Source organism: Oryx dammah, unplaced genomic scaffold (assembly GCF_014754425.2).
Source record: "Oryx dammah isolate SB20612 unplaced genomic scaffold, SCBI_Odam_1.1 HiC_scaffold_1, whole genome shotgun sequence".
NCBI lineage: Eukaryota > Metazoa > Chordata > Mammalia > Artiodactyla > Bovidae > Oryx > Oryx dammah.
In genome coordinates, this window is record NW_024070185.1 from 60618888 (window position 1) to 60763066 (window position 144179).

General features: G+C 42.2%; 5 protein-coding genes across 6 annotated transcripts in view; 4 read left to right on the top strand and 1 right to left on the bottom strand.

Annotated features, from left to right (window-relative positions):
* The first annotated feature begins 49523 nt into the window (after positions 1–49523).
* On the top strand, positions 49524–94773 carry FRMPD1 (FERM and PDZ domain containing 1). The gene is made up of 15 exons (XM_040225304.1): positions 49524–49847; positions 63291–63448; positions 64280–64382; positions 67627–67672; positions 71024–71131; positions 74150–74245; positions 80528–80653; positions 81756–81875; positions 82442–82578; positions 83591–83717; positions 83868–83963; positions 85687–85869; positions 86724–86871; positions 88957–89763; positions 92262–94773. Exons 1-15 carry the CDS (start codon positions 49747–49749, stop codon positions 94643–94645), a joined length of 4740 nt encoding a protein of 1579 aa, XP_040081238.1. The 5' UTR covers positions 49524–49746; the 3' UTR covers positions 94646–94773.
* A 2935-nt stretch (positions 94774–97708) lies between these two features.
* Positions 97709–111115, top strand: TRMT10B (tRNA methyltransferase 10B). 2 transcript variants are annotated; one of them, XM_040225435.1, is made up of 9 exons: positions 97709–98431; positions 100349–100602; positions 101061–101169; positions 101999–102123; positions 104551–104703; positions 105860–105938; positions 106560–106627; positions 110044–110167; positions 110762–111115. In XM_040225435.1, the coding sequence occupies exons 2-9, from the start codon at positions 100417–100419 to the stop codon at positions 110866–110868; spliced, it is 951 nt and encodes a 316-aa protein (XP_040081369.1). In that variant the 5' UTR covers positions 97709–98431; positions 100349–100416; the 3' UTR covers positions 110869–111115. The 2 variants fall into 2 exon arrangements, with proteins under 2 accessions (XP_040081369.1, XP_040081456.1); XM_040225522.1 differs by having other exon boundaries at positions 98239–98344.
* A 1203-nt stretch (positions 111116–112318) lies between these two features.
* Positions 112319–117716, bottom strand: EXOSC3 (exosome component 3). Its single transcript, XM_040225642.1, has 4 exons — positions 117363–117716; positions 116224–116373; positions 114300–114451; positions 112319–113226 (listed from the first exon to the last, which is right to left on the bottom strand). The coding sequence occupies exons 1-4, from the start codon at positions 117684–117686 to the stop codon at positions 113025–113027; spliced, it is 828 nt and encodes a 275-aa protein (XP_040081576.1). The 5' UTR covers positions 117687–117716; the 3' UTR covers positions 112319–113024.
* Positions 117717–124234: 6518 nt separating this feature from the next.
* Positions 124235–141942, top strand: LOC120872557. Its single transcript, XM_040253441.1, has 5 exons — positions 124235–124258; positions 134508–134690; positions 137349–137448; positions 139160–139290; positions 141573–141942. The coding sequence occupies exons 1-5, from the start codon at positions 124235–124237 to the stop codon at positions 141864–141866; spliced, it is 732 nt and encodes a 243-aa protein (XP_040109375.1). The 3' UTR covers positions 141867–141942.
* A 1532-nt stretch (positions 141943–143474) lies between these two features.
* DCAF10 (DDB1 and CUL4 associated factor 10) overlaps positions 143475–144179 on the top strand; it is a 59302-nt gene continuing 58597 nt past the window's right edge. Inside the window, exon 1 of the mRNA XM_040225724.1 lies at positions 143475–144179. This exon is cut by the window's right edge and continues 585 nt beyond it. The gene's annotated coding sequence lies outside the window, so the exon portion shown is untranslated.

Genomic DNA, 144179 nt, shown 5'->3' on the forward strand with positions numbered 1-144179 from the left:
AAGACACAGGGAGGACAGGATTGCTGTTTTCCACCTGTATGTGGTTAAATATTCAATAAGAGTCAATTTCCTTTTTATATTATCTGAAGGGCTGTCATGGAGAAGAAAGATAAAGCTTGTTCTCTGTGTTAGAGGCTGTCCAAAACCAAAGTTAGTTATCCCCCAATTTGTCATCCTTTCTAAGTCCCATCAAACCCCTCAGCCTCCTAATTTCTCAAGCATTGCTAACATCTTTGATTTCTTTCTTTCTTCCACCTGCTAATTACCACCAGCTCTCTGTGTATTTGGAGAAGCTGCTTCCCATGTCTGAGCCTCTGTTTCCTATATGTCTATGTTAGTTGCTGAGTCATGTCCGACTCTTTGCAACCCTGTGGACTGTAGACTGCCCGGCTCCTCTGTCCTTGGAAATATCCAGGCAGGAATACTGGTTGCCATTCCCTTCTGCTGGGAATCTTCCTGACCCAGGGATCAAACATGGGTCTCCTGCATTGCAGGTGGATTCTTTACTGAGACACAAGGGAAGCCCATATGTGGACTAGATTATTTCTAGGGTCCTTTCCAGCCCTCCACTGCCACACAGCCATGGACTTTGAGGAGATACCCCACTTCCAAGGGTAAAGAAGCCCCAGAAAGATGGTAGGAGCTGTGAAATTGCATTTAGAATCAAATTCCATACCTGCCAGAGGTGCTCAGGGGGTGCAAATAAACCTTGTACACACCAGGGCCTGGAGACCCCACAGAGACTGACACAGAACTGTGTTTGAGTATCTCCTGCAGAGGTATGGGTCAGCAGTGGACTGCTGCAGGGGCAGGGCATCTGGGTACAGTAGACCTAGGTATGGCATAAGCCCTCTTGGAGGAGGTCACCATTAACCCCACCATACAGCTACCAGGACTTACACAGAACTGGGGAAACAGACTCTTGGAGGGCACAAACAAAACCTTGTGTGCACCAGGACGCAGGAGAAAGGAGTCCCCACAAGAGACTGACCCAGACTTGCCCATGAGTGTCCAGGAGTCTCAGGTGGAGTGTGGGTTGGTGGTGGCCTGCTGCAGGGTTGGGGGCACTGAGGGCAGCAGTGCATGCATGGGACCTTTTGAAGGATGAAAACACCATCTTCATTACCTCCACCATAGTTTGGCCTCAGGTCAAACAACAGGGAGGGAACACAGGCCTGCCCATCAACAGAAAATTGGATTAAAGATTTCCTGAGCATGGCCCCGCCCATTAGAACAAGACCCAGTTTCCCCCTCAGTCAGTCTCTCCTATCAGAAAGCTTCCATAAGCTTCTTATGCTTCTCCATCAGAGGGCAGACAGAATGAAAACTACAGTCACAGAAAACTAACCAATGATTACATGGACCACAGCCTTGTCTAACTCAATGAAACTAAGAGCCATGCTGTGTAGGGCCACCCAAGATGGACAGGTCATGGTGGAGAGTTCTGACAAAACATCGTCCACTGGAGAAGGGAATGGCAAACCATTTCAAGTATTCATGCCTTGAGAACCCCATGAACAGTATGAATAGGCAAAAAGATAGGACACTGAAAGATGAACTCCCCAGGTCAGTAGGTGCCCAACATGCTACTGGAGATCAGTGGAGAAATAACTCCAGAAAGAATGAAAAGATGGAGAACACCCAGTCGTGGTGATGTGACTGGTGCTGGAGGTAAGTCTGATGCTGTAAAGAATGATATTTCATAGGAATCTAGAATGTTAGGTCTATGAATCAAGGCCAATTGAAAGTGGTCAAATAGGAGATGGCAAGAGTGAACATGAACATTTTAGGAATCAGAGAACTAAAATGGACTGGAATGGGTGAATTTAACTCAGATGACCATTATACCTACTACTGTGGCTAAGAATCCCTAGAAGAAATGGGAGTAGCCATCATAGTCAACAAAAGAGTCCAAAATGCAGTACTTGGATGCAATCTCAAAAATGACAGAATGTCTCTGTTCATTTTCAAGGCAAATCATTCAGTATCACAGTAATCCAAGTCCATGCCCCAACCAGTAATGCTGAAGAAGCTGACGTTGAATGATTCTATGAAGATCTACAAGACCTTCTAGAAATAACACCCCCAAAAGATGTCCTTTTCATTATAGGGGACTGGAATGCAAAAGTAGACAGTCAAGAGATACCTAGAGTAACAGGCAAATTTGGCCTTGGAGTACAAAACGAAGCAGGTCAAAGGCTAACAGTTTTGCCAAGACAATGCACTGGTCACAGCAAACACCCTCTTCCAACAACACAAGAGAAGACTTTACACATGGACATCATCAGATGATCAACACTGAAATCAGATTGGTGATATTCTTTGCAGCCAAAGATGGAAAAGCTCTACACTGTCAGCAAAAACAAGACTGGGAGCTGACTGTGGCTCAGGTCATGAACTCCTTATTGCCAAATTCAGACTTAAATTGAAGAAAGTAGGGAAAACCACAAGACCATTCAGGTATGACCTAAATCAAATCCCTTACGATTATACAGTAAAAGTGACAAATAGATTCAAGGGATTAGATCTGATAGACAGAGTGCCTGAAGAACTATGGACAGAGGTTCATGACATTGTACAGGAGGCAAGACCATCCCCAAGAAAAAGATATGCAAAATAGCAAAATGGTTGTCTGAGGACGGCTTACATATAGCTGTGAAAAGAAGAGAAGTGAAAGGCAAAGGGGAAAAGGAAAGATATACCCATTTGAATGCAGAGTTCCAAAGAATAGCAAGAAGAGATAAGAAAGCCTTCCTCAGTGATCAGTGCAAAGAGATAGAGGACAATAACAGAATGGAAATGACTAGAGATTTCTTCAAGAAAATTAGAGATACCAAGGGAACATTTCATGCAAAGATGGGCTCAATAAAGGACAGAAATGGTATGGACCTAACAGAAGCAGAAGATATTAAGAAGAGGTGGCAAGAAAACATAGAAGAACTATACAAAAAAGATCTTCATGACCTAGATAATCATGATGGTGTGATCAGTCACCTATAGCCAGACATCCTGGCATGCAAATTCAAGTGGGCCTTAGGAAGCATCAGTATTAACAAAGCTAGTGGAGGTGATGGAATTCCAGTTGAGCTATTTCAAATCCTAAAAGATGATGCTGTGAAAGTGCTGCACTCAATATGCCAGCAAATTTGGAAAACTCAGCAGTGGCTACTGGACTGGAAAAGGTCAATTCTTATTCCAATCCCAAAGAAAGGCAATGCCAAAGAATGCTGAAACCGCCACACAATTGCACTCATCTCATGCGCTAGCAAAGTCATGCTCAAAATTCTCCAAGCCAGGCTTCAACAGTATGTGAACCATGAACTTCCAGATGTTCAAGCTGGATTTAGAAGAGGCAGAGGAACCAGAGATCAGACTGCCAACATCTGTTGGATCATCAAAAAAGCAAGAGAGTTCCAGAAAAACATCTGCTTCTGCTTTATTGACTACACCAAAGCCTTTGACTGTGTGGATCACAACAAACTATTGACAATTCTTCAAGAGATGGGAATACCTGACCACCTGACCTGCCTCTTGAGAAATCTGTATGCAGATCAAGAAGCAACAGTTAGAACTGCACATAGAACAACCGATTGGTTCCAAATCGGGAAAGGAGTACGTCAAGACTGTATATTGTCACCCTGCTTGTTTAACTTATATGCAGAGTACATCATGAGAAATGCTAGGCTGGATGAAGCACAAGCTGGAATCAAGATTGCAGGGAGAAATATCAGTAACTTCAGATATGCAGATGACACCACCCTTATGGCAGAAAGCGAAGAAGAACTAAAGAGCCTCTTGATGAAAGTGAAAGAGGAGTGAAAAAGTTGGCTTAAAACTCAACATTCAGAAAACGGAGATCATGGCATCTGGTCCCATCACTTCATGGCAAATAGATGGGGAAACCATGTAAACAGTGCAAACTTTATTTTGGGGGGCTCCAAAATCACTGCAGATGGTGACTGCACCCATGAAATTAAGAGGCTTGCTCCTTCAAAGAAAAGTTATGACCAACCTGCTGCAGCTGCTTCTAAATTGCTTCAGTCGTGTCTGACTCTGTGCAACCCCAGAGACGGCAGCCCAGCCCACCAGGCTCCCCCGTCCCTGGGATTCTCCAGGCAAGAACACTGGAGTGGGTTGCCATTTCCTTCTCCAATGCATGAAAGTGAAAAGTGAAAGTGAAGTTGCTCAGTCGTGTCTGACTCCTAGAGACCCCATGGACTGTAGCCTACCAGGCTCCTCCGTCCATGGGATTTTCCAGGCAAGAGTACTGGAGTGGGTTGCCATTTCCTTCTCCATGACCAACCTAGGCAGCATATTAAAAAGCAGAGACATTACTTTGCCAACAGAGGTCTTTCTAGTCAAAGCTACGGTTTTTCCAGTAGTCATGTATGGATATGAGGGTTGGACCATAAAGAAAGCTGAGTCCCAAAGAATTGATGCTTTTAAACTGTGGTGTTGGAGAAGACTCTGAGAGTCTCTTGGACTCCAAGGAGATCCAACCAGTCCATCCTAAGGGAAATCAGTCCTGAATATTCATTGGAAGGACTGATGCTGAAGCTGAAAACTCCAATACTTTAGCCACCTGATGTGAAGAACTGACTCATTGAAAAAGACCCTGATGCTGTGAAAGATTGAAGGCAGGAGGAGAAGGGGACAACAGAGGATGAGATGGATGGATGGCATCACTGACTCTATGGCTATTTCTGCTTTATTGACTATGCCAAAGCCTTTGATTGTGTGGATCACAATAAACTGTGGAAAATTCTGAAAGAGATGGGACCACCTAACCTGCCTCTTAAATCTGTATGCAGGTCAGGAAGCAACAGTTAGAACTGGACATGAAACAACAGACTGGTTCCAAATAGGAAAAGGCTGTATATTGTCACCCTGCTCATTTAACTTATATGCAGAGTACATCATGAGAAACGCTGGGCTGGAAGAGCCACAAGCTGGAATCAAGATTGCCGGGAGAAATATCAATAACCTCAGATATGCAGATGACACCACCGTTATGGCAGAAAGTGAAGAGGAGCTAAAAAGCCTCTTGATGAAAGTGAAAGAGGAGAGTGAAAAAGTTGGCTTAAAGCTCAACATTCAGAAAGTGAAGATCATGGCATCCAGTCCCATCACTTCATGGGAAATAGATGGGGAAATAGTGGAAACAGTGTCAGACTTTATTTTGGGGGGCTCCAAAATCACTGCAGATGGTGACTGCAGCCATGAAATTAAAAGACACTTACTCCTTGGAAGAAAAGTTATGACCAACCTTGATAGTATATTCAAAAGCAGAGACATTACTTTGCCAACTAAGGTCCATCTAGTCACAGCTATGGTTTTTCCTGTGGTCATGTATGGATGTGAGAGTTGGACTGTGAAGAAGGCTGAGCGCGGAAGAATTGATGCTTTTGAACTGTGGTGTTGGAGAAGACTCTTGAGAGTCCCTTGGACTGCAAGGAGATCCAACCAGTCCATTCTGAAGGAGATCAACCCTGGGATTTCCTTGGAAGGAATGATGCTAAAGCTGAAGCTCCAGTACTTTGGCCACCTCATGGGAAGAGTTGACTCATTGGAAAAGACTCTGATGCTGGGAGGGATTGGGGGCAGGAGGAGAAGGGGACGACCGAGGATGAGATGGCTGGATGGCATCACGGAGTCGATGGATATGAGTCTGAGTGAACTCTGGAAGTTGGTGATGGACAGGGAGGCCTGGCGTGCTGCGATTCATGGGGTCACAAAGAGTTGGATACGACTGAGCGACTGAACTGAAGTGAACTGATGGACATGAGTTTGAGTAAGCTCCAAAGGTTGATGTTGGAGAGGGAAGTCTGACATGCTGCAGTCCATGGGGTTGCAAAGAGTCGAACTTGTCTGAGTGACTGAACTGAACTGAACTTCCAGCCCTAGCATGGCATTTGATTCTACAACATTGATGAATCATCTACCATGTAGAGGGTGATGTTCCAGGCCTCAGGGCACACAGGGATTGAAAAACAGTCATTCGCCTTTAGAGGGCATGGCCCACTGTGGGGACAGACAGGCAAAGCAGTGCGATGAATGCTATAGTAGGAAATGAATGCAGAGCTCGGGGGGATCCAAACCAGAACAGAAAGAGACCAGCCACTTGGACGTATGGGCTCTTTGCCCTTAGGGAAGAATTATCTTGGAATGTTACCTGCTTGAATGATGAAGACTGGTTCCTCCCTGGTGGCCTTAGGATTTTAACTTTGTATTGGAATTATCAGTTGGAATATCTCAGCAGAGATGGCAGGGAGTAGAAGCCTTCTTTTCTCTCTTTTCTTCTTGCCTCCCTGCAAAGAATAAAATCCAAACCTCCAAACTACACTGACCTTTATGCACAGAAGTTTCTAGGCTATACGGCATAGTTTAACAAGTACCATTTGTGTGACTGAGAAACGTCTAGGTCAATGTAGAATTGCAGACCTAAAGAGAATTAATCCGTCTTTTGCCATGATTGTGTTCAGAAGGTAATTTTCAAAGTTTCCATTTTCCCAGCTATCTGGATGATAGTTAGATGCATACATCTGCACTCTCATCCCTTTTCTTGTATTTATTCTGCCCAATTTAATTCGGTTACATTCTATAAGCATTTACCAATTATAAGTTAAGCCCCATGTTGAGAGGCTATGTATGGGTATAAGAGAATATATCACTGTCCAGAGTTTTCTCTCTAGCTGGCCTGGTAAGACTTATACTCAGGGATCAGCGGAACAGAGCCATCTATTCACTGGGGGTTGCTGAGGAGATTGGTGTGAGGCCAGGATTCCTGCCCCCAAAAGGGAGGTGTACAGAGATGGATGGTGCGGATGGGTCTCAAGAAGGGCTATGGAGGAGTCTGTCTGCAGGACAGGGAGTACAAGCAGAGTTGAGATGCAGGGAAGAGAGCAGTTCAGCAGGTGAATTCAGCAGGAGCTAACTTTTCAGAATCGTTCTCAGCCCCTCATTCACATGCCTTGTTAATGAAAATATTCTTTCAACACCTGACTCTTCAGCATGCCTCAGGACCTTTGTTCATGCTATTCCCTTTGCCTAGCCTGCTCTTTCCCCTTCACCTGCCAATGAAACTATGAGTTATCTGTCAGTTCAAGTGTACTTCTGCTTTTTGGGCCTCCTTGACTTCCCTTCTCCTGGCTTCTTATAGTGTTTCATTTATATTAATACTTCAGTGCCTGGAGCATTACAGACCCCCAAGAGATGACAGGTGACTAGAGGGCTGAGTGAATAAATGACTGATTACGGGGGTTTTAGTCTGACGTACTTCAAGAACTGTGAAATGTTTGTTGAGAAAGGAGTGAAGGGCACCAAGGTGAAAATGTGGGTGGCAGTTGGTGAGCAGGGAGGCCCTGGGGCTTCTTTTGGACGTGGGATGGCAGAAATACCTTTTGGAGAGGGGATTGGACTTTGGCTTTCTGTTGAATAGAAGTACACAGTTAAAAAAAATTCTCTGCAAAAATACTGTAGACATAAAACATTTGGAGAAAAGTCTGCCTCCAGAGTATTCAAAGGACTACAGATAAAAGCAGCAACACCTCCTTTATAAATCTACTAAATTAAGGCTCAGTGAGCAACTGGAGGAAGTAGCTCTGGTACTGCCAGGAAGAGAGCCTGGGATAACCTTTCTGGAGGCCTTCTACCTGCATCTAAAGCCTTACAAACTTAGGCGGGCTTTCACCCAGCTGTGCCACTTCTGGGAATTTATCCTAAGAGAATAACTGGAGACATACCATGCAAAGATATTTATCTCAACATTATTTGTAATACAGACATTTACAAGATAAACCAAATGTCCAGCACTAGAGGATTAGCTTTACAAGTGGCACTCCTCTCTATAAGGCATTAAAAATAATACTGTGGAATAATAAAGAGACATACACATGTATATAGCATATTGTTCTAAGCGGAAAATCAGAGTACAAACCAGGATGTACAGTAAGTTCCCAATTATGTCGAAAATGTACATTTTCACACAAAAAGGCTGGAAGGGTAATTTGCAACTTGTAGATTACAGTGGGGGCTTCCTCGGTAGCTCAGCTGGTAAAGAATCTGCCTGCAATGCAGGAGACCCTGGTTTGATTTCTGGGTTGGGAAGTTCCCCTAGAGAAAGGATAGGCTACCCACTCCAGTATTCTTGGGCTTCCATGGTGACTCAGATGGTAAAGAACGTGCCGACAAAACGGGAGACCTGGATTCAATGCCTGGGTTGGGAAGATCCCCTGGAGTAGGTTTTGGCACTCCAGTGCATTCTTGCCTGGAGAATCCCATGCAAAGAGGAGCCTGGTAGGCTAAAGTCCATAGGGTCTCGGAGTCAGACAAAACTAAGCAACAGTACAGATGACAGTGGATCATTTTTATTCTTTCCAAATAAGAAGAAGTTTAAAATTTTCTACCAGACACAGGTATCACTTTAATTATCAGAAGCGGGGAAAACTAATGTTATTTAAGAAGAAGAGAGAAGATTTTGGAGAGCATTGTTCGAACTTCAGTGGACTGAAAGCAAGCTGGGCACATCGTTTATCTTGCAAATCCTGACAGGTAGTGTTTTCATAAGGGAGAGTGGTCTTAGGTCCATTTGTGGGAGTGTATTTATAGAAGTGAGAGCTTTGGGGGAAGGAAATAGATTGATTTTTTTTTTCCCCTTGAACTTTTTAAATTGTTTCCACTCCATTTGTAATTGAGCCCAGGCATCTATTCTTATTTCTTTCTTTCTGGACACTGCATGAGATCTAAAAATGTTAACTGGCTTAGGATGTGGGTTTTGCTTAAAATGATCCCCTTAAAGTCTCCACTGGACTTTCTCTCATGCTTAAAAGAGGGGGTCCCAAGAAAAGCTGCCTTTTGCATGTATTTTGCCCCCTTATCTTTGGGTAACTCTGGATATTCCCAATAACCAAGTTGGGAACCACCTTTGCCTTACTGTGATCATGGGCGCCATCAGCCATGGGTCAGCCATGACAGGTAGTGCTGGGTGCTATTTGTTAGGAAGGTTTATTTAAAGGCCAGTCTGGCATCACCTTATCCTGTGGACGTAACATTAGTCTGCAGAAAAGGAGATTAGAGCTGGGTAGAGTCTCTTCAAATATTAATTGGAGTGATGCCTTTTGCCACACATCTCCAAAGAGCTTTGAGCATTTCACAGACATTACCTCATCATTAATTTTTGTGGTGTCTTGAGTGAGAAGCTGATGGCAGGTACTATGGTCTCCATTTGGGGCAGAATATATAACATATATTTTATTTATTTTGGCCATGCTACATGCATGCAGGATCTTAATTCCCTGACCAGGAATTGAACCCATGCCCCAGTGGAAGCCCTGCTGGGAAAGTCCCAAGCATATATTTTAAACAGTTAAAATGTCCAGTACTAGACAAGCTCCTAAGCACTAATTAGGAGTTGTCCTAACTAGATATCAGTTGATTTTAAAAAAATAGAAGTTTTTGTTTTTTTGTTTATTTTTGGTCTTTGTTCACAATTGTCCTGCGTCTTCCATGGATTAAATTGCCTTCACTGCTTTTTGTTTTACCAACGTTTATTGAGTGCCTACCATGAACAAGGTTCAGTGCTGAGTACTATGGCTAGCAGTGAAATTTAACCTCCTTAATCCCACACTGAAGGCCTTTGATGAGATGGCTTATACCTGCCTATGTACCCTAAAGCCCTCCACCGTACTTTACATACCCTTTGTGCCTCACATCCCTCTTGCTGAGCTGGTCTTCAGGATAGCCCTGTGCCTCGCATCTCCCTTCTTCTCCAGCCACTGTCCCCAGTGCCCTTCTGGCCACCCCTACAGGTCTCACCCTCCTGTCTTCCACAGTCTGGTCACCTCCTCCACTGAACCTGCCCTGATATCAGCCTACTGTTTCCACAGCTGTATGCCATCTTCCACCAGCAAACCCAGGCATTCTACCAGCCTCTTTGTTGTGGTCCTTACTAATTTTTACTTTGTATTTTAGTGATTTATGCACACTCTTGATGATATTTCAAGATTCCTAACTGCAGGGAGGGTCCATTTCATCTTTCTGTCTCTCTCTGTGACTTGTTCATGTTAGATGTGCAAGTATTTGTTGTATAATGGAATGAAATGGGTGTAATTTCAGGCCAGAGTTCACCAGTTTGTGCAGGGCCCTGCAGGGTACAGAAGACAGAGATCATTGACTGAACCCTGCTTGGCCTGAGCCCTCCTTTGATCCTAATCACTGAGGCCCCTTGCTGCCTATAGGCCTAGTCTGTCCTCTCACTGCACTCACACCATTTTTCGGCTAATATATATATATATATAAAATCATTCCTTTCTCATGGCCTTCTAGGAAGACACAGGAAGAGAGACAGTTGGAGTGGTTTTAAAAAGGTTACCTCTGTGCTTATTTCTTTCTTGACCTCTGTTGTGCAGATCATTCACACTTCCTGGGACCCTAGAACTTCAAAGGTCTTCATCCAGAGCATCTCTGTTCATGAGCTGGCATGGGGGCTGGTATCATCTTGTGCTCCACCTGTGGCAGGCTGTTGAGGCTGGGCAGGTTATTTAATCTTCCCATGGCGTCATTTCCCCATCTGTTAAGGGGGGATAATGTGCTTGAGGGTGACCTCCCTCCCTGGGATGCTGTGAGGCTTATCGACTTATTGTTGTTGCTATTAACTTGAACGGAAGATGGCTGGGCAGAAAGAGTGAGAGACCAGGCACAGAATAAATTCTCCAGCCGTCAGATGAATGCCTCATGAGACCTCAGACATCACCTTCTGTGTTGCCCTTGGCACAGAGGAGGCCAGTGTGCTATTCAAGAACCTCTAGGATTTCCTCTCTCAGCCAGCTCAAGTGGCTGAGGTCTTGAGAATGGCATCTGGAGGGCTTCTGGGCTTGCTGGGCTGAAAGGAGAGAGGCCAGACTCATGTTAAGGACATAGCTGCAGCTGCCCAGTATCAGTACATATGTGGGACCCAAGCCACAAAGACCATCCAGCTTTGCCCACATGGCCTGGCAATCAGTTTTTCTCGGGCTCTTTGACGAACTCCGGGAAGGTTATTTGATATTCACATTCTTGTGGCCACAATCTTTGGAATGTGGCCTTTTATCTTTAAAAATAGCTGTGTGCTGGGAGGCCCAGGTGCAGTGTCCTGGGATGGGAGGGAGGTGCCAGCATTGGGAAGAGGGGCGGATTTCTTTCCTTGGAGGACTCCCTTTCACTCTGCTGGACTGGTGAGTTGATGTTTTCTCATTCTATAACCTGTCCTGTTTTCTCTAGACTGTTCTCAGAAAGGGAATAGTGGGTTTTTGTGTTTTTTTTTTTTTTTTAAATTGTAGTATCTTTGTTGTATATTTTTAATCAATTTTTATGGCATATTTGTTCTTGAGCACTTAATATTATACACGAAACTTGTTTAAGTAAAAGTTCTTTCTCTTCTCATAATTGCAATTTATTTTTTATACGTTCTGAAATTTTGTAATTATTTCACATGTTTTGTGTTTTGTAACTGTAATGTGTTTAATCATTTGATACGAAGGGCCGACATGGCTCAGACGGTAAAGAATCTGCCTGCAATGTTGGAGAACTGGGTTTGATCCCTGGGTCAGGAAGATCACCTGGAGAAGGGAAGGACAACCCATTCCAGTATTCTTGCCTGGAGAATTCCATGGACAGAGGAGCCTGGTGGGCTACAGTCCATGGGGTCACCAAGAGTCAGAAACTATTGAGCCACTAACACTTAATCTTTTTCTATATAGATGGGATAATCATTAAATACTTTTGGGACTAAATTGCCAACAGATTTTCAAAATTGTGAGATCATAGAATGTAAGACCTGACACTGGAGATTTAGAGGATGAATATCTGTTTCATGCGGTGCAGTGATGTCCTGAGATAGTAATGAGCGGTCTTTAGTTACCCAGCTAACTAGTGACAGAGTCAGGACTTGAACCCAAGGCTTCTGACTCGCTTCCCCAAAACTCTCTGGTTTACCTTGTAGAATTTAGCTTCTGAACTACACATGATAAGGAAAAAAAGAAAATCACATTCCAACTTAATTTTTCTGTGTGTTTTAATGTAATTAAAGATGGATTTTCTAGCTTCAGGAATGCCTGTGCCATGTACCACAGCAAATCGTCCTCTGTTAAATCCTTGGATTCATTTTCCAGACTGCATGGATGATCCTTAGAATGTGGTCCCTATCAATGTTACCAGCAGCTTGTTAGAAATGCAAAATCTCAGCCCCACCCCAGACTACAGACACAGAAACTCGGGGGGTGGGGAGCATTTGTCTTTTAATGAGCCCTCCAGGTGATCCCATACTCAGTTCAGTCAGTCAGTCGTGTCTGACTGTTTGTGACCCCACGGACTGCAGCACGTCAGATTTCCCTGTCCATCACCAATGTTTGGAGCTTACTCAAACTCATGTCCATAGAGTTAGTGATACCATCCAACCATCTCATCCTCTGTTGTCCCCTTCTCTTCTGCCTTCAATCTTTCCCAGCATCAGGGTCTTTTTCAATGAGTCAGTTCTTCACATCAGGTGGCTAAAGTATTGGAGTTTTCAGCTTCAGCATCAGTCCTTCCAGTGAATATTCAGGACTGATTTCCTTTAGGATGGACTGGTTGGATCTCCTTGGAGTCCAAGGGACTCTCAAGAGTCTTCTCCAACACCACAGTTCAAAAGCATCAATTCTTCAGTGCTCAGCTTTCTTTGTAGTCCAACTCTCACATCCATACATGACTTGGAAAAACCATAGCTTTGACTAGACGGATCTTTGTTGGCAAAGTAATGTCTCTGCTTTTTAATATGCTGTCTAGGTTGGTCATAACTTTTCTTCCAAGAAGCAAGCCTCTTAATTTCATGGGTGCAGTCACCATCTGCAGTGATTTTGGAGCCCCTCAAAATAAAGTCTGCACTGTTTACATGGTTTTTCCATCTATTTGCCATGAAGTGTTGGGACCAGATGCCATGATCTTGGTTTTCTGAATGTTGAGTTTTAAGCCAACTTTTTCACTCTCCTCTTTCACTTTCATCAAGAGGCTCTTTAGTTCTTCTTCGCTTCCTGCCTTAAGGGTGGTGTCATCTGCATATCTGAGGTTATTGATATTTCTCCCTGCAATCTTGATTCCAGCTTATCCTTCATCCAGCCTAGCATTTCTCATGATGTACTCTGCATATAAGTTAAATAAGCAGGGTGACAATATACAATCTTGACGTACTCCTTTCCCGATTTGGAACCAATCTGTTGTTCTATGTGCAGTTCTAACTGTTGCTTCTTGATCTGCATACAGATTTCTCAAGGGGCAGGTCAGGTGGTCAGGTATTCCCATCTCTTGAAGAATTGTCAATAGTTTGTTGTGATCCACACAGTCAAAGGCTTTGGTGTAGTCAATAAAGCAGAAGCAGATGTTTTTCTGGAACTCTCTTGCTTTTTTGATGATCCAACAGATGTTGGCAGTCTGATCTCTGGTTCCTCTGCCTCTTCTAAATCCAGCTTGAACATCTGGAAGTTCATGGTTCACATACTGTTAAAGCCTGGCTTGGAGAATTTTGAGCAGGACTTTGCTAGTGCATGAGATGAGTGCAATTGTGCGGTGGTTTCAGCATTCTTTGGCATTGCCTTTCTTTGGGATTGGAATGAAAATTGACCTTTTCCAGTCCAGTAGCCACTGCTGAGTTTTCCAAATTTGCTGGCATATTGAGTGCAGCACTTTCACAGCATCATCTTTTAGGATTTGAAATAGCTCAACTGGATTTCCATCACTGCCACTAGCTTTGTTAATACTGATGCTTCCTAAGGCCCACTTGAATTTGTATGCCAGGATGTCTGGCTCTAGGTGAGTGATCACAGCATCATGGTTATCTGGGACATGAAGATCTTTTTTGTATAGTTTTTCTATGTTTTCTTGCCACCTCTTCCTAATATCTTCTGCTTCTTTTAGGTCCATACCATTTCTGTCCTTTATCGAGCCCATCTTTGCATGACATATTCCCTTGGTATTTCTACTTTTCTTCAAGAGATCTCTAGTCTTTCCCATTCTATTATTGTCTTCCTGTATTTCTTTGCGTTGATCACTGAAGAAGGCTTTCTTATCTCTCCTTGCTGTTCTTTGGAACTCTCCATTCAAATGGGTATATCTTTTCTTTTCTCCTCTGCCTTTCACATCTCTTCTTTTCACAGCTATATGTGATGCCTCCTCAGACAACTGTTTTGCCTTTTTGCATTTCTTTTCCTTGGGGATGATCTTGACACTGCCCGCTATACAATGTCATGAACCTCTGTCCATAGACATTCAGGCACTCTATCAGATCTAATCCCTTGAATCTATTTCTCACTTCCACTGTATAATCATAGGGATTTGACTGGATCATACCTGAATGGTCTAGTGGTTTTCCCTACTCTCTTCAAATTAAGGCTGAATTTGGCAATAAGGAGTTCATGACCCGAGCCACAGTCAGCTCCCATTTTTGTTTTTTGCTGACTGTATAGAGCTTCTCCATCTTTGGCTGCAGAGAATATAATCAGTCTGATTTTGGTATTTACCATCTAGTGATGTCCATGTATAGAGTCTTCTTTTGTGTTGTTGGAAGAGGGTGTTTGCTATCACCAGTGTGTTCTCTTGGCAATATTCTGTTAGCCTTTGCTCTGCTTTATTTTGTATTCCAAGGCCAAATTTGCCTGTTACTCCAGGTATCACTTGACTTTCTACTTTTGCATTCCAGTCCTCGATAATGAAAAGGACATCTTTTGGGGGTGTTAGTTCTAGAAGGTCTTGGCGGTCTTCATAGAACCGTTTAACTTCAGCTTCTTTAGCATTACTGGTTGGGGCATGGACTTGGATTACTGTGATACTGAATGGTTTGCCTTGGAAATAAACAAAGATCATTCTGTCGTTTTTGAGATTGCATCCAAGTACTGCATTTCAGACTGTTTTGTGACTATGATGGCTACTCCATTTATTTTAAAAGTTTCTTGGTCACAATAGTAGATATAATGGTCATCTGAGTTAAATTCACCCATTCCAGTACATTTTAGTTCGCTGATTCCTGAAATGTCAATGTTCACTCTTGCCATCTCCTGTTTGACCACTTTCAATTGGCCTTGATTCATAGACCTAACATTCCAGAATCCTATGCATTATTGCTCTTTACAGCATTGGACTTTACTTCCATCACCAGTCACATCCACAACTGGGTGTTGTTTTTGCTTTGACTTCGTCTCTTCATTCTTTCTGGAGTTACTTCTCCACTGATCTCAGTAGCATATTGGGCACCTACCGACCTGGGGAGTTCATCTTTCAGTGTCCTATCTTTTTGCCTGTTCATACTGTTCATGGGATTCTCAAGGCAAGAATACTTGAAATGGTTTGCTTTCCCTTCTCCAGTGGACGATGTTTTGTCAGAACTCTCCACCATGACCTGTCCATCTTGGGTGGCCCTACACAGCATGGCTCTTAGTTTCATTGAGTTAGACAAGGCTGTGGCCCATGGGATCAGGTTGGTTAGTTTTCTGTGATTGTGGTTTTCATTCTGTCTGCCGTCTGATGGAGAAACATAAGAAGCTTATGGAAGCTTTCTGATAGGAGAGACTGACTGAGGGGTAAACTGGGTCTTGTTCTTATGGGCGGGGCCATGCTCAGGAAATCTTTAATCCAATTTTCTGTTGATGGGCAGGCCTGTGTTCCCTCCCTGTTGTTTGACCTGAGGCCAAACTATGGTGGAGGTAATGAAGATGGTGGTTTCATCCTTCAAAAGGTCCCATGCAGGCACTGCTGCCCTCTGTGCCCCCAACCCTGCAGCAGGCCACCACCAACCCACACCTCCGCCTGAGACTCCTGGACACTCACGGGCAAGTCTGGGTCAGTCTCTTGTGGGGTCACTGCTCCTTTCTCCTGGGTCCTGGTGCACACAAGGTTTTGTTTGTGCCCTCCAAGAGTCTGTTTCCCCAGTTCTGTGTAAGTCCTGGTAGCTGTATGGTGGGGTTAATGGTGACCTCCTCCAAGAGGGCTTATGCCATACCTAGGTCTACTGTACCCAGATGCCCTGCCCCTGCAGCAGTCCACTGCTGACCCGTACCTCTGCAGGAGATACTCAAACACAGTTCTGTGTCAGTCTCTGTGGGGTCTCTGGGTCCTGGTGCGCACAAGGTTTGTTTGTGCTTGTACTCAGTAAAGTAAGATAACCATTGCCTGGCACATCTTAAACTGTATCCCAGCCCTACCACCCCGCCCATGTTTGGAAACCAGTGTAGTGACACACTTTGGCTTTTTTGTTGATTTTGACTGTTCACTGCAGGAGCTTCTCTGTTGCTAGTTTTTAATAATAATTCCCTTTCTTCACTCTTCCTCCCATCATCACAAAGCACACATGAAACCTAGCAATGAGTAAGATATTTGTGGGCAAATAATGAAAGTAAAGAGAGGATACCAATGAAAACAGTTTTGTAGACAGCAAAGTGTTCCAACCAGTTAGGTATATTTTTAAAATTTTAAGACTTGCTACCTTTCTAAGGTCAGAGATAAATTAAACTACCACTGACTATATTGCACTATGTTTTGTTTCATTTGTTTTTTTTATTTGTTCATTCAACAGATATTTTAGTACCTTCTATTTGCATGGCATATGTTAAGTGTGAGGGGAAAATGTATTTGAGTTTATAGTTTATCAGGAAGTAGAGACTAAGTTCAGAAATGACTGTAATATAAGCTGTACATGCATGCTAAGTCATATCAGTCAGACAGCAACTCTTTGCAACCCTCTGACTATAGCCCACCAGGCTCCTCAGTCCATGCAGTTCTCCAGGCAAGAATAATGGAGTGGGTTGCCATGCCCTCCTCTAATGGATCTTCCCTACCCAGGGATTGAACCTGAGTCTCTTACGTCTTAAGCCAGCCATTGATAAACACATGAGAATCATCTCCAGTGAAAGGGTTATAGAGGACTAGAGGTGATAGAGAGGATGTGTTACAGAAGAGGACATCATGGAATACTTCATGGAGGAGGGAGCATTTGAATGAGTCTTAAAAGGAGGCAGGCTTTTGACATGGAGAGTTTGGAGATGCATAAAGAACATTCTGGGGCTCTGCTGGTGGCTCAGTTGTAAAGAGCCCACCTACCACTGCAGGAGACCCGGGTTCGATCCCTGGGTCAGGAAGATCCCCTGGAGAAGGAAATGGCAACCCACTCCAGTATTCTTGCCTGGGAAATCTCATGGGCAGAGGAGACTGAGGGGGCTACTATCCATGACATCACTGAAGAGTCAGATCGAATTAGTGACCAAACAACAACAAAAGAACGTTCTAGGCAGAGATGGAAAAAAGATAAAGGCATGGCAGGGGCTCTCAGTGCATTTGTCTGAATGAGGGGTTATTTGAAGGTTAGTTAGTGTTAGTTGCTCAGTTGTGTCCAACTCTTTGTGACTCTATGGACTGTAGCCCACCAGGCTCTTCTGTCCACGGAATTCTCCAGTCAAGAATACTGGAGTGGGTTGCCATTTCCTTCTCTAGGGGATCTTCCCAACCCAGGGATCAAACCCAGGTCTCCCGCATTGCAGGAAGATTCTGTACTGTCTGAATCACCAGGGAAGCCCTATTTGAATGTGATTAGCAGGTGGGCTGCCGTCTATGGGGTCGCACAGAGTCGGACATGACTGAAGCGACTTAGCAGCAGCAGCAGCAGCAGCAGCAGGAAATGAGGCTACACAAGTAGGTCAGTTCCTAAAGGAGGAGGATCTTCAAACACCCACTTAGGAGTTTGTTCTGTGTCTTTAAGGCAACGGGAGCCATTGAAGGGTTTTGAATGAGGACTAGGCATGACTAAAGCTGTGCTTTTAGTAAGTCTAATCTGCTGTCAGTGTATGATGTAGATTGAAGTGTGTGAGAGGGAGTAGGTGAGACTTCTGTTTTTATTCTGTAACTGTTTTGAAGCAGTATGTTGATATATTGGAAAAATCATCTCAATGTTTATTTAGGAAGTAATTAGTTTTTCTTATGAGAGTCATTGGATTTTGAAATAAGCTCTCATGGCCTAGATTATTGTCCAAGGAAACACAGCTCTAATTTTATAATGAGGAATCTGCAAGAAAGTAGAAATTGCTTAACAGAATGGCTTTATAGAAAACTTTCAGAACTCCTTCCTTCTTTGTTTTCTCTCCTGACATTTTCTTTTAAGCAAAAAGTATTTGTATTCATTTTACTCAGTAATGACCTGGTAATGCCAGGTCACATAGACTCTATAAATAATGAATTCCTAAAACATGAATCTTTCTTTTCTTTTTAAGACTTTTTTTTGATATGACCATTTTTTAAAGTCTTTATTGAATTTGTTACGTATTGCTTCTGTGTTATGCTTTGGCGTTTTGGTGTGAAGCATGTAGGATCTTAGTTCCTCAACCAGAGGTTGAACCTACACTCCCTGCACTGGAAGGTGATGTTTTAGCCACTGGACAGCCAGGGAAGTCCCTTCTGCTTCTTTTTACTCAGCCTCCAAGGTAGTTTTCCCTCTCACTCAAGGCCTTATTTTGTTAACACACCTGAATAAAATTCATTTTACAAGGATCTGCCTTATTCCAATGGTGGCTCTAGTGGGAATAGTGGTAGGAAACCTGAATATCATAAATTTTTTAATGTGTTGTTACTTCAACTATTTGTTGTATTGAGAAGACCCTGTTCATTGTTGAGTTTTTTTTTCAGTAGGGCTATCTTTGTAGGGTTTGACTTTGACTCATTAGCACTAGGCTTCCCTGGTGGCTGAGCTGGTAAAGAATCTGCCTGCAGTGTGGGAGACCTGGGTTTGATCACTGGGTTGGGAAGATCCCCTGGAGAAGGGAATGGCTACCCACTCCAGTATTAGTCCATGGGGTCTCAAAGAGTTGGACAGGACTGAGTGACTTTCACCTTCACCTTTAAATCACACCATTGGTTTTAGTCATTCAACCAATGTTTACTGATTATCAGTTAGGCACTGAAGAAACACAGTGACTTGGACAACCACAGTCCTGCTGACATGGAGCTTATACTCTAGCAGGGGATATATAAACATGTAGTTCTGAGAGAGGGAAACTAGGGATGTATGGATGCACCCAACCCAGAGTTGGAGATCAGAAAAAACGTAACAATTAGGATATGGACCAAGACCTAAAAATCAACTAGGGTAAACCAGTGGTTTCCTGAGACTGAGAAGGCATTGTTGAGGGGAAAATGGGAGAGTGACGGCTAGTGAGTATAGAATTCCTTTCTGGGATGATGAAAACATGGTAAAATTCATTGTGGTAATGGTTGCACTCCATAAACATACCCAAACTGCTGACTTGTACACTTCAAGTAGGTGACGTTTATGGTATGTGAATTACATCTCAATAAAGCTGTTTTTTAAAAAATGAATCAGACAAGCCAGGAGTGGGAAGAGGGTACCTGGCAATGAAATGGCAAGTGCAAAGGCTCAGCAGCAAGAGCAAAAATGGGAGAGATTTGGTAGGGCTGCATTCCCTGGGAGATTGAGAGCAGCGAGACAGAGGAAAGAGTCTCAAATGGATGCCAGGGTCCTGTGCTTGGGAAGCTGGGGTAGTGGGGGGGTTTAATGATGCCCATGATGTCCGTGCCACAGAGGTGCTCCAGTGTGGGCTGGTTAGTGTCCGTCACGTGGGAGTAGTTCAGACTTCTGAGCTATCTGCCAGTGAAAATCATGGAATCGGGGTGGCAGGGGCCTTAGAATCCTTCTAGGTCTAGAGGTGGAAATGGAGGTTTTAGAAGAAGAAGGGGCTTGCTAAAGATCGCACAGGGGCAGCACAGAGGCAGATAAGATATGCCCCTGCTGACACTCAGGCTGGCTGCATTTGCTTGCCACATTGCCAGTCCCCAGAGCTTTGTTTCTCTGCTCAGAAGTTGTCAGTCTGATCCTAAAATGAGGTATCATTGTACACAAACAGTAATAATTGGAATGCAAATAAAAACAGAAGACATTGACAGCCTAAACCCATCATCCATCAGATCAAATTTGCTGTTTTGTGTCTCCTGCTTGCCACTGCCCAACATCAATTTTACAGCTGTACCGAGAACACAGATGTGGCTTTATAGCCCAGAGTTTACACTGTACATGAAAATAGTTGCTTTTCCTGAAATGTTATATGGCTTCTGGTTATCATTTCTTAAGGATTCAAAAAAGAGGATGTGCTGTAACTTACTTACTCTCTGTTGTCAGGTGTTTTGTTTTTCTTCCTTGGAGATACTGTCTCATTGAGCGTCTTTGTTGCACAGCCTTTGTTGCACATTCCCACAGAATGCTTTCTTTCCTTGAGCAAAACTCCCAGCCAGGAGAGTCTCTCTGTCCTTTTATAGTGGATTGGCCCAACTGAGGTCAGGGACAGAAGGCAGAATGCTCAATTAGGGGTAAGTTTCTGTGTTTCTGGGCCCTACTGTCTTCACTGATTTCTGATTCCAGTTGGCATCTGTTCACAGTTGTCGGCACTGCTCCTAATGGCTGCCATCTCTGAACAGCTGACCTGATTCTCTGAATCGTTGGCTATAAACTGGGCAATTCTACAGGATGGAGAGGAGGTTTCTGGGCAGAATGCTTAATCAGGGCTTAATTAAGATGGCCAGAGTGGCTCATTGGCTTGAACCCTTGCACAGGGTCCTGATTGGCAGGTGACACCTGGCGTTCTTGGCTGTCTGACAGCCACCAGCCGTTCCTAAGCCCCATGCAGAGATGAGCAAGACACATGCTGCCACACTGGTTGGTAAGAACCCTTTCACAGACTCCCTGGAGCATTTTAGACATCCCTTTCTCATGGGCCCCATGCTCTGCCTCACGTTGGTTAGGAGTTAATTATGTAGGTGTCAAATCCTCTTGATAACACAACAAACTCTCGAAAGGCAGGTGCTGTGTCTGGCTAACCTTGATCTCCTCTACCACACCCAGCACAGGGCACAGTAAAAGAGAGTGCTGGATATGAATTGAATGGAAAGCATTGATTTTTTGGACCAGATCCCTCCACTTGAGATAGTTGCAGGGACTAGACTTGAGAAAGGCAGGGACTGAGAGCCTACAAGCCCATGGCCAGTGCCAAGTCTATGGGAAGGGTGAAGACTTTTTGAGAAGACCTCAAGATCTCTCTGGGCAGGACATAGCCTGTTGTCACAGGTCATGAGACAGAAGCTCTGAAAAGCATGCCCTGCACCCAGCTTTGGGTGCCATTCTTCGTGCCTTGTGCTGTAGTTGTAGTTGTTATTGTTCTTTTAGCATGGTAGATTTGGGATCTTGCTTTCTTTCCCTGGATGCAAACACATGGAGGCAAATCTCAGTCTACCCGGGTGGCAAGCTGCTTCATTTGAGCCACTCTGGGGTGCTCGGTCTGAATTTCCTAAGCACTGTACTTGCTGTGGGTTTTGCTTTTGGTGCCTGTGGTATCAAACATGCCAGAAGCTATTGAAATTAGTTGGCAGGTAATGACATTTGATGACTCATTTGATCATAAAAAAACAAATCTAGCCTTTGAGTCTACATTCTACAGTTTTGTTGAATTATACCCAAATGGTGGTAAAGAGGATTTTTCTTAACAGATTTGGAGCATTTGGAATAACCAACAAGTCTATGAAGACAAAAAGAACTTCACTTGAATGTCAAAGGGGTACTAAAAGCTGGAAGATCTTACCGTCTCTGAGATAGAAAATCCCTAATGAGCTTCTGGTCCAGCACCTGGATACTTTGTGCACCTGAGAAGCAGCAGGTAGCCCCAGGGAAAATGTGTTATCATGAAATCAGGGCTTTGGCCCCTTTTCAAGATGGACTTTTGGCTGTCTTGTATTTGAAATGGTTGGTCATATATTCTTTAATGTATGTGTGGCAAAATACACAGAACATAGAATTTACCTTTAAAACATCATTTTCAAATGCACAATTCAGCAGCATTAAGTATATTCACAGTATTGTGCTATCATTACTGCTATCTAGTTCCTGGATTTTTTCATCTCAGAAGGAAACCATACATACCTCAACAAACATACCCTATTCCCTCCTCCCCTGAGTCCCTATAATATATAGTATAGATAACTAGATTATCTCACTGTGAGGTAGGTGAAGTCAACCCACTTCAATGATACAGGTTCAGGAAGGTTAAGGTACTTGTTGAAAGATGCACAAGTGAGTGAGAGCTGGGACTGGAACCCAGGTCACGTCCAGGCCTGTGCACTTGACGTGAGAAGTTACTTCAAGAGCCTTGAAGCCAGCAGCACTGTCAAAGTACAGAAGGAGGGAATGTAGATGTGCCCACCACGTGAGCTCTCCATGCCCCGGAGACTGCTTTGAAAACCGCAGAGGACAGTGCAAAACCTTCGCAAACCGTGCTCGTGTGTCTCCAGCAGATCACTGCTGCCATTCTGCTGTGAATTACAATTGGGTATTTATAGCTCCGACTCCCCACCCAGTGAATTACAAACTCCATGAGGGTGAGAACTGTGCTCGCTTGTGAGAACTCCCGCTCAGCCTGTGTCCTGGCACACTGCTGATCAGTGAGTATTTCCTGAGTGAGTGTGTGGGTGTATGCCTTGACTTGGAGAGGAGGAAAGGGAAACAGGTGCCAAGATGAGGTCTGTCCAAGTATGTCATAGCCAAGGGCTTTGACGAGAATTGAAAAGAAAGAAAAGGGCTCTCTGGCCTTCTGGAGATGTGAATGGGAGAACCCATAATGGGAAAAACTTTGGCCTGACCCCTGACTTCCAGCTCCATAGCACTGATAAACTAATCTAATTCTTTTTTCTCTCCCTAGCACTTACTAGTTTTTAACATTCTTAATTCATTTCCTTTATTATGTTTGTCATTTCTTGTCTAGTGAGAGCTTCCATGAGAAAGTAAGCTTCATCAGGGTCATCAGTTTGTCTGTTTTGCTACACTCCCTTTTCCCCAAGCCCCTCGACCTAAGCCAGCACTAATTCCTTTCTGTCACTATAGAGTTGCCCCCTGCTGGACTCTCATATGAATGGAATCATATACCACATATGTCCCTGGCGACTGGCTCCTTTCACTGAGCACAGTGTTTCAAGGCGCATCCATGCTTGCCTCTTTACAGGCAGGAGAACTGAAACTCAGAGAGGGAATACTTGTGACCTGGGTTATGTGTCCTGCTGGTATGGCTGATTGCAGGTGTTCTGTCTCTCTGTCCAGGGCTTCTTTTCCTGCCCAGTGTGGACTGACAGGCTTGGCAGCCACAGCCAATTCAGCAGTGCCATCTTGCCATCTTTGGAGCTGCCTATAGGGCCCCTTCAAGCATAGTCATGGTGAGATGAGGCCCTGAAGACAGTGTTATTATTAGTGGCAGCTTTTTCCCGTGTTCTTTCCAGGGCTCACTGTCCGCCTGATAAAGTAGATGCCTTGTGTGACCAGTTTGCAGGCTCCTGGTGTCACTGGGCCCTTCGATCATTAGCAAGGGAAAGGCACAGCCCCACATGCTGACTGTTCCTGCTGCCACCCTGTCGCTCCCAGAGGGCCATGCAGAGGCCATCTGCACTGAGCTAGATAAGAGGCTATGCCCTTCCTGAGAGACATCTAATCCTGTTAGGCAGATGTGAAATCTGGATGGCATGGTGATGCCTTGAGCCTGTGTTTCCCAAAGGTTTGTTTTTGTACCATGTGGCACCCAGGGTGGTTTCAGGTGATTCAGGAACAACCGTTTTTCTTTAAATAGTTGTATATTTAGTTTAATATGTACCAAGAAAAAAACCCCATATCTATCAATAGTATGATCAGACATGTGACTTAATGAATATTATCATTAATATTTAGGCTGAAGGTAAAGTAGGAGGTGCTGTACCATAGAATCTTTCTTTAGGCAGATGGCATGTCACAGGCATAATAGTCTGGCTGACTTGCTTCCCCTACCTTTCTCACTTTCTCAGAACTGTCATTTTTCTGATAAAGTACCATCTTCATCTGAATTTCTTTTAGAAAATGAATGCAGCCCCTTATCTCTCACTGAGCTACAATCACTGTAATGAACCAAGATGATCTCAAATAATTGACCAGAAATGTAAATATGCATTTCCCTAAAATATTTGCAATTAATTTTTCCTTTTGGCTTAGAACTTCAGGAAATAAAACTGCTTAGAGATATAACTATAGATATAACTGCAAACTAGTAGTTACCAGTGGGGAGGGGGAAGAGGGAGGGGCAAGATAGGAGTAGGGGGGGAAAAGGGTTATTTTGGGATTATATGAAATCATATGTGTGAAACTTACGAAAATTGTAAAGCACTATAGAATTATTCAAAAAAACCTTTCAATGTTTTTGAAAAAGAATTAAAGCTGCTTATCATTCTAGTGTTCTGAGCTCACCATAGCATTTCTGACATCTGTAACCTGCCATTATTAATTCAGCAAATGTCGATTGAGCTTGGGGCATTCTGCTGGACCCTGTAAGGATTATGAAAAACAGGACATCTTTCTGCTCCTCTCAAGGAGTTTACAATCTGGAGGGGAAAAAAAAACAACAACAACTCTGAATCCATATGATGTTTGGAAACATAAGACGAGAGTATAGACAAGGAGGTCAGGTGCTGGAAAGAAAGGGTAAGACATAGCACAACAGCTCTGCAATGGGAAACTGGGTAGTTGGTGGTAGACTGGTAAGCAGGAACCCACCCTGGATGTGGTGGAGCTCCAGCTGAGTTTTGAAGGTTAGATAGGATTTGGATTAAGTCTCAGAGAGTGAGGAAAGAAAGTGAAGTTGCTCAGTTGTGTCTGACTCTTTGCAACCGCATGGACTCCACCAGGCTCCTCCATCCATGGAATTTTCCAGACAAGAGTACTGAAGTGTGTTGCCATTTCCTTCTCCAGGGGATCTTCCCAACCCAGGGATCGAACTTGGGTCTCCCGCATTGCAGGCAGATGCTTTACCATCTGAGCCACCAGAGATGAAGGGATCATGAACAAATGCACAGGCGCGGCCACCTAGGGCTCTTCTGAGGACCAGCTAAGCATTGGAAGAGAGAATTACATGACTGGAGGAGGATGAGGCCTTGGGTTCCCTCGGTCATTTGGAGGAAGTTCTTTACCCTTTACAAGACTCAGCTTCCTTGTTAAAATGCAGTTATGGATTCCCACCACACAGGACTGTCATGAGAAGTCAGTGACACACTATAGGTTATATATTTATGTTTGTTCCCTTCCTTTTCCAAATGTGTCAGGTGGGAAGTTGAGTTGGACATCTGGGTAGAGGTTGGATATTAGGGATGGGAAGCCCTGGAGGCCTTAAGGAGGGAACTGATGAGGTCCAAAACATAATTTTAGGACTGGCAGATTCTTAGAGAATTTCAGTGCTTATAAAAGAAATAACCAGGTTTGGTAACTTGTGCAATTTCAGGCCTAATTAGAGTAAAAGTCGGGAAGCGAATCCAGGTTTCCTGATTTTTAGCTCAGTGCTCTTTTCAGATTCTCTAGCTTTTATCTCGGAGAAGGCAATGGCACCCCACTCAAGTACTCTTGCCTGGAAAATCCCATGGGCAGAGGAGCCTGGTAGGGTGCAGTCCATGGGGTCGCTAAGAGTTGGACATGACTGAGCGACTTCACTTTCACTTTTCACTTTCATGCATTGGAGAAGGAAATGGCAACCCACTCCAGTGTTCTTGCCTGGAGAATCCCAGGGACAGGGGAGCCTGGTGGGCTGCCGTCTATGGGGTCGCACAGAGTCAGACACGACTGAAGTGACTTAGCAGCAGCAGCAGCAGCTTTTATCTAGAGGGATGTTAAAATGCACATTCTTGGGCTCTACTGTAGGGCAACTGAATTAGAAACTCTGGGGCCCTACAATTGGTGTTTTAATCAGCCCTCCAGATGCTTGTAATGCTTTTCGGGAACCAGTGTTCTGGGTTTTACTAAGAAAGAATGGGGGGAGGATATGAGGAAAGACAGGTTCCTTATTGGAGTTGGATATTACTTACCATTAAGGGAAAGGGGGAGAAGGGTTAAGCTCAGTGCCAGAGAGAAACTTCCTTTAAAATGTACAATTCAGTGGTTTTTAGTATATTTGCAAGGTTATGCTACCATCACCACTGTCTAATTCCAGAGTATTTATCACTCCCAAAATATACGTCTTCCCCATTAGCAGTCAGTCCTCATTTCCCCTTTCCCACAGGCCCTGGCAACCACTGATCAATGCTCTGTCTCTATGGATTTGTACATTCTGCACATTTTGTATAAATAGAATCATACAATATGTGGCCTTTTGTGTCTGGTTGCTTCTACTTTGTGTATTGTTTTCAAGTTTCATCCATGTTGCAGCACCTATCAGGACTTCATTCCTTTTTTATGGCAGAGATGAACTTCTTTTTTAATATTTACTTATTTATTTGGCAGTGCTGGGTCTTAGTTGCAGCATGCAGGATCTTCGATATTTGTTGCATTATATGGCATCTTTACTTGTTGCCTGTGAACTCTCAGTTGAAGCATGTGGGATCTAGTTCCCTGACCAGGGATGGAACTCAGGCTCCCTGCATTGAGAGCAGGGATTCTTAGCCATTGGACCACCATTGGAAGTCACAGAGATGAACTTCTTATAGATCAAACTTTTGTTTCAGATTTGGTTATATAACTGAGCTTTATACTACCTCAAAAAAAGACCCTTGGACACATTTGTGTAGAACTTTATAGTTTTCAAAGAATTGTCATAACATTGGAATGTAAACCTTTAACCAACCCTGGAACATGACCATGCAGGAATCATCGCAGTTGTTCTTCCAGATGAGAAGACAAGCTGGAGAGAGAGGAGTTTGTGCTTGACCAGTGTACTATTATGCCCGCACACTGAAGTACCAGTTGGAATTTGGGGCGTGACAGGCAGGGCAGGTGGACCAGGCAGAGGAAATAGCATCTACAGAGGCATGACAGCGTGAGAAATCAGGCATGACAGTGTTTGGGGAACAATGGGTAATTCAGTTCTAATGGAGTGTGCAGTATAAGGGAGATGACAGACAGGTAGGCAGGGGCCCGATCACAAAAGGCTTTGACTGCCACTCCAAGGCTGGGAGGAAGGCAGTGGGAGAGAATAGTTGAGTCCAGCTCCAGAGACCAGCAAGGTAATCTGATTTGGAATTTCATTTCTGCCACTTCCTTGCTAGGTACTAAAAGGCCAAATTGCCTCTTCATGCCTCAATTTCCTTTTTGTAAGTGAGGATTGTAATAAGCATTAAATAATATAACACATAGAAATTGCTTAGCTCAGTGTCTAGCACATAGTAAATGGTAGTATGTTAATGTACTTGTGTTATTAATATTATTGTAATTCTTGAGCTCAGACATTGTCCTAAAGATGAAGGAAAACCACTAAAGGATTTTAAAAATAAAAGTGACATAATTAGAATTACATTATATCATTTTGGCAGCCACGTGGAGGATAGATTGATGGAGGGTAAGTCTAGAAGCATAGAGACTGGCTAGGAGATTATCATAGTATTTCAGATAGGATCAAAGTTTGAGCAATGGCTATAGCACTAAGAAAGGAGAGTTAGTGAGAGATGAAGGTAATTGGAGGGTTTCCCAGGTGGTGCTAATGGTAAAGAACCATCTGCCAGTGAAAAAGACGTAAGAGAGGTGGGTTCATTCCCTGGTTTGGGAAGATCCCCTGGAGGAGGGCATGGCAACCCACTCCAGTATTCTTGCCTGGAGAATCCCAAGGACAAAGAGCCTGGCTGGCTGCGGTCCATAGGGTCACAAAGAGTTGGACATGACTAAAGCACACACACATGCACAAAGGTAATTGGGAGCAAAGTCAATAGAACTTGGTGACTTGCTCAAAGTGGGGCATGTCATGAGGGGAAAGAGTCAAGAATGATTTTTGGCTTGGGCAGTTAGAAAATTAAATAGTGGTCTCCTTCAATAAAATGTTCCACCGTAGAGGAGAGGATTTGAGGAGTGGAGCAATGAAAGACAGTGAATTCTATTTTATATATAACTGGCCCAAGTGCTTATGGGACATCTTGGTAGAGATCCGAAAGAAGCAGTTGATTCTCGAAGCAGCTGAAACTGGGAGAGTAAATGACATCGCCCTTGGAGAGTGTTGTGTGGTAGTTTGAGCATTCTTTGGCATTGCCTTTCTTCAGGATTGGAATGAACACTGACCTTTTCCAGGCCAATGGCCACTGCTGAGTTTTCCAAATTTGCTGACATATTGAGTGCAGCACTTTCACAGCATCATCTTTTAGGATTTGAAAAAGCTCAACTGGAATTCCATCACCTCCACTAGCTTTGTTGATACTGATGCTTCCCTTGCCCACTTGATTTCGCATTCCAGGATGTCTGGCTCTGGGTGAGTGATTACACTATTGTAATTATCTGGGTCGTGAAGATCTTTTTTGTATCGTTCTTCTCTGTATTCTTGCCACCTCTTCTTAATATCTTCTGCTTCTGTTAGGTCCTTACCATTTCGGTCCTTTATGAGGCCATCTTTGCATGAAATGTTCCCTTGGTATCTCTAATTTTCTTGAAGAGATCTGTAGTCTTTCCCATTCTATTGTTGTCCTCTATTTCTTTGCATTGATTGCTGAGGAAGGCTTCTTATCTCTCCTTGTTATTCTTTGGAACTCTGCATTCAAATGGGTATATCTTTCCTTTTCTCCTTTGCCTTTCTCTTCTCTTCTTTTCACAGCTATTTGTAAGGCCTCCTTAGACAGCCATTTTGCTTTTTTGCCTTTCTTTTTCTTGAGGATGGTCTTGATCCCTGTCTCCTGTACAATGTCATGAACCTCCATCCATAGTTCATCAGGCACTCTATCAGATCTAGTCCTTTAAATCTGTTTCTCACTTCCACTGTATAATCGTAAGAGATTTGATTTAGGTCATACCTGAATGGTCTAGTGGTTTTCCCTACTTTCTTCAATTTAAGTCTGAATTTGTCTATAAGGAGTTCATGACCTGAGCCACAGTCAGCTCCCGGTCTTGTTTTTGCTGACTGTTAGAGCTTCTCCATCTTTGGCTGCAAAGAATATAATCAAACTGATTTCAGTGTTGACCATCTGGTGATGTCCATGTGTAGAGTCTTCTCTTGTGTTGTTGGGAGAGGGTGTTTGCTATGACCAATGCATTCTCTTGGCAAAACTCTATTAGCCTCAAACTACAGCACAATTGCACTCATCTCACATGCTATTAAAGTAATGCTCAAAATTCTCCAAGCCAGGCTTCAGCACTACATGAACCATGAACTCCCAGATGTTCAAGCTGGTTTTAGAAAAGGCAGAAGAACCAGAGATCAAATTGCCAACATCCACTGGATCATTGAAAAAGCAAGAGAGTTCCAGAAAAACATCTCTTTCTGCTTTATTGACTGTGTCAAAGCCTTTGACTATAATACCAGACCACCTGACCTGCCTCTTGAGAAACCTGTATGCAGGTCAGGAAGCAACAGTTAGAACTGAACATGGAACAACAGACTGGTTCCAAATAGGAAAAGGAGTACATCAAGGCTATATATTGTCACCCTGCTTATTTAACTTATATGCAGAGTACATCATGAGAAATGCTGGGCTGGAAGAGGCACAAGCTGGAATCAAGATTGCCAGGAGAAATATTAATAACCTCAGATATGCAGATGACACCACCCTTATGGCAGAAAGTGAAGAAGAACTAAAGAGCCTCTTGATGAAAGTGAAAGAGGAGAGTGAAAAAGTTGGCTTAAAGCTCAAGATTCAGAAAACTGAAATCATGGCATCCGGTCCCATCACTTCATGGCAAATAGATGGAGAAACAGTGGAAACAGTGGCTGACTTTATTTTGGGGGCTCCAAAAATCACTGCAGATGATGACTGCAGCCATGAAATTAAAAGACGCTTACTCCTTGGCAGGAAAGTCATGACCAACCTAAGTAGCATATTAAAAAGCAGAGACATTACTTTGTCAATAAAGGTCTGTCCAGTCAAGGCTATGGTTTTTCCAGTAGTCATATATGGATGTGAGAGTTGGACTATAAAGAAAGCTGAGCACCGAAGAATTGATGGTTTTTGAACTGTGGTGTTGGAGAAGACTCTTGAGAGTCCCTTGGACTGCAAGGAGATCCAACCAGTCTATCCTAAAGGAGATCAGTCCTGGGTGTTCATTGGAAGGACTAATGTTGAAGCTGAAACTTCGATACATTGGCCACCTAAAGCAAAGAGCTGACTCATTTGAAAAGAACCTGCTTCTGGGAAAGATTGAGGGCAGGAGAAGGGGATGACAGAGGATGAGATGGTTGGATGGCATCACCGACTCAATGGACATGAGTTTGGGTAAACTCCTGGAGTTGGTGATGGACAGGGAGGCCTAGCATGCTGCAGTCCATGTGGTCGCAAAGAGTTGGACACAACTGAGCGACTGAACTAACTGAATGGAGAGTGTTTAGAGCAGTGGAGCCTCAAACTTTGCTGTTTATTGGAATTGCAGGCCAGGGTAGGGCGGATCTTTTTTTTTTTTTTTTTACTTTCTTTTTTTTTTTTTAATTGTTCCTTTTATTGGGCGGGTCTTTAAAACTAACAGTATGTGGCTTGAACCCCCAAAGAATCTGTTTTAATTGTTGAAGGGTGTGATCAGGGATTGTTAACAGCTCCCCTGGTGATTCTCATGTTCCTGAAGTTTAGAAACTACTGCTTTAGAAATAATATGTCATTTATTTACATAAGAAGGGAGCTGAGAACCAAAACCTGTGATTAAGTGATGCAGGAGAGAGGAGTGGGTGAGTAGGTATAGTCTGAGAGGCTGGAGGAAACTCGGGAGACAAATGTCTCAAGAGCTGAGGAACGAAGGTCAAGACATTTTAGCACTTAAGTATTTGTTAGCTTAAGAGAAAATGCTAGTTTGGTAATTCGTTTTCTCTCATTATTCAAAAGGCTGGATGTTTGCCATGCATTTTGTTTCCTTGTTTGTATCATCAGTTGGTTTATATCCTCAGATCTAGTGTATATTGGAGATTAGATGTTATAAAAAGATACATATATAAAAGCTGTTTCTCCACCTGGGTAGCCCAATGCCATTTTGGTATAATAGCCCTGATTGCTGCTAAGTCACTTCAGTCGTGTCCGACTCTGTGCAGCCCCATAGACAGCAGCCCACCAGACTCCCCCGTCCCTGGGATTCTCCAGGCAAGAATACTGGAGTGGGTTGCATTTAACAAGGTGGACAAAATCAACAAATATTAATAAAAGCTAACTCCATGGGTGCATGGGGATTTATGATTCTATTGTCTGATTTGTGTATGTTTTGAAATTTCCCTTAAGAAAAATTAAAGAGAAAATTTGTTTACATTGTTTTCTTGAGCTTAGATAAATTTTTACTTTAGGTTTCATTCAGAACAAGTTCAGGCACCTTTTACACATATAGTCCTTTCCAGTACTTGTTATTGTCCATAAAGTCTCTTAAGTCTTAACAACTGAACAGTTTTGCTCAGGTTATTATTTCTGATATTTTGAAATTGAGGCCCATATGCAGTCATACCACCTGTAGGCAGTGGTGATTTAAGCTCCTTTGCTTTATTTACTTCTCATTTCTCTTTCATGTTATAGCACACTAGCCGGTGACCCTAATGTTGTGATGAACACTGTTATTTTTATTTTCCTTTGTGAGTGGAATGCTTTTATCTTTTATTCTAAAGTAATGTTGAATTGCCTGGTATTTCTGGTTTTTTAAAATCAAAACAAGGAGATTAGATTACATAAAACAAATGATTTTCCAGAATCTTATGATGTGATCATCCATTATTTTTTTTCTGTTTATGAGCTAAAACATATAAATAGTTTTCCTTAAATAGAACTTTTCTTTCTTAGGATAAATCCAGCTTGATTATGATATATTATCCTGTTAATGTGTTGTTTCTGGATTTTACTGGAGGTTTTTTAAATTAAAAAAAAAAAGAGTTTATTGAGAAGATTTTTAATGTACACAAAAGTCAAGAGAATAGTAAAATGAAGTTTAAATACCCATCTGCTAGCATCAAGAATTATTAACATTTCTGGCTAGAATCTTGTTTAGGAATTTTGTGAATATTTTATGAGTAAGATTGGCGTTGATGTCACTTTTTAGTATAAGCTTTGCTAATTTTAAATTCAGGGCTACCTTTACATTGTTAGAAATTGGTCACATGCTATTGTTTTTCTTTGTTGAAGAATATTGTCCATTAGTTTTTGAGAGAGTATTTGAAATAATTCTCTGATAAACACAACAGCAAGTTCTATGTAGACTTTTAAATAGATTTTTGAAAAATTGACTTTCAAAATTTCTTCCACAGGTATAAATTTACTCAAATTTTTAACTTTAATTCTGGTTGTTTGTTTTGGGGGTAAAGGTGTTGAGGTAGGGGCTGCATCTTACTCATCTCTCATTCTTGGTCACCTGCACTGAGTGTTTTTTCAATGAATATGTGCTTAGGCACTTGGATTTATATTTAAACAAATGGTATATATCTCAGCACATCCAAGAAAGATCAACATCTCAGATCCCCAGAGGCTACTACCAGGGTGTTTCACTGTTTCCATCTTCATTATGGGTCTTAGAGTCTTCTCCTTTTAACACCCAACATAGAAAGTATTTCTTCCCCTATGCCCAAAGAACTGGTCTAGGAAAATCCCTTCACAGGTCCAAATGAATTTACATACCAAGGGTTGATATGGAAATCTTGGGAAACATTGTTCTATGGGGCTGACCTTGTTAGGCAGAAGTCTGCCCTCTCAGGAAGACTGAAGGATTTATGAGAAGAATGCATCTAGAAAGAAAGATGCATTCCCAGTAGATCTTCCAAAGCCATTCATATTCTTAGCTTATCTAAACTGTGTATAACATGTATAGCACTCTCTAGTGTTTTTTTTTCCTAATGTTTGTTTGTCTTTGCTCATTTCTCATTTTGTTCATGATAACTTGTACAGTAGTTTACTGGTTTTTTGTCAATCTTTAAGAACCCACATTAATTTTGTCTTTATTAAGGGACTGTTTTATCTTTTTGGATTTCAGCAAGTCATTTTTATTTTATTTTAAATATAAGTTTATTTATTTTAATTGGAGGCTAATTACTTTACAATATTGTATTGGTTTTGCCATACATCAACATTCTTTTTTCTTATTGTCCAGTTTATTTCTGCTTTATTTTAATTTTGTTCATTCAGTCATTCAACAAACATTTATTCAGCCTATGTGACAGGTCCTGAGAGAGAATTAGAGGGATAAGACATGTTTTTTATACTCAAGTTTCTGACAGTATTAATAAGAGAAGAAATAGTGAAAGAAAAAAAAAAGCCACTAAGTGGACAAAAGACCTTCACTAGTAGGTTAAAAAAAATCACAGAATGACTCCCAGGGATATCTTTCAAGAACAGAGCATCACACATCACTTGTAAAGCTTTTACATTCCCCAGAGAAATAATGAACTGAGTCTATGTTTATACCTAAATAATATGCTACAAAATATAAGAGCTTAATCTTTTCTTTTTCAAATGATCATATTTTTTTAAACTCCTTTAAAACAGATTTTAATGGTGATTCTTTAATCTTTGGCATTTAAGAACTTGAGCTGATGTGTAAGGAACCTTCGTTGAGGCATATATCTGAGAGCTGCTTCTTGTGTTCTTTATATTTGAAATGTATTTTCCAGCTTAAGAAATTTACCTTTAACTTTTTTTTTTTTTTTACAATTTTGTGCATTCCTTTTCTTTCTCTACTAGCTCCTATTATTTGTAAGCTGAATATCCTCAACCTGATTCTAGCTCTGACAGTTTCACTTGAATTGCTATCTAAAGTTCAATTTAGTGTAAGTGATTTTTAGCTCTTTACTTTATCTTCTATCCATTGCTGCCTCCTTTGATGTTTTTCATTTCTCATTAGCAGTTAATGGTTTCCTGAAGTTCTTTATTATCACCACTTATATCCCTTTTGAAGGGTTTATATCCTTGTCTGTTTGCTTTATAAGATGATTATCACCCTAGTGTGTTCAGTCTTTTCCATTTGCAAAATATTTTGAGAGAGTTTGTCTCTTCACAGCGCTTTGTTCCAGACAACCAGAAGTATGTTCCATTTGGAGATTCATGCTTTTTAAGAGATTTTGCGAAGCCCCTAGGAGGATGATCTAAAGTGATCCTGTTGTGTGAAGACCTTTTGAATGAACTGAGGATGCTTGGTCTGGGACAGAAGGGGCAAGACTGCTCTGTTCAAGTCCAGAGAGACTGATGTATGGAAGAGGGAGCTGATTTATTCTGGTTGGTGTGCTGGTGTGGAGTGTGGAATTCAGCTTTATGTAAAGCAATTTTCTGGCAATAAGATAGTTCTAACAATAAATGACAGAACAATTAGAGGCTGGATGACTTCTTAGCAATGGGGTTGTAGAGAAGATTCGAATGTATGGAAATTATCTGGGCTCTTATTTTCTTCTATTGGCTCAGCATTCCCAAGGCAAATGTTAAAACCATTAGCAGGTCATTTTCTTGACTTTAAACTTTCCTGCTCAGGCTTTGCTGAGTCAGGGAGCACTTTTAATGGCTTGGTTGATGTCATTTGTTTGGTCTTTGGGGATCCCTAGATGAAGGCATGTGCCTATCCACAGTCCAGATATATACTGCAAATTAATTACTTTAATTAGAGCTATATATGTTTATAGAAATCAATTAGCTAGACTATATTTGGCAGCGTTTGTAACAGTCTCCTGTAAGTTACCATTGCAGTCAGATGACCTTTGAAAAAAATGGAACATCATTATGGATGAGTCTGAGATCCTTAGCGACTCTACGGTCATTTGGAGATTGAAACAACATAGTGGTCAGAGATTTTGTAACTTCCAGAACTGTGGTGACTTCAGGAGTTCCAGCTACTCCCCAGGGGATGTGGGTCTTTGAATTCTGAGACAGAACACAACAAATATCATCGTGTCTGCTTTTTTGGATCTAGTAGAGACCTGAAGTTCCATGGATGGAAGCAACTGCAGAAGTCATCTGGTCCCTGTGCTCTATTGTAAGGTCCCTTCTGTAATCCAAGCAGAGTTATTTATTTAGCTTCTGCTTGATTGCTTTCAGTGACCTGGATCTTGCTAACTCTTGAGAAAACCCATTCTATCCTTGAATCACTAGGAACACTAGAGAGCTCTAACCTCAGTCTGAGCTGGAGTCTCCCTCTCTGTGGCATTCCCCCATTAATCTTGATTCTGTACCCCACAAACATATGGCATATGTCTCTTTTACCTGGTGGCCTTTTGGGCGTTTGTGAACCATGTTATACAGGTCACCTCCAGATCTTTGTTGAATAAACATTCTCTAATTTTTTAAAGAAACAATGAAAATAGTGACAGACTTTATTTTCTTGGGCTCCAAAATCACTGCAGATGGTGACTGCAGCCATGAAATTAAGATACTTGCTCCTTGGAAGAAAAGCTATGACAAAACTAGACAGCATATTAAAAAGCAGAGACATTACTTTGCCAACAAAGATCCGTCTAGTCAAAGGTATGGTTTTTCCAGTAGTCATGTATGGATGTGAGAGTTGGACCATAAAGAAGGCTGAACACCAAAGAACTGATGCTTTTGAACTGTGGTGGTGGAGAAGACTCTTGAGAGTCCCTTGGACTGCAAAGAGATCAAACCAGTCCATCCTAAAGGAAATCAACCCTGAATATTCATTGGAAGGACTGATGGTGAAACTGAAGCTCCAATACTTTGGCCACCTGATGCAAACAGCCAAGTCTTTAAAAAAGACCCTGATGCTGGAAAAGACTGAAGGCAGGAGGAGAAGGGGACGACAGAGGATGAGATGGTTGGATGGCATCACTGACTCAATAGACATGAGTTTGAGCAAGCTCAGGGAGATAGTGATGGACAGGAAAGCCTGGCGTGCTGTAGTCCATGCGGTCACAAAGAGGTGGACATGGCTGACGGACTGAACAGCAACAATTTTTTAGTGAATCTTCAAATGACTTGGTTTTAAGTCTCCTTAGCATCCCAGACCCCTAGGAGAGGTGCTGAAAGTGTGATGTTCAGACATAAGGCAAACGGAATTAACATCCATACCCTAGAATTGCTAGCTGACTCATTCCTGTTAAGGGCGTGACTGAGGCAATTGATACTTGAAAGCAATATCCTGTGGACTTTACTGAATGTTTATTTTTGTATCCTTTGTGATTAGTCTTTGTGTTGTCAGAACACTGGAACCTACATTCTTGACCCTCTCTGGTAAGTCTCATAGAAATATGATGTGGTTTAATGTCCTTGGCAAAAGGACATTAAATAATCCTTAGTATGAAAGTGCTTTTGCAATAACAGGAAGGCAGACATTCTAGTAGAAAGATAAGGAGAAAACAAAAATAAGAAAGTAACAAAAAAGAAACATAAATGGCCATAGTGCATAAAAAATGTTCAAATATACAAGTAATCAGGTAACTTCAAATCAAAACTATAATGCATTCTAATCTGGACATATATCTACAATGTATTCACCAATTAAAAAATGCCAGACGCAAACACTGAGTACAACATGATTCTATTTTTGTGGCCTATATATTTTAATATATGTAACATAGGTCTCTATAAGTTTAGGGCAAAGTTAGAGTGCTGCTGCTGCTAAGTCACTTCAGTCGTGTCTGACTCTGTGTGACCCCATAGACGGCAGCCCACCAGGCTCCCCTGTCCCTGGGATTCTCCAGGCAAGAACACTGGAGTGGGATGCCATTTCCTTCTCCAATGCATGAAAGTGAAAAGTGAAAGTGAAGTTGCTCAGTTGTGTCTGACCCTCAGCGACCCCATGGATGCAGCCTTCCAGGCTCCTCCGCCCATGGGATTTTCCAGGCAAGAGTACTGGAGTGGGGTGCCATTGCCTTCTCTGAAAGTTAGAGTGAATACCCACCAAATTGTTAACAGTGATAATCTCTAGGAACTGGATTGGATGTTTGAAGAAAGATACTCAACTTATATAATTTTTAATGTTATTGAATTATATGTGATATTTACTTTTGTTTTCTATATTTCTCAAGAAATATATTTAAATTAATAATTAGATGCTACTTTCCATCCCATTAGCAAATATTTAAAGCATAGTATCGAATATTATATGAAAATGTGGATTTTGTTTACTTATATCTGGTGTATTTTTCAAAATAGAAGCATTTAAATCACTATTTTCCATCCTGTCAGCAAATATTTCTCAAAAGTATTCAATATTTACAAAGGTCAGTCCTGGCTAGTGTGCAAATTGGTAGCTTCTTGGAAGCAATTTGACGTTAAACATCCAAATTCTTAAAAATGAACGTATGCTTAAATCCAATAATTCTATTTCTAGGAATTCTCCCAAGAAAATACCTGGGAAGTAGCCATTTACTATGAATAAGGAGAGTCATTATAAAGCTTTTATAATAGTGAAAAATTGGAAATAGCACAAATATCTGATGTTAGACTTACTGAATAGATTATGATATGACCAAATAAAATACTACTGTGTAGCAATTTAAAATGATTTAAATGCTTAAATATTAATATGGAATTATGTTCATGAAATATTAAGTGGGAAATATATAATATCTCATTTTAATAAAAATATGTAGCATGTATAAATGTAGAAAAAGAATGGAAATACACAAGTGATAACCCTGGGAGTTAGGACTACAGGAGATTTTGTTTTTATATTTTTCTGTGTGTTTATTATAAGTATATATACTTTTTAAATTAAATAATTAAAAGTAAATAGTTTTAAAAAATAGTATTAAGGGCTTATAATGGAAAACAGCAATCTCCACTCCACTCCTCCTCAGCCTCTAATTTCTTATTTTAGAAGCAACCTCTTTCTACCCTTCTGTTTCCTGTTTTATTCTTCCATATATAGGATGCTGCTGCTGCTGCTAAGTCGCTTCAGTCGTGCCGACTCTGTGCGACCCCGGAGACGGCAGCCCACCAGGCTCCCCCGTCCCTGGGATTCTCCAGGCAAGAACACTGGAGTGGGTTGCCATTTCCTTCTCCAGTGCATGAAAGTGAAAGTGAAAGGGAAGTTGCTCAGTCGTGTCCCACTCTTCGCAACCCCGTGGACTGAATGCTTAAATTACTTCCCTAATTTATTAATTTTATAGATTATCTAATTATTACGGCAGATGAGAATTTAGCTTTTTTACCACTGTCATAGCTTTCCTTTACTATATCCTCCCAATATCATCATGTCACTAATTTTGAGAAGTAATTTTTCAGTGTTTCTATTATTATAGAAGTATAAGTATTATTCAATACTGAGCCAAGTAGTGAGCTCTAATTTTGTTTCCTTTCTTGTACAACTTTTTTTGATTTCATAATTTCCTGTTTTTGATTTGTTTAGTTTTCCATGTACTTATTGCTAATACTTTTCACACTTTCCAACAGCATCTCAGTGAGATTTCTGCAGAAACACATTAGATAATCTATCCACTCTTATTTCTTTTCCCTAAGACCTGTGTCTTCATGTACCAGTCTGTATAGGTTTCTCTCTAGGTCTTATAGACAGGCATTACCATAGTACATCCTTTCATGGTCATCCTGAGTGCTCCCTCAGCTTCTTGTCTGTATTTCATCCCTATCTTCTTGGATCCCATTCCTTCTTTTCTTCCTTGTTTTGCTGGAATACGTTCTCTAGTAGCATCCTGAGAAAGTGTATATGAGAAGTAAATTTTTATAGGCCTGAACATTTTTGAGGTTTTTCCAATGGTCATGTATGGATGTGAGAGTTGGACTATAAAGAAAGCTGAGCACCGAAGAACTGATACTTTTGAACTGTGGTGTTGGAGAAGACTCTTAAGAGTCCCTTGGACTGCAAGGAGATCCAAGCAGTCCATCCTAAAGGAGATCAGTCCTGAGTGTTCATTGCAAGGACTAATGTTGAAGCTGAAACTCCAATACTTTGGCCACCTGGTGCAAAGAACTGACTCATTTGAAAAGACCTTGATGTTGGGAAAGATTGAAGGTGGGAGGAGAAGGGGATGACAGAGGGTAAGATGGTTCGACGGCATCACTGACTCGCTGGATATGAGTTTGAGTAAACTCCGGGAGTTGGTGATGGACAGGGAAATCTGACGTGCTGCAGTCCATGGGGTCACAAAAAGTTGGACACAACTGAGCGACTTAAATGAACTGAACTGAACATTTTTTAATGTCTCTGCTATTTGATTGGTAGAATGGGTGAATTTTAACTCATATGACTATTATATCTACTAGTGTGGGCAGGAATCCCTTAAAAGAAATGGAGTAGCCATCATAGTCAACAAAAGAGTCCGAAATGCAGTACTTGGATGCAGTCTCAAAAATGACAGAATGATCTATGTTCATTTCCAAGGCAAACCATTCAATATCACGGTAATCCAAGTCCATGCCCTGACCAGTAATGCTGAAGAAGGTGAAGTTGAATGGTTCTATGAAGACCTATAAGACCTTTTAGAACCAACACCCAAAAAAGATATCCTTTACACTATAGGGGACTGGAATGCAAAAGTAGAGAGTCAAGAAACACCTGGAGTAACAGGCAAATATGGCCTTGGAGTACAGAATGAAGCAAGGCAAAGGCTAATAGAGTTTTGCCAAGAGAACCCATTGGTCATAGCAAACACCCTCTTCCAACAACACAAGAGAAGACTCTACACATGGACATCACCAGATGGTCAACACTGAAATCAGATTGATTATATTCTTTGCAGCCAATGACAGAGAAGCTCTATACAGTCAGCAAAAACAAGACCAGGAGCTGACTGTGGCTCAGCATGAACTCCTTATTGCCAAACTCAGACTTAAATAGAAGAAACTGGGAAAACCACTAGACCATTCAGGTATGACCTAAATCAAATCCCTTATGACTATACAGTGGAAGTGAGAAATAGATTTAAGGGACTAGATCTGATAGAGTGCCTGATGAACTATGGACAGAGGTTCATGACATTGTACAGGAGACAGGGATCAAGACATTTTCCAAGAAAAAGAAAGGCAAAAAAGCAAAATGGCTGTCTGAGGAGGCCTTACAAATAGCTGTGAAGAGAAGAGAAGTGAAAAGCAAAGGAGAAAAAGAAAGATATACCCATTTGAATGCAGAGTTCCAAAGAATAGCAGGGAAAGATAAGAAAGCCTTCCTCAGCAATCAATGCAAAGAAATAGAGGACAACAATAGAATAGGAAAGACTAGAGATCTCTTCAAGAAAATTAGAGATACCAAGGGAACATTTCATGCAAAGATGGGCTCGATAAAGGACTGAAATGGTAGGGACCTAACAGAAGCAGAAGATATTAAGAAGAGGTGGCAAGAATACACAGAAGAATGATACAAAAAAGATCTTCACGACCCAGATAATCACGATGGTGTGATCACTCACCTAGAGCCAGACATCCTGGAATGTGAAGTCAAGTGGACCTTAGGAAGCATCAGTATGAACAAAACTAGTGGAGGTGATGGAATTCCAGTTGAGCTGTTTCAAATCCTAAAACATGATGGTGTGAAAATGCTGCACTCAATATGCCAGCAAATTTGGAAAACTCATCAGTGGCCACTGGAATGGAAAATGTCAGTGTTCATTCCAATCCTAAAGAAAGGCAATGCCAAAGAATGCTCAAACTACCACACAATTGCACTCATCTCACACGCTAGTAAAGTAAAGCTCAAAATTCTCCAAGCCAGGCTTCAGCAATATGTGAACCATGAACTTCCTGATGTTCAATCTGGTTTTAGAAAAGGCAGAGCAACCAGAGATCAAAGGGCTGACATCCGCTATTTCATCAAAAAAGCAAGAGTTCCAGAAAAACATTTCTTTCTGCTTTATTGACTATGCCAAAGCCTTTGACTGTGTGGAAAACAATAAACTGCGGAAAGTTCTTCAAGAGATGGGAATACCAGACCACCTGACCTGCCTCTTGAGAAACCTATATGCAGGTAAGGAAGCAACGGTTAGAACTAGACATGGAATAACAGACTTGTTCCAAATAGGAAAATGAGTACACCAAGTCTGTATATTATCACCCTGCTTATTTAACTTATATGCAGAGTACATCATGAGAAATGCTGGGCTTGAGGAAACACAAGCTGGAATCAAGATTGCCAGGAGAAATATCAATAACCTCAGATATGCAGATGACACCACCCTTATGGCAGAAAGTGAAGAAAAACTAAAGAGCCTCTTGATGAAATTGAAAGAGGAGAGTGAAATATTAGCTTAAAGCTCAAGATTCAGAAAACTAAAATCATGGCATCCAGTCCCATCACTTCATGGCAAATAGATGGAGAAACAGTGGAAACAGTAGCTGACTTTATTTGGGGGGGCTCCAAAATCACTGCAGATGGTGACTGCAGGCATGAAATTAAAAGATGCTTACTCCTTGGCAGGAAAGTTATGACCAACCTAGACAGCATATTAAAAAGCAGAGACGTTACTTGGTCAACAAAGGTCCATCTAGTCAAGGTTATGGTTTTTCCAGTAGTCATGTATGGATGTGAGAATTGGAATATAAAGAAAACTGAGCATCGAAGAATTGATGCTTTTGAACTGTGGTGTTGGAGAAGACTCTTGAGGGCCCCTTGGACTGCAAGGAGATCCACCCAGTCCATCCTAAAGGAGATCAGTCCTGGGTGTGCATTGGAAGGACTGATGTTGAAGCTGAAACTCCAATACATTGGCCACCTGAAGCGAAGAGCTGACTCATTTGAAAAGACCCCGATGCTGGGAAAGATTGGGGGCAGGAGGAGAAGGGGACGACAGAGGATGAGATGGTTGGATGGCATCACCAACTCAATGGACATGGGTTTTGGTGGACTCCGGGAGTTGATGATGGACTTGTTCATGGGGTAGCAAAGAGTTGGACATGACTGAGCGACTGAACTGAACTGATTGTATAATTCTGTAATCTATAGAATCTATAATCTATAATTCCACCTAGAGATTGAAAATTATTTTCCTTCAGGGATTTGAAGGCGTGGCTTCAATATCTTCAGGCCTCTGTTGTTCCTGCGAAGTCTAATGTCATTTTTATTCTCAGTTTTTTGTATGTGATCCATTTTTTTTCTCCCAAAGCTTTGAAGATATTCTGTTTCTAGCTTCTGACATTTTACAATGTTATTTCTTGATGTGGGTATTTTTTCATTAATTATGCTGGGTAATTAGTAAACATTCTTAAACTGGAAGCAAGCTTCTAAGGGAAACGTTATTGACTTATTTAACTATTTCCTTATCTCCATTTCCTTTACTCTCTCCTTACAGAACTCATGTTGGATGAATTTTGGATGTCCTGGATTGTTAACCATACATATCTATTTTTCTCTTTTTACCCTGTCTTTGGCTCTTGGTTACTTTTTCTATATTTCATTGACTATATTTCTCAACTTTAATTGAATTTTTATTCCAGCTATTTTTAGTATCCAGATTTATGTTCTCTGATTATTCTTTTTCAAAGAAAATTCTCTTTTTGTTTCATAGATGTAACATCTTATCTTTTTGAGGATTTGAATTATAGATTAACATTTTTTCTTGTTTCCTGCATTGTCTCTGTTTGAGTTCCATTTGTTTTGATCTTTTTAAAATAGTATAGGTTTCCTCAAATATCTATTCATGTGTAAGAGCGAAGCATTAAAAGCAATTGGATGGGGCAGGTCATCGACAATATGTATGCATGGTCTGGGCATTGAGATTATCAGAGAATAAAAAGAGATCCAAGATGTTTTGGGAAAAAACCCAAAATGATTGGAAGCTTTGTATGATGGATGGATGGGGCCCACTGACAGAACACTGACAGATTTCCAGCCAGGGTGATCCGGCAGCAAGTTACCAGAAGCATCACTATCTAAAGGTCTTTTCTCTGGTGCTCTTTAGTTCTCCAGAAAAAGATCTCTTGTCTCTTACTTTGGATGTAAATTCCTAGCTGCCTGGATTCTGGGAACTGGGCAAAGGAGTTCTTGTCATTTAGTAAGAAGAATTTTTCTTAATCCTTCTATTTCATGCCTATATCCTGTGTTGTGCCTGGTCTCCACAAATCTGCAGCCTCTCATGTTTGATTCTCTAAAGAACAAGTTTTTTGCTCCCAGAAGGCTAGGGGAGGGATGGTTGTCTAGGCAGGTAGTAGGATGGGGCCTGTGAATATAGTTACTGCATTATACAGACATGTTTCATGTTTTCAGCCCTATCATTCATCCCTGCTTTCTCCCATGCCTGCTGCCTCTAATTCCTGAGCCATCAAATGGCAAATCAGCTCATTTTCCATCAGTCTCTTTCTGCAAGCACATTGGTTTCTGTTTCCTTTGCTCTGCTCAGTTATATCTACTCCAAACAATTTATCTTCCAGACACTGTCAACATTGCTTATCTATGGTCTTCTCTATTCTATGGGTTTATTTCCTTTACTGTAATTTGTAAGGTTTAGAAAAGAGAAGAGATTAAGACATTGTTTCAATTCACCATGTTTAACTGGAAATCTCTCACTTTTATAATTTTAAAAAGTGAGCTGTGTAGAACTGAAGATAGTATTCAGGTCTACTGTCCCCATAGAAAAAAAGCTAGACTGACACATCCCTTGATCCAAATGGAATTTATTTTTGGTTGCAGTTTATGTTTTATACCCATTAATTTGTATTTGGCTGCCATTTGATGAAAAATGTTTCCGTGTTTCCAAAGTGATGAGTTTGGGTGTCCTGCTTTCATTTTTATATGAAAATGTTTAGTGCACTCCTAGTATAGATTCCATTATTATTCTGTAGATTACAGATAGGTTCTAGGTGCTAATATTTTATTTAGGATATTATTTACTTTGATAATTGTAAGGGAGATGGTATTTCTGCCTTATCATAGTATGTTTATCAGAATTGGTATCAATGTTATAATGACTGTTTAAAAAATTGGGGAAGCTTTCTTTTTTTTTATGCTCTAGAATACCTGGAATAACATTGGAGAAAATAAACTAAGCTGGCTAAAACTAATGTGATATCCTAGATTGAATCCTAGAACAGAAAAGAAGCATAAATGGAAAAGCTGATGAAATCTGAATAAAATCTACAGCCTAGCTAATATTAGTGTACCGATGTTAACTGCTTAGTGTTGACAAAGTTACAATGATTATGTAAGATGTTAACATTAGGGAAAGCTGAATGAAGGGTGTAATGGAATTCTCTGTATTATCTTTGCAGCCTTTGTGTTCATCTAAAATTATTCCAAAACTTAAAGTTTATATTTAGAGTAAAACAAATAAAGATCGTAGGGATGAACTATGTCATAAATTTGTGAGAGTTCACCTTTGAACCTATTTGCCTGGAATTTTTTTTTTCTCCTTTTTTTTTTCCTATTTATTTTTGGAGGCTAATTACTTTACAGTATTGTATTGGTTTTGCCATACATTGACATGAATCTGCCACGAGTGTACAGGTGTTCCCCATCCTGAACCACCCGCCCCCCACCTCCCTCCCATCCCATCCCTCTGCGTTATCCCAGTGCACTAGTCCCGAGCATCCTGTATCATGCATTGAACCTGGACTAGCAGTCCATTTCACATATGATAATATACATGTTTCAATGCCATTCTCCCAAACCATCCCACCCTCACCCTCTCCCACAGAATCCAAAAGACTGTTCTATACATCTGTGTCTCTTTTGCTGTCTCGCACACAGGGTTGCTGTTATCATCTTTCTAAATTCCATATATATGTGTTAGTATACTGTATTGGTGTTTTTCTTTCTGGCTTACTTAACTCTGTATAATAGGCTCCAGTTTCATCCACCTCATTAGAACTGATTCAAATGTATTCTTTTTAATGGCTGAGTAATACTCCATTGTGTATATGTACCACAGCTTTCTTATCCATTCATCTGCTGATGGACATCTAGGCTGCTTCCGTGTCCTGGCTATTATAAACAGTGCTGCGATGAACATTGGGGTACATGTGTCTCTTTCAATTCTGGTTTTCTTGGTGTGTATGCCCAGCAGTGAGATTGCTGGGTCATATGGCAGTTCTATTTCCATTTTTTAAAGGAATCTCCACACTGTTCTCCATAGTGGCTGTACTAGTTTGCATTCCCATCAACAGTGTAAGAGGGTTCCCTTTTCTCCACACCCTCTCCAGCATTTATTGCTTGTAGACTTTTGGATAGCAGCCATTCTGACTGGTGTGAAATGGTATCTCATTGTGGTTTTGATTTGCATTTCTCTAATAATGAGTGATGTTGAGCATTTTTTTAATGTGTTTGTTAGCCATCTGTATGTCTTCTTTGGAGAAATGTCTGTTTAGTTCTTTGGCCCATTTTTTGATTGGGTCATTTATTTTTCTCGAGTTGAGCTTCAGGAGTTGCTTGTATATTTTTGAGATTAATTCTTTGTCAGTTGCTTCATTTGTTATTATTTTCTCCCATTCTGAAGGCTGTCTTTTCACCTTGCTTATAGTTTCTTTTGTTGTGCAAAAGCTTTTAATTTTAATTAGGCCCCATTTGTTTATTTTTGCTTTTATTTCCAATATTCTGGGAGGTGGATCATAGAGAATCCTGCTGTGATTTATGTTGGAGAGTGTTTTGCCTATGTTTTCCTCTAGGAGTTTTATAGCTTCTGGCCTTAGTTTAGATCTCTAATCCATTTTGAGTTTATTTTTGTGTATGGTGTTAGAAAGTGTTCAGTTTCATTTTTTTACAAGTCATTGACCAGTTTTCCCAGCACCACTTGTTAAAGTGATTGTCTTTTCTCCATTGTATATTCTTGCCTCCTTTGTTGAAGATAAGGTGTCCATAGGTGCCTGGATTTATCTCTGGGCTTTCTGTTTTGTTCCATTGATCAATATTTCTGTCTTTGTGCCAGTACCATACTGTCTTGATGACTGTGGTTTTGCAGTAGTGCCTGAAGTCAGGCAGGTTGATTCCTCCAGTTCCATTCTTTTTTCTCAAGATTGCTTTGGCTATTTGAGGTTTTTTGTATTTCCATACAAATTGTGAAATTATTTGTTCTAGTTCTGTGAAAAATACCATTGCTAGCTTGATAGGGATTGCATTGAATCTATAGATTGCTTTGGGTAGCATACTCATTTTCACTATGTTGATTCTTCTGATCCATGAACACGGTATAGTTCTCCAACTATTTGTGTCCTCTTTGATTTCTTTCACCAGTGTTTTATAGTTTTCTATATATAGATCTTTTGTTTCTTTAGGTAGATATATTCCTATTTTATTCTTTTCATTGCAATGGTGAATGGAATTGTTTCCTTAATTTCTCTTTCTGTTTTCTCATTGTTAGTATATAGGAATGCAGGAGATTTCTGTGTGTTGATTTTATATCCTGCAAGTTTACTATATTCATTAATTAGTTCTAGTAATTTTCTGGTGGAGTCTTTAGGGTTTTCTATGTAGAGGATCATGTCATCTGCAAACAGTGAGAGTTTTACTTCTTCTTTTCCAATCTGGATTCCTTTTATTTCTTTTTCTGCTCTGATTGCTGTGGCCAAAACTTCCAAAACTATGTTGAATAGTAGTGGTGAGAGTGGGCACCCTTGTCTTGTTCCTGACTTTAGGGGAAATGCTTTCAGTTTTTCACCATTGAGGATAATGTTTTCTGTGGGTTTGTCATATATAGCTTTTATTATGTTGAGGTATGTTCCTTCTATTCCTGCTTTCGGGAGAGTTTTTATCATAAATGAATGTTGAATTTTGTCAAAGGCTTTCTCTGCATCTCTTGAGATAATCATATGGTTTTTATTTTTCAATTTGTGAATGTGGTGTATTACATTGATTGATTTGAGGATGTTGAAGAATCCTTGCATCCCTGGGATAAAGCCCACTTGGTCATGATGTATGATCTTTTTAATATGCTGTTGGATTCTGTTTGCTTGAATTTTGTTAAGGATTTTTGCATCTATGATCATCAGTGATACTGGCCTGTAATTTTCTTTTTTTGTGGCATCTTTGTCAGGTTTTGGTATTGGGAGGGTGATGGTGGCCTCATAGAATGAGTTTGGAAGTTTACCTTCCTCTGCAATTTTCTGGAAGAGTTTGAGTAGGATAGGTGTTAGCTCTTCTCTAAATTTTTGGTAGAATTCAGCTGTGACGGCGTCTGGACCTGGGCTTTTGTTTGCTGGAAGATTTCTGATTACAGTTTCAATTTCTGTGCTTGTGATGGGTCTGTTAAGATTGTCCATTTCTTCCTGGTTCAGTTTTGGAAAGTTGTACTTTTCTAAGAATCTGTCCATTTCTTCCAAGTTGTCCATTTCATTGACATATAGTTGCTGATAGTAGTCTCTTATGATCCTTTGTATTTCTGTGTTGTCTGTTGCAATCTCTCCATTTTCATTTCTAATTTTGTTGATTTTATTTTTCTCCCTTTGTTTCTTGATGAGTCTGGCTAATGGCTTGTCAATTTTATTTAACTTCTCAAAGAACCAGCTTTTGGCTTTGTTGATTTTTGCTATGGTCTCTTTTGTTTCTTTTGCATTTATTTCTGCCCAAATGTTTAAGATTTCTTTCCTTCTACTAACCTTGGGGTTATCCATTTCTTCCTTTTCTAGTTGCTTTAGGTGTAGAGTTAGGTTATTTATTTGACTTTTTTCTTGTTTCTTGAGGTAAGCCTGTATTGCTATGAACCTTCCCCTTAGCACTGCTTTTATAGTGTCCCATAGGTTTTGGGTTGTTGAGTTTTCATTTTCTTTCATTTATATGCATATTTTGATTTCTTCTGTGGTTTGTTGGTTATTCAGCAGTGTGTTGTTCAGCCTGTATATGTTGGAATTTTTAATAGTTTTTCTCCTATAATCGACATCTAATCTTACTGCATTGTGGTCAGAAAAGATGCTTGGAATTATTTCAATTTTTTTGAATTTACCAAGGCTAGATTTATGGACCAGGATGTGATCTATCCTGGAGAAGGTTCCATGTGCACTTGAGAAAAAGGTGAAATTCATTGTTTTTGGGTGAAATGTTCTATAGATATCAATTAGGTCTAACTGGTCTATTGTATCATTTAAAGTTTGTGTTTCCTTGTTAATTTTCTGTTTAGTTGATCTATCCATAGGTGTGAGTGGGGTATTAAAGTCTCCCACTATTATTGTGTTATTATTAATTTCCCCTTTCATACTTGTTAGCATTTGTTTTACATATTGCAGTGCTCCTATGTTGGGTGCATATATATTTATAATTGTTATATCTTCTTCTTGGATTGATCCTTTGATCATTATGTAGTGTCCTTCTTTGTCTCTTTTCACACAGCCTTTGTTTTAAAGTCTATTTTATCTGATATGAGTATCGCTACTCCTGCTTTCTTTTGGTCTCTATTTGCATGGAATATCTTTTTTTTTAATATTTGAAGTAAAATAAAAATCATAAGGGTGAGCTATGTCTTATAAATTTGTGAGAGGTCACCTTTGAACCTATTTGCCTGGAATTTTTCTGAGTGTAGCTCTTTAAGAACTTTCTCTTCTATGGTAATTGTCTTTTAGACATTCTGTCTCTTCTAGGGTCATCTTATATCATTTATATTTCCCTTAAAAACCATCTATGTTATTAAGTTTTTCAAAGGTATTTATATATTGTTAAGCAACATAATCTCTTATAATTAAAAAAATTTTTTTTTCTGCATCCATGGTTATTTCCCAGTGTCATATATTATTTTGTGTGGTTATTTATTGGATTGTGAAATTAACTTGATCAGTTGAGACAGTATTTTAAGAAATAAAATAGAAAATTATATATTATTTTAGGAAACTTTAATCTCAAGCATATATACTGTTTTTCTTGGTAACCTGATAATATCTATCAAAGCACAAATGCATGTAAATTTTGACCTCACAATTCAATATCTGGAAACTTAACCAAATATATAATTGCGTATGTACAGAAATTATACTTGTACAACATAACTCATTGCAATATTACTTACAATAGAGAGATTGGCAATAACCCAAATGTCTATCAAGGGAAGACTACTTCTTAAATTAGAGTACATTCATACAGTGTAATACTCAGAGGCTGTCAAAAGGAATGAGGAGACATGCTTTGTATTAATGTGAAAAGATACTGATGGAGAAAGCTTGGTGTGGAACAATGTGTGTGGTGTACTATCCTTTGTGTTAAGAAGAGGATACACAAAATCTATATTTGTTTTTGCTTATATAGGCATACAGAAACTCTGGAAAGACAGATATCTCAAGTGGGAAAACAGTGATTATGTATCAGTATGGGAACTGAATGGATGGGGTTAGGGAAGAGAAGAGGGGAGACCTTTCACTGTATAAACACACTTAACATGATACCTACCCTCTTAACAAATTTTTAAGTGCACAATACAGTAACTGTATATCTTTTTCTTTTTTTAAATCTTGGGTTTGAATTATACAAATTCAGAATTACCTATTCAAAAATTAGATATAAAAGGCTAAGCAAAAAAAAAAAAAACAGCACTCAGATGAGTGGGCACAATGTAATTAAAATGCTTCCATCTCCATGTAGTTCCTGATGCAGTGAAAACCAAGTTGTGCTGTCCAGGAATGCACACAGAGTTGAGGTGGGAGGGCAGCGTCACACAGAAAGTGTGTCTCTGACAGTGGGTCATAGTGACAGTTTGAGAAGCCTTACTTATATTTCCCAATCCTTATCTTTAACCACTGAAGAAATAAAGCCAATCTGTGTATCACAAGACTGTGGGCTCTTAAGGGCAGAGGGCTGCTAAAGTTGTTCACTCTGTGCACACTGAGCACTTGTGTGTTTTAATTTCAGATACAAAGAAAGCCCTGGTTATTTGATCAGCATGTCTTAAAATTGGCAAATATAGGAAGCATCATGGTGATCTGTTAGAATCCTCTTCCAAGCATTTCGGTTAGCTTCTTAAGAAAACTCTTCTTCTTTCTAGGTAAATGGAAGAGCTGGAGACCAGCTTATTCCAGACGCGGAAAGCACACAGAATAGAACAAATGGTGGCAAGATGGCTCCGGCGCTCCCGGGACAGCTCGGCCCGGTAAGACTCCTGGGCTGGCAGAGATTTCTGTCTGTAAGGGTTCAGTGTTCCCGTGGGAGGAGGTTTTGCAGTCTTGGCAGCGCCTGGGATCACTGTCTCCGGCTTGCTTTGTTCTTACATCCTGTGAGGGGAAAAGTGTAAATGGGTCAGCAGTTTTGCTGGAGAGCCTTTCTCTCTGTCCCTTTCCAATTCCTCCCCTCTGCATCCTTCAACAGGCACTCACAGACATAGAGTCACTCACCCCAAACTCATGCCCACATTTATAGAAACGCACATTCACACACAGACAGATGTATGCACACTCATACCCACATACTTGCATCCATGTGCCTATACGCTCTCAAACACACACTCACACACACAGTTTTGAACACACACTCACACATGCTCACTGTTTCTGTCTGTCTCACACACACCCCTTGTCTTAGTACTTGATGTCAGGCAATCTGCTGTTTATACTCTTTCCCCGTCTTTGTTTCCAGCAGCTGTTCCTTCCTTGCAGTCCCTGTTTCATTCTAAACAAAATGAAATGAAATCAAATACAGATCTGATTTGACTGCTACAAGAGAACTTAAAATATGTTCTGTTTCAAAGCGCTCATTTTCCATCTCAGATTTCCTGTCTGGCCCTGACATGGAGATGAAATATCACGTGTCAGGTGTTTCTGATACACATATTCTTCCAAAGGAACTGGGAACAGCTGTCCTGTTGCTGAGCAGTAAACTTGCTCAGAGCTGCACTGCCCCGTGTCCAAGGGCTCCGGTCCTCACACCCTGCAATAGGATAAGGCTGGGAGGACTAGCCCCATTTTACAGATGAGAACCTGAGGTTCAGGGAGTATCTCGTTTACAGACATCCGCACCCGCTCTGCTCTGAAATGTTTGCTGGGTCTTCGTCTCCTATAGGATGAGTGCAAACATTTTTGGTTAGACATTCAAGGCTCTCTATGATCGACCCACAATCCATTACAGCTGTTTGTCTTACTCTTCTGCTTCATTCACATCGTACTCCAGCTGAAATGACCTACTCGCTGTTCCCCTACCCAAGCACCCAACTTCCCCTCCCACCACCTAGACCTGGGTTCCTGTGCCCCATCCGTTCCTCCCATCTCCATGTGTCTAGACCCCACTCACAGTTCAGGGTCTGGCTGAAATGCTGGGTCTTCCATGAAGTGTTCCACAGTCCACAGCCAGAATTCATCTCTCCCAAGGGGTCCCATAGTATTTGGTTTGTAGCATCAGCATTGTGCTTCTCCCTGTGTGTTCAGCTTAAATTTGAGCACATCCCTTTTCTTTCTTCTGAGCGTCTATACAAGCTCAGTGGAAGGCAGGGCAAGTATCAGCCTCACCTCATAGCCCAGATTGAGTTCCAGGAGACTGCAAGGAGTCCGGTAGTGCTTGGTGAATAAAGGGGGAAACTCCTAGGTACATTGTTTTCTGAAGTGGGCTCTGCAAAACCTAGTTGTGTGTGATGTGTGTGTGATGCAACCTATATCTGACTCCCGCCCACCCACTCTTGGTAATTTGTAGTGCGTTTTGGCACATTAAAGGCTCTGAGAAGTCCTGCAGAAGAAGACCTGTGTAACTTTGACTGGCCTTGCCTGAATATTTGCCCATGTAACTCTCTAATATTTAGCTTCTCTCACAGAGTGTAAATAAAAGGCAACATCTAGGAAGTTTTTTTTTTCCTCATCTATTTTGAGATATGTTTCACATAACATAAAATTTACCCGTTTAAAAATGTACAGATTTATTTAGTGTACATACAGTATATATTTAGTGTATATATAGAATTTTGCAACAATCTACCACAATCTAATTTTAGAATACTGTTGATACCCCCAAAAGAAACCCCATACCCATTAACAGTCATTCCGTATTTGCCCCTCTCCCAGCTCTAGACAACCACTCATCTACTTTCTGTTTCTATAGATTTGTCTGTTCTGGATATTTCCTGTGACTAGAATCATACAATATATTGTCTTTGTGACTGCCTTCATTCACTTAGTGTAATGTGTTTGAGGTTCATCCGTGTTATAATATGCATCAGTGTGCATTCCTTTTATTTAAAAACTTTTTATTTTCTATTGGAGTATAGTGGATTAACAATGTTATAGTAGTTTCAGATGAATAGCAAAGCACGTCAGCCATACATACACATGTATCCATTCTCCCCCAAAACCCTTCCAACCTAGGCTGCCACATAGCGTTGAGTAGAGTTCCCTGTTAGTTATCCATCTTAAATATAGCAGTGTGTACCTGTCCATCCCAAACTCCCTAACTATCTGTTCCTCCATCCTCCCCTCCCCACTGCTGCTGCAACCGTAAGTTCATTCTCTTAAGTCTGTCAGTGTGTTTTGGTTTTATAAATAAGTTCATTTGTATCATGTTTTTTTAGATTCCTCATATAAGGGATGTCATATGATGTTTCTACTTCTCTGTCTAACTTACTTCACTCAGTGTGACAATTTTTGTTGTTGTTCATTTGCTCAGTTGTGACCGACTCTGTGACCCTATGGACTGCAGCACTCCAGGCCTTACTGTCCTTCACTGTCTCCTGGAGCCTGCTCAAACTCATGTCCATGGAGTCCGTGATGCCATCTAACCATCTTGTCCTCTATTGTCCCTTTCTCCTCCTGTCTTCAATCTTTCCCATCATCAGGGTCTTTTCTAATGACAGTTTTAAGGTCCACATCCATATTGCTGTAAATGATATTATTTCATTCTTTTTGATGGCTGAGTAATATTTGATTGTAAATACGTACTGTCCCTCCTTTATGCATTCCTCTGTTAATGAACATTTAGGTTGCTTCCATATCTTGGCTGTTGTAAACAGTGCTTGCATTCCTTTTTATTGCCGAATAATATGGTATATTTTCTTTGTCCATCAGTTAATGTACACTTGAGTTGTTTCCACTTGGGAGCTATTGTGACTAATGCTACTATAAACATTTTTTATTTGAACATATGTTTTCATTTCTCTTGGGTTTATTCTTGGATTAGAATAGCTGGGTCATATAGCAGCTTGATGTTGAACCTTTGGAGGAACTGCCAGGCTGTTTTCCAAAGCATTTCCACCAGCAGGATATAAGGGTTCCAGTGTCTGCACACCTTTGGCAATACTTATTATCTGCAATTTTTTATTATAAACATCCTAATGGGTGTGAAGTGGTATCTCATTATGGTTTTGATCTGTATTTTCCTGATAGCTAATAATGTTGAGCATCTTTCCATGAATTTAGTAGGAAGTTTGTTTTCCAAGTGCTTTAGAAAGAGAAGAAAAAGAGGGAATGATTCCTAGAAGTGTCAATGGAAGGCATTATTTCTGTGTTTCTAGGATAAATCACATGTAGTCTTATTGAAATTGTTTCTCATCTCTAATCCTGCAACCTTGATTCAAGCTGGGTTCTTCTGTCTTCAGATTAATTGAAAATAGTCAAGAATTGAAAAGCATAATTTGTTTTCCTAGAGTAGAGTAAATGGTACCACCTTCCACAGAATTGTTTAACCAAGAGACCTGTGAGTCATCCTGAATTTTCCTCTCTCTCATACTCTGTATCTACCCCGTCAGCAACTTTTGTCAGTTCATCCTCAAACATATCTCCACTCTGTCCAGCTCTCTGTCCCCAGAGGGCATTGCCATAGTCACTCACTCTTTCTCTGCTCCACCCTGAAGCCATAATGAGCTTTTCAAAATACACACTGCTCCTGTCCCACACTCTCGCTCCTGGCTCCAACCCATCCCAGACCATTCAGTGGCTACCCGCCACCATGCCATAGCCTACAAGTCCCTTTACAATCTGTTCCTGGTTTCGTGTCTTCATCTTGTTCCTCCTACTTCCTTGCCACACTTTATAACAATATATCCATTTGTTTACTTGTTCTTTGCCTAACCCCCCACCTGTTTAGTATATGACTCTTCTCCCCCAACCCTCCTGCTACATATGAGACCAAAGACCATAACTATCTTGTCTAAAAAGTATCTTCAGCTCTAGAAGAATGCATACATAGTATGTAGTAGATATTTAATAAATTTTTATTAAGGGCTTTCACAGTCAAGGACTATATTACTTATTTTTATTTATTTAAAACATATCTAAATTTTGCATTGTTTCTTCTTCCAAATGGAAATTTTGATGATTAACAGTTTTAAAACACATAGAAACTTTTAAATAAAGACTGAAAATTCTATAGATAGATTGCAAACCAATTAGATGTAGGATTAAGCATTTGAGTACTAACATTGGCTCTGCATTTCCTGATAGCCAGATCAAGAAATGAAAAAAATACATTGAAGTGTTTTTTATAGTCCAGAGAAAAGGAAACAGAAATTAATCTGCAGTCATAAGTTTACGTGCATTTTTTAACAATCTTGCTATCTTTTCAGACCTTTAAAAACTTCTACTCACTTCAGCTGATTGTACTTACTTAATTATAATTGCCTTTTTTTTCCATAAAGTTAAAATTTATCTCCAACACTAATTGAACTGTCTAGGAAGAAATTAGTCAAAAATAACAATTTCCATTTCCAAACATTATTAAACAAATTTATAGTTTTTATGAACTTGGGTAATGTTAGAGCTTTATAAGGCATCTTAAAATGGTTTTTTTCTGGGAAAGAGTGTCAACTTTCAAAGTTACTTTGATTTCAATTTTAAGTGAGTGGACAATCCCTAGTCAAATTCATATAGTGGCACCCAGTTTGAATGTCTGTGTGTGCATGCTTGGGTAGGGTGGAAGCTTAGTGATACCAGTAATTGTAGAAATGCAAAATTACTCAGATATTATTAAGATGACTGCTATTTTACCACTTAATTTCACATTCCAATATAAAAATAACATTTACAGTATCAGTGCTCTTTTAGAAATAGCTAACCCCCCCAAATAGTCTCTGTGACATGTTTTGAATTTCCGTAAAAATAGTCTAATACAAACCACTTAATAAAAGCTATAACATAGTGACATTACATTATAAACTAATTTTTAACCATTTTGCTTTGTACTAAATTGTCATCTTCTTTACCGCTTTCTATAACTAGGGAGGTGATAAAATGAGATGAGTAAGACATGTTATAGAATACTTTTTTGCTTAATTATACCATTTTTTGTCTCCTACAATTTTTGATTTTTATGTAGTTAAATGATCATCTCTTGATGATTTCTTTACTTCAAAGCTTAGAAAATCCTTACCCAATAATTAATTAATTTTCAATTTGATAGTTTAAGATATTTTATATTGGTGTTTATTTTAGTATAGGCTGTAAAATAAAGATCTAGCTTGTTTTTTCCAAAATAAGTAGTGTTTCCATTACCATCAACTGTGAGTAACCTTTCCTTTCTTCACTGACTTATGGTCTCATTTTTTCATATATGAAATTCCTGTGTCTGTGGGTGAAAACTTGTATCTCTTCCTAAGCTAGCTACTCTGTTTAATTGATCTAACTGCCTTCTTTCACACACCTGTATTAAAACTATTTATATTTATTGTCTCTTAAACTAGACTTTTATTCTCTTCATTTGCCATTTTATATTCTTATCTGCCTTTTCCATGTGAACTTTAGAATAATTTTATTGTATTATTAAAACAATTTTGTGTAAGATTTACTGAATTCTCTTATGTGTAATCAGAAATGTTGGTTTTATAGATCAAGACTTTAAAAAAATCTAAGGAGTTTGATGAATTTCACGCCTTCTTCTTGGTGCTTGGTTTTATAAACTTCAAAGCTTAAAAAGACTTCTTTCAATTTATATTTAATCTTAATATTAGTGTGTATTAGTATTAATCTAATGTGCACACATATGTGTTCAATGAATATACATATGCACACACTCATACATGTACACGCAGGCATACGTATTCACAAATGTGCAAACATGCATCATGGCATCTTTGCGTCAGAAGTCTTGGCTATTGGTTTTCCCCTCCTTCTAAATTTTCTTGTTCATTATAACCATAGTCTGTTTACTAGTTATAGGAATGGTATTTTTGACCTTTCTAATACTCCTAATGGTGTAGAAAGACCATTTCGGGTACCAGTTTTTTATTGCTATTTGACCATGGACAAAAGGGAAAGATTTTAAGAGAACAGGTTAGAACGTTCCTGTGCTGCGTCTGTAGGGTCACCCTTGTCTTCTGAACCTCCTTTTTAAAGTAGCAATGGCATACTTTCTCCTCCTCTCAGCTGTGAGCTTTTGCCCTATAACACTGTACACACAATATATACATACAGTGGCCTCTAGAAACTATCACAGCCACAAGTCTAGTCCCGTGATTATGACTACAAGATAAATTTCTTTCTGGAACAGGCCACTCCTTCTATTTCTTCTTTCTTTGAATAAACTTTAGATTAAAAATCCAGTTTATACCAGACGTTCACTTTTAAAATCACTCAAGCTGAACATAATACAGTGTTTAAACATAGATTCAAAATAGTCTCTCCACATCCTGCTGGAAGTCAGAGGTGAATTCTTTGTTGTTACAAGATAGAGCCAAATTTATTTCACAGCCTATCAGAGAGCAGATAAAAAGCCAGAGAATATTTGAAGCCTAGTCTGTCTCCATCTGGTATTTTTTTTCTTCTCAGGGTTATTGATCAGCTCAATGTGAACTTATAACCCATAAAATATAGAATGAGTCTACCCGAGGCTATTTTCATGAGAAATTTAACATGTGTTTTCCGGTTCTACCTTAGGATCCAGTTATGTGATAAGATTTCTATTAGTGTCGCCAGGTCTTATGCTGTTCCGATGTAAAACCACAGAAATGATCTCAGATTTACGATTTAAAACCATTACAAAGGCAGCAGACAGAGGCTTTTGGATTGTCGGCATTTAGTTTGATATTTATAAGATTCTTCAGAGGAGGAAATTTTGCTGCAGAGATCATTTCCTTCAGTTCCCTGTTGAACATTCTTTTTGAGGAGAAACTGTGGCTTCGTCCTGTTTTTAAGCAATCCCTTTCCAAATAAAAGCCTAAATGTGGCCTTCGGGGAAAATGTCAAATCCAGACTTTGGGCCAAAGCTTCTGATGCTATCCAGGGATTAGTCAACACAGCGGGGCCTTGTTTGTCTACCATTGTTGGGGAGCATACCCTTCCAAATGGAAAAGTCAGGTAAATAAAGACTACTCGCTTGAAAAGCATCCAGATGAATTCTGTTCTAACCACGTGGTAAGGTTTGTATTTTTCTTTTGTCCTCTAAACATTTATTAAGCCTTACTATATGCCTAGCACTGAATTCAGCACATGGGGGCAAGAAAGACATGGTTGTGCTATATGAGCTATTGTCTAGAAAGAACAAAAAACTTCACACTGGTCATTACAAATATGATGTGTGTTTCAAAAACTGATGTACAGATTTTGTGTTCAGATGCAGCAGAGGGAGAGGGATATTTCCACCAAAAACAGAAGACTGAGTAGGAGCTGTGCAGGTGAAGTGTATGGTGGGGTGTTTTGAGAGCTGTGTCAAGGGCTGGGGGATATTCTAGGCAGAAGGAAGACCTTGTGTGTTTGAGGAACTCCAAAGGAACTTGTCTGGCTAGAACAAAAATACTGAGAGAGTGAATGGCTTGGTTGTAGAGGCTTCAGTGGCGGGCAGGGGCTGTATTAAGCCATACTAAGGTTTTTGGATTAAGTCATTCAATCAGGACAGACATCTGAGCAGGATTGCACTTATTAATATAATGTCAATCTAGTTGCTGGATGGAGAATCATTTAGGTGAGACAAGAATGAAAAGTGGGGAGGGACTTCCCTGGTGGTCCAGTGGCTAAGACTCTATGCTCACAATTCAGGGGGTCTGGATTCGATCACCAATCTGGGAACTAGATCCCATGAGAGTGAGAGAGTGAAGTCGCTCAGTCGTGCCCAACTCTTTGCAAGCCCATGGACAGTAGCCTGCACCAAGCTCTTCGGTCCATGGGATTTTCCAGGCAAGAGTACTGGGGTGGGTTGCCATTTCCTTCGCCAGGGAATCTTCCCGACCCAGGGATCGAACCCAGGTCTCCCGCATTGTAGACAGACGCTTTACCATCTGAGCCACCAGGGAAGTCCACATGCCACCACTAAAGGATTCTGCATGCTGCAACTAAGACCTGGCACAGCCAAATAAATGTATTTTTTTAACAAAAGAACAAAAAGTGAAACACTTAGAGCAATCTGTCTGTAGGACAGGTGACAAGGTCCTGAAATAGAATGGTGGTCATGGAGACAGAGAGAAATGGATATCTTTAGAAAGTTTTGAAGTCATGACTGATAGGATACTAGGGATAAGAGCAGGGTAAAGTCAAAGATTACTTCCAGGAGTGTGTCTTTAGCAACTGATCACTATTCTCCAGATACCAATTATTGAGCTCTGGGATATGGAGAAGGCGGGTCCTCATAGGACTCATAGTCAAAAGGCTGAGCTGTATATCAAATTAAGCAAACTTACAGGACAAATGACAAACATTGAAGTCTGTCGTATTCAAATTTACTGCTATTTATTAATGGCTATATATACATTTCCACCTTTGCTAATTATATTAGGTGTACTATTTTGAATCATGCTCTCTATATTCAGTATTTTGCTCATATATTCACCTAATAAACAGAGATGCTTTCTATGGGCAAAGTTCTTCACTCACTATAGTGAGAAATACAGAGGTGGGTAAAAAATGGTTCCTGAATTCTGAGAATTTGCAGTTTATGCAGGGTGATGATATATAGAATCAAATAGCTGTCACTGACAGTTGAGGTGCTCAAGGCCAGAAGGGCTCAGAGATGAGTGAACTTGTGTCTAGCTAGGAAATCAGAGGAGCATTTTTGGAAGAGGTAGCATTTGAGCTGGATTTTGATTGGCCTCACAGTTACTGTGAGGCAGCTGCATGAACTGAAGCCCAGATGTAAAACTGGTGCAGCAGGAAAGGTTAGGCTGGAGTGAAGGCCTGGGAAGGAGAGTGGGTGGAGAATGTGGGCTGGGACCTGAGACCTAAAGACAAAAGACCAAGAGGGTGAGGTTGAGGAGTTTAACTTTTATCCTGTGGCTGATGGGGCATTGTAGGGGCAGAATAATCCACACAAGGGGTTTGGGCAGTTTAGAAGAGTATTTTCTAAGCTATATTTCCATGTATGTCTACGTTTCACAGGCTTGTGGCCCTTCATTGTTGTAGAGTCTTGGGGCAATTCCTTACTATGCTTGATTTATCTATTCTCTGTTGGGTGGTTTCAATTTTTTCAACTATTCTAAATAAAGCTATGGTAAATATTTTTGAATACTCAATTGCCAGGGTGTTTTGAGCTCATACTCTGTTCTAGGGCTTTATGATACAAGGGAATGTTTGCCTTCCAGGGACTCATAGTCTAGTGCAAACAGTGTTTTTTTTTATTTTGGGGGCATGCATATTACTTTGAGGAATGTTATTCAAAATGGTAACAGAAGGTCAAAGAAAGTGGTGAAATTTTAAATTCATATATAATTTCCTTGATGACTTTCCAAAGAGAGTAAGCGGCCAATTTATATGGTCACCCTTAAATCCCAGGGCCCACACATGTTGGACTTTATTATTTTAATTCCTATGTGGTGCTTTAGTGACATGTAATAGTTCTCTGTAGTCCACTCAGTTGTTCTTTGATCACCAGAGTTGTACATTTTCTGTTATTTACCAGCTTTATTTCTTCATGTGTGAGTTTTCCACTCTCTTGCTTTGAGGATGTGAAGTCTGGGTATTTACTGCATGTTTTTATGTCCATTCTGCATATATTTTTATTGTAAGCTTTTTCTCTCCAGGATTTTATAAGTTGATTTACTTATTTCCAACAGCTCCATCTATACATTGCATACCATGCAATTCACTCACTTAAAATGTACAACTCACTGATTTTTAGTGTTTTCACAGGGATGTAAGACCACCACCACAATAAATTTTGGAAAATTTCATCACCCCAATAAGAAAATCTGAATGTGTTAGCAGTCACTTTCTATTTCCATTCTAAACCCTCCTTCCCCAGCCCTAGGCTATCACTAATCTTTCTGTCTCTATAGATTTATCTAGTCTGGACATAGCACATGGATGGAATCATTCAGTATGTGGTCTTTTGTGACTGACTTCTTTCATTTAGTATGATGTGTTCAAGGTTTATCCATGTTATAGTACATATCAGTATTTCATTCCTTTGTATTTCTGAACAATATTCTGCTATAGAATATTATTTTTGTCATTAGTTGAGGTACACTTGGATTGGTTCCATTTTGGAGCTATTATAAGTAATGTTGTTACAAACACTTAGGTGCAAATTTTGTGTGGACATATGCTTTTCAGTTTTCTTGGATGTATGCCTAGGAGTGGAATTGCTGGGTCATTCAGTGTTTAGTCTGTTAAGGAACTGCAAGACTATATGAGGGTTTTGTTTTTCTCCACATCTTAGTCAGCACTTGATCTATCTTTTTGATTATAGCCATTCTAGTGGGTGTGAAGTGGTATGTCACTGTGGTTTTGATTTGTATTTCCATAACCGCTAATAATCTTCTCATGTCCTTATTGACTGTATATTTTCTTTGGTGAAATGTCTATTCAAATCCTTCACCCAATTTTTATTTGGGTTATTTGTCTTTTTTGTTTAACTGTATTATAAAAATTCTTTATATTTTCTAGATACCAGGTCCTTATCTGACTCTTTGCAACCCCATGGACTGTAGCCCACTAGGCTTCCCATGGAATTCTCCAGGCAAGAATACTGGAGTGGGTAGTCAGTCCCTTCTCTAGCTGATATTCCCAACCCAGGGACTGAAGCCATCTCCTGCATCACAGACAGTTTCTTTTACTGTCTGAGCCACCAGGGAAGTCCCATTAGATATATGGTTTGCAAACATTTTCTCCTATTTTGGGCATTGCCTTTTTACTTTTTCAGTGGTGTCCTTTGAAGCACAAAATTTTCAATTGTGAGGTTCAGTTTATTTATGTTTTCATTTGTTGCTTGTGCTTTTAGTGTCATATCTAAAATGCCACCCAAGTCACAAAGGTATATTCTTATATTTTCTACTAAGAGTTGTATAATTTTAGCTCTCATATTTAGATCTGTGATCTGTTTTGAGTTAATTTTTGTTTGTAAGAAATTAAAAGCTTTTTTTCACTCGAATTTCTCTTTGTGCTTTTCTTTGTAGTTATCCAATTTTTTATTTCCTTGTATTTATGATTTGGTTATTGAAATTTCACATTCAAACCATCCTCCTTATATCTTATGCCTATCTTTAATTCTCCAATCCTTAGAAATGTGTCTCCTCTCCAGAGCTGGCACAAAGGGTACACATTTATTTCCAGTTTTTGTAATTCTCTCTTTTGTAATTCCTTTTTGGAATTTAATACTTTGTATAATGCTTAGTACCACAGTGTGGTGATTTTGTTATCATGGTGAATTATTTCTGGCTAGTCACATAATATTTTAAAAGACTTTCTGGAATTTCTATTCACTTTCATTGGTAAAGACCAGGCCATGCAGTTTTGATCATTGCTGCCCTCTGATAGGAGCATGAAAATAAATTAGCTCACTGCCTGTTACATAGTTAGTACTCAATGGATGTTGCAAGTGATTATTGTTATTGTTGTTACTGCTACTCTTACTGTCATCAATTTATTAGTTCTTTTTTTTAATCTGGAAGGCTTTTTAACCAGTGTTCCATCAAGTTTATATTTTCATTCAGTATTTATGTTCATTGTTGAATCTGTAATCTTCCCAACCAGGAATCCAGCATCAGTATTATTTGTGTCTTCTGTTATTACATCAACTTTTTAAGAAAACCTAGCTCCTGATTCACATTCAGCAATTCTGTCTTTAATGGATTGTAGGATGGTTTTTGTGGCTGTGTTTTATGTATTTATCCTGCAACTCCACTAAACTTATTTTTTAAGTACTAGCAATTCTTTGTTGTGGATCATTTTCTCAGTGTAGATCGTCATTTGTTTGAGAAAAAAAAAAGGTATGCTTATTATTCCTCTTATCATTTTTCCTTCTCCAATAACTATTCCAGGCGTTTATCCTGCCACTTAAATTGGAGTAGTGTCTAGGGTGTCCTTCCTGTTGCTTTTTCAAAGGGACACAAATGTTGATTTTTGGTTTTCAGTGTACTATATTATTTATTTTATTTAGAGAGGCCCTTTCGAAGCTTTAAAGTTTTTTTTTTTTTTTAAATCAGGAATACCTATGGTTTTAGTCAGTATGAATTATCAGAGTTTTCTGTCTCTTCTCTCCTGTTAGGTCTGGCTTCTAATACTTCTCAGTACTACCCATGTGCTTGCCTAGGAGAAATCCTTTCTTTGTTCCTAAGGGAACTCTTTTATGGATAATGTGTATAACATGGCTTTGTGCTTGGACTTGTCACATGCATGTTGGTTCTTTGAGGCAGTTTTTTGAAATATATTTCCTGGTCCTTGTTGAAACTTGAGATTATTATAAATGACAGAGAGGTGATTTTCAGATAAGTGAGGTCCTATTGCATTAGGAAGAGTTCCTGACAGTATTTGGTAAATGGATGAGAATAAATGAAAAACCTTAACTGCAGAGCCCCAAGGAAGTTGTTACTCCTCCACATTCTGTTGTGTATAAAGACAATAAACACCTTATCTCTCACTCTGTGACCTTCCTCAGAAAGAACCACTGACCCTTAGGAAGACAAAAGCCATTTGCCACAAATGAAAAATAGCTCATAAGTTCACTTTGTGGTATTGAGAGATAGAAGATACAACTTTCAACTTATCTGCTTTTAGATATACTGAAAACACATATTTTTAACAATTAAAATAGAGGGAGTCTGTACTCTCTGGGATTATATATTGGAATCCTCATAAATAAACAAAGCTGAAGGGGAAGCAGCATTCATCATAAAGCAAAAAAAGAAAAAAATCACCAAAGAAACAATTCGCCTATAAAAATTAGTCATCATCAGACATCCAAACTGAGCAACTGCTTGCTGCTACTCACAATCCATGTTTTTCCTCTTTTGTACCTCTGCTGAAGCAGTGCCCCTTGCCTGGGTTGCCTGTCTGTCCATCCATCCATCCATCCATGGATCCATCAGTCTATCCATCCATGCATCCATCCACTTAGCAACAGTTATTGAATATCTTCCTTGTGCCAGGATTTGGGCTGGGTAGATATACCTTCGAAATCTCTCAGATGCCATCTCTTCCAGGTAGCAAACACTTGCCTGATTCCTTCTCCCGTAGCCCCACAAAGTTAAAACTGCTCCACCTCTTCTTTGCACACTCACAGCACTTTGTGACTTGTCTTTCAGAGCATGGTGCTGTGTCCTGCTGTTTTATTTGCTGATGTTTGTGTCTTCTCTCGAGAGAGAGGAGAGTTAGTGTCCATTCAGCTCTCCATCTTCCTTCTCCAGGCTGTTTGGGGCTGACCTGGTTTGTGCCACCCGCTAGACTCCCCTTGCTGTCTCTTTTACACACTGCTTCTCTTCCAGGGCTAAAGTTGCCACAGCTGATGGGCCCCCCGGGATCCCAACCCAGACCATCATCCCTGTGAAACACACAGTAAAAATAGACAAGGACACCCTCCTCCAGGACTATGGATTTCACGTCTCCGAGAGCCTCCCCCTCACAGTGGTGTCCGTCACAGCAGGTAGGGGTTGACTGGGAAACGAGAAAGGACTTGGGCTTCTTGGGGGGGATTATCCCTGGCTCTCTTCCCATATCTCTGTGCTGTAACATAATGCAGAAAATACTACCCCAGGAAGTTAGAAAGGGCACATCTAATTTTGACCTAATTCTGTCTGGGGCTTTGCACCTTCCTATGGTACAGGGAAGGGGAGCCCCACTGCACTTGCTCATCTGCATCGCAGGTCCACTGGCCTCAGCTGAGGCTTTGCCCATCCGTGGCCCCCTGGCCAGTCTCAGGAACAGTGACAGTTTGGGGATCAGCAGGCCCTCCTCTCTGAACCCTGCATGCTCTGAGCTGGGAAGAATTTCTGGTCAGACAGTAATAGAAATTATTGATTTGTTTTCACTTGAGTCTCTGTAAAATATAGGCTGTATCAGGGGAAGAGGAGCAGGCTGGAATGTCTAGTGTTTGTTTTCATTCTTCAGTTATGTATTGATGTGAGATCTGGGACCAGTTAAAATCTATTAATCTGGATTTACACACACATACACCCCAGATTTCTTTAGAGATGAATGTAGTAGATTTGTTGGCTGGCTCTGTTGAATTTCTTCTGCTAGTCCTCTTTCCTTGGACAGTCTCCTAACATCCCTTGAAGGTGATGGATGGTAGGTGTATTATCCAAGATTTGTAAGCAGGGAAACTGAGATCCATGTGAGCCCAAGCCTGGCTAGGGGTGGGGATGAGCTGGTGCCCTGGAGACTGGGTCAGGCTGCCATTCAGCTGAGTGGCTATGACACATTGGGTCTGGGCCCTCCTGGCATGAGCACCAGGTATTTCTTTTCTCTCCAACAGGGGGCTCTGCTCACGGTAAACTTTTCCCTGGTGATCAGATCCTCCAGATGAATGATGAGCCTGCTGAAGACCTTTCCTGTGAACGAGCCATCAATATTCTGAGGTACTAAATTGTCTTCCACCATCCATAGAGTTGCGCAGATTATTACAGAGCAAGAAGAGTGACAGAAAGGGCATAGCTGATCCTCTGTGATTTAAGTAAGGTCCAGGCTCCTTTAAAGCAGCAACAATAGCCTCGTTTTAGAATTCCATCTCGGTTCCTCTCTGCTCCTTTTCACTTGCCTATAAACGAGATTAGGAGGCATGGGTCCTGTATTCGTCAGCCCCCGGCAGTGCCCAAAACACTATGCTAGGTGCTGTGGGGAATGTAATTACGAATGGATAGGCGCTACCCCTTAAGGATGTACGATATAGCGTTGTTAAAGATTCCCTGAAGAAGGAAATGACTCCCCACTACAGTATTCTTGCCTGGAGAATTCCATGGACAGAGGAGCTTCCATGTGGGCTACAGTCTGTGGGGGTCACAAAGAGTCGGACATGACTAAGCAACTAACACTTTTATCCCTTATGGATGTGTAGGGCTGTTGTAACATATGGCAAAGATTGGACTAAATCAATACTAAATCTACTTGTTGTTCTTTAACACTTTGAATATCTCTTCCTAAACCTTTTTGGTGTAGCCTGCTTGATATGTATGTAGTTCCATTGATACGGCACCCACTACCATCTACCTGGTGTCATGGTGATTTTTGTGAATGCCTCACTTTCTGCCTTGACTGTGATCACCTTGAGACCAGGCATACAGCAGGTGCTCAATGAAACAAAGTGAGTGTGGTTGGCACTGGCAGCTGGTGACCCTCGTTTTAAGACAGAGGAAATCAGTGACAGGAGTGAGGAGGCCTGACAGACGTTCTATAGGTCGATGCAGGCTTTGTCTTTAAAAACTTCCACCCAACTCTGTTTGAATGACATTTAATATAAATAAAGGGAAATGAGAAATAGAGCAAAGCCACCTTGAAGATAACTTCAAGTTTGTACTTGAGTTTGTGCCTTTTGGTGAGTGGCGGTTTTCCTTTGTGAGGGCCTGTCGTGTGCAGCACACACTGAATAACAGGCGATAGCAGCAAAGTCAGAGAAAGAAAATGGAAATGCAGACGCAGTCTCTACCCTCAGGAAGCCCATAGTCTCACTGTGGAGAAATACACACACAGTGTAAGATTTACAGAGATTCCATCAAAGTACAGAAAATAGGATTGCCAGGCTAAGGTGAGTGGGTGGGGCAGCCAGGAAAAGGATTTGATGATTTCAGTTTTAAAAATGAAATATGGTTATGGAAATTGTGAAGTTTGCTTTCCCAATTATTGGGTGATTTTCTCAAAGAATTTCTCAATTCCAGCACATCGGTTTTACATTTTCAGTGCCACTAATATCTCTGCCAAGTTAGATCGAAGTCTGACTAATAAATGAAAGTATTCACAATTTAAAACAGTAGACTAGAATCTGGGTGTTTAGGTGACACTGAACTCAGATTGATTCACTGGGCAAGGAACCCTGCTCATAGTGCAGGTACAAGTCATGTAAACCCCACTGAGATGGAGGGCAGACAGTATATTTGGAGAAGCAGGGGAGGACTTCCCTGGTGGTCCAGTGGTTGAAAGTCCACCTTGCAATGGAGGGGATGTGAATTTGATCTCTGATCAGGGAAGATCCCACGTGTCACAGAGTGGCTAAGCCCACTCTGAGCCTGCGCACTAGATCCTTTGTGCCACTGAAGCTGGTGCGCCTAGAGCCCGTGCTCAGCAAGAGGAGCCACTGCAATGAGAAGCCCACGCACTGCAGCTCAGAGTAGTCCTCTCACGCCACAACTAGAGAAAGCCCATGGGCAGCAATGAAGACCCAGCATAGCCAGAAATAATAAACAAGTTAATTAATTAATTAAAAAAAGAAAGCAAAACAGGGGAAAGGGGTCATAAATGCTGGAGATTCCTCTAACTTGTGAGGAAGTTGTGGTTTGGCAAAATATGGAAGAGTCCAGAAGTATTTCAGCTGGCCAAATTCTACCTTAAATGCTGGGCAGAATTTGTGCCCACCTCCTCAAAGATGGGGGTGAAGGGCAGACCAAGTAAAGTGATCAGGAGCAGCCACTGGCTGGGGAGTTGGGGGTGCTGAGTCATTCAGTTTGTCTAAGGCACCAGATGCCTAGACAAAGTTCTGACAAGTGAGGTCCAGAGGATGATGGAGGGTCTTGGTGCTGACACAGCAAGTTATTCTCCTTCTGGCAGGAGGAGCCACCGAAGACTGCTGAGCAGGGATGTGACCTAATGTTTGCTTGCCCCTGCACTCTCGGCTACATGCCCTGTGTGGGAATGCCAGGACTGCTTACTTTTGTAGCATAGTTCCCAGTGTCGGTGCCATTTACAAAAGGAAAACAACCAAGCAAACAAAAAGCCAGCAAAATCTCTAATTCCTCCAGTTATCTATGAGGCCAGACTCTCCTTCTGAGAGCTCTTGGGTGTTGGTTTCCTGTGAATTCTCTTGGGAAAGACCTGTTCTTACATAAAATGAGTAAGAGGCAGTCTCCAGACCCTTAAAAACCTTGGGTTGAGTTTATCTGTTTGAGGCAGTAACACACGGGCAGAAATAGGCCTCAATGTTCATATTGCAAGAAATCAAATGTATTTGTTTTGCAAGCTGCTTTTCTATGTAGCAGTGACAAAGGAAAAAGAAAACATGAATCAGTTTTTCAGTTCTATCCTCAAAAAAGTTGAAGTTTGGTGCTTATCTAGTTGATTTGATCACCTTTGGAACCTAAGAGATTATAACAAAACAAAAATGTCTACTATTTGATTACATGATTGTGCTCATTACACTGACTTTGTTTGCTCAGACACCATAAACTGATTGGCTTTAATCTGGTAAGTGTTATCCACATTCTTTTATTCTGTTTCATGGATATTTAGCCAAGTTTTCTGAAATAGCAACCTAAGTTATCTGCGTTATTGCTGTTTTCTCTTCAAAAATATTTTGGACATAAACCTAGCTAGTGGTCATAGCAACTAGATGAGGCTTCCATCATATAGACTAAATGAAGGCTAAGTGACTTCATTTAGTAGACAAGATGATAGAGACAAGTATCTGAAGACTTTCTTAAGGTCGCAGTGGCATTTGGGACAACTTAAGTTCTTTCACAGATCACTGCTTTCTCAATGTCCTTCTCAATTTTGCTGAGGCAAGAGAAGCTGCTTTGTCATTCTGCCAGTCTCTTTGACGCCCCCAACCCCACACATGCACCCTCATGTATCACCCAGGACGATAACGCCTTTTTTGTTTATTCTTTTTTTTTTCAGGGAAGCTGAAGATTCTCTTTCAATCACGGTTGTTCGCTGCACATCGGTAAAGCTCTTTCTATGTCTTGTGTATTAGTTGCGCTCTTCTTGGCCCCAAGACCCTGCACCACCAGCAGAATATCCCTCAGAGAATAAACAGGGAAGGCAAAGGGCATCAGAGAAGCTGTCAAGCAGTCAGTGTTGCTTGAAGATCACATATGTGCTCATATTATGGAGAACTCGTATGTGGGTCCCGGCTTCGAGAACTCATGGGCTAGCGAAGGAGACAGACCTGGGATTATGCAGGCGACAAGGGTACCAAGCTCAGAGTTTCAGGACGAGTCCGAGCGGCATCACTGTGGAGAGGCTCCGTAGTTTCAGTTTTGAATTTCGTGAAACAGAGATGGGGACAATAACTGCCTTGTCTATCTAATGGGTGTTATGAGGACCCAGTGAGGTGTTGGGTGTGAACGTGTTTTGTCAGCCACAAGGCAAGACCCAGAACAAGGCACAGACGATGTACAGGGGAGCAACAGCCAGCCGAAACCACCACACATCCAGGAGCCTTTTGTGTGTGGTAGAGGGGAAAGTACATAATCAAATTGTAAGGGAAGATTACCAAGGAGGAAAAGTTGACAGAAAATTCTCATTCTGAGAGACTTTAAAAGTACATACTTCTTAGCCCTTGGTCACTAATAGACAAAAAAATATAAATAGGGGCACAGAGAATTTTAATAGTGCATTTAATAATCCAATGTAATTGATCTCATATCAGGCTACCCAAAAGCAAAATTTCTCAAATAAGCAACTGTATAAGTGTCTTCTCTAGAATACAATAAAGCACAAATTGATAACTATCAAAAACTTAACACCACCCAGTCATTTGGAATAAAAATGCAATTTCCTAAGTAAAGATGGAATCAAATGGAAAATTAAAAATTATCATTATAGACTAGCTAGAAAATAATTGAAATTTAGAGCTCTATTTCTTAGAACTTATTATATACAGTTGAGCTATACTCAGAGTAAAATTTGGAACCTTAAACAAGAAAAAAGAAAACAGATCAGGAAAATACTCAGTGCCAGAAGTATAAAGAAAGGCTAATAAAATAAGCATAAAGCAGATTAAAGAAAATGATAAAAATTTAAATCTAAATGATGCTTTGGAAAAACGGAAAAATTAGAAAGTTGATAAATCCAAGGGCTAGTTCTTTACAGGAAAAAGTAAAAAATTTGAAGAACTTGAAGGAAAAGAACTATATGGGCCTTATGTGAAGGAAACTAGAGTAATACTGAAGGAAATAAAATGTTTTCTTTAATAAAAGAGGAGATACGGAAGATTATTAATATATTGGATTTTCTCATATTAATGTGTATGCTTAAAGCAAATTCAAACTCCCTGTGGGAATTTTATTTGGATTTTGACAATGTATGTCAAGGTGAGACTTATCAAGAAAAAAATTTTTTTTTAAAGAATAATGAGGATGGCCTTGAGGTACAAGATTTTAAAGCTAATAAAGCTTCAATAATTAAAACAGTATGATACTGATGAAATGTTGGATATATCAATCTAATCAAATAAAAAGTCCAAGAATAGATACTAGTATAAGAGTTTGGTATATGATAAATATGCCATCCCAAATCAATGGGAGAAAAGATGATCATTCAAGAAATTGTCCTGGGACATTTCTTTAGGTATTTGAAAAAAATAAGTCTAATCCCACACCATTTAGTGTTACAAACTTAAATATAAAAAACACATCATAGAAATGTCAACAATATGAAAGAGCATCTATTTGGTCATAAGTTGCAGAAGGAATTCCTAAGCACATAGGGAGTGGGAGGAAGTACAGTAGAACAGACAGCTATTTGATTATGTGCAAAGAAATTGTTGTCTCTTCTCCTTATTTAACAAGAGTTATCTTTTTTGTTTGTTTCCTAGAAATAGAATAGGGAAAAAACTCACCTGAATAGAACTAGGAAGTTTGCCATAAATATGACAGGCCAAGTGTTTTACACACACATAAATAGAGATTCTTCTATTCTAAATAGAAGAATGTATCTATGGAATAATGTGAAACCAATACATAAAAAGCAGTATACTGAAAGCTAATTGCTATAAATAGGCATGCAGGTGTTGAGAGATTCTTTTCATCTAGCTGATTATCATCTCAATGGAGAACATCTGAATTTTAATTAGGTAGTTCTTTTCCTACTCTATTTCCAAGAAATGAAAGCAGAAGGTAGCACTTGTTAAGTAAGGAGAGAGGGAAATAGCATATAGCTGCCTCCTTTTAAAAAATAAAAAGTATAAAGAGAGGAAAATTAGCATGATCCAGTACCATTCCTGAGATTCTTATGAGGTTCCCCAGGAAAGAGGAGTGTGAATACTGTACTTTGGAGGTCCTGCAGGGAAAGCTGATACCAGCCCAGCTGATGGTCCCAGAGGCCCTGAGAAATGCCCTGAAGATTGTTTAGCCCACTCAGGCCTCTCACCGGAAGTGATAGGATCGTAAGACAAATGATCATATATATTTTACTTCAACAAGAATGCTCATTTTTGTCTGAGTGGATTCTTAGAATCCTCAAATGGTTTGAAATTGATTAGGAATTATAATATCCAAAGTTGGAAGATTAATGACTGCTTCTCTAGAACATGGAATTTTATGATCAAAATATATTTTGGTTTAATTGTCTATATCTGTATTTCTATTATTTATTAATATAAGCATTACATTATTTTAAATTATTTATTAGAATATGAATTCTAATATTTAATGTCTTATTTAATTTGTGCCAAAAGAAAATCTTACAAGGTAGATATATTGGTAATCTCCCTTTTACAGATGAGGACACTATGACCTCGCACACCCATGACCTTACACACCCATGGTCTCACATTCAGAAATTGGTAGAGCTGGACTTTTTCCAGGTAGTTAGACTCTGGAACCTATGCTTATCAGCATTATGCTGTTTTTACCTCCTGGTCCAACTCCCCTATTGTGCAGAAAAGAAGACTGAAGGCCAAAGAGGGAAATGTACACACACACACACACACACTCACAACTGGTTTTCTTCCATAATAATTTGTGTGTAAGGTGGTTCTCAGAACTGTTGAGTAGCTGAAGTTGGGTTAGAATTCAGGTCTCTCTGTTCACAGGCCAGTTCTCTTTGTCTTCATCACACCACAGCCTTGGGCCAATGTGTTAAAGCTTTAGCTTTTCTCAGACACACAAGACATATTTGGTTGAGATCTCTAAATTTCATGAAAAGAGATCTTTAATTGGATATCATTCTTCTCTGTGGTTTTAATTGAGTTCTCAGCAGCTGCCAGAGCTTTCGCTTTTAAGAAATGAGAGGATGTACATGGCTTTTCTAAAAGTCCTGTTCTAAAGTGCATCACGTTAATTTTTTGCAGGGAGTCCCCAAGTCCTCCTTCCTGACAGAAGAGAAGCGAGCCAGGCTGAAGACCAACCCCGTGAAGGTGCACTTTGCGGAGGAAGTGCTCGTCAGTGGACACAGCCAGGTGTGGCATGGGTCAGGGGGTGGCAGTGACTGTTCATGAAGCAGGCAAGCGGCTTCCTGGCACTATCTCCTGGAGACGCTGGCATCCACAGCGTGGAGGGGACAAAGTGGGAGTGTAGTGGGCTCGCTGGAGGCTCTATGTTCCCTCAGTAAGGTGCCTACAAACCATGGACAGAGAGAGACACACTGGGTATGACTGTGTCTTTCTGAGACTCCATTTTTCTGCCTGGAAATTTCAACATGTTCCAGTTATTCACTTCTCATTCTGAATCTTCTAATTTAGTACTCCCTCTGAAGGTGATACCTTGATAGTAGAGATGGTGGCAGGGGTTGCTTTTAAAAAGACCCTATCATATACTGGATCTCTAATACATGAATCAAAATATCTTGGGTACATAGTCCTTCATCATCACCATACCCTGCAAGGGAAGGTATTGTAACAAAGAAGAAACAGAAGCTTAAAGAGGTTAAGAGAATTAACTTCTGAGATCATACAGCTAGGAAATACAGGAGAACAGGTCTGTGTGACTTTAGTTTTTCTGTTTTCCACTATAATATGCTGTCTAGTCCTTTTTGACTTGGAATACCCAGGATTGATGTGATATGGGGGTTCAGGAGGCAAGACTGACCCTAGAAGAATCTGAAATAGAAAGCTATGTTTGGTTTTTTTTTTTAATCATTGAGGTATAGTTGATATATAAGTTGCAGGTTTCAGCATTGTGACTAACAATTGTTAAAGGTTATATATGCATTTATAGTTATTATAAAATATCAGCTATATTTTGTGCCATATACAATATATCTGTAGCTTATTTATTTTATATACAATAGTTTGTACCTCTTAATGCCCTACCCCTACCTTGCCCCTCCCCTCTTCCTTCACCCTGTTGGTAACCAGTAGTTTATTCTCTATATCTGTGAGTCTGTCTGTCTCTTTTTGTTATATTCACTAGTTTGTTTTACTTTTTAGATTCTACGCATAAGTGATATCATACAGTATTATTTTTCTCTGCCTGACTTAAGGAAACCAACACTTCAAATATTCTTAAATTTGCTAGCCATTAAAGAAATGCAAAGGAAAATATTAAGAACTGCCACTTTATAATTAGTAAATTAGCACAAAAAAGGAAAATATAAGCCCTGATACTGAGAAAGTAGCTGCATTCATGTACTAATTGGTGGCTTTGTAAATTGATTTAATCTTTGGGAGTAGAAAAAAAGTTAATGAATGCCATAAAAATGGCCCAAGAATCACATTCTTATTAATTTATTTCTATAAAATAATTTAAATGCAAAAATCCATTCATTTAAAGATATCTTTTGCATATATATATATATATCACAAAAATTTTTGAGAAAATGTTAAATGCTTAGGCAGAGAAATGGTTAAAGAAATTCTGATGTTTCAACTCAATAGAATATTTATAAGTCCATTAAAATTATAAACATTAAACTCACATGAAGAAGTATATATGCGTTGAGTAAAAATACACATAGAATTGTGCATAATATATTAGTGCAGTTCTCTGGAAGCTATTTACAGGTATAGATAAAAATTGGAAGAAGCCTTAGAGAAAAGTAAATAGTGTTAGTTATCTGGTGATGTTATGAATGTATTTTTTTGTAAATCACAAGTATCAAGGAAAGCAGTCATACTTGGAAAATCCAAAGATTAAGATTTCTAAATACCTAAAACCAGAGTCAGGAGATGACAGCAAAGTGAAGGGTTTAAAATCCCTCATCCCTGATTGAGTGTGAACTGGCCCTGGGATATGAACATATTCCTTTTCTTCCATAAAAGTACTCTGGCTTTCAAAAAAAAAAAGTTATATAGAGTGATGAATATGTCTTGCTTAAAAGATATAAATGCCTATATATTTAGAAGATACAAAATTCTTAACTGAAAAAGACTGTCAGTTTTCTGAAAAAAGGTGATAAGCTTCTAACCTAGGTGGGTTTCCAGAGATGAGAGCTCGGGGGCAGTTGTAGCTCAAATCCTGGAGACCCTAGAATCTCTTACAGTTTCCGGAGGGCACCAGCCACTTCTTTGTCTACAGCTCAACACTCAGAAGTCACTTTTTATGAGAGCCAGCCCTAGGGGTTTCTCCAAACCCAAAAAGAATGATTCCCTTGCCCTGCTCTGCCTCAGGAATTTTGGCTGGACTGGGGTCACCAAACAGACTAGTCCTGTGCATCCCATCCTAAAAGCCCTCCAAGAGTGGCAGAACCCCTTAAGGGGTCCCATGAATCCAGAGTGATAGTTGGGGTGAGTAGAGGCCACTTGGTGTGAAGAGCTGACTCACTGGAAAATACCCTGATGCTGGGAAAGATTGAGGGCAGGAGGAGAAGGAGGTGACAGGAGATGAGATGGTTGGATAGCATCACCAATTCAATGGACATGAGTTTGAGCAAATTCTGGAAGATGGTGAAGGACAGGGTGGCCTGGTATTCTGCAGTCCATGGGGTCGCAAAGAGTCAGACACAGCTGAACAACTGAACAACAACAACAAGAGGTAGAAAGCAGCCCTCTGTCCTTTGGTGATGCTTTACTACAGAGAGGGCAGCAGTGAAATGTTGAGGGGACTCTCAGGGAGCTTCCTACCCCCCATTTCACCCAAGCCTACAAGGCACAGTGCAAGAATCTCAGAAAGGCCCATTTGGGGCAGTGGGCATGCTTGTCACTTGATTTGCTGTAGGTGGCAACGAGCAGTGACGTGTCAGCAGATGGTATCATACATGCCTGCGCAATGCCATCAGCATGCCCGTGGCAGGGCTCACTCTTCACCCTCCTCCCTCCTGTCGAACAGTTCTTGTGGCTGGCCCTGGAACAAAGCCTGTGTCTGTGTGGCATAGGCCTCGTCCCTTGCAGAAATCTCTGAATGTCAAGAGTCAGCCTACAATGTGGTGAGGAAGTTGGGGAGAACCCTGCTCTCCACACCAAGGCAGGGCCAGGGAAACAGGCTCTGTCACACCCAGGAACAGGGAGGGACAGTTTTGACACTGCTCTTGTGTCTTCCAGGGTAATTCTCTGCTGTGTATGCCCAACGTGCTCAAGTTGTACCTGGAGAATGGACAGACCAAAGCTTTCAAGTTTGAGGCACACACGACTGTGAAGGTAATTCGGAGTAAACTTGAATTTCTTTCTGATGAGAATTTGCTGGCTCCCAGGACCCCCAGGCATCTTGCCAGCAGCTGCTTCAGCGATCTCACAATCCCATGGTCTGAGCACCTGGAGTTAGCCAAGCACTGTGTCATCTCAGTTCATTGCACAAATACCCAGCAAGCTGGTATTTTAATCACCCTCTTGCAGGGGAGGGAATCAGGGTTCAGAGAGATGAAGTACCCAATACAACTCATTAGCCTTCCCCATTAACTACTGGGATTTCCTGCCTCTTGTATGGGGCCCCACCTGCTTCCCAAAAGGCCAGAGTCACTAAAAAACCCAGACAAGGTATCAGGGCAGGTCCAGGCCCCTGGGAATTCTGTTCTGGATGGAAGTCAGTTTGAATTGGATTTAATTATGTTCCCCGAAAGGAGACGCTCTGAGGCAGGTGATACAGAGAGAGGTAGAAAGTGGTCTCTGTCCCCCTAGCTTGCAGTCTAGTTGGGGGAAAATGGACATCCAAGGAGCTCCCAACAGGCCAGGGCAGGATGAAGGAATGGCTGTAAAGAGAGGGCCGAGGGGGTGCTTAGCATACAGAGGAGCCGTCTGTCTCATCCCGTCAGGATGTCAGAGAAGGCTTTGCCGCGAAGCTGGACCTGAGTTAGGCTTTGAAGGGTGACTAAGGATTCATCAAGGGCAGGTGGGGACACAGCTGTAGAGGGGTCAGAGGATGTACATCAGGCTGAAGACGTCCCATGAACAAGGCAGAGAGCCAGTAAGACAGGCATCGCCTGGGAGGTAGTAAACCATCCCATGGGACTGGAGCAGAGACCGTTTCCTTGTAGGAGGAGTGGGAGAGGGTGCACACTGGCTGCAGGGATGGTCTTGCATGGCAGGCAGTGGAATTGGGATTTTATCCATAGACGTTAAGGGATAGCACTATAGTTTTTCAACAAGGGAGCAAACAGTGTTAGAAGCAGGCTCCAGGGAAGAAACAAACAAAGGAGTTGTTCAAGCATTAGAAACCATGTAAGAGTCAACACTGAGCCCAGTTCCTCTGTTATTAGAGGAAGAACAGGTTCAGGTGGGTAAGTACACCTAGGTACTGGACAAGATACACACACACACGTATTGCACACACACTTGTGTGCACACAGGCAAACATAATGCACACATACCACCAGTGTTACCTGGCACCTTCCTTTGGCAATTCCTATTGTTGTTCAGTTGCTCAGTCATGTCTGACACTTTGCAACCCCACGGACTGCAGTATGCCAAACTTCCCTGCCCATCGCCAACTCCCAGAGCTTTCTCACACTCACGTCCATTGCATCGGTGATGCCATCCAACCATCTCATTCTCTGTCATTCCCTTCTCCTCCTGCCTTCAATCTTTCCCAGCATCAGGGTCTTTTCAAATGAGTCAACTCTTCGCATCAGCTAGCCAAAGTATTGGAGTTTCAGCTTCAGCAATCAGTCCTTCTAATGAATATTCAGGACTGATTTCCTTTAGGATGGACTGGTTGGATCTCCTTGCAGTCCAAGGGACTCTCAAGAGTCTTTTCCAACACCACAGTTCAAAAGCATCAGTTCTTTGGCACTCAGCTTTCTTTATGGTCCAACTCTCACACACATACATGACTACATAGCTTTGATTATATGGCCTTTGTCAGCAAAGTAATGTCTGCTTTTTAATATGCTGTCTAGGTTTGTGATAGCTTTTCTTCCAAGGAGCAAGTGTCTTTAAATTTCATGGCTGCAGTCACCATCTGCAGTGATTTTGGAATCCAAGAAAATAATGTCTGTCACTGTTTCCAGTGTTTCCCTATCTATTTGCCATGAAGTGATGGGACTGAATGCCACGATCTTTGTTTTTTGAATGGTGAGTTTTAAGCGAGCTTTTTCACTCTCCTCTTTCACTGTGACCAAGCAGCTCTTTAGTTCCTCTTCAAGTTTCTGCCATAAGGGTGGTGTCATCTGCATATCTGAGGTTGTTGATATTTCTCCCAGCAATTTTGATTCTAGCTTGTGCTTTGTCCAGCCAGGCATTTCTCATGGTGTACTCTGCTTATAAGTTAAATAAACAAGGTGACAACATACAGCCTTGTCACTTCTTCCCCAATTGTGAACCAGTCCATTGTTCCATGTGCAGTTCTAACTGTTGCTTCTTGACCTGCATACAGGTTTCACAGGAGGTAAGGTGGTGTGGTATTCCTATTTCTTAAAGAATTTCCCACAGTTTGTTGTGATCCGCACAGTCAAAGGCTTTAGGGTAGTCAATGAAGCAGAAGTAGATGTTTTTCTGGAATTCTTTTGCTTTTTTGATGATCCAGTGAATGTTGGCAATTTGATCTCTGGTTCCTTTGCCTTTTCTAAATCCAGCTTGAACATCTGGAAGTTCATGGTTCATGTACTATTGAAGCCTGGCTTGGAGAATTTTGAGCATTACTTTGCTAGCATATGAGATGCGTGCAATTGTGTAGTAGTTTGAACATTCTTTGACATTGCCCTTCTTTGGGATTGGAATGAAAACTGATCTTTTCCAGTCCTGTGGCCACTGCTGAGTTTTCCAAATTTGCTCACATTTTGAGTGCATACTTTAACAGAATAATCTTTTAGGATTTGAAGTAGCTCAGCTGGAAGTCCATCACCTCCACTAGCTTTGTTTGTACTAATGCTTCCTAAGGCCACTTGACTTCACATTCCAAGATGTCTGGCTCTAGGTGAGTGATCACACCATCGTGGTTATCTGGGTCATTAAGATCTTTTTTGTATAGTTCTTCTGTGTATTGTTGCCACCTCTTCTTAATATCTTCTGCTTCTGTTAGATCCATACCATTTCTGTCCTTTACTGTGCACATCTTTGCATGAAATGTTCTCTTGATATCTCTAGTTTTCTTGAAAACATCTCTAGTCTTTCCCATTTTATTGTTTTCCTCTGTTTCTTTGCTTGGAGCAGTTAGGCTTTTTTCTCTCTCCTTGCTATTTTTTGGAACTCTGCCTTCAGATGGGTATATCTTTCCTTTTCTCCTTTGCCTTTCACTTCTCTTCTTTTCTCAGCTATTTGGAAGGCCTCCTCAGACAGCTGTTTTGTCTTTTTTGCATTTCTTTTTCTTGTGGATGGTTTTGGCTACCACCTTCTGTACAAAGTCATGAACCTCCATCTATAGTTCTTCAGGCACTCTGTCTATCAGATCTAACCCCTCGAATCTGTCACTTCCACTGTATAATCGTAAGGGATTTGATTTAGGTCATACCTTAATGGCAGTTCCTAGGGCTGCCCCAAATGCCCTATTCCATTCTTACTTCAGCATGACTGAAGAGAAGCTGGAGAAAGCCTGTCTGGCTCTGGGAAGTTCAAGCCCAGAGGAGGAGTCAGAGGGAGGAACGGCTTTGTTTGGTGTCTCATCTGGCGTTCCCTGGGCACTTCCTTATTTGCTATCTCACTTAATGCCCGCAGTAACCTTGTAAGGTGGCAAGTGTTAACCCACTTTTCAGATGAGAACACCAAGATATCTGAAATGCATCAAAATCAGTTTCTTCCAACTTGGTCTGTTGTCTCTGAACCCTGCACTGGAGCTGACCATGTTGCCATTCAGCACAGAAGTTGTGCAGATGCATTAGATGTGGTTTCCACTTCTGTCCCCTTTGAGCAGAGTGCACTGGAATGGGGGGGTGCACTGGAAGGGGAGGGAGTCCTCCTTCCGTGGCCAAAAAGACTGTGAGATGATTTCCAATGAAAACACACACCACAGGGGAATTAAAGCCAAGACAACACATGGAGTTGGGGAAATGGGCAAGGACTTAGCTAGTATAGTACTGATTAATCTCACTTAGCTGTAGTGGCCAGATTTTTACAGAGCAAATCTTTTAGCTCTTTGTGACAGAAAAGAGAGGGGGGTGTAAGCAAATTGTATGGGTGAAAAAGAGAAAAAAACACTGTCAAGTCATCAGGGACTTCGCTTCCTCACTCCCTTCCCAAGAGAAGCAAGAGTTTTCTTACATTAGAAAACCTTGTTTCTCTGTCAAGGAAAATAATATGTCCTTTAGTGATACTTTTGTGTGCTAGCAAAGCTGTTAATGATACAGAAATAAACTCCCTAGGGTCACTCTCTTAGGGAGCCCAGAGTCTTGGGGTGGGGCTGAGGTGAGGAGATGGGACTTAGGGTTAACTCATGAAGAAACTATGGCGAATGCAGTGTGTTCAGAAGCAGGAAAGTAGGATGTGAAAACAAGGTGCTGTGGGCTCCCAGGAGAGAGAGCCTCCAGCTAGGTAGCAAGGAATGGCCCCCAGGATGTGGTGGCCTGTGAAATCAACTTGGAAAGATGGACAGGAATGGGTCAGGAGTGGTGTGTGAAGACAGATTTCCAGTCATGGGGAATGACACCAACAAAGACCCAGCGATGGGAAAGTTTAGCAAGTATATGAGGCTTGCAAGCAAAGTGCAACAGAAGCAGCAGCAAAGGATAAAGTGGAATAAATGGGTTGGCACCTGATACTTGAGCACCTTTAATGTTAATTGAGGGATCTGGATTTGGGCTAGTGGGCTGTGATGGAGGAGGCACTGAATATTCTTGAGCCAGGGACAGGATGAGCAATACAAGGCTTAGACAAGTTCCTCTAGGTCAAGGGTCAGCAAACGCTTTCCGTAAAGAGCCAGATAGTGAAGGTGGTATGTTTTATGGGCCAGGGGCTTCTGTCGTGGTTACTCACCTCTGCCACTGTAGAGAATAGGTGTGGCTGTGTTCCCATATGACTATAATTACAAAAACAAGCAATGGGCTGGATTTGGTTTCCAACCTCTGCTCTAGATGTAGAGTAGAGATCAGATAGGGTAGCAGGGTGTTCCGTAGGACATGAATCGACAAAGCCAGGACAAATGTGTGTGCTCAAGCCAAATGGAGAAGGGAGAGAGTGGACAGAGCCATGAGAGGGGCTCTCCATCATGGCCAGCACACAGCAGGCATTGAACTAATGTGGTTGAGTTTCTAGGTGAATAAACTTTAGGACCTAGTCACTGGTTAGTTATGGGGGTGATGGAGAAAGCAGGGAGAGGATTCAGAATGGGGAGCTGTGAGGAGCAGGTAGCACCCGATGGTTTGGCACTTACTAAATCTAAAATTCTAGCAGGACGTGTATGATGAGTCCATGATGACTGTTTATTCATTGAATGGAAGTCTATTGAGCATCACTGAATGCCAAGCTTTGGGGATATAATGGAGTACAAGACAAGCAAGTTTCACATTCTGGGGGAGTCTAGCATCTAGCAGGTAAATGACAGTAAGCAGAAAAACAGATGTCAGCAGCTACCAGGCAGTGAACACCTGTCATCTGCCAGGTGCTATTCTAAAGACCATGTATGGGCATAGCCATTTAATGCACACAACAACACCCGAGAGAGAGGTGTCACTATTATGACCATTTTAGAGATGAAACCACTGAGGCATGGAGAGAGTAAGCACGTTATCCTGGGAAACAAAGCTAGTGATTAGAAGTCTAGGCCTAGAGCCCATTCACTTCACTGTACTGTCTGTTACTGAAGAACAGTGCTGTCATCGAAGATGACATAGTGATGAAGAAAATCAACAGGACCCTGGGACAGAATAACAGGGACAGTTGCATTTAGATACAGAGACCAGAGGTAGCCTTGGGAAGAGTACAGGAAGAGTGTGCCAGGCAGAGGAAACAGCACTGTGAATGCCCCAAGGCAGCAAAGACCTCGTGATGCCAAGGGGGCCCTGTAGTGAACGAGGGGAGTGTGGCATGGCAGTTCTGGGGGCCCAGCATTTACCTGCTAGATGCTAGACTCACCCCATCAGCTCCTCTAAATGAGCATCGTTATCCTCTGGTTTACAGGAAGAAACAGGTTCAGAAGCATCAGATTATTTCCCTCAGTGGCAGAGAGGGCAGGTGGTGGGATTATGTCTGGTAAGCAATTGACAGTGCAGACTCCAGAGATAGGATGGATCTGGAGATCTTGAAGAGGGGCGTAAGGCCCCAAGGGATAGCTTCAGCCTCCCAAGTAAAGCCAGAGAGGGCGGCCATGCGGGGGGCACTGGGGCCCTGAGGGGAAGGGAGCAGTGGGCACAGGGCCCTGAAGGAGTGATGAGAAGTTCCACATGTGGCCCATCAAGATTAGCTTCCTGTATTGGCAGTGGACCCAGCCAGCATAGGCCTTTCTCTCCCTGGCAGCATGGAGGAGCAGAGGGGAGGTCAGGGGAGTCCTCCCCACTCTGTGCCTGAACGTGCAGACCGGCCCGCTCCTCGGTGACCCTTGTGCCTCTGTGCCCGCAGGATATCATCCTCACGGTGAAGGAGAAGCTGTCGATCCGAAGCACAGAGTACTTCGCGCTGGTCCTGGAGGAGCAGTACAATGTCTCCCGGCTGCACCTGCTGCATGAGGACGAGCTCATCCAGCAGGTACCACCTGCCTCTGCTCCCAGTGGGGAGATCTGGGCAGGGTGAGCTGCCTGCCTCAGCCATAGCCTTTGGGTACAGGGTGCAGCACATCTGCAGGTTTGATGTGCTTTCTTGTGCCCTGACAACAAAGAGCTCACTCATCCTGGTTTGTGAACACAGTTAGGCAAGCCTCTGTTTTGCAGACAAGGAGAAAGAGGCTTAGAGAGGTAAGGTAATTTACTCAAGGTAACGCAACCGCTAGACCCCATCTTTTGCTTCCAACTCTGATGACCTTCCTCTGAACCTCCCACCTTTGAGATGTCAGGGAAGCATCTGTTGCTAGGCCTCAGCCCTTTCTGTGAGACTTGTCCTGAGCAAGACAGGGCTAACACAGTCAGTCGATCTGTACCTCTCAGTCTTTTAGCCATGCAGTGATTTGTTATACCAGCTTTCAAAAGCCAAACACAGGTCAATAAATTCTTATTGAGTATGTACTACTATAAAAATAAGTAGGTTTTAAGTAATTGGAAAAGGAAAAGGGGCTTTTTTAAGAAGAGGAGCAATATGAACAAGGCATGAGCTCATGGAAGCCGCTCTGAGTGTTCCTCATTGCAGACAAATTCCTACCGTGGTCACTCATTTCCTAACATTGCTGCTTACAAACTTTAAAAAAAAATCACTTCTGTTCCATTAGCATTGGAGAAAGAAATCAAATTAGATCACTGAAATAGTTGAAGTGAAAAAAAAGGTGCAGGGTATATTTATTATATATACCCACATAATGTATCGTATACTACTATTTGTGGGAAATAAAGGAATGTACATTTATAGGAGCACAAATACACACAGACAGTCTCTGGAAGGGTATGTAAGAAACCAGATGCAGAGATTTCTTCTGGAAAGGGGAACAGGTTGATGGGATGAGTGGGAAGCTGCTTTTGAGCTTTTTACGTCTTATACCCATGGGAAAGTCAGTCAAGGGCACAGGTCTGTGCTGACTTGGAAGAACTAAAACTGAAATCCTTAGGGACTATCTTTCAGTGTCTTTTTTTATTTAAGTTGTTTTGTGGAATAACTGAGAAGAAAAACAGAAGATGAACTGTGTCTCCCTTATGCGTTGCAGGTAGTGGAAAGGGAGGAATCACATGACTACCGCTGCCTCTTCAGGGTTTGTTTTGTCCCCAGGGACCCCCTGGACCTCCTGAAAGAAGACCCTGTGGCCTTTGAATACCTCTATCTGCAGGTGACCTGGTCTGCCCTTCCTAAAATAACAGTGGGTTTTCTCAAAGATGGCACATTGGGTTATTTTGAACATGAGCTCAAGGCAATTAAGCAACTCACTGGTAGGGATTATCTTGGTCTGAGGGAGAGTAGGCCTGATTATCCCTTAGAATTCCATTTTATGTCACTGAGTTGCTATGTTAGGCGATTTGCAATATATTAATGAACTTAAAGCTTAGTCCTCAATGTAGATTTACATTTTCTAACAGAGGATGAGGTGGCTGGATGGCATCACCGACTCGATGGACATGAGTCTGAGTGAACTCCGGGAGTTGGTGATGGACAGGGAGGCCTGGCGTGCTGCAATTCATGGGGTCGCAAAGAGTCGGACACGACTGAGCGACTGAACTGAACTGAACACCATTTAGGATCTTTAGAGTTATGGTTTTTATTGCCAAAAGGGGCAACCAAGGTCACACAGGCAAGAACCGGCAGAGCTAGGTCTCCAAGTTGCCTTTCACCCAAGAGCACCAGGAACCCAATCCATGTGCTCTTGTTTCCCAGTGTCTCTGATCTCATCTCTCCTAGAGCTGCAGCGATGTGCTCCAGGAGCGCTTTGCGGTTGAAATGAAGTGCAGCTCGGCGCTCCGGCTGGCAGCCCTGCACATCCAGGAGCGGATCTACGCATGTGCGCAGCCGCAGAAGATCTCTTTGAAGTACATAGAGTGAGTGGCTGGGGACTTCAGTGTCCCACCAACAGCAGCCGTGTTGCATTTATCACTTGGCTGGCGCTGGGCCAGGATGGCCAGAATCTACATGAAGCTGACACTCACCCACCTCCCCGTCTTGTCCATTGTCTTCCTTTCATTTCCCTCTGCACCCTCTCCGAAACAGCCTGGCTTCCCCCAGGTCGGAACCCGATGCTCCCTCTGGGGCCCAAGCCAGCTCCAGATGGAATGATACAGGATCCCTTCGTAAATTCCCAGTTCCTGGGAGGATATCTCAGGAAATCAGTTGACAACTTCAGCATCAAGCTCTTCTGAGAGCAGGAATTCCCTGGAAGTTCATTTGTGGTGAACGAAATCCTGTTGTATTACATTCCTATTAGAGCAGTTTCAAGTCCTGAGGCTCTGACATCTCCAGATTCTTAGCTTAAAATGTCACTTTGCTCTGGGTGATATCACCCAGATTTACTCATCTCCTCACCAAATCTCAGCTCTGTCTTGCCTGCTGATGAATTATATTAAAAATTTTTTTTGTAATCCTTGGCTTTACCCCTAATATCTTAGGTTAAATCTCTAGAGAGTGGGACCTGAGAATCTGTATTTTTAACTAGTTTGTTGGGTGGGGTGGTGGGGGATTAGGCTGGCATCATCCTCAAGCATAGCCTCAGGGATTCACATGTTCTGTGTGTTGCCCTATGAGACTGTGCTGAACATGTGTAAGGAGTAATGGGCTCCTTGAATGATCATGGGGTTTAATTCCAGAATGGCTCACTTTTGTGGAGTGTGTGTGTTTTTGTATAAATAAATAGATAGATACCACACATATACAGTCTTCATATATATATATTTACATATACTCCACAAGACCAGCCAGATATCTTCTGCTAAGAGAGAAGCTCATAATTACAGTATTCTTGGAACAATAACTACTGAATCAAATATAATCACATTCTTCATTAGAGTTAAGTTTGCTGTAGACATGAGCCTCCTTGTCTCCAATGTCTCATGGCAGGAAGGATTGGGGAATCGAGAACTTTATATCTCCAACTTTACTACGAAACATGAAAGGAAAAGACATCAAGAAAGCCATCAGCTTCCACATGAAGAGGAACCAGAACTTGCTGGAACCCAGACAGAAGGTAATTTAGCCACAGCCCCTGCCAACCACATGCTGACTGTTGTGAAACCTCAGGGGGAGAATTTTCAACATTGCCTGCATTTTAGGCAAATGAATAGTTCTGACTTCAACAGTCTTTTTTTGTTTTCTTTTTTTTTCACCCTTATTTAAGCAACTTATTTCTGCTGCCCAGCTACGTTTAAATTACCTACAGATCCTTGGGGAACTCAAGACGTATGGTGGGAAAATCTTTAATGCTACTTTAATGGTATGTATTAAAGAACTTCTTATAAGGGATGCAAGAGAGCCTCTGAACATGAATGTATCTTTTAGTCTAAAATTCCTGAGGACTGTCATGGACTAGAATTTGTTTGGGAAAGTGAACATTATGACGTCAGGGAGCATCTGTCATGCCATTGCTTGACACCAGCCCTCTGACAGATGCTGGGGGAGGCAGAGCTGAATGAGACACAGGTCCCATCCTCAAATCATGCAACGAGGCACCAAACAGGGCAGAGCAAAACCATGAGAGGCACAGGACCATTACTGGAAAGTCAAATCAGAGACTACCGCTGCCAGCTTCAGGTTGGATGGGGGAGGAGAAGGGATTAAGGAAAGGCAAGAAGATTGCATTTTGCCAGATTTCAGAGGAAAGGCATTCTGAGGGCACGATACTGTGATCAGTTTACCCTGGAACTTTGGGTATACGAAGGTGAAGAGGAAAAAAGGGAAATCATGAAGAAAAGATAAGAATGTTAGACGGGAGGCTGGGGCCCTGATTATTCAGAAGGGAAGTGAGGAGTGGACCTGAGAAGGGAAAACAAGAAAAAGAGTCCTCTGCTGTGTTATCCATTCCTCCCTTGGTCTGCTTTTGGGCGCCTAGGCCTGGAACTCTGTGCTCTGCTGCAGTCAGAGATGTGGGATGTGGCGTAAGGGAATTCTGCCCCCACCAGTCAGCCCCAGAACTCTCAAGCACAAAGCCAGACAATTTACCAATTAGAGATTAAAAAATAATAGCAAAGCTCCTTTCAGTGGATTTGGTGTGCTTTTTAGTCATTTACAGTGATGGGTTCATTTAATTAGGCTGCTGACCTAACAATGTAGATGGAAAAAGAGAATTGATGTTTTGAAAGAAAGGAAGAGTATCTGATTGTTTGGGGAAGAGAAAAATTGGTCGAGTCTTTGTACAAGTAGTGGACTAAATGGCAGAGGAGACACTAGATCACAGAAAGGAAACTTGAAGGTACAAGAAAAACTACCCACTTTTCTCTAGGGCCAGTCCTGCCCTCTGCCAACTGTCTGGTTCCTGTCTCCAACTCCTCTTTACCTTTCATGTGCAAGGGAAGACCTGGGAGTAGGAGAAGAAACCAACTACACTGAACCGGCTCAGGGTGCTTGCTGGTCACTGGAGGTACAGACGTAGACACACACAGACTCTGTTGTCAGGGACCTTAATGGAATATGCACCTCAAATACAAATAATAACAGTAAGAAGCCTGAGCTTAGAAGTCCTAGAAATCCTAGTCCTAGACAGTCCCGTGCTGTCTGAGAAGGACAGAGGACGTGGTGTGGAATCAACATAGAAAAGGACTGTTCTGGGTTGAGGAGCAAATCAGGTGGCGTTTTCAATGGGCAGTAGGTTTTGTTGGAAGGTTCTAAAAAAGGGTGAGTTTTCAATAGGTAATGATAACAAGGGATCCCAAGTGGAGGGCACAGTGTGAATTTAGGCACATAGGTGTGCGAGTATATGGTTGTGTTTATGGAACGGGTAAAAGTCCTGTGGTTTGATCCTCTATTGTGAAGAGTATTATGGGAGATAAATTTATACTGAGTTTATCTGTAGATGGGGCCCAGGTTAGGCTGTCACCTAACTTGGTCATCTAGAGGAGTGGTGGTGAGGGGTTTGCAGAGGGAGGTATCATGTCCTACGTGTATAATGTATTTTCCCTAGCTTGTGAATGGAAACTAATTCCTCTTCCTGCCCTCTGCAGTTACAGGACAGAGAATCCTACATAGCCCTTCTGGTTGGAGCCAAGTATGGCATTAGCCAAATTATCAATAGCAAACTCAACATCATGTCCACGTTGGCAGAGTTTGCCAACATCAGCCGTGTAGAGCTGACAGAGGAGTCTGAGAAAGTGAGCATGGTCAAAGTGTATCTTCAGGATGTCAAGGTAATGTATGGGGAAGAAATTTTGAATCCAGCTTCTGGAATCTGGGGCTAAATTACCTGAGGGTAGTTTATGTGAGTTTGGATATTAACAGAGTCTCATGTCCAACATTTTCCTAAGAGATGGAATTGTCCATCCTGTCCCATCAAAGGGAAAGTAATAAACAGGGTACATTTTCCCGGGCAAGTCCTACAAGGTTGTTTTTCTATAAACTGAGCTTGACTGTGTACTTTCCTGACAGATTCAGCAACCTAGATGGGAGCACCAGAGGGTATTATCACATACATTAGACCAGAATGGCTGCCCAAGATTTTGGGTGACAGCAATTAAAATAGATCAGTGGTATAGGGTACTTCCTGTACCTCTCTGGAAGGTCCTACGTTTATCCTGCTTCCTTTGACTTAACCCCAACATGCTCAGAACTGGCGCTTCATTCTTCTTATCCCCCTCTCCTTGCTTCTCTACTCGACCCTGCTCTTTTTTCTTTTCTAGGCCAGGTCTTGAAGAGGCCCCGTAGCATGAATGAGCAGGGTGGGCTGGTTGGGATGGGGGACTGGGGTTGCGATAAAAGGACAGGAAACACTGTGGAGACTGGTTGGGAGGAACCCACCACATGTGTGAGCGCTTGTGTGCTGTGTGTGTGCATACTCATTTCAAATCTTGTAGGTGAGGACAGGTATATTGTCGGGACACCAGGGGGCCTGTCTATGGACCGTGGCTGGATTTACCTGAAATCTCTCATGGGCCCCACATGGCCTGATTGCCCTTTCTATCACTTGCTGCCAGCCTTCAGACTTTGTATCCCTTGTTGCCAGCCTTAGCCCATTATATGCTTAAGAGCCTCTTTACCTTCAAAGGTTCTGACTTTGCTGCTGGAATCCAACAGTGCAAAAGACCTAGCCTGCCTGATTGCTGGGTACTACAGGCTGTTTGTCGACCCAGTCACCTCCATTTTCCTCTGGCCTGGAAACAAACAGCAGGTGCACCGAGTGTCTGCTGAAGAAGGTGAGGTGCTGAGGCTTGGACCCAGTAAGGACAGGCCCACTTCACTGCCTTGTAAGTCAAGGCAGCCTAAAGGGGGATGGTGCACGGAGTGGAGCTGAGGCTTCCACTCAAGGGGATGAGAGCTATTTCTCCATTCATTTCTTGGTAAACAGCTGATTTTTCCAAAATCCTAAATAGAGAGGATTTTTTTGTACCTGAGAGTCCCATAAAGCCAAGGAAGGCTGTGGAAGGTGTCTGATTCCCTGTAGTATTACCTAAAATCATCTCTAAGATCCACAGTATTTTATCTTTGACAGTAAAACAAGATGTCACTTATCTGTTTAGAAAGTATAGCTGACCTAGTGTCTCATCTCATGCCTCTTTTGCTTCTCTTCAATTATAATAAAAATTCTCTGCCTTACACGTTTATAAGAACAGGGTACGTGGAGATAGAAGCTAAAAATCATAGGACATAAGGAATGAAGTAGGGGAGGCCAGATTAAGTGGACATTTCCCCAGTTTCCTCCAGGCTTTTGCTTCCGCACTGTTGATGCAGCATTCTTCCCAGTGGTTTGCTGATAAATGTTTAACAACTGTCTCTGCAGGGGAAGAAACAAAATGAAACAGAACCCTGATTTGAAGCAATTGCCTAAACATTGGCAATGGCAGAAACACTCCCACCGTGTCAGCTATACTTTCTAAACAAATAAGTGACATCTTGTCTTACTGTCAAAGATAAAATTTCAAGCCCCTGACATGCTGTCACTGAACGTGGAGGTGGAGAGAGGTGCTCAGTAGCGCACCATTATATGGCATTTCCTCCATGTGGATAAGACAGGCATAAGTAATCTCACAGACTGGCTGATAGGAAACTAAGAATTCAGAAATGAAGAGTTTCCTGCACTTGCTCCCTTTAACACAGCTTATTAACAAGGAATGATGCCTCTGAGATGGCACCCCACGGAGCCATGCTGTTGTGGAGGCCTGGTGGGGTGGTCACAGGAGCCCTACTTCAACCTGTTTGTAATAGGTTATGACGAACATGGTAAAGTTACCCAGGCAAAGAGGGGAGGTGTGATCCTTTGAAGCAGAGGGACACGATGGAGGCGTGAAGGCTGAAAAGCTCTCTGTAGTAGTTAGAGTAGGCGGAAGGCTGCAGTGAGCGACCAGGCTGCTGAGGAAGGGGGAGGGGGCTTCACTGGGAGGAGGTGACCAGGCTGCTCAGGGTCACCCTATGAGAGCCTCAACCTCAGTAGGAGAGCTTAGATTCTTCCCTGTAGGCAAGAGGAACCATCAGAGGTTTAAATACAATGTGATGGGATCAGAGAGAAGTGGGTTTGTTTGTTTGGGTGTTTTTTTTTTTTGGCTGTGGTGTGTGGCATGCAGTATCTTAGTTCCCTGACCAGGGGTGCCCCCTGCAGTGGAAGCATGGAGCACTAACCACTGAACCACCAGGGAAGTCCCCAGAGAGAAGTTGAAAACAGATTGCACCTGGAGGTTTATGGTGCATGAGCAATTTGAGATCTGGCTCAATGCCCCCCAACCCTCTCACCATGAATCCTTCCAAGTACCAGTAGTGGGTCACTTTTCACTTTTCTAAAAGCCCTGTAGCACCAGTGGGTCGCTAGGCCAGGCTTCAGAATGATGCTAGCCTAGCAGCCTCAGGACAGTCATAAAGTTAGTAAAAATACAGATTCTCAGGCTCCACTCCCTAGCTATTAGACTCAATACATCAGGGTGAGGTCCAAGGATATGTTGTTGTTGTTGTTGTTTTAATATGATTCCCTGTCTGATTTTGACCAGTCAGGACAGAGCTGAGATTTTTAGGAGGGGTGTAGCAAACCACCTAAATACCCAGCTGTTTCCATAAATAGATAGATCTCCTTGGAGGTGGCTCAGATAGATGTGGGGAAGGAGACTTGACACTTGGGTGGAGAAAGTAGAAATTTGGAGTCCCATGTCAGTCAGTGTAGCATGGTCCAGGCCTGTCACCCTGCTGGACCTCTGTTCTCTCATCTGCAAAATAAGAGGGCAGGCAAAGTGGAGGCGGGTAGATACGCGAGCATCTGCCAGTCCCCTAACCCCGTCACATAACTCTTGTGTCAGGCTACGAGTCCAGGGCCTGCAGTGACTCCGAGGAGTCATCCGAAGTGGACTGCGTGCCGGAGCCCCTCTCTGACAGACGCCTGCCGAAGCTGGGCCCCTGCAGACCACTTACAGAAGCGGAGCAGCCTCCTGGGGACAGCTCCACGCCTGCAGAGGCTGGGAAGGGCCCGAGCACTTGCGGGGCCAGCAGCACTACAGACAGTGCCGAATCCGAGGCATCCGACTCGGCCAACACCGAGAGCCGAGGCTGCAGGCCCAGCGGCTCCAGTGAGTCCCTGGACGCCCTGGAGGAGGATGACCTGGAGGCCTGCTCCTCCAGCACGTCCGGCTTCTTCCACCTGGGCTTGCCTGGCTTCCCGGAGAGTCTTGATCCAGCCAGCCAGGAGGAGAGAAGCAGGGTTGAAACCAGTGGCTTCCTCTGTCTCCTGGACCTGGCCCAGAGAGCCAACCCTCAGAGCCAGAAGACAGAGTTTTCTGAGAGTCCTGCTCCTGAGGCCTTCAGCTGGGGGCCGGAGCTGAATGCACTCAGGCTGGACCCCAGGCTGTACGAGGGCAGCCGGATTGACTACTACAACCTGTGTGCCAACGTCTCCCCCGCCAGCCACCTGAGCGACAGCTCTGATAGCACGGCTACCCGGCAGGGTAGGGGCACGGCAGCCCTGGGCCAGCGGGGAGGGTCTGAGGCCCCGTCCAGCTCCGTGCTGCAAGCCCTGGCCCCAGGCCTGCCACTGGCCTTGGAGGATGGCAGTTCCGACGAGGAATACTATGACGCAGCTGACAAGCTCACACCCCCAGGTGCCCTCGCAGGTGAGCCCTCCCGGCAGGTGTGTGGGTCGTGCAGGCAGCTCCTCAGTCCCCAGGGAGGGCAGTGTGCAAGCCTGAGGGGAAAACATTTGGGTAAAGCATGGGTGCTCATTCTCTTTTGAGGTGGGCTCCCTGGGCTCAGTGGACCACTTGTGGGCATCCCAACTTCAAGTAAGGGCAACAGGGGAGGTTCAGAGAACTGTGGACAGGCAGAGATGGGTGGCATTAATTCTACAGTGGGAATCAGGGAAGGCTTCCCAGAAGAGGCATCAAGTGGACCAGGCCTTGTGAGATGGACAAAATTCACAGAGAAAGAAAAGGTTTGATATGAGCGCCCAGCAGAGGGAAGCAGCTGCGCTATTGACCTGGAAGCTTTAAATGAGGCCTTAAAACAAAAAGAACCTAACTGGCAGGCCATTGGTGGTCCTTAAGGGACTCAGACATAGGTGGGAAGATCAGATTCCTCACTCTTTCCTTCACAAACAGCGTGAAGCTGTGAGCCCTCTTCTGTGTCCCAGCCCTTTCCTGTTGCTCCCTGTCCTCTAGTGGGTTCCCATTGCTCGCGGGAGAAAGGCCAGCTCCTCAGCAGCCCCTGTGAGGTTTCTCGAGGCCCTCTGTGACCTGGCCTCGGTGTGTCTCTCTCCTTCCCGCTGAGCCCTCTCCCTGCACTCCTGCCACACAGACCTCCTTGCCATTTTTAAAAGTGCCCGGTTCTTTCCTGCCTCCAGCCTTTGCACAGGCCGCTCCATCCACCTGAAGCTCTCCTTACCCTCATCTTTGGCTGCTGCTGACCTTCTGTCTCTCAGGCCCCACCTGGAAATTCACTTCCTCTGGGGATATTAACCAGACTGCCAGGATGAGGTCTCCCCACCCCCATCACACACCCTGGATGCTTCCTGCCTGTAGCTGCATATTTATTTGTGTGATTTTTTGTATGGATATTTCTCTCCTTCACTAAAGCGAAAGCTTCTGTGATGTGGGAACGGTGCATTTGACACTCACCTCTGTGTCCTACCACAGACTTCCTGGCAGTTGCTGCTAGATGGATGAATGAATGCCCTCTCCACCACCTACCCTGATTTCATGAACTGATTAGTAGAAACCCATGGCCAGGTTGCGCACCGCTCCCCAGAAAACACAGTCAGCTGCCATCCATGCCTCCAGTCTTGTCCCGCTAGGCCAGCCATTGTGCAGGAGACATGGGGGTGAGACAGACCATCAGTCAAGGCCTTCCTTTGTGGGAGTCCAGTCAGGGAGATAAGGTCCACATGGGACACTTCCTCTTTCATGGAGAGCCAGTGAGGTGCTGGGGAGGCAGCCCAGACCTGGGACTCATGGGCCCGGAGTCTGCTTGGGCCACTGACTCACTGTTAGAGCCTCTCCCTTTTTTAAGCTTCAGAAACACCTTTGGCCAGTGGCTGAGGGGGCCTAGAGCAGAGCAGCAACTTCAAAAGGTATCTGGGCATCAAAATCACCCAAGAGGCCTGAGTCAAATACTATAAATTCCTAGACCCAGCCTCAAAGATTCTGCTTTAGGAGGTGTGAGGAACAGCATAGGATTTGATGAGGCTTTGAATAAGGTTCAGCCAGGTTGGAAAAAACCGGTCCGAGTATAAGAACCCTCTGATTCTCAGGCACTAGCCTGTGATCCTAATTCCTTCTGGCTGATTCAGGACTTCATAGAAGTGTTTCTCCTTTCAGAAAGATCCATCTTGGTATGCACAAGATCCCTCATGCCCGCAACTGAGAGTCGCAGTCACTTTCTGTCAAAAGAAAGCTCCTTCAGAACGCTCACCCTGTGGTGATGATCGTAACAATAATGGTACAGGCTTCCTTTCGTGATCACCCACTAGGCACAGGCTTGTGCTCGGAGCCTGATGTGTACTAGGTCATCTATCCAGCATGGCAGTATTGATGGTACTGCCTGACTTGGGTTAATGAGAGAAAGTGAGATAGTGTTAGAGGGATGCCAGATAGCTTAGAGAATTGCCAGCAGAGGTGAAGCCCTGGTTCTGACAGAGGCAGAGAGACCAGACCAGGAGGCTAGGCAGCAGGATCCCTCATTGTACTGTTAGGATTCCGTGGCTGCAAAGAATGGATTGTACTGGTTTGTTTTTTCTATCAATGTATTTGAGTTTGAAATTTTAGGAAATTTTGTGACTTTCTAGCTCATACCTCTGACCACTTGGCTGATACAAATAGGGCTCCTTCATTAATAATTTCAGCAGCCTATAATTGTGGGAGAGATGTCATCCCCTGAAAGGAAGTTGACCAAAAGACAAGGCAGTGGATGTTGGGCAACCTGGCATCACAACACATCTACCGCAGTGCTCATCCCCATCTTTCAGAAGAGGAAACTGAGGAGCTCAAGGTTTAACATGGCCCAGGTTACAGGGCCCAGCCAGGACTCAAACCCAGGCCGTCCTGCATCCTGAGCCTGAGATCTACACGTCTCTTTGTTATTCTGCTTTTCATCTTCTTTTTCCTTTCTTGATTCTCAGGGCTCAGAGCTGCTTCTGCTGTAGAAACTAGTGCTGCAGGATCCCAGAATGAGGCCAGCCCCTGCAGTCCTGAGGTCAGCCTGAATCCTGGGCCAGATGGGAGAGAGCCAAGCAGAAGGGGAGGGGTGAAGAAGTATGCCAAGACCCTGAGGAAAAGAAGGTCTTTCCTGCAGACCAGCCACACCTGTCAGGTCTCGTTTCCCCTGGTGCCGTCAGTTTCCCTGGAGAGCATGGACGCTGTGTGCTACTACGACCGGGAGCCCTACCTGGCCCTCGGTGCGCCCACCCCAACCGTGTCCTCGCTGCAAGACGTGCAGGGTGAGCCTGGCGTCCTGGAGACCAAGGCCCTGGGGCTGCTGACTCCCCTGAGGGAGACCAAGAGCAAAAACCCAGCCTCCCGGGCCATGGAGATGGAGCCAGAAACCATGGAAACCAAATCTGTCATCGACTCTCGAGTGTCATCTATTTCTGCCATTCGCCTCCGGATTGACCCTAACCATAAAGAGAATTCTGGGATTGCCCCTCTGACCTCCAGTGTCGCCAGTTCCCCAGCAAACACCCCTCACGGTCTCAACCCAGGCTCATCTGGCCCAGATACCACTCAGGCAGGGCCTCCCCAGACCTTATCTCCATTTCAAGACTTGAATGGCAGTGCCCCCCGAGAACTCACCCTGGAGCTTGGGAACAGCACCTCCTCCCTCTCCAGTGCTGATGTGAACCCAGACAGAGTCTGCCTGACCGTCAGCCCAGGGCCACATACTATTGCTCAAGGAGACACACTGGAGCTGGGAGGAGTTCAGCTGGAAACAGGATTGGGATCTCTGTTTATAAATCCTATGCCAGAAACTGCCCCCCAGGACACAGAGCCTTTGTTGTCTTCTCGAGACGGACCTAAAAGTGATGACTGGGGAATAAATTCAGAAGAGACGATGGCTTCTTTCCCTGCAAAGGAGGAGCAACAAGGACAACTATCTCTGGAACATGGTAGAGAAGTTACAAACAAAAACGACACCAGCTTATTTCATGATGAGTCTGGGAAGGATCCAGGCGACCCCAAGGTTGATGGGTTGGATGTTCTTCCACAGACTACTGGTGTCAGTGCTTCAGCTGGTGGCATGGTAGCCTCTCTCTTCTTGGAGACTCCTGGTACAGGGACTGAGCAGACCCTACTAAGTTCCCCTACAGAACCCCAAGGACAAAGCAGAGAGATCCTGGGTCAAGACTGCCAGGCCCAAGAACAAAAACTATTGGTACAGTTGGATTTTAATTCAGATCTCTTGCTTAGGGACCAGACTATTTCATCAGCCTTCTCTCTAGAGGAAGGCAAGGCAGAGCCACCTAATCATGTGACAGGGGAAGACACCACCCCTGGGGACATTCCCCAGCACGTCTCTTTGAATCCAGGGCCTTCTCTGCCAGAGCCACTACCGTGTCCCCAAGAGGAGCCCCACGTAGAAGATTCAAACCGTTTTTCGGTGCCAGAAAGCAAAGGCAAAAGGCCTAGCATCTGCCGTCCTGCTGAGAAGTCTTTTCTGTGCTTTGCCCCAGAGAGCTATCCTAAAGGTTCTGACGGTTTCAGGACAGCCCCATCTTTGGGGTTTGCAGGTGTGAATGAGACAGTGGCCCCCAGGATGGGCATGGAGCAGTGCAGCTGCCAGTTCTCCTATGCCACGTGCTTCCCTGGCCTGCAGCCAGAGACAGAGGAGGAAGACAGAGACTTGGAAGCGTGTCCTGCAGCCCCCCTCACCTCACCGCCCTCTGCAGGAAGCCGGCTGGCCCTGCCCTGGAGGCCTGCCCGGGCCCACAGCTGCAGCAACGAGCTCCCATCGAGGAACAGCCACATCTGGCCAGAGTACTGCTCCAGGGCTCTAAGACAGCTGAAAGCTGCCCCCGCCAGCATCCCTGAGGGCTTCATCCAACTCATGGAGAGCTTGCTGGAATTACAGGACATTTTGGAAGCTTCCTGGGGGAATGGGAATAAACACCCCCCCGAGAAGTGCATCTGGCACTTTTCTGAAAGCCGGAGCCGCCTCTGCATGGGCTCCCAAAAGCTCCTGTCGAGCTGTCAGCACGTGATCAGAGTGGACCAGACCCCGGAGGAGATGCAGAGTGCTGTGCGGGACACCTTCCAGCACCTGGTCCAGCTGGCCGGCCTATGCTTCCAGCTCACAGACTGCAGCCGCTGCTCCACCCGCCACAGGGAGGCAGCGGGGAACCTGAGGGATGTGGTGTACACCTACCATCAGTTTGTGGAGGCCGCTAAGCTGACCTGTGAGAGAGGCTACCATGACCTGAGTGTGAAACTCCTGGCCCGTCAGTGCACGGCCCTCACGGCCTCCGTGTTCTGTTTGACCCAGAAGTTCCGGGCCTCCACTGCCCTGTGAGCAGGCCAGTTGCCCCGGCCCCCTGCTCTGCCCTGGACACTTCGCTGAGCGGTGTCTACCGTTCTTCTACCCACCCCTCTCAAATGTTTACTATTTAAAGTATTCAAATAAACTACTGCTTAATCTTTGCCTGAATTCTACAAAGTGATGACAAGTTTGGGTCAAAAGCATTCACTCTTATTCATTCAACAAACATTCACTGGATACCTCCTCTAGTCAGGGCGTGTGCTAGGATCTTATTCATAAAGATGAGTAAGACAAGTCCCTGCCCCTGGCCAGGATGCTCACAGCCCCTCTGGGTGGGTACAGATAAGCAGATTGCCATCAGTGATGTGTGTACCCTAGGAGGAGCATACTCTGCAAGTGTGGAAGCAAGAAGTCACATTCTGTCCCAAGAAGGCAGGGACAAGGGAGGAAGGTGGAGTCGTTGAAAAATCGTTTTAACCTCTCCCAGCACACTGATTTGGCAGTCACCTCTGCAAATAGGAGTGAATACCTGTGATATCTGATAGATTCTACCTTCACAAGTTAGGGTTTGCAGCACCTCTACCTGGAGGCCTGGTATTCTTGGTGGCTTCACTGCAATGAGCATAGGTTGCCACTAGGTGGCAGTAAGCACCTTGGTTACATAGCCCCCACAGCCAGGAGTGCTCTGTGCTTTACCTGAAATTGACTGTACCCTTTATGCGATTTAGGGCTTCCCAGATAGTTCAGTTGGTCAGGAATCAGCCTGCAATGCCTGGATCAGGAAGATCTGCTGGAAAAGGGACAGGCTATCCACTCCAGTATTCTTAGGCTTCCCTTGTGGCGCAGCTGGTAAAGAATCTGCCTGCAATGCAGGAGACCTGGATTTGATCCCTGGGTTGGGAAGATCCCCTGGGGAAGGAAAAAGCTATCCACTCCATTATGGCCTGGAGAATTCCATGGACTGTATGGTCCATAGGGTTGCAAAGAGTCAGATACGACTGAGTGACTTTCACTTCACTTAGGTCACTTCTATCTATTTTAAATAGCTAAAAAGGCAAATATTAAAATCCTGAACTAGATTTGCCTTTTAAAGACTAATATTAGAGCAAAATAAATATATCCAGTACCTTTCTCACTAATTCCAGTTGAGCCAGTTAATCCCTATTAATCTCGGTGGGACTTTGATTGGATATGGCTACCTAACTTGTCCATGCTTTGGTTTTCTATTCTGAATATTGGAGATATTAATAGTGCCTGCTTTGCATGGTAGAAACTAGTAAATGGTCAATAAAAGTTAGTAATCATCCCCAAAGTTTATGGATGCTTCTCCCCATCTGAAATCCTTTCCTGCATTTTGTTTCCAGGAAAACTGATTTCTAGATACCCTTGGGATGCCTTTCCCCCCAACTTCTCTGTCCAGGCCAAAGATAATTTAGACACTGACTTTGGGCTATCAGAGTTTATTCAAACTCCTGTGGGGCTCCTGATTATTTGTGAGCTCAGTGCGTCCTCTCCTCTGAGGCTTCCTAATTCCTCTCCTTCACCCAGCAAAAGCAGAGCAAAGGTGGGGGTGTTAAGTGACATACCCAAGCTCTTGCAGATCAGAAGGAAAGCAGTATTTGGGGAGAAGAGAGGAGAATCTTCCCATCATCTGTTATCAGTTACTTGTTAACTAGTAACCAGTTAATCAGTACTTGTGCCAGGACAAGATTTATTTTCTTAGAGGGCTGTTTCTTTTCACAGAATACTTTGAACAAAATTTAAATAAGGCTCTTGAGAACAGATTTGAAGTGGTTTCATGACCATGAAAGGTAGGAACAACAGGACACTGAAATAATAAAAATTGTTATGATGTTAAACAGGACTTGAATACTTTAACAAGCAGACATCTATGAAGAGCTACATGACTAATTTATATGAACACAATCCATGTGTTCACAAGCTTAGGGAAGGAGCTCAGGACTTCAATACCATCAGGTCTTGAATCCTGGTGATCAGGGAAGGCTTCCTGTAGGAAGCAGCATTAATTAGAACCAGTATGTCAAGAAGTATTTGTTGAGTAGATACCGTGTGTCAGGTCCTGGGTTTAGCAGATAGGAAGGTAAGTTATTCTCAGGAAAGGTGAAAAATCACTCATTTGTTTATCCTGTTGACGAATATTTACTGTGCAGTGCCACTGGGAATATAATCATTTACATGATAGATGTATTATCAGGGAAGACAGAAAAAAAGATTTCTGGTAGGTGAAGGTGAAATAAAGAAAATGAAGAGTGTCAAGATGGGGCTGGGATGAGCCTATCTTCCCTAGCGGGGATCAGTAAAGGTCTCTCTGAGGAGGGAAGGTTTAAGCTGAAACCAAAAGGGTAAGAAGGAGTCAGGCATTTAAAAAGTGAGAGAAAAGGGAACAGTACTTGCAAAGTACTGTTCAAATCATTGAAACATTTGGTGTGTTTTAATCATTTCAAGAAGATGGGTGTGACTGGAACACAGCAAGCTGGAAGAAGAGTGAAAGATAAAGTTGGAGGGGTATCCAGGAACCAAACTGCAAGGTCTTAGGAAGATTCGATTTTACCTTCAAGTACAAAGGGAAACCACTGAGAGGGAGTAAGGGACACCCATAATTATCTGGTAAATGGATGGGGGCGGAGCAGGGTGGGCAATGACACCAGCTAGGGGCTCTTTTCTGTAGGGAAGTGGTCACCAGCTCACAGGAAAGGTGTTCGGTACAGCTGAGTGCAAGGTGCATGGGTTGGTAGGTGTGGTGGGAGCCACTGAAGACCATTTTAGCCAATTTTCAAGTGCTGCTGAGTACAAAGCCAAGGCCAACTTCTGAGCAAAGAAGAGACTTTAGAGCTGGGTTTCAGAAAAAAGCCTTCTGGGGGAGGAAATCATGTTTGCTTTCAGTATTTTACAAGTTGTTCCACTGGCAGATAAAGGATGGATTAAGGCATGGACTGGGAGTGGGAGGTGCTGGAGAAGTGGAAAGAAAAGAGGAAAACTGTGGGGACAAGCACAGATCCAACAAGGCTGTGGTTTCTTGGACAGTAGATATTTCAGGCTCATTCAGGGTAGGGTCTCTCAAAAGGATGAGACATCTAAGACTGAAGGAATAAGAGTGGCTGATAGTTTTTATCAGGCCAACACTTGGACAAGACATTTTAGGTCTTCGAGAGTCATTTTCCCCGTGGATTTGTGAGATGAGATGAAGGAGGGAGAGTGGCCAGAGGCTACATTCATCTATGATTTGCCCAAGCCAGGATATCTGTTATCCTGGGTGACCAGATTGTGGTGAGGGGAACTGTGTCATCCCGAGGGCTCTGCTGGTTATGGGGGAGCGAAGAGAGCCCAAGGGAAGGCAAGGCCCCCAGGATGCCAGATGAGGGGAGGTTCACTTCTGGTTTCAGTCCAGTTTCGCCGTGTTCAGACCTTAACAGCCATCAAAGCGCCTGGTCATCTGCAGCAGCGCTGGGCGGTCGGCAAGCTGTTGGGATTGTATCCCCAGCGAACAGGCAAGGAAATCGAGGCTCAGCGAGGCGCAGGAACCTTGTAGCGGGACGCAGCTCCTCACTACCACCGTGCGCTTGGCAGCCTAAGCCCAAGCCTTCGCCGCACCCCGACCAGCCAGGCTGAAAACGACAGCCCCCAGAATGCTACTCGGAGAGGGAACCGGAAGTGGGGTTGGAGGCGGGACTTGGTGAGTGCCGCTTCCGCCGCGGGAGGAGACTGGTTCAGGTACGTAGGGTATTTGTTGGCGGGAGGGATCGAGATGAGGGTCCGGCCTCCGATTGCCGCCTCGTTTGACCGTGTGGCAGAAGCCTGGGAAGCAGGCGCTCGCCCTGCACTTGTGTGGCCCCAGACTCTTGATGCTGTTCTTTTCTGCTTCCCGTCGCTTTCGCAGCCTATGGGCCATACGGGGCCTCTGTCGGGGTACTCTGGAGCTTGGGGTCAGGGTGTTCTAATGCTGAAGGTGCCGGAGGAGGAGCCGGCTTTGGTAGCTAAAACCTAGAATGAAAAGCTAAGAGAAGAGTGCAGAGGCTGGTGCATTACTTAGCGCCCAGAGATATATTCATCAGGTGAAATATGGGTTAGAAAAGTTCTGAGGCCTCCGTCAACTCAGAGATGGGGTGGAGTGGAGGATTTATGAATTCAGCAAGTCTTTGTTGAGCGTCTGTTACGTACGACGCGTGTTTCGAGGCATAGAGGATATAGTGAACAATACAAATATAACACTTATAGGAGTGGGGACGTTCAGACCAAAAAATCAGTAAGATGTGTGCCATATTGGATAGGGAAAATTGGAAAGTAGTGAGGAAGGTAGTAGTCGTATAATTATCCAGGGGAAGAGGATTGAGGTAGAAAAAACAGCAAGTGCAAAGACCCTAAGGTGCTATATCCTTGGTATATTTAAGAAACAGTAACAGCAAGTAGACCAGATAGTTCAGACAACAATAGATGATCATGAACAATCAGTGTCGGCCATTGTAAGTGTTCAAGAAAATAATCAGTAAGCAATCTATAATAGGAATAGAAGAGAGTTTTATTCTAGCCAAATTGAGGAGTGTAGCATGGGAGACATAAATTCAGGAAGCATTGGAAGTGTGTTCCACCAGACAACAAAATGGGAGAACCATATAATGGTAAAAACTGCAAGGTTACAGTTAGTTACATGAGTTACTTATCATGAATTATAATTGGAGCTGGCAAGAAATAAGGGTGCTTATTAGTAAGGATTGGTTAAGGTCTGAAATGGTTGCATAGTTATGAAAGGAGATCTTGAGACTGTAGGGCTGCAGCTGGCTGGTGTTATTCTGAATATGACTGATAGTGTCCTTGGGGGTCTGGTATAGTTCAAAGAAAGTTCAAGTTCTCAGTGGTGCAGAGACTTGTCTGGGACCAGATCTTCAGTGGTCACCCAATTCCATTTTTGTCTGCTTGAACTCTTACTCCATTTTAATTTCAATGGATCGTTACAGAGATTTACTTTTTCAAACATACATGTTTCCTGTTATGTTGGTAGCACACTGGACTCAGAGGAGTAGCCATGAGCAAAGGTTATACCATTCTTAGTCTGCCACTTGGCTGTAGACTAGAGCACTTCTTTTACATGTCTTCCTCAGGGATTTTGAACACCACTTTAAAATTATTAAACTAGTTACATATGCTGTAACAATGATTCTTCATGTTTTTCTACTTCTGCTCTTCTGATGGATATTACCCATTTCCTCTATGACTATGGCTTTCTGCTGCAGTAATATGTAAGTCAGAGGAGGGAATATGTAGATTTGAAAAGTGAATTCTGATACATCACCAGCACCTTAGAATCCTTGGTTGGTGGGATTTGGGCTGCTCTTTACCATAATTTTTGGCCAGCTCTAAACCTTCCAGGATGTTTCTAGTACAGGACTTTGCATAGCATAGGTGCTTAGTAAATATTTGCTAAAAGAATGGTTTTGAAAATAAATGGAAACGTAATGGGATAGGTAGGTTTTACTATCTCGGTCTCGCCCTCAACTCATGCATGCATTCCAAAGAACACAATAAATGAACTGATGTCACTGCAGCAGTGAATAATTATTGCTTGGAGCTGTCAGGGGTCATGCCTATCTTCTAAAGAGCAAATTTGGCTTCCTTACTACTAAAAGGTTTCAGTGCTTACATATTTCTCTAGAAGATACACATACTTTTCTCTGTGTTAGTATTTTACACACTTTAACACTATTTGTCATTTGGATATAGGGAAATACTTCTGCAAGTATAATAGTTCCTTTTTCCAATCTGGGTGACGAGGACAGAGGACTAAGCGCATGGACTGGAAATTGGAAGGGAATGCTCAGAAAACAGAGTCACGGGTGCTGCAGGAGCATGAGATCACCCTAGACGACCCAGGTGAAGATGGCGTCTCTGAGAGCTTCCAGCTTCTACAGATTGATGTGGGGTGTGAGCACTGGGGGCAAGAGACCCTGCCCACAGGCAGTGCGGCTTGGTGCTCGGTGAGTGGAATGAATTGCCTGGTCACAGGCTTTGAGATGTTGGAACGTGCCAGAGGCCCCTATTTCAAGGATGGAGCCTGGTAACGAGAAGATTGGGAATGAGTTAGGTATATTCCAAGGGATGAGTTTCATGTTACCTGGTTTAAGGTTTAATTTCATTTGGATCATAGAAAAAGTAAATTAAGTTCAAGGGGAATCTTTGTATACCTCAGAAAGGTCAGGAAATCTCTACCCTGTTCCTAATAAATTTACTGTGACCTTGGGCATGCCACTTCTCTTTTCTGGGGTTCTGCTTTCTCTAAACACAATCTAGTCCATTTTTGTTTTTAAGACTAACACCGCTTTTCTCTCCTAACTCTATATCTAAATTTGAAAAATAAGTAACTATTTCTAATATTCATTTTCCTTTTTGGTGCTTATGAAGTTCTCAAACAATTTTGTTTTCTGGATAACATAAGAAAAATGTCCAAAGAAAGCAGAGACACTGGGAAAAGATAGTTGCGGCAAAGAAGAGTAAAAGAAAACAAGAAAAAGAAAGACGAAAAGCCAACCGTGTAGAAAATTCAGGTAACAGCAAATTTGATTGTTAATGTAATTATTAGTATATTTATTTCTTAGCAAACTGGTATCTGCTTGTTCCTGGAAGAGTAGGGATATTGTTTTTAAATAAAAACATGTGGGAGATATGACCTATTGTTCTATTTTGTTGGGAATCAGAGTATCAAAGAAAGCAAAATTTGAGACTGCCTGTGGCTCAGAGGTTAAAGCGTTTGCCTGCAATGCGGGAGACCTGGGTTCGATCCCTGAGTTGGGAAGATCCCCTGGAGAGGGAAATGGCAACCCACTCCAGTATTCTTGCCTGGAGAATCCCATGGGTGGAGGAGCCAGGTGAGCTACAGTCCACGGGGTCGCAAAGAGTCGGACGCAACTGAGCGACTTCACTTTCACTTTCAGATATAAGCAGTCTAGTGCATATATGTGTTTATAAGCTCAGAAGTAGAAGGAATGATACTAACAACAGCTAATGTTTATTCAGGACTATGTGCTAGGTTCATTGCTAAGAATTTTTTCTGGTTTACCGTAAGGGGTAAGGACTTTATTATCCTCATTTTCTCGGCAAAGAGATTGAGGCTCAAAGCAATTAAATAACATGCCCAGGATCATATAGGTAATAAATGAACAAACTGAACTCTGACTTAGATCCAGCAGTGTGTTCAGAGCACTGACTTCACTGTTCTGCTACGCCTACACTGCCTAATGAATGAATACCTTGTATGAGCTTCCAGTTTCTCTTCTTATGAAGAGAGTACTCAGTTGGCTGGGGAGATTTAGTTCTTACTGAATAATATTTTTCTGCTTTTCCACTTTTATTCCTTTCTGGTATTTCTTACCCTAGGCATCTACCCCCAGCACAGCAAACGGTTTCTGAGATCCCTAATCAAGGAAAGACTTTTGGAAGCCAAGCACTCAGGTCCAAGACTCTGTATCGATTTGAGTATGACTAACCACATGTCTAAGAAGGTAAAGCATCCACTGAACTCTGACTGTCTGCTCACATGAGAGAGGTTGAGGTGGGAGCAGCTTTTACAAAGAGCATGACCAGCTCCAGTTTCTATGATTCTCTAGCAGTCCAGCAAATGTGCTTAGTTTGTTACACATGGCTACTCAGTTCCAAGATGGCTATTGTAAATAAAAAGAGAACAGACATCCTCTGGTTTAGTTTAAAATTTTTTACCTTATATTCTGTTTTAAACCCAACACATTTGCCACTGTGTTCATGGTATCCCAAGTCTAGAAGGAGCCTTTCAGGTGTAATTCTCCAGAGAAATCTTTGGCTTTCTGCTAGGGAGAGGAATGTTTGCCTGGTTGCATGTTGTGGGGAGATTACCTGGTAGGAGGTCTTTCTACACTGTAGGTGTTTTGTAAAGCCCTGTTGGTGAAGGATGGCTTTTCACCCTAGGATTCTGGGGGTGGCTGAACACACAACACTCCACACCAGACAGATAGATTGATACAGTTTACTGGTCACATGTACTCACCCGGCAAGGAGCATGACACCGCACACCATTCGGGGCACATGGGATTGCGTTTGGGAACAGAATAAATAGCCAGGGGCCATAGGGGGCAGACTTTATAGGTTTCTGCAGGAAGATTGATTGGTTTGTTGGAATAATGCTGTGGGCTGGCAGGAGCATTGAAACCCATTAAGATGCCCTGGAAGAGGGCATGGCAACCCACTCCAGTATTCTTGCCTGGAGAATCCCATGGACAGAGGAGCCTGCGACACAGTCCATGGGGTCGCAACTAGTCAGACATGACAGAAGCGACTTAGCACACAAGCATGCATTCAGGGATAAGCAGGAACCCTTTATCAGAGGAATCCCTTTGATAAAAAAGAATTGTTTAGCTTGCGCACCTTATCAGTGGGAGCAGAATTTGGAGAGGCACTTGCAGCTCAGCCCTTCAAAGCCCTCTCATTTTCACCAGATAACAAAGTGGCACAAAATATTGGACCCTGATTTGGGGCCTTATACCGTAAAACACATCTTTGTTTCCCATCGTCCCTGTTGTACGTGCTAGTGTCTGCATGTTTTTCAGAGAAATTAGGATCTGAGATTCTTCCAGGAAACCTCTAACTGTAGCCCAGTGAAAAGGTCAACCAAGAATTTTCTACTGTTTGTATTCATTGAGATATCAGATTAAATCAAAGCCTAAGGTTTTTTTGTGTATGTTTTTATTTTTTCCTGTACTGAACCAAGTCAGGCCAGATTGTGAAATTACCTTTCTATAAGGGTTGTGTCTCTGAATCAGGATGGTAAGTTAAAAACTCCAAACCTATGACATTTCCTGGAGTTAGGGAGAATGTGCCAAGTTTACCTGATGGAGTATAAAAATGCCTTTACAGTAATCTAACCTCTTTTTAATAAATAGTAAATATCACATGGTAAGCTTTTTGATAAAAGCTAAAAGAGAAATAGAGTTACAAATATAGAAAACAAACTTATGGTTACTGTGGGGTAAAGGGAGGGGCAAGGATAAATTGGGAGATTGGGATTGACATATACACACTACTATGTGTAAAATAGATAACTAATAAGGACCTACTGTTGGAGAAGGCAATGGCACCCCACACCAGTACTCTTGCCTGGAAAATCCCATGGACGGAGGAGCCTGGTGGGCTGCAGTCCAGGGGTCGCTAAGAGTCGGACACAACTGAGCGACTTCACTTTCACTTTTCACTTTCATGCATTGGAGAAGGAAATGGCAACCCACTCCAGTGTTGTTGCCTGGAGAATCCCAGGGACGGGGGGAGCCTGGTGGGATGCCGTCTGTGGGGTCGCACAGAGTTGGACATGACTGAAGCAACTTAGCAGCAGCAGCAGCAGCAGCAAGGACCTACTGTATAGCATAGGGAACTCTACTCAATACCTTGTAATGGCCTATATGGGAAAAGAGTCTAAAAAAGAGTGGGTTTATGTATAAATGATTCACTTTGCTGTACACCTGAAACTTAATGCAACATTGGGCGTCAGCTATACTTTAATAGAAGTTTTTTAAAAAGCTGAAAGAAATATATGTATATGTATATACATGTATGGAGTATATCTATGTATATGTATATGTATAGTATATGTATATACATGCATGTATGTATATACTTGTATGTATTAGCCAGTCCAGAAGGAGGGAGAGGTCTTAGTTTTTTCATTAACTGACTATTTCTGGGCTGGTATCACTACCTTAACTTTCATCTATAAGGTATGATGCCATGGGATGTAACACAAGTGCATACATACATGTACTCACTTGTGGAGTAAAAGGGGCCATTGTATTTCATGAGCTTTCCCAGAGTCGTATTCAGTGAACTCACTCAGCAACCATTTGTTGATAATGAATTTAGGAAGAGTGGGCATGTTACTACCCTGAGTTATCCTTACTTCTTTGAAGGAATTAAGTAGACTGGCTGGACAGATCCGAAGGTTGTATGGTTCCAATAAGAAAGCTGACAGGCCATTTTGGATCTACCTCACTGGGTTCACCACAGACAGCCCCCTGTATGAAGAGTGTTTGAGGATGAATGATGGATTTTCCAGTTATCTGGTAAGCCTTATTTTGCATATTATTTGAATTGTCATTTGAAAAGTAGGTTGGAGGGGATAATAGTAAGTTTTTTTAACTTATTCATATTTTGATTAAAAAAAATTTTATATAATTTATATATTTTCACTATTACAGTCTTAAAAGTTTAAAATCTCTCATCAGTTCTTACATTTAAAAATTTTCATCCTTCCCACTGCATTGGAAAACTAGTATTACCAGAATCTAGGGCTGTATTTTGTATCTAGTGTATTTTATACTAGACTGTGCATTCCAGGAATGTTTTAGGGAAATGCCATGACTCCTTGTTCTTAAAGTGCACAATTTGGAAACATGAGTTTTGAGGGGAAGAGAGAATCCTTATGGAAGTAATATGGATTTAAGGTGAGTTTTAGGGAGTGTTAAGTTACTTTCAGTACTTTCCTTAGGATCTCTTAAATGTAGACATTGGTATACAGGCAGGAATCCAGATCAGTGCCTAAGAAGTGACCCTAAAAGTGCCCTTGTGTGTTTGCATCGTGTAGCTGAGACTGAGTAGTGTGACCTTTCCCAGGGAGGTCCTCAGAGGCCTCAAGTGTGAAAAGTGCCGTTTGCATTACTGCACAGTCAGTCATGGTGCTGTCACCTTCATATCCCTCCTATAATGCAGCCATTCCCAGCTTTATTTCTCTGTACATGTTCTGTGATTCCTGTATATGAGCCAAACAGATCCACTCTAAGGCCCAAGTAGTTCACTCCTCTTGGTTTCCTGTCTTCCTGCTTTTCTCAGATAATTCCCTCCAGTTCGAATGCCTTTTCCTTTTGTGTGTGTGTCAGTCTCACCGCTTTTCAGAAACCCAGTTCCAGCATTCCCTTCACTACGAGGTCGTTGCTGGTGTTGTCACGCTCTCTCTGTAGTCCCAGGGCATGCTCCCTGTGTGTCTGTTAGGGCCTCATTACCACTTTCTGTCCCATTTTGTAAGGTTGAATGTCTGTGCCTTTAACTTCTGCTCCCCAACTGAGCCCTTTCTGAGAATAGGTTGTCAGACATGTATCCCCTTGATGCACCTGGAGCCAGGCCTGATAGAAACCATTACATGCCCCGTAAGTAACTGGGTGCTGCAGTGTGAGCTGTGTCTTAACCTAGTTAACACTACATTGGATTGTTTACATTTTTCAGCTAGACAGAACAGAAGAAGACTGCTTTAGTTTATTTCCTCTGGAAACCCTTGTGTACCTGACTCCTGACTCAGAACATGGTATGTTCTTGATGCATTCATTGCTTCTAGCCCTTTATTTCATTATTCCTGGTGTCGGAATTTGTTAAAGCCACCCATGGTGTATCCAAGGTAAAAAGGAATGAACATTAATTGCACACCTCTTATGGATAGAGACCTCACTGGACGCATTCTATTTGTCCTGCCATGTGTACATAGCTGCACAGATTTAGGGTCTCCATCCTCAGTTGGACCTTGTGAGCTACTTGGTAATCGTCCGAGTTTTCCTGGTCACCTCCTTGCATTGACTCTTTTTGGATCAATGTTAGATAAATATTTTTTCCCTGAAAATTATCTGTTTCACATAATTTTCAGTTTTATTAAGTTGATCTCACTAGTTGTCTTCTAATTATTTCACATTTCTCTGGAATTTTGCTTCCTTTCTGAACCATAATGGTGATTTGAGTCTGCCTATCTGATTAGATATGCCAGTGGTTTATCTATTTAATTGAACTTTCCAGGGAGTTAGCAAATCTACTCTTTTTTCATTTCCTATTTCATTAAATTTCTACTTTTTATCATTAATAATTCTTTCCTTTTACAGTCTTTGGATTTAGAAATTATAAAACAGATTGATCTTAATGGCCTTTATTTTTTCATTAGCTCTTGAAAATGTTGATCTAAACAAAGTCTACATCCTTGGTGGACTTGTGGATGAAAGCATTCAGAAGGTAAGTGTACGTTTTAGGCCTGACAACTGCATTTTGAAAAGTGAAACTTTCTTTTAGAGGTACCTGCCCTGTTGCAATCTCACCCAAAAGGCGTAAGAATCCAGAAGGAGTAGGAAGAAAGAGCCTACTCTGTCTAAGTTGGCCCTCCTACTTGCCAAGTTCCCTCTCTTCTCATCACCAATGTTAACAGTCCTGATACCTGACAGAATCCAGTCAGGGACTAGAGTGGGGAGTATTTGGTAATTACATAAATAACCATTATTGAATTCCTTTCTTCTCTTGTCTTCAGTTCTGTAGGGATTACTCTGATCTTGACCAAGGAGCTTGTTTTAAACTGATTGGCTGTACCAGATCTTAATTGTGGCACATGAGATCTTTAGTTGTGGCATGTGAGATCTAGTGCCCTGACCAGGGCTCACACCCAGGCCCCCTGCATTGGGAGCCAGGAGTCTTAACCACTAGACTTCCAGGGAAGTTCCTACCAGGGAAGCTTTCAACATTATTACCAGCTATTTGTTCTTTGTTGAAAGAGTAGTTTGTTCCTTTTTAGGTCATCTTCCCTGTTGACAAATATCTTACCTATAATCTCAACCGCAGTAGAGTTGTTCAGGTTTCTTTTGTTGAATTTGAATTTTATGAGAACAATTGGAGTTTTGAAACACACTTCTATTATACAAGTATTTATTGAGATAATTTTTTATGCTTAATAATTAGGATATTCTGTAGATGTAAATAATGATATAATGGTTAAAATGTATAAAAAGGAGCACAGTGAAAAATAAGTCTATCATCTTTGTCACCCATGTCTGCAGTGTGAGGCAGCCATGGTTTTCTTGTGTATCTCTTGATATATTCTGTAACCACACAAGTATGTGTTTATGGGTTTATGGGCAATTAAATTAAGATATTTTTTCATATATGAGAGTGTATTATTTCATATGTATATGAGATACATACACATATTTAACACAAATGATATTTAACTGTATTGCATTTATTCTAAAAAAAAGTCAGTGTTCCATGACTCCATAGTGATAGTCCTAAAATATGGGCAGGAGGTCGGGGTAGGGGAGGGCTGTAAAGAATGTCAGCTAATAAATGAGAAACGCATAATAGAATTGAAAAGTCATCATTTTGTCACTCCCAGTGTAATCATTGATTCAGGGAATTGACTGAAAGAAAGGTTGTGAGGGAACTAACTATTCACGTGGTCTCAAAGTACCAGCCCACAGATGAGAAAGGCAAAAGTGTACCCTTACAATGGAGTGATCTGGAGTTCACCATCTTAACAAATGATCAATCAGAATCACCAGTGGTGACATGTACCTCCTTATGATGGAATCTCACCTGTGATGTATTCTTACTAGAAAATGTTTAAACTGAATTTAATCATCAACAGACCTAAAGAAGTCAGTGTAATGAAAACTGATATGGCCATGGGGTCTATTTTAGATTAAAAAGACATAACAGCCAAATGCAGTCTCCCACAGCAGAGTGACAGCCCCTTTTTGAAGCAGACAGTTCTAGAGGGCCAGTGAGCAGTGTGTAGTATATAGATGCACACACGTAACACACTGTCCTCTTTATTTTCCACCAACATTTAAACTGAAAAATAACTGGCACAAAGATTTGTTGAAGGTATGGAACTTTTTGGTTGCTACTTAAGAGTTTGGCTTCTTCACTGCTGCTGCTGCCATGTTGCTTCAATCATGTCCGACTCTGTGTGACCCCATAGACAGCAGCCCACTAGGCTCCTCTGTCCCTGGGATTCTCCAGGCAAGAATACTAGAGTGGGTTGCCATTTACTTTTCCAATGCATGCTTGCATGCTAAGTCGCTTCAGTCGTGTCCGACTCTGCAATCCTGTGGAGAGCGCCCACCAGGCTCCTCCGTCCACAGGATTCTCTGTGCAAGAATACTAGGGTGGGTTGCCATTTCCTCCTTCACAGAAATATGCTAAGAACAACATTTATTCAAGGGGAATCATTTTATCTTTAAATGTTCAGAGAACATAAACTAGACTGTAAACTCCTTCAGGTCAGCATCCAAGTCTCCTCCTATGTACTCTAGTTCAAAGTAATTATAAAATAATGGAGTAGACTTTAATAATCATAGCTCATATATGCAAGAGGTTGTTAACTATCAAAGAAATCCTTTGAGTAGCTGTACCTTTATTTCATCCAAATTACATCACTTAAAACATTTTTGGAAGGTCTTTCTTGGAATCGTATTTCATGTGAATTTGAGAGGCTAGTCGTCCAGTGTCAGAAGGAAGGTGCTAGGCCTGCTCTATGCTATTCCAGTTCTTTAGACCACACCCACAGTGTTCAGTCAATATGGGATGGTAAATGAAAAGACATTGACAAGCTAGAACAAGTTCAGAAGAGGTTGATGTGAATAATGAAGGGACTCAAAACTAAATCATGGTCAAGGAAAAGTTGACAGAACTGAGACTGTCAGCCTGGAGATGAGAGGATTCATGGGGCATGATCCCTGCCTTTAAGTATCTGAATGGCCATCCTGTGGAAGGGCCATTTTACTTGCCTGGTATGGCTCTGGAGGAAAAGAACTAGAACAAGGAGCCTGGGAACAAGGTCATAGAGAATAGACAAACATTGAATGGGTGGTTGAAGTGGAATAGTTGACTATCAAGGTCCCTTTCAGACCTGAGTATGCTAATTTTCTCAGTAATCTAAAACTTTAATCCTAAGATTCCAAATACATAGATGACTTTCCTGGATCTTCTTAAAACGTAGTGAGTATAATTTAAACTTCAGTCCATGACTCAGGGACGTCCTTTAAAGGACATTAATGACTGTACTCTGATGCTAAATGGCCTCAGTACTCTGAAGCTAAATGACCTCGGATTGTTGGATTTTTTTGAGTTCTGTATCCTTTTTGTAGTTTTCAGGACCTTGCCTTTTCATTGGGCTGTATGTTCTTATACCTTAATGCTGTCTCGTTACTAGTGGTGTACTTAACTTGAATCCCGTCTCCTTATTTCTAATTTGCTGTTACCAGTTGGTGATGGCTGAGAACTCCAGATATCCAGAATTGGGTCTTACTGAGTTCAGGCCATCAGTGTTCTCTGGTTGATTAGACTGCTTGGATTTTTGGTTGCATATTGTGACTGCAGATATGCCTCTTTTTACTTCCTTTCTTCTTGGTTGTATTGATAAGTAGCAGCAAGTAGAAGCTAGCAGATAAATGGCTTCCAAATAAGTGAGTTATTGCTGCATAAGCCATTTCTTACTTGCCAGAAATACTCATTATCTGCAGTTTCTTTTATTTTTTTAATACACTTATGATTATAGATGTAAATGGTAAATGAGAATTCTCACAATTTGCTCTGCTGCATATTACATTGACAATAACTTCATGTATTATTTTTATAAGAAAAATGTTTGTGATTTACAGAAGGTGACATTTCAGAAGGCCCAAGAACACTCTGTTAAGACTGCCCGCTTACCAATCCAGGAATATATGGTCAAATGCCAGAATGGGAAGAACTATCATTCAGAGATACTGACCATCAATCAAGGTACTGCTCACATGGCGCATGCTTAATATATGTTAGTTATGCTACTGCTTCTTTACATTGTGTTTAAGTATAAATGGCCCTTGAAGCAGCCTCCCCTGTGACTAATGTGCTTGTATGCACTTTGTGACATGTATCCTGGCCTCTCAGAGGCATTTTGCATTTCCTTCCTGATTCCCAACTGTGTTAAAGATGGTTGAAATTGTTTCTTTGTCCTAGTATGCCATGCCTTCAGCCTGTCACTGAACAGTGAATTCCTGTTTTCCTTCCTGATTCCGTTCACAGGCATCTTGGCTGCTCCCTTCCCCTTCCAGGCCATGTCAGGCCCCTCTGTTGTGTTCCCGTTGTACTGTGTTCCTCTCTGCTGCAGCATTGTCCATTCACAGGCCTGTATCTCTCAGTGTAGGCTGAGATCCTTGTAGGCACGCAGGGCCTTTGTCTTTGCCTGTCTCCCTGGGAGACGTATGTGGTACCATATGTGGTGGAGTAGATTTGTTGATTGAAATATTCCAGAACACTTTTTTCCTTGTTAGTTATATACTAATTCTCTTTTTTCCTCCGTGTGGTCCCTTTGTTTTCTGTTTACCCTTCTAACAGTGTTTGATATCCTGTCTACTTACTTTGAGACTCAAAACTGGCCTGAAGCATTGAAGAAAGGAGTTTCTTCCAGAAAAGGCTATGTTCTTCAGAACTCGGTGGAATGATGGAGAGCCTAAGGAGGCAGCTGCAGGAGGTGAAGTTGCTGGAGTTGTCTTGACCAAAGAGCAGAGCAGAGAATGGCGGTGGTACTCATTTGCCTTTACTTGACATCTTGGCTCTTCACTTGGATGAAGAGGAACCACATTTTATGCTCTTTTGTATCTCCCATAGTGCCTGTCTCACAGGAAGTGCCCAGATACATGTTGACTAACTAGAAAGTTTACATAACAGTGAATTAGCCCTAAAACTACATGGCTTTGGATGTGTTAATTCATCTTCTGTACATCTATTTGTGAAAAAGCTACTCGTAAGAGTAGCTTAAATAATCAAGTAAGAATTGTTCTGTTCTATCAAGTTAAATTTTCACTGCACAGGCATCATAAAGTTGCATGACTTTGTCCAGCCATCTCAAACATGCTGATTTTCCCCAGCTCAGTAATATGCTCTACAGACTTTGCAGGGTCAGCCTGTCCTAACAGCCCTGCTTTAAGCCCCCATAGCATTTTGTTCCATCTGTGGCTCCTACTTTGTCTCCCCTATTCTGAGTATGGGCAATGAGTGTTTCTCTCTTCCTAATAGTAGCCTTGTAACAGTTTGTGGCAGTGTCTTTGTATCCTTATGAGCTTTGTACCAACTAGATTCTTCATATATACTTGTGATTAACAGGTCAAATTGAAAAGCACACAGTATTGTAAGTCTAACTTGAAGAGACAGAAAATACATTGCATCTGACCCAAGTATGTTAGGTAACCTAAATCTCAGTGATCCCTTTTTTTCATGGCCTAGTCAGGGAAAGTTGCTTCAGTTACTCTAGCCAGTTTTGGTTAGTAAACTTATTTAGCTGCTATCAAGTTCAGAAAATGTATTCTGTATCTTAGAACCAAAAGGTTACTTTTCTGTTCTATCCCCTCTCCTTCACAATTTAAGTTCCTCAAGAGCCCTGATCACTTGATACATTTTATCAGTGTCTTTTTACTACTTACAAATGGCCCAGTCTTCAGGAAACATCTTTAGGAATACATAATGCTCCTTGGTCTTTATCAGCTTAAAAAATGTGTTCTATAATCCTTGGTCTTTATCAGCTTACTGAATGTGTTCTATAATCTGTCGCCCGAAAGAACCTATGGATAGGCTTCAGGGGTCTGTAACTCTTACCATATACTGATATATTCTCAGGGAGGTCTCTTAACAGAACCACTGACCTGGATCATCTGTCAGGCTTCATTTTCACCTTTCAAGGCTTTGCTTAAAATGCAAATTTCCTCTGACTCCATCACAAACCTCTACTGTTTTTTTCAAAACCCACAGGTAGTTTTTTGTTTGGCTTCCCAGAAATGATTTTAACAAAGTAAGATCTGGCTAGACTTGGAATCAGAGACCTTCATCATAGTGTTATCTATAGAACAATAAAAAACTACACATATCTAAAATATCCTATAACATGAAAATGAAATCTTTTACAACTATTGAATTTTTAATAGCAGTCACAAAATATATTACATGTTGTTTGAAGTGGACAAAGTATATAATAAATGGTATATAGAGTATAATCCTGTAGTTCCAATTTGATAAACATTCACATATAGTAGTTGAGAATGTAGGCCAAGTTAATACATGTCTCAGTTTCTTCAACTAGAAAGTTAAATGTCTTTGCTACTAAGTGAATTAAGTTACTAAGTGAATTAATCCATGCAAAATACTTGGAACCAATAATTGTTAGCTGCTACATACTCACCCACTAAATAGTGGGATTACAGGTGGGTTTTGTTTGCTTTATATTTTTTTAATGTATTCTGCATTTTCTTTGGTGAACATATTTTGCTATCAGAACATAATTTTAATGCTCACTTCCACTTACAGAAGCTACACTCTAGCAAAGTAAGAGTTAACGTCAAATAAACCGTAACAGTAACTGTTAGTAAAGTTTATTGTAAAAAACAAAAAACTACATCATGGCTTCATGATTTTTCTCACCCATAAGAATATGGGTGGCAACCAGTAACTTTTTTATAAAAACATTTTATTTAGGACTGTAATAGACAATATGTACATTCAAATCTTATCTCCTGAAGATTTAATGGGGAATTCACCTGAGAAACCTTTTTCCCAGGAAACCCAGTCTCTCGGTTCAGCTGAGCCATAAAAAAGCCCACATAGGTCTTCAGCTCTCTGCCAATCTGGAGAAGATTTGCTTTCTTTGATCTGCTGTCATGTGTTCACAAGCTTCTAAAATGTTTGCCAAAATCAGAGTCTGCTGAATGGTTTTTGCCTTAACCCATATTCTTCCATTCATTCCAAATACTATCTCCAGGGGGTAGAGTTTTCCTACTTCTTGTAGGATTTCGCAGTCTGGAGCTAAGAGCCTGGTGAGGAAGGGAAAGAAAACAAAACTTTATTAAGTGGCAGGGTGTGCCTTGACTTTACTTCAGGGGACTCCTTTTCTGGGCAGTTCTCCACAGTTACTCAGAGCTCCACCAACATCATTGCAAAACAACAAGGCACATGAAAACATCTGCTCCCCTTTTTCTTCCAAGAAGCTTTATAACTTACAGGTATACCAGAGGTCACAATAGTGGGCTATCCTCTACAAAGAAACCAAACTCCCTATGCCATCAATGTTACAAAAAATAATAAAGTTCTTCCTTCACATTGTCAGAACACCTTAATTCTAGACTTTAGAACTGTAGCTTTTTTATTGTCTCTGATGCTAAAAGAACACTTTAACCTTGTTTTCCTGACCATGTAAATTATTCTTTGGTATTAAATTCAATACTTGGAGAAGAGTGTTGACTCTTTCAAACCAAATGTTGTTTGGTTAATAACATGCTTCTTTAAATGTCTTTAACTAATTCTGCAAATCTGCAAAATAAGTAGCAAAGAGAGATATGCAAGATAGCTGTGAACCTCAGTTTTAGGAGTAAAGCCCTTTAATAGGGCATAGCTTTGGGCAGGTAAAGATATAAACCTAACAAAGAGAATCTGCCTCTGGGAACTATTAAAAGGACAATAAAGCAGGAGCCTTTTGTGAATGTCTGCCTAAGTCTGAGGGTCACATCACTCTAGCTTAATTTGGTTCCCATTATAAGAGAAATATGATGATTTTGTACAATAATAAATTGCACCTGTATTCAAGTAACTTAGAAGGGGGAAGGCCAGTTTTCACATTTGGTCTGAGTGTATATATAAGGAACAACTGACATACCAGCAGAGAAGTCCAGATTCCATATCAATACAGAAACTATGAGAAATATGTCTGAATTTTATGTATTCACATTGAGAGGATGGGGCTAAATGCAAGAGTTTACAACTGTGCTAAAATGGATACTGATTTTTAACTTTGAGGAGATACAGCCATTGTTATACCCAAAGATTAGTCAGCTTTCTAAGAAGGTATAATATAAAACACAACAGGCAAGCTGAAAAGTATCAGACTTACTTTCTAATTAAGCCCAAAGTGACTTTAAAAAGCAGACCATCCTGTCCAATCACACCCATTCCATTGGCTCGTCCACAGCTGTCAATACAGACCATCTCTGGTTCCATATCTTTATTAGCAACCACAAATTGGCCATAGATGAGATCTCCGACCTACAATGATAATTAAAAAACATCATTTCCTCTCAGCAGACTATGCTATAGGTGCTGCTATTGGCTGTTTTCAATAGGCATCAACGCCAATCATCTGCAATTCTGTGGCTAAACGACAGACTACACTCCAGGATTCTCACAGCCCCACTGGAGTTGCGTCCTAAAAGAAGGCAGATTCAGGCGTGTACCCTCACCCTTCCCTTCCCAGAAAATTCCCAGACTGGGAGCCTCAGCAAAGCCACAGAGTACCCACTGGGGTTACACTGTCAAGTACAGTAGCCACTACTCACATGTAGTTATTTAAACTTATATTTAATTAAAACGATGTACTTAAAATGCAGTTTTTCAGTTGCATTAGCCACATTTCAAATGCTCAATAGCCATGTGTGACTTAGTGGCTCCCATAATACTCAGTGCATGTAAAACACTAGCACCTCCACAAAGTTTTATTGCACAGCACTGCTTTAGGGGATTACAGAAGAAACAACCCCTGGCATGCAAATTATTCAAAGCAAAACAGAACCCTGGTAATTCATTGACTGTTCTCCATACAATAATTACTTTAAAAGCCTCAAGAGTTGAACTTCAAAATGACAAAAACTATGGAAATGAAGAGTAAACTTGTTTCATTAAGTACCAACAACTCCTGGTGACTCAAGGAACTAGAAAGAACATTCTCTGCCTTTTAGAAACATTTACTTTCAGAGGGCAGTGGAGATATATATGTAAACAAACTTCATTCACATATGAATCCAGTAAGTAAGAAAAATGACTGAAAATTAGGGATGTTTTTAGAGGGGTAGTGGTGCTCAGCCTGGGTCTTGAAAGACCAGAATGTGTTCCACAGATTGAGAAGAGGATAAAACAATCCAGACAGAGGGAACAGCATAAACAAAGGTACAGGAGCAGGAGATTATGAATTCAGTGGTGCTCTTAAATAGTTCAGTGTAATTCAGGCAGGGCCACATGGAGATATAATTATGGATGAGGGAAGACCTCTGGAAATAGTAATATGTAGGCTTTGAAGAACTTTTTCTTTTCCAAAAAGGGGTATGAGAGGCTGTCAGCTTTTAAAAGCCTGGATGAAGGGGCAGAAGTGTACAGGCAGGATGTTACTAAGGAGGTCACTGACTTAAGTCCAGTCAAGAGACAGCCACGGCCTGAACTTGCAAAGTGGAGACAAAGGGGTGGACATGTGGCAAATCAGAGAGACTCAACAAGAGGAATGAGTGAGAAAAGGCAAAGAAACCTCCAAATTTCTGGCTTGGATGGACAGGAAGAATGTGGCCATGCTACCTGAAAAGCCCAAGTTGAAACTTGAAGTAGCAAGACTGCTCCTCCTGTCAGCTGCAAAATGGGATTGTTGGGAAACAGTGATGTAACTGAAGCTGTGAGATACAAGTCCCACGACCCACATCCAGGAAAGATGGATGAGTGATACGGCAATTTCCACCATTGTTCCTTCCTTCCTCCCTAAGCCTCTGGCTTACTTCTTGTCCAGTGTATATGGATATAACAAATAACAGATATAACCTTTCAATTCAGCAGAGATGAAAATATCCCCCAACACAGCAAATGTAAACCAAGTATGTGGCTTTGGTCCCAGAGGTGGAGCATCTGAAAGAACTCTTGAAGCCTGGAGTGATTACAAAGATGCTCCAAGATCATCCAATAGCACTAGGAAAATAAGACAGTTCCGGTAGCCTTCTGGATATATGACTGTTTAGGAAATGGATATTTGCTACTTTTGAAACCAAAGGTCCTGTCGTTACCTGCACATTAGGTCTGTTTCTTTTAGTTGCACCTTCAAATGCCAAGTAAGACAGGGAAGCTGGCTCACTCCCTCCAACATCAACTTTGAATATGTCTCCAGACTTAGCTGTCACTATGCCAATCACATGGTCTCCTTTCACCGGGACATACTACAAAAAATGAAAGAATCACCATACATGACAATCATTTTTAAGACATCTTCAACAAGTCCTCAGCGGTTGCTATGTTTGTCATTTAAATATTTAGAAAATATTTTAAAATCCATGTTTACAAATCAATACAAACCTTACAACAAACCTGATCATATGTCAGTCTCCCTAAAAGAAAACCAATCACATGATAAACTCTCAGATTTCCAGCTTCTAACAGTGTTCATTTAAGTCTGTATCATCTTATCTCTTCTGAATTCTTATCAGAAACTCCCTAGCTTTTGTTTGCAAGAGTCCAGTGATACAGGGAGAGAAGGCAATGGCAACCCACTCCAGTACTCTTGCCTGGAAAATCCCATGGACGGAGGAACCTGGTAGGCTGCAGTCCATGGGGTCCCTAGGAGTCGGACACGACTTCACTTTCACTTTCATGCATTGGAGGACATGGCAACCCACTCCAGTGTTCTTGCCTGGAAAATCCCAGGGACGGAGGAGCCTGGTGAGCTGCCGTCTATGGGGTCGCACGGAGTCGGACACGACTGAAGCCACTTAGCAGCAGCAGTGATACAGGAGTCCTCACAACCAAGCAAGGTCATTCTGTTGTTAGTTTCTTCCTATGTGAAATTTCTTATTTAGTCTAAGAGAAACAACTCCCTGTGACATCCACTCATTGAATTTGATTCTTCGGAACCCCGAAAGGCAAGTCTGCTGCTCCCTGACCTATGGGGTTTTGAAGACAATGACCACGTCTCAGTCTTTATCCCCTTATGTGCCCTTATATTCCCAGGGTCCTTTCTCGCCTGGTCGCCCATCTAGGGCCACGTTCCAGCTGTTCACGGTCCCTCTAAAGGAGTTGTAGAAGTAAGCACAAGACTCCAGTGGCTCTTGGCTAGCCTTATCAGAGGAAGGCTCCAGGGCCCCTTCCGTGCTTCCGAAGAGTATCCTCAGCCTTCTCCCAGCCGGATAACCCCTCCGGAGTCCCAGCCTACCCGCTTCTGCTGCGAGTCCACCCAGTAAACGCCGCCACCGCTGCCACTGCCGGGTTCTTTGTGACGGAGCCGGCCGCACTTGGTGACCAGCAGTCGGTCGCCGCAGCGCCGCAAGCCTGGGCCGCACACCACGCGTCCCCGGGAGCGCGCTGCGGCGTTTAGGCGCAGAGGTCGCTCCCCTGCACCTCCTGAGCCTTCTCCGTCCTCCTGATCCGGCAGCAGCAGCTCCTCGCCCGGCAGCACCACTTGATCTAGCACCGTCCGCGCTGCCCGCGCCCTGCAGCCAGCCAGGGACTCCGCTGCAACACCGGCTGCTTCGGCCATCGCGGGCGTCACTATACAGTTTCCGGCTTCCGGCTCTGCGTCCAATCGCCAGCTCGCCCAAGACTTTCCGTTTCCGGCAGCACAGGCTTGTGGGACTTGAACCTGTTTTCAAAGTCCGATCGCTCTGGGTTAGCGAGTTACCTCCAGATGGCTATGATTGTGTCTTTAGCTGGCCGCCCATCCAGCAGTCTGTTCGCAGGTCCGCAGGAGAAACGCGTAGCTTGAGTCAGTCGCAGAGCCTCCTCCCCCGGTGTCTGAGATGCACAGTGGGATATGAGACCCCAGCACCTTTCGTTTCGTGGAAACCCTGGGAACTGAGCAGGCCTTCTGGAGTTGGCTCTGTCTTCTGACTCTACCTTCTGAGGGACCGCTAATCTTTTACCAGGAAGAGTATTCAGTATTTTCTTTTGCATAGGAAACTTTTATCTATTCACGTTGTGGAAGACCAGAGAAGAATAGAAAGAAAATGAAAAGCATTAGTTTTGCTCCCTGTTTGTCTTTCTGCTAGGCTGTCAGCTAGTTCTCACTTTTTTTTTTTTCTAGCGCAGGTCCTGGCACGAAATAAATAATACTTGGTGAATGAATGAATGAAAATGAATGTTGACATTTTGGTTTGCGTTTCCTTCCCCCTTCCCCCGAAAATATTTACATATCACATGCATATTTCCGTATAACTAAGCTTCCCCTCCACGGCCTGGGAAAATCAGTAACTGCAGTTAAATCTTTGCTGCTGTTTTCCTTGGAGCACGCTTTAGTTGCCCAGGTGAAGAGCAGCTGAATTGCAAATCAATAGCACATTGGGTCTGCCCTTCTGACTTTCAAGGCTCTCACTTGAAATCAGTTTTGTCTGGCAACCGGTACCTCCAATTAGCGTTGGTCAGATTATCCAGTAGGAGTCGGAACTCTTGGGAACTTGGGAGGGCGTGGCCCTGACTGATGGCTTTTGGCTGTCCTCCATTTCTACTGCTCAACTCTTTGAGGTATCTGCTTCCAACTTGAGTCTTTAGATTTTTAGGATTTTAGACTATCTCTAACATACCTTCACAATTTTATAAGACGCTGGTGAATCAAATACATACAATGAAGTCAAAGTCGCTCAGTCGTATCAGACTCTTTGGACCCCACTAACTATACAGTCCATCGAATTCTCCAGGCCAAATACTGGAGTGGGTAATCTTTCCTGTCTCCAGCAGATCTTCCTGACCCAGGGATTGAACCCAGGTCTCCTGCACTGCAGGTGGATTCTTTACCAGCTCAGCCACAAGTTCAGTTCAGTTCAGTTCAGTCGCTCAGACGTGTCCGACTCTTTGCGACCCCATGAATCGCAGCACGACAGGCCTCCCTGTCCATCACCAACTCCTGGAGTTCACTCAGATTCACGTCCATCGAGTCAGTGATGCCATCCAGCCATCTCATCCTCTGTCGTCCCCTTCTTCTCCTGCCCCCAATCCCTCCCAGCATCAGAGTCTTTTCCAATGAGTCAACTCTTCCCATGAGGTGGCCAAAGTACTGGAGCTTCAGCTTTAGCATCATTCCTTCCAAAGAAATCCCAGGGCTGATCTCCTTTAGAATGGACTTGTTGGATCTCCTTGCAGTCCAAGGGACTCTCAAGAGTCTTCACCAACACCACAGTTCAAAAGCATCAATTCTGCGGTGCTCAGCCTTCTTCACAGTCCAACTCTCACATCTATACATGACCACAGGAAAAACCATAGCCTTGACTAGACGGACCTTAGTCAGCAAAGTAATGTCTCAGCTTTTGAATATGCTATTTGGGTTGATCATAGTTTTCCTTCCAAGGAGTAAGCGTCTTTTAATTTCATGGCTGCAGTCACCATCTGCAGTGATTTTGGAGCCCCCAAAAATAAAGTCTGACACTGTTTCCATTATTTCCCCATCTATTTCCCATGAAGTGATGGGACTGAATGCCATGATCTTCATTTTTTGAATGTTGAGCTTTAAGCCAACTTTTTCACTCTCCTCTTTCACTTTCATCAAGAGGCTTTTTAGCTCACTTTCTGCCATAAGGGTGGTGTCATCTGCATATCTGAGGTTATTGATATTTCTCCCAGCAATCCTGATTCCAGCTTGTGTTTCTTCCAGTCCAGAGTTTCTCATGATGTACTCTGCATAGAAGTTAAATAAGCAGGGTGACAGTATACAGCCTTGACGTACTCCTTGTCCTATTTGGAACCAGTCTGTTGTTCCATGTCCAGTTCTAACTGTTGCTTCCTGACCTGCATACAGATTTCTCAAGAGGCAGCACAGGTGGTCTGGTATTCCCATCTTTCTTAGAATTTTCCACAGTTTAATGTGATCCACACAGTCAAAAGCTTTGGCATAGTCAATAAAGCAGAAATAGATGTTTTTCTGGAACTCTCTTGCTTTTTCCATGATCCAGCAGATGTTGGCAATTTGATCTCTGGTTCCTCTGCCTTTTCTAAAACCAGCTAGAACATCAGGAAGTTGATGGTTCACATATTGCTGAAGCCTGGCTTGGAGAATTTTGAGCATCAATTTACTAGCATGTGAGATGAGTGCAATTGTGCGGTAGTTTGAGCATTCTTTGGCATTGCCTTTCTTTGGGATTGGAATGAAAACTGAACTTTTCCAATCCTGTTGCCACTGCTGAGTTTTCCAAATTTGCTGGCATATTGAGTGCAGCACTTTCACAGCATCATCGTTCAGGATTTGAAATAGCTCAGTTGGAATGCCATCTCCTCCACTAGCTTTGTTCGTAGTGATGCTTTCTAAGGCCCACTTGACTTCACATTCTAGGATGTCTGGCTCTAGATGAGTGATCACAGCATCGTGATTATCCGGGTCGTGAAGATCTTTTTTGTACAGTTCTTTTTTTTTTTTTTATTTTACTTTACAATTCTGTATTGGTTTTGCCGTACATTGACATGAATCCACCTGTACAGTTCTTCTGTGTATTCTTGCCACCTCTTCTTAATATCTTCTGCTTCTGTTAGGTCCATACCATTTCTGTCCTTTATCGAGCCCATCTTTGCATGAAATGTTCCCTTGGTATCTCTAATTTTCTTGAAGAGATCTCTAGTCTTTCCCATTCTGTTCTTTTCCTCTATTTCTTTGCATTGATCGCTGAAGAAGGCTTTCTTATCTCTTCTTGCTATTCTTTGGAATTCTGCATTCAGATGCTTATATCTTTCCTTTTCTCCTTTGCTTTTCGCTTCTCTTCTTTTCACAGCTATTTGTAAGGCCTCCCTAGACAGCCATTTTGCTTTTTTTGCATTTCTTTTCCATGGGGATGGTCTTGATCCCTGTCTCCTGTACAATGTCATGAACCTCCATCCATAATTCATCAGGCACTCTATCAGATCTAGGCCCTTAAATCTATTTCTCACTTCCACTGTATAATCATAAGGGATTTGATTTAGGTTATACCTGAATGGTCTAGCGGTTTTCCCTACTTTCTTCAATTTGAGTCTGAATTTGTTAATAAGGAGTTCATGATCTGAGCCACAGTCAGCTCCTGGTCTTGTTTTTGTTGACTGTATAGAGCTTCTCCATCTTTGGCTGCAAAGAATATAATCAGTCTGATGTCGGTGTTGACCACCTGGTGATGTCCATGTGTAGAGTCTTCTCTTGTGTTGTTGGAAGAGGGTATTTGCTATGACCAGTGCATTTTCTTGGCAAAACTCTATTAGTCTTTGCCCTGCTTCATTCCACATTCCAAGGCCAAATTTGCTCTGTTACTCCAGGTGTTTCTTGACTTCCTACTTTTGCATTCCAGTCTCCTATAATGAAAAAGACATCTTTTTTTAGGTGTTAGTTCTAAAAGGTCTTGTAGGTCTTCATAGAACTGTTCAACTTCAGCTTCTTCAGCGTTACTGTTTGGGGCATAGACTTGGATCCCCACGATATTGAATTGGGGAAGCGACCTAAAGTGCCAGGCTGCAACGGCTCAGGAACAGCCAAGAGGAGCTACCCCATGTCCAAGGTCAGGGGCGGCAGCCAAGAGGACCTACCCTGCGTCTGAGGCCAGGGGTAGCGTCTGAGGCCATGGGTGGTGGCCGGGAGGAGCAACCCCATGTCCAAGGAGCGGTGGCTGTGCGGGCGCAGGAGGGCCTAGAGGAGCCATCCCTTGTTGAAGGTCAGGAAGGGCAGTGGTGAGGAGATACCCCTCATCCAATGTAAGGAGCAGCAGCTGTGCTTTGCTGGAGCAGCCGTGAAGAGATACCCCATGCCCAAGGTAAGCAAAACCCAAGTAAGATGGTAGGTGTTGCAAGAGGGCATCAGAGGGTAGAAACACTGAAACCATACTCACAGAAATCTAGTCAATCTAAGCACACTAGGACCACAGCCTTGTCTAACCCAATGAAACTAAGCCATGCCCGCGGAGCAACCCAAGATGGGCGGGTCATGGTGGAGAGGTCTGACAGAATGTGGTCCACTGGAGAAGGGAATGGCAAGCCACTTCAGTATTCTTGCCTTGAGAACCGCATGAACAGTAGGAAAAGGCAAAATGATAGGATACTGAAAGAGGAACTCCACAGGTCAGTAGGTGCCCAATATGCTACTGGAGATCAGTGGAGAAATAACTCCAGAAAGAATGAAGGGATGGAGCCAAAGCAAAATCAATACCCAGCTGTGGATGTGACTGGTGATAGAAGCAAGGTCCGATGCTGTAAAGAGCAATATTGCATACGAACCTGGAATGTCAGGACCATGAATCAAGGCAAATTGGAAGTGGTCAAACAAGAGATGGCAAGAGCGAACGTCAACATTCTAGGAATCAGTGAACTAAAATGGACTGGAATGGGTGAATTTAACTGAGATGACCATTATATCTACTACTGCGGGCAGGAATCCCTTAGAAGAAATGGAGTAGCCATCATGGTCAACAAGAGTCCAAAATGCAGTACTTGGATGCAATCTCAAAAATGACAGAATGATCTGTGTTCGTCTCCAAGGCTGAGCCACAAGGGAAGCCCCAAATACAATAATAGAGGCCAAATGAAATGTAACTTTGGTTTTGCGACAGATTGTTGCGAGAGCTGTTCTTGTTTGGTTACCTTTGCAGAAGGGATGGCGTAGATAAGTTTTTTTCTCCTCCCCACTCCAACCCAGTTCCAGAGGGCCTGCATAGAGCAGGTATTCAGTGACCAAGACTACCTCTATTGCAGCTGACCCAAGGCCATGCTGTATGGTACTCAATGACCTCAGGTCCCAGCCAGACAGAGATGTCAGGAAATGATTCCTGGATTGTCTCTCATGCACCCTAACGTCAATAGAGGAGCCTCTGTCAGAAACGTGGCCCAAATCTGGCTGAGGAGGTCTACCAAGGGCACTTCGGGCAGGTGTGTCCGCACGTGGTTGTTAGTCTGGTAAATTGCCAAGTCCACAGTGGCAAGCATAGGTCTGGAAAAGAACAGTCACCTGAGACCGGAAGTTCAGGCTTGGAGGGCGGTGCCCTGCGCGACACGCCCAGAGGGCGGAGCACGCTAGAGGCATCCTGGTCCGTGTGTCGCGTGCGGCAATGTCGATGCTCTGCCGTCTTGGCGTCGTGCCTCCGGCGGTGAGTAATCTCACGTGTCCGTGACCGTGGCCGGCGCGGCGGGCAGGCCGAGGGGTGCTTAGGTACACCCGCGTGAGAGGGTGGAAGCCGAGACCGCAACCAAGTGTGAGGAGCCCGGCTCAAAGCCGCGGACCCGGACTAAGGGGCCGCGGGTGTTGTGGGGGATTCGTTGAGATGTTCGCTTTTTGAATGGCGCACGCAGCCTTTTCTGGGTATGAAAGTGGCCGCTGCCATTGGGGAATGAAGAGGAGGCGGGGGCCGTGCGGTCGACCGTGCGCCTTTCAGCGCGTAGCTTTCCATTTGGTGCGTGGGGTCTTCCGGGCGTATCCACCAGGGTGAATTAGGCCGGCTACTTGTTTGGGGGACTTGCGGGCCTGGATCCTGTGCAGCAGGAGTGGTACCGTCCTCGACTGCCTTTGGGATATACCGCCGCATTTCTTAGCGTTGCCCTCGAGAAAATAACCGAATTGCCCTTCGGAAAGGTTGGTTCAGACCGTGGCCTTCTGAACTCTTTCCCAGAACCTCCTGTTTAGAAATCTCTGCTACTTGAGAAGCTGGAAAAGTGTTATCTCATGGTTGCTTTTCTTTGTTGACTGGTGAATTGGGGCGTTTTTGTCACTTTCAGTCAAGACTAGTTGAGCTTGTGCTCTGGACCAGGAATTGAGCTTCGCAGTGACCCCGGAAGCCAGCAGAATCATGGTCCCTGCCCTGGGGGAGATGACTGTCACCACATGGAAATTCCAAGTGTAACTGACTATAACAACCTGATTTGGGTGTCAGCCGCAAGAGTACAAAAGATGAAATGATTACCTCTACGTGGAAGGAAGGTGGGAGTCAGAATAGATGTCCAAAAAGAAGTAGAATTTGAATGAATCTTTAAATTTTTTTAGTTCACAGGTTTCTAAAAATCATAAATGAACTGCATGCTAATTTATATACAAAAATTAATAGGGAAAGAATCCATGGACGTGTTAATATTTTTATTCAAGTAAAGAATTTAAACGAAATGCTCACAATTATCACTACACAAGTGAGAATCTGTTTGGTATAAACGTTTTTAATCACAAATGATTATGGCTTGTGAAAACGAAAGAGAGCTTTAAAGGGTTTAAGAATAGCAGATATAAGGAACAGCCATTACTCCTAGTACTTAGCTCACCTAAGCAAAAATCTCTCTCCACTGGCCGGCCTGATTGAGACCTTGTTTTAGAGGACATTGTTATGGCTTGTTAAATGGCAGGAAGTCATTAGAAATCTGTGCCATACTTCCCTGGTGGTCCAGTGATTAAGAATCTGCCTTGCAATGCAAGGGACACCTAGTTAAATCCCTGGTCCTGGAAGGTCCCACATGCTGCGGAGCAACTAAGCCCAAGCACCACAACTGCTGAGCCAGTGCTCAAGAGCCCCATGACCTGCAACTACAAAGCCCACATGCCATGTGGAGCCCATGCTCCACAACGAGAAGCCTGAACTCTCCTCCACAACTAGAGAAAGCTCACTTGCAGCAATGAAGACCCACCACAGCCAATAAAGAAAGAAAGAAATCTGTGCCAGTGGAACTTGCTGGAAACCAACCCTTCAGAACTTGCTGGCATTTCTAGGATGCGAGGGAAAGCTATTCCTGGGGAGATGTCTCTTGGAAGCATCTAAAACTGCCTAATAGCATGCTAGGGGAAACTGCTGACTGCTGGGTGATTCCACCCACCAAACAAAACAGGAACTGATGCTGGAGAAGCTGTGGTACTGCAGGAATATGCCAGAGAGCACAGTGGAACCACCAACCAAATCTCATTCCTTCTGCAGGGCTTCTGCAGGGCATTCTGCCTGCAAAGCTTGTCTTCATGATAGATAGCAAAGGAAAAATGTTTTAAAGGCCTAGATCCATTTTCTCAGAGCAGGCAGTGAAGGGTGAGTTTAGAGCTGAGTGGCAATACATTGATAACTGGCCCAGAGTCTCACGAGAGGTTTTAAGATGAACAAATTCATCAGTAATAGCAGTAAGATAGAGTCTGCCTGGGCCCAGATGGCTTCACTGATGAGTTCTGCCAAATATTTAAAGAGTTAATAGCCATTAATACAAACTCTACCACAAAAATAGAAGAGGAGGGAACATAGCCTAATTCGTTCTGTGAAGCCAATATTATCCTAATATCAAAATGAAAGATATCACAAGAAAAGAAAATCATAGATCAGTATTCCTTATGAATATAAATACAAAGATCCTCAGCAAAATACTGGCAAACTGAATACAGTAATGTACAAAAAGGGTTACATACCATGACCAAATGGTATTTATCCCAGGAATACCTGGTCTTTTAACATCTGAAATTAATCAATATAATACACCATATCAATAAAATAAAATCCACATTATCATCTCAGTACATGGATGAAAAGCATGTGGAAAAGTCCAACATCCTGCTATGATAAAAAAAACAAAACCTGGAATTAGAAAGGAACCACCTAAACCTAATAAAGAACAGTTATGGAAAAACCCACAGCTAACATCATAATTAATGGTGAAAGAATGAAAGCTTTCTCCCTAGGGTCAAGAACAAGACCAGGAAGTCTGCTCTCTTCACTTCTATTCAGCGTTGTATTCAAGATTCTATCCTGGGCAGTTTAGCAAGAAAAATAAAAGGTATCTAGGTTGGAAAGAAAGAAATAAAACTTGCAGGTGCTACGATCTGGTATATATAAGATTCTAAGGAATCTATTTTACAATAGGCAAGATAATTAAACATTTAGGAATAAATTTAATGAAAGAAATAACCTTAAAACCGTGGGAACTACAAAACACTGTTGAACGAAATTAAAGATCTAAATAATTGGAAAGGTACCCTCATGTTCATGGATAAGAAGAATTAGTGATAAACAGATTTAAAGCATTCCCTGTCAAAATCTCTACTGTCTTCATTGCAAAATTTGATAAATGGATCCTAAAACTTACATAGAAATGCAAGGGACCTAGAGAAGCACCACCCCCTCCCCCCAAAAAACTGAAAAAGAATGAAATTAGAGGATTTATACTTCTGCTTTCAAGATTTATTACAAAGCTTACAGTAATTAAGATAGCCAGAAGCATAAGCATAGATGTAGATTAGCAGAATACAATTGAGAATATGGAAGTAAACCCTCACAATTGTGGTCAATTGGTTTTTGACAAGGATGCCAAGACGATTCATTGTGGGAAGAAAACTCTTCCAGTACTATTGTCCCAAGTAATGTTGGGACACCTGGATATCTACAGGCAAAAGAAAGATGCTGCATCTGTCTCTACTGGAACTACTAAGTTTATGCACACCCCTACGATGCAGAAACTGGTATATTAAAGTCGTCACATGAAGGAGTTTCTATACCTGTGAAGGAGTTTTATACTAGAAAGAGTCCCATTGCCTTACTCTTGTCAGATAATTCTCTAGCTTAATTAATATTTTATGTCACATATCCCGGTAGGAACTACTTAGTTTACTTTTGCTCTAGGCTAAAAACAATATATTTGAGGAAAAACATGGTTCCCACCCTTGAAAATGTGTGTCTCGCTTCTAATTTTCCTTTAAATAATGTAGGTGACGAGTTTTAAAAGTCTACAAGGTTTTCAAAGGAAAAAACAGTGATGGTTGCCAGGGGTGGGGGAAGGGGAGTTAAAGAGTTTCAGTATGGGAAGATGAGAAAAGTTCCTCTAGTCCCTATCCTAAGAGGCAACCACCTCTTCTCCTGTACACTTAGGTCAGACTCTAGGCATTACTTCGTTATCAGAGTCTTAAAACAACTAGGGCAAAAACAAAACTATGGCAGGGTTACAGGAGTTGGCTCTTCTTCCATTCTGGTAAAACCTTTTCCAAATCTCAAACTAAACATGATATTTTGTATCCCCCCCATACATGCAGGATTTCAAAACTGCTATACAGACTATAAATTTCATGCACTTCAAATATACAATTAAGTTAGTTTTAGTAAATGTATTAGTAGTGCAACTATCACCAAAATCCAGTTTTAGATCACCTCACCCTAAAAAGATCCCTTATGTCCATTTGTGATCAACATCTTTCCTACCCCAGCCCCACACAGCCACTAACCTACTCTCTGTCTCTCTAGCCTTTTCTGGACACTTTACATAGATGGAATCATACAACATGTAGTTTCTTTGTGTCTGGGTTTTTTCACTTAGCATGATGTTATTTAGGTTCATCTATGTTTGTAGAATGTATTAGTAGTTCATTGCTTTTTATTTTTGAATAGTATTTTACTGGGTTTGTCAAAAAGTTTTGTCACGCAAGTGTATGTTCCTCAGTTCTTGGGAGTGACAGACATTAAAGCCCCCTCAGCGTGTCACAGCTCTCAGGTCTTAGATAGACCGTGTTATAGCTCTCAGGTCTCGAATGGACCATGTTATAGCTCTTAGACAGCTCAGTGTTACAGCTCAGTGTTACAGCTCTATTTTATTTAGAAGATAGCAGGAAAATCCATCTTCAAGGCGTGAGGGCACGTCGATCCAAAGACATGAGGAGAAGAGTGCCCCAGCGTGCTGGAGAGAGAGAGAGAGAGAAAGCTAGCTTTGGCTTCTCTATTTATATGTTTATCTCTCCCTAGGCCTGTCCTATGTAAATGGGGCTAGCCGGGAGTGTTGCTTGATTTACCTGAGGTCCTCACTCCGGTCCTCGGATCTTCTTTTGTTCTATTTTCACGGGCTTTTCCCTTCGTTGTCTTTTAGCCCCGCCATTTTGGACTCCTTTTCCCTATTCTAGCTACCTAACAGTTTGTTCAGGTTTTTCTGTAATATCTTATGGAAAAATCCAAATAAACTTTTTTGCCAACCCAGTATTTCATGGATACACTACATTTTGTTTATCCATTTACAAGTTGAAGGCCATTGGGGTTGTTTTCACTTTTTGACTCTTATGAATAATACTGTTAGCATTTGCATACAAGCCTTTGTGGATGTATAAGTTCATTTCTGTAGAATAGAGTACTTATGATAGGAATTGCTGGGCTTGTGATAAATTTATATTTAACTTTTTAAGAAACTGCCAAACTTTTCTAATGATGCTGTAGCGTTTTACATTCCTCCCACCAGTATATAAAGGTCCTGGTTTCTCCACATTCTCACTAATACTTGTTATTGTCTTTTTGATTAAAGTGGGTATGAAGTATTAATTCATTGTGTTTTTATTTTTAATTTCCCAAATAAGTAATAATGTTGAGCATCTTTTCGTGTACTAAATGACCATTTGTATGACTAATCTGGTGAAATGTCTATTCACATCTTTTACCCACTATTAAAATGTGTTATTTGCTTTCTTATTGAATTATAAAATATTTTAAAATATATTCTGGGTACAAATCCCTTATCAGCTATTGATTTGCAAGTATTTTTTACTGCGTTTTGGATTGTCTTTTCATCTTTGTAATGGTGTCTTTTGAAGCATGTTTTAAATTTTGATGATGTCCAGTGTACCAATTTTTTCTTTTTGGATTGTGTTGTACTGGTTCCAAATCGGGAAAGGAGTATGTCAAGGCTGTATATTGCCACCCTGCTTATTTAACTTATATGCAGAGTACATCATGTGAAATGCCGGGCTGGATGAAGCACAAGCTGGAATCAATATTGCCGGGAGAAATATCAATAACCTCAGATATGCAGATGACACCACCCTTATGGCGGAAAGCAAAAAAGAACTAAAGAACCTTTTGATGAAAGTGAAAGAGGAGAGTAAAAAAGTTGCCTTAAAACTCAACATTCAGAAAACTAAGATCATGGTATCTGGTCCCATCACTTCATGGCAAATAGATGGGGAAACAATGGAAACAGTGAGAGACTTAATTTTGGGGGGCTCCAAAATCGCTGCAGATGGTGACTGCAGCCATGAGATGATAAGATGCTTGCTCCTTGGAAGAAAAGCTGTGACCAACCTAGACAGCATATTAAAAAGCAGAGACATTACTTTACCAACAAAAGTCTAGTCAAAGCTATGGTTTTTCCAGTAGTCGTGTATGGATGTGAGAGTTGGAGTATAAAGAAAGCTGAGTGCTGAAGAATTGATGATGTTGAACTGTGTGTTGGAAAAGACTCTTGAGAGTCCCTTGGACTGCAAGCAGATCAAATCAGTCCATCCTAAAGGATATCAGTCCTGAATATTCATTGTAAGGACTGATGCTAAAGCTGAAACTCCAGTACTTTGGCCACCTGATGCAAAGAACCAACTCACTGGAAAAGACCCTGATGCTGGGAAAGATTGAAGGCAGGAGAAGGAGATGGTTGGATAGCATCACTGATGCAATGGACATAAGTTTGAGTAGGCTCTGGGAGTTGGTGATGGACAGGGAGGCCTGGCATGCTGCTGTCCATGGGGTTGCAAAGAGTCAGACACTACTGAGTAACTGAACTGAACTGAACTGTACTATAACCACTGGTAGTGGAACCCTGATGCTGGGAAAGATTGAAGGCAGGAGGAGAAGGGGACAACGGAGGATGAGATGGTTGGATGGCATCACTGACGCAATGGACATGAGTTTGAGTAGGTTCTGGGAGTTGGTGATGGACAGGGAGGCCTGGTGTGCTGCTGTCCATGGGCTTGCAAAGAGTCAGACACGACTGAGTGACTAAACTGAACTGAACTAATAACCACTGGTAGTGGAACCATGATGCTGGGAAACATTGAAGGCAGAAGGAGAAGGCTGTGGCAGAGGATGAAATGGTTAGCATCGCCAACTCAACGGATGTGAATTTGAGCGAACTCTGGGAGATAGTGAAGGATGGGGAGCCTGGCGTGCTGCAGTCCATGGGGTCACAGAGTCAAAAACAACTTAGCAACTGACCAACAACAATAAAATGGAACCCAGTCTCTATATTTTCAAATCATGAAGTATCTGATATTTTCACAAAATTAAAAGTTTTAACCTATAGTTCACTGATAACAGCTGTCATTTTACACTCATCTAATGTCAAGTACTGTGCCTGTGTACATACCTCAGATGGTTTCATCAATTGGCTTTTTACGTTAGCAAATGTAAGCTAACATTTTACAGACTTTTAAAAAATATGTATTTGTCCTATAGGTTTTTTTAAAATAATTAAATATTTTAAATTTGTTTTATTATGGAAGATTCCAAACATAAAAGTTGGCAGACTACTATAGTGAACCTCCATGTAGCCAAAATAGAACCCCAGTGGCCACCAGTCCTGCCACATCTGTACCCATGGGAAAAACAATTGAGTCAACATTTAATAATTAGGCAATTTTATGTGAAAATTTCTGATGAGCTAATCCAGAACACCCAGTATGAGTTCAAAGATTGGAAAGAATAATATCACCTTTACGTTGTTTTTATTTCAGTGTAGTATCAAACTGGCAAACAAGCAAGGCAAAGAGTCAAGGACATAGAGTCACAGAATCAAGGACATAGCTGCCCCCCCCCCCCCCACTTCCACAGAGTTGTGTCCACAGTTCAGAGGTGACTGTGCCAGGTGAAAAGTCCAGTATTTGAGGCTTAGTGCCCTGTGAAACTGGAAGATGGAGGTGGCTGTGTTTTCTGATTTTACCCACAATCACAGGAGGTGCTTCCTTCCTGTGTTAAGTACATAGTCCTATGTCCTGTTTCTTGCTGCATCATCAAGCAGACAGCAGGTCTTATTTTGAACTTCAACTTCCAGCTTCTCTTGAAAAAGATGTAACAGTACTGATCTTGAACTCATTCATGGTAGTTGAGGTCCGGTGTGCCCCAATGGAGGAATATACAGTGGTGACATTTAATTTAAAGTTCAGAGGACAATACCTGTAAAGCTCCTACCAACAAGCCTGGTGAAGTACTAATCGAAGTTGTTCTTTTAAAATAGTATTCTGGTTATCCAAGGTTCAGAATGAAAATTTTGAAAGTGTTTAGGGAAATAGGAGGACAAGACCTGACATTTATAGATTAGTTTGGATTTAGGGATTAAAAAAAAAAAGTAGTAGTTGTCCTAGACAATGAGCTTGTATATACAACACAGCACAAAGATTATGAGCGTGGACTTGGGAGGTAGACTGCCTGGGTTTGAATCCTGCTCTGTGACTTGTAGGCTCTTGTGACTTATTTTTCCTGTGCCTATTTTGAGATGGCACAGAGAATGAGAAATGTTTTCTCATTTCTAAAATGAGAACAAGAACAGTACCAACATATCTTGAGTTAATATATAGATAAAGCAGCCAACAATAATATTAGGTATGTATTAAGCATTTTATGAGTGTTTACTTTTTGTTTATTTTTAAAATAAGCTTATGTGATAGCAGCTCTTTACTTCGAATTCCATTGTTTCCTTTGGGTTAGAGAAGGTTCATCGATTGAGAAGACATGTTTGCTTTCTTTTTCTTGTCATTCTGATTTTTCTTGGCAATGCATGAGTCCTATCTCAAGTATTATAAAAGTAAGCATCATGTTACATGTAAACTGAAACTGAGAGGTCATTTTGGTACCTCAGAGAACCTCTGCAGCCAGACCCTGGGAACTGTGTCATGAACAAGACTCAGTTACTCTCAGCCCTACCTCTTTTTGTCTGTCTGCACCTCCTCTTACCACCAGTGTTATTCCTGACCCCCTATTCTGAGCCTTTTCGCCCTCTCATAGCTGCCATTTACTCCGGATTTCTCTCTTGCTCCTTTGGTGCATAACTGACAAGCATGACCCCAGTGACCTGGCTTTCCTCATGACTTTTCAGCTCCAGCTCTCATTGCCAGCTAGCTCACTCCTGATTTCCCAGTTCAGATCCCAAAGAGTATGAATCTATGTGGGCAGAGCTTTTTGGCCTAGCAGCCTCATGGACCAGTGGCCAGTCTTGCCCCACCCTAGCTAATGGGTAGGGAAAACTAAGGTAGAAAAGCTACAGAGTTTCACAGCCTGGGCCTTCCCCTTTAGTAGGATGTATATGCTGGCACATAGGTGAGGTGTCAGAGGTGAAAGGCAGGCAGGTAGGCTGCTATATACAGTAGATAGAATCCATCAGGGGTCCCCAGAGGAGGTGAAGTTGCTAAGTCGCTTCAGTTGTGTCTGACTCTGTGGGACCCCATGGACTGTAGCGTGCCAGGCTCCTCTGTCTGTGGGATTCTCCAGGTAAGAATACTGGAGTGGGTTGCCATATCCTTCTCCAGGGGATCTTCCTGACCCAGCAATCAAACCTTAAATCTCCTGTATTGGCAGGTGGGTTCTGTGAAGGGAGCTGTCCAGATCTTTTCTGTGGGTCTCATGTTGAATATATAAGCAAATGTCAATTGATAGATCCATAATGTACCCAATATACTTTAATCACACCTTTATTTTAAACCTGTAACACTTTTTAAAATATACAATATTTACTAAGTGCAAGGCTTTGTTTTAAGAGCTTTGTGTGTATTAACTCATTAAATCTTCATAACAGCTCTATGAGTTGGTATTATTATAATTCATACTTTATAGATGAAGAAATGGAGGGACAGAGAAGTAGCATGCCCCTGGTCACATAGCACATAAGTAGCAGAGTCAGGATTTGGACCCAGCCAGTTGGGCTTCAGACAGCCCTATAGTATACTATCTTTCACAGTTGGATTACTGACCAGACTGAGTTTTCTAGGAAAGCATAATCTTGTTTTCTTGCACCCATTTTAGAACCTTGTATGGTAAAATGCTTGAAGAGGCTACCCATTACAGAAGACCTAAATAGACGTTTCTCCAAAGAAGACATGCAGATGGTCAATAGGCACATGAGAAGATGCCCCAAATCTCTAATTATTAGAGAAATGCAAATCAAAACTCTAGTGAGCTACTACCTCACACCAGTCAGAACGGCCATCATTAAAAAGTCTACAAATAGCAAATGCTAGAGAGGATGAGGAGAAGAGGGAACCCTCCTACACTGTTGGTGGGAATGTAAGTTGGTGCAGTCACTGTGGAAAATAGTATGGAGATTCCTTAGAAAACTAAATATAGAATTACCATATGATTGAGCAATCCCACTCCTGGGTATATATCCAGATAAAACTGTAATTCAAAAAAATACATGCATCCTTATGTTTATAGTAGCACTCTTCACAGTAGCCAAGATGTGGGAATGTCCATTGAGAGGTGAATGGATAAAGAAGATGTGGTACATATACACAATGGAATAGTACTCAGTCGTTAAAAAGAATAAAATAATGCCATTTGCAGCAACTAGAGACTATCATTCTAAGTGAACAAAGTCAGAAAGAGAAGACAAATACCATATGATATAACTTATATGGGAATCTAAAATATGACACAAATGAACCCATCTAGTAACAGAAACAGAATCATGGACTTGAGAACAGACTGGTGGTTGCCATGGGAAAGGGGGTTGAGGGAGGGATGCAATGGGAAGCTACAGTTAGTAGATACAAACTTTTATATATAGAAAGGATAAACAACAAGGTCCTACTGTATAGTACAGAGAACTATATTCAGTATCTTGTGATAAACCATAATGGAAAAGAATATCAAAAATAGAGTGTACATAGATATATATGTATGTATACATGTATGTGTGTATAACTGAATCACTTTGCTGTTCAGCTGTAATTATCCCAACATTGTAAATCAACTATACTTTTTTTAATGTAAAAAAAATAAAGAGGTTGCCCTTTTAGGTTTATGTTGGTTTTTCTCAGTTTTCATTTAGAATAAATGTAAAGTTGTTAGTTTTCTATATTTTTTAGTTAGATTCTTTTTTAAGAGACAGGATTGTAAAGTGAGAATAATGAAGACTTTGGAGTCAGATAGACCTGAATTTTATCTCTGTGTGACCTAATCCATCTGATCCTTAGATTTCATGTCTGTAAAGTACAGGATTGCTGGTAGTTTTGGGGAGTGTATGCAGAAGACCGACACATACTAGGTGCTCATTATATGACAGTTATTATCATTGCTATTGGCAGCACATGATATGTATAAATCTTGGCCATCATTTGGTAGCCTTGAAAGTCTTCAGAAAGTCTTCATGGCGTTGAAGAACCCCAGGAAGTTTTATTGTTTTTAGGTGGTATCTGAGCTGGGCTTTAAGGCAAGCATTGTAGATATGTTATTTGGACCATCATGCCCTCAATATCCTCTTCTCATGTCAGACATTATCAATGGATTACAGCATTATTTCTTGTTGAGCTCAGAATCCATTTCATGATTGCTCAAGAATTGGTGGTAATTAATTGGAATTGACCCCGAAGGTACCGTTTTTTCTTTAAGTCCAGATATACAAACAAGCTATCCAAGCCATTCCTTTGGTAGCCCATTCCAATCCTGTCTTTGTTTCCTTTCAGTCTCTTCTTCGCCTTGTGACCAATAGGTTTTGGAAAAAGTTGCCTCTGGTGACCCTGAACTTGCGCCTTTATGAGTCTCAGCACCAGGAAGAGAAGTCCAAACCCATCAGCCGTTACCCCATTCCCTACAAAAAGGACCTGCCTTTTGACATTTTAGAGCTCATGGAGGAGATAGAAAAGAAGGTGAGACACTCACCTCATGCAGAGAGCCACAGCCAGTGCAGACCTTTGTTGGCTGGAGTGTAATCCCTGGAACTGGTTGCCGCGGTCTGCCCAAGTTCCCACTGTGGATGAGCCCTTCCTTTGGGGTTCCCAGTCAGAAGAACATGCACTTTTTCCTCTTGTCTTAGGCACAGCCCTTTAAGTTCTGGAACTCTGTCACTCAGTTCTCTGCCCACTGTGACTGAGGTGTGTTCTGTAGTTCCCTTTAGCGCTGTAATATGGTGTGGAGATAGAACCACGAGATATGTGCCAGATGCTTCAGTAGATGTGAGAGGTACCTTGATCCTTCCTGCAATTATGTATTGAAAATTTAGAAACATAAAAATTCCACCAAAGTCAGCCACTTGTAGCACTTCTTCCCTATTTTTTTAAAAAATAAATATACGTGTAACTTTTTTAATGAGATCATGTTAACATGAACATTTTTCTAGGTTAAAACATCATGTTTAATGGCTGCATGATATAGCACTGTATAACAGAGATGTTTTAATTTATTTCATCAATCTCCCAATCTTGGATATTTGTGACTTGTAACAGATGTTTATACAGATATCTTTTTGAACATCCCAGAATTATTTCTTGAGGATACTTTTTATTTATTAAAATTTTTTTATTTATTTGTTTTTATTTTTTATTTTTATTTTTTTTAATTTATTTGTTTTTGGCTGTGCTGGGTTTTGTGTTGCTGCATGTGGACTTTCTTTAGTTGGGGTGAGCAGGGGCTAAGTATGCAGCCTTCTCATTGCGGTGGCTTCTCTTGTTGTGGCACAGGGGCTCTAGGTGTACAGGCTTCAGTAGTTGTACACAGGCTTAGTTGCCCTGAGGCCTGTGGGATCTTTCATGACCAGGGATTGAACCTGTGTCCCCTGCATTGGCAGACAGATTTTTAACCACTGGACCACCAGGGAAATCCAAGGGTACTTTTTAAAGTTGATGCTTTATATTGTCAAATTATAAAACCCTTGTCTGAATGCAGACGTTTACTCTAAACTTTGTTTTTGAAACTTGGTGCTGAAACTTTATGGATTTTTTTTCCAGACAGAATCTTGTATGTAAATCCATTTATAAGTATATAGAAACCCAGCTGCTCTGGTGGGAAAGGTTTGGAGCCCCCAGCCTCTCTCTCAGTACCTGTCTTTACCTCCTCACATCACCTCTTCCCTAGCTCGTGCCCCGGCAGACATAAATGGTTCTTTTACCATGTCTTCTAGATCAGTAATGAACTTTAGCATCTATTATCAGTTAGAGTGCTTTCAGCTACAGGTAACAGAAAATCCAATTCAGTGGATTTTCAGCAAGGACAATTCGGTGTCTTGTATTAGCAGTAGGTCCAGACACAGGGTGATTCCTGGATTGTTAATTCAGTGGCTCAGTGATATCAAGGATCAAGTTCTTTGCCTTTTTTAGCTCTGACTTCCTTGATATGATAACTGTTTGCTCAGACTTGTGACCTCCTGGTCCCTGGGTATAACAGCAGCAAACATTACATCCTTGCATAGCTCCTAGAATGGATGTGGAGGTCACACCCTTTTCTCATATTCCTTTTGGGGAGAGAAGGCTCCCAGCTGATTTCCCTTCATTTCTCATTTGGCATAATGGTGTCACATGCCCATTCCTAGGCCAATCACTGACAAGTAGAATAGAAATAATTGGTTTAGATCAATCAGGATTCACCCAGTGGGGCTGGGGAAGGGTTTAACCTTCCCTGGAGCCCATGGCAATCTGATATCTGAACAACATCCAGTATCCACTGTCAAGGGAAGAGGGAAGAAATGGCTACTGGGTAGCAGTCAATAGTTGTCTGCCATAGCATCCCATTGGAAAACATACTGAGGGACTTCCCTGGTGGTCCAGTGGCGAAGACTGTACTCCCAACGCACGGGGCCTGGGTTCCATCCCTGGTCAGGGAACTAGATCCCACATGCTACAACTAAGAGTTCACGTGCCACAACTAAAGATCCTGTGTGCTGCAACTAAGCCATTGAGCCACAGCCAAGATCAGAGATCCCATGTGCCACAAAGACCCAGAGCAACCAAATAAGTAAATAAATATCTTTTATAAAAAAGAAAAGAAAACCCAATGTCAAAATTGCAAACATGCCTCTTAGATTTGGTTTGGCTTGTGTGAGTCACTCAGCCTCTCTGGGCCTTAATTTCCTTATCTGTAAACTGGTATAATGATCCTTGCCTTACCTACCTTAGAGAGTTGTGGAGAAGGAAAAATGAGATGGGATGTATGAAAGAACTTTACAGAACTTTACTAATATCAAGGCTTGTTACTGATTTAATTCTTAGAAATAAATGAGCCCCACCAGCCCCTCTGTGAAAAGGGGGTAATAAGTATAGCCTAAATTCTAAGAAATATCATTTAGTTTGCATACAACTCTCTAAATTTTATAAAATGCCTTAGTAAAAAGAAATTACATATGTCTTTAGAAATAACCCTTATAATCCCCTAAAACATGAAAGGATGTGTGGGTTGTGCTTTGACACAAGGCTGTGGCCTTCTTAAGACTGCATCTGGCATTCAGCAGACAGTATGGGAACTACCAGTTGCTATTTGCCAATCCTGTTCTTAGTTGTTATTTTACATTTCCCTGTTTCTCTCCTTCCCTGCAGACAGGATTTTTACCAAATGTATTTAAAGTGTTGTCTCGCCGGCCATTGGAATTCAGAGCCTTCTTTGCTTATTACAATGTCATCTGTAACAAGAAAACAGGTAAGTGGGGGGCGCAGGGGAAGTGCTACGTCATTTTTAGATAAGATCCAGGTGCCTGCTTGCTAGAGTTCGTTCCCACTTAGTCCCAGATTACTGTGGAGCTAGGGAGAAGCTCAGAAGGACTGGAGCTGGCAGAGACATTGTCTGGATTCTGATGCTGAGGTCTGCATGTTACTTGATGGTTATAGGTATAGAACGGAAATAAGTTAGATAATAACTCTGGCTCGACTTTCTTTGTGCTCAAAGGCCCTCTCTGGCTCCCTACAACACCCTGGATAAAGTTCAGGGACTTTAGACCAGTAATCATGGATTTCTTGCTTAGGATTCAGGTTAGGCTACTGTTGCTCAGACCAAAGACACATTGATTTAAACACGGTATTTTTTTTCTCTGTCTCTCCAATAGTCTCATGTGAGCTTTTGAGGGGCAGTGTAGTGTTGTTTGCTATCTGGAATTGCCCTTGCTTACATGCTTATGTGGATTTACCACTACTACCTGCCCCAAAAGAAAGAAGGGTATGTGTGGACACATATCTTCCTTTATGGTCATGACATGGAAGCCACACCCATCAGTTCCGTTTACCTTCCATCGGCTAGACCTTCATCACATCTAGCTGCAAGGGAGACTCTGTGGCCGTGTGCTAAGGGACTTTATTATTAAAGGAAGAGTGAGAAGCAGAGATGGGAGGCAGCCTGGCACCATGACTCTCTATGGCTTGACACCAGCCTGCCTCCCAGCCTCATTTCCTTCAGCCTCTCTTCATGTTCTGTTCATTCAAGTCAAAGTGAACTGTGAATTATGCTTTACTCTCCAAAGCATTCCAGTCTCATGATATCTCTCCTCTTTAACTTGGATCACACTTTACTGTGCCTCTGGGCTGCCTTGTCTCCTATCCATGCTTTGTGAATCTGAACTTTCCATCAAAGTCCATCTTATCTGCCTTCACTTATGAGGGACTCTGGTTTCTCCTCTGACCTCCCACAGCCTCCCTCATCTGTCCTTTTCCAGTGGCATGCAGGGTGCTGTCTGCTGTATCTTCCACAACTGCCTCAGCCTGTCCATCTTAGAGGGAAGAGATAAGTCCTGTGTTCAAATCTGAATCTGCCATAAACCATGATGTGAGCTTCAACAGAGTACTTAAATGTCTCAGTGCCTTGGTTTTCTTACTAGTAAAACGGTATTAATACCTCCTCTGCAGAGCTGTTGTGAAGATTATCTAAAGTTCCCAGATGGTACCAGGTACCAAAGTGGACTCTCCCCTTCTCTGCTTTTCTCTATGTAGAAGTAGCATGGCCCCTGAGGTTGGAAAATGTCTTTTTTTTTAACCTCCTTTTCAAAAAGTGTCTAGTACCTGATGGGCCTCAGAAAATACTTCTTGAATTAGTAATTCATTCACGTATTTTCTGAGCAACTACTATCTGTTAGGCATTCCTCTGGGTATACAGTGGTGAACAAATCAGAAAAATGCATAGATTTTCAAGCATATTCCAGAGGGGAGAAAACAGTGAACGACTAGAAATAAAAGAACAAGTTGACTTCAGAAAGTGTTAAGTATTGTGAAGAAAATAAAATAGGTTAGCTCATAGCACAGGACTGGGAATGAATAAATGAGCAGGTAGGTGGGCAACTTGATAAAATATGGCTGAGCCTGTTTAGGTTCTTCTGTGCTGCTCTCCAGGCTTATGGCAGCTCTTCTCTCTTCTCCCTCCCCAGGCCAGCTCAGCAGAGCTGACAAGGAGCTCATCATTTTGGTGACCAGCCTGGCCAACAGGTGCTCATATAGCGTGGTTGTCCACAGTGCCCGGTACAGGGTCTTCTCGAAGAACCCAGTGCTCTCTGACCAGGTGAGTGCCCACCTCCCTGTGCCAGTTTCCCATTCCTGTGCCCACCTGCTTCTGCGTGCATGTGATGTTTGGGATGAGGGGATAGCCAAGCTCTAGCCTTGTGCCAGATCTGACACACATTCTCTTAAATGCACACAACTCCCTAAGCTGAACCTTATTATAACCCTTTTACCTTTGAGGTTCAGACCTGGAATTAATGTGGGGTGCACAACTAGAATGGCAGAGTCTACTTTCCAAGTTTACACTCTCTCTGCTACATTGTATAGTATGCATTTTCCAGTATGAATTTAGTCTATGTATGCATGTCCAGTCGCGTCTGACTCTTTGTGACTCTGTGAACTGTAGCCTAGCAGGCTTCTCAGTCCACGGAATTCTCCAGGCAAGACTACTGGAATGGGATGCCATGCCCTCCTCCAGGGGATCTTCCCAACCAGGGATTGAACCCGCATCTCCTGCATTACAGGCGGATTATTTACTGTCTGAGCCCCCAGGGAAGCCCTTGTGAGTTTAGTCTATCCACTAGTTATTCGTAATGGGCCCTAAACAGTTTTTTGAATTAATTAATTAATTTTAATTGGAGGCTAATTACTTTACAGTATTGTAGTGGTTTTTGCCATACATTGACATGAATCAGCCATGGGTGTACATGTGTTCCCTATCCTGAACCCCCCTCTCACTTCCCTCCCCCTCCCATCCTTCATGATCATCCCGGTACACTGGCCCTAAGCACCCTGTCTCACGCATTGAACCTGGACTGGTGATTTAAGATTTCTTTTACTTTGTACAGCTGGCCCCAAGCTTGGGCTTGTCAATCTCCCATTCTAGAACTGCCCCCACCTGCTCTTTCCCACCAAGCCTGGTTGTGAAATGGGTCTCAAACTCCCAGCCAGCAGCTTACTCTTAACTTGTTTCGTCCAGAGTCAGGCTGTTTGAATGTCAGAGGTCATGCTAATTCTTCCCAGAGAAATGAACCGAGGATAAAGACCCAGTAAACATGGGTTTGTCACCAAGCTTACAAAACCCTACTCATCCCTACAGTGAAATTCCTGATCTTCTGAGCCAGATGTTTCTTCAGAAACAGATGTTTCTATTCTCTGCATTTATTCCTGAGGGAGGGTCATCAGTCTTTTCCTATCCTCCAACCTTCCTTCCTGACCCCACCTGAGTGGAGACCTTGAAAATTGTTCCGAGGGCCTCTGTTGCCAGCCAAAAGCTAAATAAGACAGGTACACCATCATCTTTGCCCTTCTCAGAGCCGCCTGCTTATTCACCAGAACTTTGCTCATCCAGGACCAGTCTCAAATAGTCTCCCTAGTGATCATAGGATGTACTATCACACCATTTGCTATTTTTAGATAGGTAGTGTGTGTGTGTGTCTGTGTATGTGTGTGTGTTAGTCACTCAGTTGTGTCCGACTCTTTGTGATCCCCTGGGCTGTAGCTCACCAGACTCCTCTGTTCATGGAATTTTCCAGGCAAGAAAACTAGAGTGGGCTGCCATTCTCTTTTCCTGACCCAGGGATTGAAACTCAGGTCTCCTGCATTGCAGGCAGATTCTTTACTGTCTGAGCCACCAGGGAAACCTCATTAATAGTTTCCAGTATTTTGCTTTAGTAAGGGTAATGATTATCAATATAGTCACTGGAATCAAATACACTTGGATTCATATCCCAGCTCTGCCACTGTAGCTGTGTGACCTTGGGAAAGTGTGTGAACTCTCTGAGCTTCAGTTTCTTTGCCAGTAAAATTGGGAGTGACTAATAAAAAACATTACTTCCTAGGATTTTTATAAGAATCACATGAGATAATGAATATGAAGCACTGAGCACATTCTTAGCACACAGTCATTGCTTAAGTATCAACTATTAATTTTGTAAATTAATAGTTGATACTTATTTGCAATTAAGTGGGGACAAAGGGATAATTATCTGAGTTTCACTTTTCTCATACAAAAAGGTTGATATTTGCAGGCCCTTATTATGTATTATGTATTAAGAGTCTCTGAATCTTGGTTCTGAGGTTTTTGATGCTATGGGTGTTTAGAGGAGAAAGAAGTACTTGTAGTTGGAGTGAGCAAAGATTTCCTGGTAGAGATAGAGTTCCAGGTTTGCATTATATTGAACTTGACCAAGTTACTTCCTGTCTGTAAAGTTTATTTTGGCCTCACTTCATCTCTTTAATCTTAGGTTTTTTCATGAATGCTTCTTTTGTTTAGGCCATGTGTTTTATTGGCTATGTTGTGATGGACAGAGATTCTGCCTCTAACTGTGTGTTTTCTTACAGGTCTGTATCAACTGGAGAAAGTCTGACCTCCCTGCCCGGGAAAAGGCAATGCTGGAATTTGCACTTGCTATTTCCCAAGCTGATGACATAACAGATGACCATTTCAAAAAGCTCGAGGTGCATGGCTTCAACCAGGAAGATGCCTGGGATATAGCTGCAATTTCAGCTTTTTATGCCATGTCCAACCGCCTTGCTCATTTTGTCAGTCTTGTTCCCAACAAAGAATTCTATCTGATGGGCAGAACCAATAATGTCAAAGACATCAGGAGTGAACCTGCTGCTCCTGAAATATAAAAGCCTGAACAGAAAGGCCATTGTTTACATTTCTAGCACATTTCATTATAAGACACCAGTTGGGAAGTAATTTTTAAAAAAATATTTAGTCAACGGATAGGGAAGAAAGTAAACAAATTTGTTCTCTGCTTCCTTAATGAGATTGATGCTAAAAGGACATGTGATGGATATTACATGTGCTTTTGCTTTTTTTGTTGTTGTTGTGATTGGAAAGGCACATCGGGATTGGAAAAGAGTATCGGGGTAAAGGATTTCAGAAGATGCTTCAGGCATTTCTATTGAATTGATATCTGTGAATTTCAGCAGTTAAAGTTGAACAGTTTTTAGTTTTTTAAAAAATAGCATTGCATAGAAATTGGTCTATAGACTGCAGTTTGAAATAGATTTCTTGTTAACACGGTGGTTAAGGGCTCAGAAGCAGGCACAGAGTTGTTCTGTCTTTAATGCCTTCTCTGGTAACCTCTAGTGATTTTTATTTTTTCACTGAGAAGTTTTAAAATAATGGTGAAACATTTTAAGTAGAAGTGTAAGAAAAAAACCCCCAAACCTGATATTACTAAATGACATGTTCTGTGTGTTACCACAACCACCGCCTTAAAGTTGCCAGTGAACAGTTCTTAATCAGTTTGGGAGCAATAGTGAGTTAATTTTGAATTGCCTGAGCTGTGAAACCTCATTATCTTGAGACAGCACAACTCTTGTTGCAGAGCTCTGTTGGAATTATATCTTAAATACTTTGGAATATGTAACCTTTTAACATTGAGTTTTGAGGGAAGGAGGCAGAAAAAGGAAAGAAAGTTGAGTTTTATTTTACTTACTGAGAAAGTTAATAATGTTGGTGAATATCATGGTCAAAGTTTTATAGACCAAAGAAATTTTAGCCATTCGCCATAACTTGGAATCAAGCAGAGGACCTTTAATGAACATTTGTTGCAGTCAGAAGTTGTGGGTCACTAAGGAACATTATTTGTTAATCATAAAACAGACCTCTAACCCTTACACAAGGAATATCTCCAGAAGAATGGCTGCCTTGATCTTCTCTGAACACCAGACACTTGCTTCTTGCCCATGTTTCAGTCACCTTATTGAATAACTACTAACTTTGCTGTTGGGAGGACCTGCTGAATGTTCAGCCCTGTCTAAATCTCATTCCTTTCCTCCTGGCATCTTTCAGACTATCCTAAACCGTCACCAAATCGCAGCTTTCTGTAACTCAGTTCTTGCTCAAGGCCTGGAAAGTGAAAGTTGCTCAGCTGTGTCTGACTCTTGGTGACTCCATGGACTATAGAGTCCATGGAATTCTTCAGGCCACAATACTGGAGTGGGTAGCCTTTTTCTTCTCCAGGGGAATCTTCCCAAGCCAGGGGTCGAACCCAGGTCTCCTGCATTGCAGGCAGATTCTTTACCAGCTGAGCCACCAGGGAAACCCCAAGGCCTGGAAGGGTTGTCATTTCTTATACCTACCTCTTATGCCTCAAGGTTCCCCTCCTTGAAGACTTTCCTTCTCTCCCCAAGAAACACCCCCAGTTCCAGTTAAGCTTTTTCTGCAAATGAATTCTATGTATTTATCTTCAGCAGCACTAACAGCATCTGTTATGCCCTCTATGCCCTGCTTGGCAGATGTAAGCAGGATTGACCCTGGGGTCTGTCGCTTGTAAGGTTGAATTCAGATTTCGGCTCCTCTCAGTGACTCCTGGCTGGGGTATGCTCCCTGCAGAGAGGAAGGCTTTGGTAAAGGCTTGACCTAGTAGGTAAAATTGCTGGTAACTGGACAGAGCTCCAGGGTAGCAGTAAGCCCCAGGCGCTGTGCCATCCAACGCTTTTCAGTGCAGAAGTTAAACCTGAGTCCTTAGATTCCCAGGCTGAGTAGGCAGTATACCGTGCTGCTTACTGTGTGAGCAGCACATAATATGGTCATTTCTTACCTTCGTTGGTCTCAGTGTAAAGTAGAGATGATTATGTGAACAGTACCCAATCATAGCCTCTTGGACTGACCAGTCAGACTCCCTGTCATCCCCATAGACACAGTCTGGTCACTGATAACCACATATTGACAATAGCGCACGCAGTTCCCGGATGCTAGCGCTGCCCCATGCAGCCTAGGCCCTGGGCATCTTCACTGTCGCACACACAGTAGCTCTAGACTTCCAACTCTCCCGACTGTGGCACCCCCAGTCGAATGGTGTCTCCGCTTTCCTGGTCCCCGGCGGATGATACCGAGAGGCGGCGCGGGTTTCCCAGCCGGCGAGGTGAGGCGGCCGCACGCCGGAAGTGGCGGCTGGAGCGGGAGTACTGAGGTGTTGGCCGGCTGGG

Coding starts and splice junctions, on each gene's coding strand:
- FRMPD1 (XM_040225304.1), top strand. CDS start 49,747: ATGGAAGAGCTGGAGACCAGCTTATTCCAGACGCGGAAAGCACACAGA. Junction 85,870..86,723: donor TGTATCTTCAGGATGTCAAG/GTAATGTATGGG, acceptor TTACCTTCAAAG/GTTCTGACTTTGCTGCTGGA. Junction 86,872..88,956: donor CCGAGTGTCTGCTGAAGAAG/GTGAGGTGCTGA, acceptor CTCTTGTGTCAG/GCTACGAGTCCAGGGCCTGC.
- TRMT10B (XM_040225435.1), top strand. CDS start 100,417: ATGGACTGGAAATTGGAAGGGAATGCTCAGAAAACAGAGTCACGGGTG. Junction 102,124..104,550: donor CTAACCACATGTCTAAGAAG/GTAAAGCATCCA, acceptor ACTTCTTTGAAG/GAATTAAGTAGACTGGCTGG. Junction 110,168..110,761: donor GATACTGACCATCAATCAAG/GTACTGCTCACA, acceptor CCCTTCTAACAG/TGTTTGATATCCTGTCTACT.
- EXOSC3 (XM_040225642.1), bottom strand. CDS start 117,686: ATGGCCGAAGCAGCCGGTGTTGCAGCGGAGTCCCTGGCTGGCTGCAGG. Junction 116,374..117,362: donor TGGACTCGCAGCAGAAGCGG/GTAGGCTGGGAC, acceptor CATTTTTTGTAG/TATGTCCCGGTGAAAGGAGA. Junction 113,227..114,299: donor ACTTTGGGCTTAATTAGAAA/GTAAGTCTGATA, acceptor CTTCCTCACCAG/GCTCTTAGCTCCAGACTGCG.
- LOC120872557 (XM_040253441.1), top strand. CDS start 124,235: ATGCTCACAATTATCACTACACAA. Junction 134,691..137,348: donor TGGAGGAGATAGAAAAGAAG/GTGAGACACTCA, acceptor CCTTCCCTGCAG/ACAGGATTTTTACCAAATGT. Junction 137,449..139,159: donor CATCTGTAACAAGAAAACAG/GTAAGTGGGGGG, acceptor CTCCCTCCCCAG/GCCAGCTCAGCAGAGCTGAC.